Here is a 144,179-nt window from a genome sequence, read left to right on the forward strand (position 1 = left end):
CATGGTTATACTTGTACTCTTGTTTCTATTGATAGGTGAAATTTTTCATGGTTATGTTATTACTTTGTTTTGATAAGGGATATATGTTACATTCTATTTTATTATATGTATTTACCTTGTGTTAATCATACATACACTGTGCATCTTTTTTGTGGGATTCTACATTCCACTTAGATCGTTTCAATCTGCATTCCACCTGTTGCCTTCAGTTGCTACTGAAGATTAACCTGTACAGATGTGAAGCCGTACTGTCAATAAACTAACTTTTAATGTTATTGATTTACTTTGGAATTCTTACATTGCTCAACCCCAAGGAGGTGGGAGATGTGGACCAGAGGAGCGGTAAAGAAGAGCACAAGCGTGGCCGCCATTAGTGGGTGGCTCCTAAGAGTGGGACCCGGCGGCCTCTGGAGGCGACCCAGCAAGGCTTGGGGGCAGCCTGCGGGTGAGCTGTGAATTCTCCCGCTTGTCTCCTTGACCCTGCTCAACACTCGGGCAGGAATGCTGCTGAGATCACCACGTCAACCTCTCTATCGGCCCGTTCATCCATGATACTCAAGGCCGGACCCCTGACGTTAACCACGAAGACACGCAAGCATGTAGGGCACAGGCTCACCTGAGATGGCAGTGAGGTATGGAAGAGCCAGTGGGCACCCAGACGAGGTGAGTGTGGGTGCAGGCCTAGGAGATCTGAACTCGGCGGCCTGTGATGACGACAGTAAATTAGAGCCCAACCTAGTGGCCTCTTCTGGCCAGGTCCCACTAAGAAGGAAGTGGGGGGTCCAATTGGAGGCTGGACGTGGCATTACTCAGGCAGCGAGGCTTTGGGGAAGCGACTCATACCACACTGCTAGAGAGCAGAGGCTTTGAGCACACACTGGAGCCATATAGCAAAGAGAGGGGTCCCCAGCCCGGAGAGCAAGTCGGACTACACAAGGACGAGCCCGGCCCAGCTGGACATAACTTGGCGGGGGCCTAAAGGTGCACGAAGCATGGGTCTATAATAAAGGGAGCCTCTGCAGAGGAGGAGTAATTCATGGCTTTCACCTCAGCAGGCTCAGAGAGAGGACCAACCCGGTAAACACACCAGGGTCTTCATGAGACAGCTCGCACCCAGGCACTGCTTCACACTTGCTATGACTGACACAAAGTGCACGGGAAATATAAGTTCCCTCTGGAAGTGGGGCCCCAGAGAATCCCAGCCCCCAGAAGAGTGAGAGATGACAGCCGCCCACCGGATCCACCTGGGAGACACCCATCGAGACTCCCTATGCCCATGGCCCAGCTGGGACACTCAGCTCCTGGGGACTGCACCGAACCTGCCTGTGTAGGGGACACAACTGCCCGATGGGGAACGGGACTATGACATCCACCCGAGGGAAGAAAGATAAAGCATTAAAAGACCGCTTTGCATGCACCCAGGGAGGAAACGCGATGGAGCACCTAAACACGGGAGACCCAACCCAAGCACAGGTGGAAAACACCAAAGAGGAACCAGTGACACGACCCTTCACGAAGATTTGCAAACAGTCAAGCGTGACCTAACATTGGAAATCAAAGATGTCAGAAGGGATGTGGAAGAAATTGGGGAGCGCATGGCCGCATTGGAAGATAAAGGCGACAGCAGAGAAACTGAAATGGCAGCCTTGCAACAGGAGGTAATCTGCCTCCATGATCCACATATAGATCTCCAGGCACACCTCGAGAATGTCGGAAATCGCTCCCGCAGACATAACATTAGGATCAGAGGGGTGAAAACCAACGAGGAAGCAGGTGACATCTTCGCCTACACAAGAGACCTGTTCAACCACATTCTTGGCAACCCGCCTAACACGAATCTTAAGCTAGAGCACACAGGGTGGGTCCACCCCGTTCAGATAAAACCCCGCCAGCGAACAAAAGAAGGAATCCTCCGCAAGGCCAGATCTATGCACTGGGTCACCTTCAAAGATCAGATCCCAACGCTATACCAGGACCTCGCCATGCTCACTCTCCAGAAACGTAAAGGCTTTCGGCCGATCACTACACACCTACGCCAGCCCGATATCTCATACTCCTGGGGTCACCCGTTCCTGCTCATCTTCCATCTGGATGGCAAACTTCACCAGTTGAGATCCCTATCGGAAGCAAGTCGTCTGTTGGGTGTTGCACTCCCTGAAGAGGACGAAGGGAGGGGAAGCCCTACCCCCGGCAATTCATCCCCGCAATGGCAGCACCAAGGCCGCAGAAGTCGCCTGAAAAGACCTGACCCGGCAGAGATCACAAAGGGACAACAAGCTGTGCTGGAGTCCGTACCAGGGGCCCTGGCGAAGACACAAACTTAGTGAGCACGATATGGGATGTCTCTTCCCTTTTCTCTTATTGCAGCGGGACAGGCAACGGGCGGGGAGGAAGGGCAGTAATTGGCCACACTATGGATCCCACAAAGACTTCTCACCAGTCGTCCTTGACGGACTGTTTCTTGACTGTCACCGCTTGCCCATATGCATGTAATGTTAGTTTACAAGGGTTTTTTGTTTTTTGGGGTCCCTCCTTCACCGCTTCTCGACAGAAAAGGGCCTTGTAATATGGTGCAGTTGTTCCCCGGACACTACGACCTTGACGACATACACTGGCTTAGCATTGGGTCCCTAGCTACACTCCCTGTCTTCAGACCTTTAGATGCCCGTCACTAAACTCAAGATTCTCAAGTTAAACTTGAGAGGTGTCAGCAACTCGATCAAGCGCAGAGCGATTCTATCATACCTGGAAAGCAGCAGGGCTGACATATGCCTCTTACAGGAGACGCACCTGCTTTCGCTCGAATGACAACCGACTCACGCACCGTATGTTCCCAACGCAATGTTTTTCGGCCAGCCCTTCCAAAACGTCTGGGGTGGCAATATTGGTTTCCTGGGCCTTTCAGGAAAGGGTGGTTCAGAAAGTGGCAGAAATCAGAGGGAGACTGCTTACTTACCAGTTTGTGACTGGGGGGTCACATGTTAGTCATAGGGTCCCTATACACACCAAATGAGGGCCAAGAGACGCTCACAGAGGCCACTGCAGCGGTCGAGCGTAAGATACTCCTGGGGGGGTGACCTCAACCTAGTGCTCAATAACTCCCTCGACAGGTCAGCACGGCGCTTCGGTCAGACAGGCGCGCTCTCAACAGAGGGACTAGACAGACTGAGGGGACTGGGCTTGGTGGATCTGTGGAGATGTCTCCATCCCCACCTCAGAGAATATTCCTTCTTCTCAAACTCTCACAAAACCTATGGCAGACTCGATTATCTGATAGGTTCGGAGGCGCTCTTCGACTTAACTTCAGATGTCGAAATCTCAGTGGCATCACTGTCGGACCATGCTCAGGTAGTGGCCACCCTAGTTCTTCGCCCTACTCAACGGCCCACACGGCAGTGGCGTCTCCGAGACGCCCTCCTACAGCGCCCGGATGTACTTGCACAAATACAGCGCTCTATTGAAGACTATCTACTGCACAATGATAACCCCGACACACCCATGTCGATGCGATGGGAGGCCATTAAAGCGGTGATTAGAGGTGAGTTAATTACAATTTAGACGGCAGATGAAGCTGAGCATAGGAAGAAAAGGGAAGACCTTACACAGAGAATAAGGGAACTAAGCAAATGCACCAGACTTTTTTACCCAGCTATACTCGGGACAGCAGTTGGAGGGCACAGATAAGGACGCCTATGTAGCGGAGACACATCTCTCCGCGTTAACCCCAGAACAGGCAGATAACCTAGAGAGAGACATACATGTGGCAGAAGTCACCTAGAGAGAGACATACGAGTGGAAGAAGTCATAGCAGCGATATCACAACTGTTGTGAATCTATCTAGGACCCTAATTAGATATCCCCAATTCATGCCCTTATGTGGTTATAACAAAACATACCCTTATAAAGGCATAAGAATCATGTCCATATTTAGCCATAGCCAATGCAGTCCAAATAAGGCAAGGCTACTCCCATAGACTCCTAGAAAGTACAACGCGTTCTTTAAACAAAGCAAGCCTCCAGCAGCTCGGGAATTCCCCCTGCTTTTGTTTTGATTTGCACAAGAACTCCTGGAGTCCAGAAAGAACTGTTAGTTCTTAGTGACGTCTTATGTCCAACCTTACGTCAAACTCGGCACCTTTCAGGTATAAATATACCAACGCTTGCCTTAAGCAAACACACGGTGGTTTGAAGCAGAGCGGCTATCTACTTGCCCGACGCCCAGCTGATGCGAGTGCTGAAGGAAGCCGACCCTCCCATTTGACGCACTGAGAGAGACGCTGTCTTTTCTCCTGCCGAGAAATCCAGCTCCGGTGTTTCCAGTCACCCTTGCGGGTTGCTGGGAGGTCGAGTCCTGAGAGAGAGATACAAGACCTCCTTCATTCTATAACCAAGGTACGGGGCTGATTAAATCCTTAAGAGAATTTTTGATTCAGATTCTTGGCAAAAAACCAACTTAACTTAAACTGCAACTTACTTACTCCTTCCCACGTATTAGGCTTAGGTCAAGTACACCGGGGTAGGCGTATATTAGAAGCACCAGTTGAGTACGTTAGTCAATGTTTTTATGTATGTATATATTTTATCCGTTTTAAAGTATCATATGTCTAAGAAACCATATCAATGCTTTTACAGTATTATTTCATAATACTACTTTTACTGTACGCACTTTACTTCATGATAAGTATTGCAATTGTGGCAATTCATTTCTCTTGCATGAGAAAGAAGACTGCTCAATAAATAACAACTTTTATTGAAAACGCCCGTCTCTCTATTTCTCTGCACTCCTTGTGAAATTAAGCATGCACGATTGACTGAGTGAAATAGCTGTCTATTGTTTTCACACAACTCTGGATATATACTCTTTATTCTGAGGGAGCAAAGTTGTCATGTATATGTGGTTGTCAGAAGCTAATCCCTTCTTGTCTATTCAGGGAAGTTAACACCTCCTTGTTTACTCGAGAAAGTTTCTAGTGACCTCTGAGCTAGCTGACAAACCTAATTAAGTCTAACATATTTAGTAGAGACCTAGATGACCTCAGTCCTACGTCTAAACTGCAGTTTATGTTATTCCAATGCGCAGAGCCTATTGGGAATATAGGAACTACACTACACAACTTCAATTAGCCAAATCTCCTGGGCCCGATGGCTACACACCGGCCTTTCATAAACAGTTCTGTCTCGTATTAGCTCCACTATTAACTAGGCTCTTCAACACTTTTGCGACCCCAGGGGCGATCCCAAGGTCCATGTTGGTGTCTGCTATAGTGATTATCCCTAAACCAGGGAAAGATAAAGCCAGTTGCGGTGCATACCACCCTATATCTCTCTTGAACATCGATTTTAAACTATATACAGGGATTCTAGCAGAAAGGATGGCTATATACATGCCAGGCTTAATCGATCCTGATCAGGCGGGATTTATCCCCCAATGACAGACCAGTGACAACACCCAGGGGTATTACACATTCTTGAGAAGGCCCCAAGGATCCAGGGAGATTATATGCTCCTCACCACCGATGCAGAAAAGACCTTTGATAGGGTCCACTGGCCTTACCTGGAGCAGGTGCTATTGTGCACCAGACAGGGTGAGAAAATGAGGGTGCAAATTTTAAACTGCTATCGTTTCTCCACAGCGCCAGTCAGGGTTGACGAATACACGTCGACCCCCTTCCCCATAGGCAGAGGAACAAGACAGAGGTGCCCTCTATCACCTCTGCTCTTTGCACTGATTATGGAGCCCATGGCCCAAAGACTCAGAGTGCACCCACACATCATCGGGATCCGGTTTGGGGGAGATGACTTACGATAAGCTTGTACGTGGATAATGTACTGGGGACATTATCAGACCCAGCTGTGACCTTGAGAGCCTTCCTGTTGGAGCTAGACTCCTTTGTGAAGGCCCTGTTCAAGGTTAACATCGAGAAATCAGTTGCACTTAATCTCTCATTGTCACCACAAGCAAAGGCAAGCCTTCAGGATCAGCATCCCATAAAGTGGACAGGTGACACAGTGCCATTCCTGGGAATTCAACCAACGCCCACTCTGCAAACAACAGCGTCAGTCAATTATCCATCATCACCTTTGGATTTTCTTTGTTTGCCCTAAGTTGGCAGGGTATGCTCAGACGTGAGTCCCTTGCTCACTTTGCCACTGGAGTCAAACAAGCCCGGCTGAAGACGGCTGTAATGCCAGAAACCGGTCCTGGGAAGCTTGATTACGGTCCAGGGAAGACATGGCTTGGCAGTTCGGGCTGGACTGTTCCCATGAGGCACAGGGTCAGACTGATTTGCATATGGCCATGTCTGAACTGGGGTGGCGGAGTGAGCTAAAGAACGGTGATGGATTAAACCCAGATCAGTTGACTGGGGGTGAATGTTTGTATTGTCAACGCTCCGTCCATCATCACCTTTGGTTTTTCTTTGTTCGCCCTAAGTTGGCAGGGTATGCTCAGACGTGAGTCCCTTCCTCACTTTGCCACTGGAGTCAAGCAAGCCCGGCTGAAGACGGCTGTAATGCCAGAAACCGGTCCTGGGAAGCTTGATTCCGGTCCAGGGAAGACATGACTTGGCAGTTCGGGCTGGACTGTTCCCATGAGGCACAGGGTCAGACTGATTTGCATATGGCCATGTCTGAACTGGGGTGGCCGAGTGAGCTAAAGAACGGTGATGGATTAAACCCAGATCAGTTGACTGGGGGTGAATGTTTGTATTGTCAACGCTCCGTCCATCATCACCTTTGGTTTTTCTTTGTCGCCCTAAGTTGGCAGGGTATGCTCAGACGTGAGTCCCTTGCTCACTTTGCCACTGGAGTCAAGCAAGCCTGGCTGAAGACGGCTGTAATGTCAGAAACCGGTCCTGGGAAGCTTGATTCCGGTCCAGGGAAGACATGGCTTGGCAGTTCGGGCTGGACTGTTCCCATGAGGCACAGGGTCAGACTGATTTGCATATGGCCATGTCTGAACTGGGGTGGCGGAGTGAGCTAAAGAACGGTGATGGATTAAACCCAGATCAGTTGACTGGAGGTGAATGTTTGTATTGCCAATGCTCCGTCCATCATCACCTTTGGTTTTTCTTTGTTCGCCCTAAGTTGGCAGGGTATGCTCAGACGTGAGCCCCTTGCTCACTTTGCCACTGCAGTCAAGCAAGCCCGGCTGAAGACGGCTGTAATGCCAGAAACCGGTCCTGGGAAGCTTGATTCTGGTCCAGGGAAGACATGGCTTGGAAGTTCGGGCTGGACTGTTCCCATGAAGCACAGGGTCAGACTCATTTGCATATGGCCATGTCTGAACTGGGGTGGCGGAGTGAGCTAAAGAACGGTGATGGATTAAACCCAGATCAGTTGACTGGGGGTGAGTGTTTGTATTGTCAACGCTCCATCCATCATCACCTTTGGATTTTCTTTGTTCGCCCTAAGTTGGCAGGGTATGCTCAGACGTGAGTCCCTTGCTCACTTTGCCACTGGAGTCAAGCAAGCCCGGCTGAAGACGGCTGTAATGCCAGAAACCGGTCCTGGGAAGCTTGATTCCGGTCCAGGGAAGACATGGCTTGGCAGTTCCGGCTGGACTGTTCCCATGAGGCACAGGGTCAGACTGATTTGCATATGGCCATGTCTGAACTGGGGTGGCGGAGTGAGCTAAAGAACGGTGATGGATTAAACCCAGATCAGTTGACTGGGGGTGAGTGTTTGTATTGTCAACGCTCCGTCCATCATCACCTTTGGTTTTTCTTTGCTCGCCCTAAGTTGGCAGGGTATGCTCAGACGTGAGTCCCTTGCTCACTTTGCCACTGGAGTCAAGCAAGCCCGGCTGAAGACGGCTGTAATGTCAGAAACCGGTCCTGGGAAGCTTGATTCCGGTCCAGGGAAGACATGGCTTGGCAGTTCGGGCTGGACTGTTCCCATGAGGCACAGGGTCAGACTGATTTGCATATGGCCATGTCTGAACAGGGGTGGCGGAGTGCGCTAAAGAACGGTGATGGATTAAACCCAGATCAGTTGACTGGGGGTGAATGTTTGTATTGTCAACGCTCCGTCCATCATCACCTTTGGTTTTTCTTTGTTCGCCCTAAGTTGGCAGGGTATGCTCAGACGTGAGCCCCTTGCTCACTTTGCCACTTCAGTCAAGCAAGCCCGGCTGAAGACGGCTGTAATGCCAGAAACCGGTCCTGGGAAGCTTGATTCTGGTCCAGGGAAGACATGGCTTGGCAGTTCGGGCTGGACTGTTCCCATGAAGCACAGGGTCAGACTGATTTGCATATGGCGATGTCTGAACTGGGGTGGCGGAGTGAGCTAAAGAACGGTGATGGATTAAACCCAGATCAGTTGACTGGGGGTGAATGTTTGTATTGTCAACGCTCCGTCCATCATCACCTTTGGTTTTTCTTTGTTCGCCCTAAGTTGGCAGGGTATGCTCAGACGTGAGTCCCTTGCTCACTTTGCCACTGGAGTCAAGCAAGCCTGGCTGAAGACGGCTGTAATGTCAGAAACCGGTCCTGGGAAGCTTGATTCCGGTCCAGGGAAGACATGGCTTGGCAGTTCGGGCTGGACTGTTCCCATGAGGCACAGGGTCAGACTGATTTGCATATGGCCATGTCTGAACTGGGGTGGCGGAGTGAGCTAAAGAACGGTGATGGATTAAACCCAGATCAGTTGACTGGAGGTGAATGTTTGTATTGCCAATGCTCCGTCCATCATCACCTTTGGTTTTTCTTTGTTCGCCCTAAGTTGGCAGGGTATGCTCAGACGTGAGCCCCTTGCTCACTTTGCCACTGCAGTCAAGCAAGCCCGGCTGAAGACGGCTGTAATGCCAGAAACCGGTCCTGGGAAGCTTGATTCTGGTCCAGGGAAGACATGGCTTGGCAGTTCGGGCTGGACTGTTCCCATGAAGCACAGGGTCAGACTCATTTGCATATGGCCATGTCTGAACTGGGGTGGCGGAGTGAGCTAAAGAACGGTGATGGATTAAACCCAGATCAGTTGACTGGGGGTGAGTGTTTGTATTGTCAACGCTCCATCCATCATCACCTTTGGATTTTCTTTGTTCGCCCTAAGTTGGCAGGGTATGCTCAGACGTGAGTCCCTTGCTCACTTTGCCACTGGAGTCAAGCAAGCCCGGCTGAAGACGGCTGTAATGCCAGAAACCGGTCCTGGGAAGCTTAATTCCGGTCCAGGGAAGACATGGCTTGGCAGTTCGGGCTGGACTGTTCCCATGAGGCACAGGGTCAGACTGATTTGCATATGGCCATGTCTGAACTGGGGTGGCGGAGTGAGCTAAAGAACGGTGATGGATTAAACCCAGATCAGTTGACTGGGGGTGAGTGTTTGTATTGTCAACGCTCCGTCCATCATCACCTTTGGTTTTTCTTTGTTCGCCCTAAGTTGGCATGGTATGCTCAGACGTGAGTCCCTTGCTCACTTTGCCACTGGAGTCAAGCAAGCCCGGCTGAAGACGGCTGTAATGTCAGAAACCGGTCCTGGGAAGCTTGATTCCGGTCCAGGGAAGATATGGCTTGGCAGTTCGGGCTGGACTGTTCCCATGAGGCACAGGGTCAGACTGATTTGCATATGGCCATGTCTGAACAGGGGTGGCGGAGTGCGCTAAAGAACGGTGATGGATTAAACCCAGATCAGTTGACTGGGGGTGAATGTTTGTATTGTCAACGCTCCGTCCATCATCACCTTTGGTTTTTCTTTGTTCGCCCTAAGTTGGCAGGGTATGTTCAGACATGAGCCCCTTGCTCACTTTGCCACTTCAGTCAAGCAAGCCCGGCTGAAGACGGCTGTAATGCCAGAAACCGGTCCTGGGAAGCTTGATTCTGGTCCAGGGAAGACATGGCTTGGCAGTTCGGGCTGGACTGTTCCCATGAAGCACAGGGTCAGACTGATTTGCATATGGCGATGTCTGAACTGGGGTGGCGGAGTGAGCTAAAGAACGGTGATGGATTAAACCCAGATCAGTTGACTGGGGGTGAGTGTTTGTATTGTCAACGCTCCATCCATCATCACCTTTGGATTTTCTTTGTTCCCCCTAAGTTGGCAGGGTATGCTCAGACGTGAGTCCCTTGCTCACTTTGCCACTGGAGTCAAGCAAGCCCGGCTGAAGATAGCTGTAATGCCAGAAATTGGTCCTGGGAAGCTTGATTCTGGTCCATGGAAGACATGGCTTGGCAGTTCGGGCTGGACTGTTCCCATGAGGCACAGGGTCAGACTGATTTGCATATGGCCATGTCTGAACTGGGGTGGCGGAGTGAGCTAAAGAACGGTGATGGATTAAACCCAGATCAGTTGACTGGGGGTGAATGTTTGTATTGTCAACGCACCGTCCATCATCACCTTTGGTTTTTCTTTGTTCGCCCTAAGTTGGCAGGGTATGCTCAGACGTGAGCCCCTTGCTCACTTTGCCACTGGAGTCAAGCAAGCCCGGCTGAAGACGGCTGTAATGCCAGAAACCGGTCCTGGGAAGCTTGATTCCAGTCCAGGGAAGACATGGCTTAGCAGTTTGGGCTGGACTGTTCCCATGAAGCACAGGGTCAGACTGATTTGCATATGGCGATGTCTGAACTGGGGTGGCAGAGTGAGCTAAAGAATGGTGATGGATTAAACCCAGATCAGTTCACTGGGGGTGAGTGTTTGTATTGTCAACGCTCCATCCATCATCACCTTTGGATTTTCTTTGTTCGCCCTAAGTTGGCAGGGTATGCTCAGACGTGAGTCCCTTGCTCACTTTGCCACTGGAGTCAAGCAAGCCCGGCTGAAGACAGCTGTAATGCCAGAAACTGGTCCTGGGAAGCTTGATTCCGGTCCAGGGAAGACATGGCTTGGCAGTTCGGGCTGGACTGTTCCCATGAGGCACAGGGTCAGACTGATTTGCATATGGCCATGTCTGAACTGGGGTGGCGGAGTGAGCTAAAGAACGGTCATGGATTAAACCCAGATCAGTTGACTGGGGGTGAGTGTTTGTATTGTCAACGCTCCATCCATCATCACCTTTGGATTTTCTTTGTTCGCCCTAAGTTGGCAGGGTATGCTCAGACGTGAGTCCCTTGCTCACTTTGCCACTGGAGTCAAGCAAGCCCGGCTGAAGACGGCTGTAATGCCAGAAACCGGTCCTGGGAAGCTTGATTCCGGTCCAGGGAAGACATGGATTGGCAGTTCGGGCTGGACTGTTCCCATGAGGCACAGGGTCAGACTGATTTGCATATGGCCATGTCTGAACTGGGGTGGCGGAGTGAGCTAAAGAACGGTGATGGATTAAACCCAGATCAGTTGACTGGGGGTTGAGTGTTTGTATTGTCAACGCTCCGTCCATCATCACCTTTGGTTTTTCTTTGTTTGCCCTAAGTTGGCTGGGTATGCTCAGACGTGAGTCCCTTGCTCACTTTGCCACTGGAGTCAAGCAAGCCCAGCTGAAGACGGCTGTAATGTCAGAAACCGGTCCTGGGAAGCTTGATTCCGGTCCAGGGAAGACATGGCTTGGCAGTTCGGGCTGGACTGTTCCCATGAGGCACAGGGTCAGACTGATTTGCATATGGCCATGTCTGAACAGGGGTGGCGGAGTGAGCTAAAGAACGGTGATGGATTAAACCCAGATCAGTTGACTGGGGGTGAATGTTTGTATTGTCAACGCTCCGTCCATCATCACCTTTAGTTTTTCTTTGTTCGCCCTAAGTTGGCAGGGTATGCTCAGACGTGAGCCCCTTGCTCACTTTGCCACTTCAGTCAAGCAAGCCCGGCTGAAGACGGCTGTAATGTCAGAAACCGGTCCTGGGAAGCTTGATTCTGGTCCAGGGAAGACATGGCTTGGCAGTTCGGGCTGGACTGTTCCCATGAAGCACAGGGTCAGACTGATTTGCATATGGCGATGTCTGAACTGGGGGGCGGAGTGAGCTAAAGAACGGTGATGGATTAAACCCAGATCAGTTGACTGGGGGTGAGTGTTTGTATTGTCAACGCTCCATCCATCATCACCTTTGGATTTTCTTTGTTCGCCCTAAGTTGGCAGGGTATGCTCAGACGTGAGTCCCTTGCTCACTTTGCCACTGGAGTCAAGCAAGCCCGGCTGAAGACCGCTCTAATGCCAGAAACCGGTCCTGGGAAGCTTCCGGTCCAGGGAAGACATGGCTTGGCAGTTCGGGCTGGACTGTTCCCATGAGGCACAGGGTCACACTGATTTGCATATGGCCATGTTTGAACTGGGGTGGCGGAGTGAGCTAAAGAACGGTGATGGATTAAACCCAGATCAGTTGACTGGGGGTGAGTGTTTGTATTGTCAAAGCTCCGTCCATCATCACCTTTGGTTTTTCTTTGTTCGCCCTAAGTTGGCAGGGTATGCTCAGACGTGAGTCCCTTGCTCACTTTGCCACTGGAGTCAAGCAAGCCCGGCTGAAGATGGCTGTAATGCCAGAAACCAGTCCTGGGAAGCTTGATTCTGGTCCAGGGAAGACATGGCTTGGCAGTTCGGGCTGGACTGTTCCCATGAGGCACAGGGTCAGACTGATTTGCATATGGCCATGTCTGAACTGGGGTGGCGGAGTGAGCTAAAGAACGGTGATGGATTAAACCCAGATCAGTTGACTGGGGGTGAATGTTTGTATTGTCAACGCTCCGTCCATCATCACCTTTGGTTTTTCTTTGTTCGCCCTAAATTGGCAGGGTATGCTCAGACGTGAGCCCCTTGCTCACTTTGCCACTGGAGTCAAGCAAGCCCGGCTGAAGACGGCTGTAATGCCAGAAACCGGTCCTGGAAAGCTTGATTCCAGTCCAGGGAAGACATGGCTTGGCAGTTCGGGCTGGACTGTTCCCATGAGGCACAGGGTCAGACTGATTTGCATATGGCCGTGTCTGAACTGGGGTGGCGGAGTGAGCTAAAGAACGGTGATGGATTAAACCCAGATCAGTTGACTGGGGGTGAGTGTTTGTATTGTCAACGCTCCGTCCATCATCACCTTTGGTTTTTCTTTGTTCGCCCTAAGTTGGCAGGGTATGCTCAGACGTGAGTCCCTTGCTCACTTTGCCACTGGAGTCAAGCAAGCCCGGCTGAAGACGGCTGTAATGCCAGAAACCGGTCCTGGGAAGCTTGATTCCGGTCCAGGGAAGACATGGCTTTGCAGTTCGGGCTGGACTGTTCCCATGAGGCACAGGGTCAGACTGATTTGCATATGGCCGTGTCTGAACTGGGGTGGCGGAGTGAGCTAAAGAACGGTGATGGATTAAACCCAGATCAGTTGACTGGGGGTGAGTGTTTGTATTGTCAACGCTCCATCCATCATCACCTTTGGATTTTCTTTGTTCGCCCTAAGTTGGCAGGGTATGCTCAGACGTGATTTCCTTGCTTACTTTGCCACTTGAGTCAAGCAAGCCCGGCTGAAGACGGCTGTAATGCCAGAAACCGGTCCTGGGAAGCTTGATTCCCGTCCAGGGAAGACATGGCTTTGCAGTTAGGGGTGGACTGTTCCCATGAGGCACAGGGTCAGACTGATTTGCATATGGCCATGTCTGAACTGGGGTGGCGGAGTGAGCTTAAGAACGGTGATGGATTAAACCCAGATCAGTTGACTGGGGGTGAGTGTTTGTATTGTCAAAGCTCCGTCCATCATCACCTTTGATTTTTCTTTGTTCGCCCTAAGTTGGCAGGGTATGCTCAGACGTGAGTCTCTTGCTCACTTTGCCACTGGAGTCAAGCAAGCCGGGCTGAAGACGGCTGTAATGGCAGAAACCGGTCCTGGGAAGCTTGATTCCGGTCCAGGGAAGACATGGCTTGGCAGTTGGGGCTGGACTGTTCCCATGAGGCACAGGGTCAGACTGATTTGCATATGGCCATGTCTGAACTGGGGTGGCGGAGTGAGCTAAAGAACGGTGATGGATTAAACCCAGATCAGTTGACCGGGGGTGAGTGTTTGTATTGTCAACGCTCCGTCCATCATCACCTTTGGTTTTAGTTGCTACAATTGTAGCATGGTAGTAAACCTACATATTGAGTGGTAGATTGATTTGCCGTGGGTTTGGTTAGTAACTCTTTCAGGTTGCTGCCTCGGGTGTATGCAAAAATGGATTTGTCAACAAATAGTCCCATGAAGTCTGGTTCGCTGCTTAACAATGACGAATGTTTAAGGATCATGTTACGAAATCTGTGACTCATGTTGGAGAATTTGGATACTACGACCATCCTTTTGTTTGGGTTCCCTGGGTTTCTTAATTAGGAGGTCTTGTCTGTTGAGCGACTCACTACTTGATTTAGCTAAACTTAAAATCTCATCTGCTGGGTATCCACAATCTCTAAATCTGTTCAGCATTTGGTCAATTTGTTGATTACATTTGTCTCTGTCTGGCGAAGATACTATCCCTTTAACCCTTAATAGTTGAGAAAATGGAAGGTTGTTTTTGAGAGCAGGTTTATGGAAACTGTGGTAATGTAAAATGCTGTTCCTGTCAGTAGGTTTACGGAAAAGGTTGGTGTCAAGTTTACCGGCAATGAGTTGAACTTCAACATCCAAAAAGTGTATAGTTTGTTGGTCGTATTCCCACCTGAACTGGATACGTTCGTTGATGGTGTTTTAATGTTGTAAAAAGTCTTCCAATGTGTTGGACCTCCCTGCCACACACTTCTTGCGACGCGTCTTTAATCACGTGCATTACTTTCAATCAGATTTATAAATATATCCTCTGACGAAGGGCAACACTGATGCCCGAAATGCATTGGGATCACTACATATCATGTGATGGCTACAATTAATGGAAATGAAAACCTTGGGATTATTTGAAAAGATTGTTCTATACCTTTAACAATAAAGTTCAGGTCATCGAACTGAAATGACCATTAAATGATTTATATTATAAACTTCAATGAACATTTTGTGATTAATTGAGAACACTGACTCAGTGCTCCTACGCTGTGCAACGGGGGACAACCCCCACACAGGGGTTGCTTGCTAATTGTTCTTCATGTAACTCAGTTTGGTCCAGACAGAGAAGCCCGAGTTGCACCCGACAACAAAACCAACAGTAGCGACACCCAGCGAACATAGGCTGTGCGTGTCCCATTACTGATCGATTTTACTCTTCTGACCCTCGACGCGGCACGCCTCCATCAAAATCATGAACTACGAAACTATCACCAATCTTACCGATTCAAAGGCCGACACATTTGCATTCACAGATGATGATGCTGCCAAGATATGTGGCCTTATACAGGAAGAAATCTCGCCTTCTGCTAACACCAGAAGCAAAGAAAGCAACATCAAACAATTATTATACCTTTTAAAGAAGGAATCGAATCAAAGACTGCATGCCAGCACGCTCTTGAGATACCATCGCACACAGAGGATCCCTAGGGGTCTGAGGGTCCCTCTTAAACCACTACTATGCAAGAATAACTCTCGCTTTGTTGAGAAATGGTACGCCATTCTCAACAAATGCTTATTAGATTTGATACTTCTCATAATTGAAGAACTATCGAAAGCCTTAGAAGAACTAGCCACGGAAATAACTAACATCAAGACAGAGCTAACCAATTCCATGGAAGCAACCGACTACACTAAGAAACTTGAAGACATCAACATACAACTGAACAAATACACATAAGAAATTCAAGAGCGAAAAATACGCAAATTCAAACGTGATACGATCGATTATAAGCTTGGCGAGGTGTACACTTGGGCAGAAGTGTATGCCCGCCGACGCCAAAATCGTCCCTACAATCCTTATTCAGAAACTGACACCTCTTCCTCTGAAGGTGATGCCAGATCACAAACTGCACAAGCAGCAGAACGGAGCAGCAGAGCATCAACAGCACCAATCACAACTCCTGCGGTGCATTTTTTAGAAGAAGGCCAAAGCGAGTAGGCAGACCCAGGCGGGGCAAAAACTCCAGACATTCAAAAAGCTCCTGTAGAAGCCAAGAACAAAAGGGCAGCAGGAAGAAATTAGTGATTTTGATAATCTTGTTATCAACATTTCGTCATATGACCTGTCTCAACATGAAATTCGCACCTTACAAAAAGGACAAACATTTGTACCCACGACCATCACCAATACTCTTGAATTGGAAATAAGCTTTTTCAAACTTATGAGAAACATACAACTGAGGCACTACTTTGAGAACGTCGTACAGACCACTACATCATATTCTGTTAGGACTGCGTCCACGTAGTACCTTTCTCGCCCCAGTGAGTCACAAAGTGATAGATACTTTTGAGAATCAAGTCAAACATGAAATTTCCATCTTACCATTTCAACAGAATATCAAACACTCGAACTTGACGATGAAAGATCGTAGCATCTTGAGAAAGTTGGCTAACAATCCTTCCATCACTTGTCAAAATGCGGATAAGGCGGCGCACTTGTGATTATGGACACCACTTATTACGATGAACAGGTTACACTACATGTGTCGGATTCCAACATCTATGTTCAACTTGAGGAAGATCCTACCCGAGAATTTGCATCCATACTCATGAAGATAATCCAGAGAGCAACTGACAACGGTACCATAACTGAGAGAGCTAAGAAGTTCCTCATCCAAGAAAATCCGAAGGCACCATCCCTATATATGCTGCCGAAAATACATAAACATCCCAAAAAAAAACTTTCAGACCGATAGTGTCGACCAGAGGGAGTATCCATGAACCTATTGGCAAGTTCTTGGACAAATATTTACAAACATCCGTAATTACCACCCAGTCTTATATCCGAGACACTTCGGATTTCCTGAACAAACTGAATACCATCACCTTACCAACCAACGATGTACTATGGCTATGCACAGTGGACGTCAAGTCCCTATATACATCCATTCTCCATGACTTGGGATTAGAGGCAATTGAACACACCCTACTCAACACCACTCTTGATGCAGATTTACAGACTTTTCTCATGGAACTACTAATGTTCACCCTATATCACAGTTACTTTAAATGGAACGAGAAGTGGTTTTTACAACTATGCAGGACTTCCATGGGAAACTGCGCAGCTCCTGGGTATGCCAATCTTTTCATGCGACATTATGAGGAACAACACATACTCAACCAACCACGATGGCAAGACCATGGTAAAGTTTTTTGGAGATTCATAGACGATATTTTCTTACTGTGGGCAGGGAACTCCAACACATTGGAAGACTTTTTACAACATTTAAACACCATCAACGAACGTATCCAGTTCACGTGGGAATACGACCAACAAACTATACACTTTTTGGATGTTGAAATTCAACTCATTGCCGGTAACTTGACACCAACCTTTTCCGTGAACCTACTGACAGGAACAGCATTTTACATTACCACAGTTTCCATAAACCTGCTCTCAAAAACAACCTTCCATTTTCTCAACTATTAAGGGTTAAACGGATAGTATCTTCTCCAAACAAATGTAATCAACAAATTGACCAAATGCTGAACAGATTTAGAGATCGTGGATACCCAGATGAGATTTTAAGTCTGGCTAAATCAAGAAGTGAGTCGCTCAACAGACAAGACCTCCTAATTAAGAAACCCAGTGAACCCAACAAAAGGATGGTCGTATTATCCAAATTCTCCAACATGAGTCACAGATTTCGTAACATGATCCTTAAACATTGGTCATTGTTAAGCCGCGAACCAGACTTCATGGGACTATTTGTTGACAAACCCATTTTTGCATACACCTGAGGCAGCAACCTGAAAGAGTTACTAACCAAACCCACGGCAAATCAATCTACCACTCAATATGTAGGTTTACTACCATGCTACAATTGTAGCAACTGTCATAATATCATCAAAGGCAACCATTTCAATCACCCGATGAAAGGCACCAGAATTAAACTTAAGGTCAACGCCACGTGTAACACCACCAATGTTATCTATTTGTTGAAGTGCCCGTGTGCATCCTGCTACGTGGGACACACAGAAAGGAAAATTCGTACCAAAATTCTGGAACATAAGTCAAATATTCGCACCAAAAACTTGAGATCTACTGTGGCCGCGCATTTTTGTGAAAAGAGACACAATGTGGCCCAATTGAAGTTCTTGATTCTAGAGACTGTCATACCTAACGAAGGCATATCCATCAAAAATTGTTAGAAAGAGAAAATTTTTGGATCTGCTTTCTGTGCACGATGCAGCCACATGAGCTGAATGACAGGATGGAATATCTGTGTTACCTATGACAGTGTTAAGCTCTTTATTATGCTGGACAGTCTACGTTTGCAGACACACTGTGTATAACCTTCTGTTTCTTTTTCAGTTGTTGTATTTATGCTTCCGCATTTTTTCTTCCACCTATGGGTAATTGTATTTTTCATTTAGTATGTTTTGCACTGTCATTCCCTTAGAATCACCCTCCTATGCACTTTTCCGTTGTTAACACACTTCAATACTCGTTGGAACGCATCAGTCCGTTTTTTATATCCATTACGCCTCTGCGTCCACTAAAACTAACATCATCAGCCCGCTTCGACACTACGCGATCCACACACCGTCACTGATACATCGTAGAAGCTTACCAACCAGCCCTGAACTGTAAGTACCACTTCGGGGACTTTTTGAACCAGTAGATTTTCAGACTTCGTTCGAGGTTCTGACGCCACATTTAATTTATTTACAGCATTACCGGCGGAAAGCCTAACACGTGAGAACTATTTTTTATGCATTTGGATTCATCCACATTTTTGTAACTCTGCACGATTGACTTTCATACACGAGCCCTGGTACCATAATCCGCACTTCTTGCGCCGCGTCTTTAATCATGTGCATTACTTTCAATCACCTCGACTCTTCACTTACCCGGGGACAGCCTTTTGCCTTTACACAGTTCTTTACCGCACTGGCATTATTTATGCGTTACCGTTATACTCAGTGAGTTATGTTCATGTTATCACCATCTAGTTATGCATGATTTCACTTATCCATGATGCATGGTTCAGCCTTAGTACACGGATACATCATGTCTACCTGATGTACTCACAACACCTTGAAAGCACTTTACTTGCTTTTCAACATCGGATAAGTCCTCATCACCACGACCTTACTACACCTGCATGTGCATGATCACAGAGAGCATCAATGACTGATGCTTTATGAAGCAGATATTGAGATGTTCACCAGCTAAAGACCCTAATGTAAGATTTTAGTTTCTAGATATATCCCCTGACGAAGGGCAACACTGATGCCCGAAATACATTGGGATCACTACATATCATGTGATGGCTACAATTAATGGAAATGAAAACGTTGGGATTATTTGAAAAGATTGTTCTATACCTTTAACAATAAAGTTCAGGTCATCGAACTGAAATGACCATTAAAGGATGTATGTTATAAACTTCAATGAGCATTTTGTGATTAATTGAGAACACTTACTCAGTGCTCCTACGCTGTTCAACGGGGGACAACCCCCACACAGGGGTTGCTTGCTAATTGCCCCAGAGAAATTGCCAGGAGACCCCATCGAATGCTTTTTCAGCATCAAGTATACTGACCTGCCTGCAATTTTGGGGAAACCATATTGTCTAAACTGGCACAAAGCGGGCATACTAAAACTAGGATACTTGATATCTACCGAGGGAATCCGGCCTTCAACGATCTCCATACTCAATTCAATCTGAGCCATAGTGAGGCCTTCATATATAATGCCATTAGGGATTTCTCGGCACGTATTGCTGGTGGGCCTGTAGGTTTTTCTCCAATCACCCTCATTAATAGGTTAAATGATCCTATTTTGCCCTGTATTGGGTTTTTATATTCTGCACTGAATAGTCAAATGCCTGACGACATGGTCAAGATTGCAAGTAAATGGCAACAAAAATTGAATACTTCCAACAATACTTTCTATCTTGCCATGCGAGGGGCCAAGAGCGACCTGCTATCCGCTATACTACAGACACAGTTTTACAAAACTGGCTTTTTTTATACATCTCACCTAGCAGGATCGCAAAATGGGGGACAGGCAAAGGAACTTTCTGCCCCAGATGTGCGTAATTTAGTGCTGACTCTGTCCATATGTTCTCCACCTGTATAAAACTGGAGCCATTACTTAACAAAATACAGAACTTCCTGAGGGTAGTCTTATAACGTGATATCCTTTTAACCTCCACTATTATTTTACTGGGTATACAGGATAGGATTGACAGAAAGAGCGGTGGGGCATTAGTCTTTGTGGCTACGACCATTCTTAGGATTTGTATAACTTCTGTGTGGATAGACCCAAATTCTCCTTTAGTCTCCCAATGGCTGGCCCGATTGGTAGCTACATACAATCTAGAGAAGGCTATTTATGCTAAAAAGGCACCCGGGTGAAAAAGAAGGGATTAGACAATGGGAACCTCTATCCAGGTGGCTCAATCAGATGAACTCCTAGGGCTTCCTCTCAGTCTCAATTTTTTTCATGGTACACCTTACTTTGTTCAAATGTATTTTTTTTTCTATGCCACGCTATGGCTGCGATGTTTGCACAAGAGGCAATGGTATCATCATGCTCATAGTTTTAAAAAGTTATGCATTGGCACTTTATGCTGTTAGCACTTTCTGTGTTTACAGTAGGTTTGATGTTTGCACAACAATTCGCTCTTCTATTGTGATTTTTTATGAGGATGACAGACTGCGATCATTGTTTTAAGATAATTCTATTCTCCCTGCTGCTGTAAAAACTTGCTGTTCTAGATTAGCGGGTGAGGGTGGGGGGTAACACTGTTTCGAATTATTCTATGTTTTGTTTATGTATTGCATATCTATATAATAAAAAATATATTTAAAAAAAAGTAAAGAATGGAAGGTTGTGTACTACAGGGCATGGCACATGGCAAGCAATATGGGACTGACTGAAACGCTAACAAAAATAGTCACCTATAGGAACTACACTCCAGAACGTCTTCACAGGGCAGACCCCAAACAAAGAGCAGATTGCTGGCGAAGGTGCAGGAAAACAGGAACGCTGGTCCACCTCTTGTGGGAATGTGAACACTTACAACAATACTAGTCTCAGATACTAGATGAGGTTGTCAAATACCTAGATAACCAACTACAGAGATTCCCAGCCTATGTTCTTCAAGGAGTACCTAATCCTTTAACATACCCCCTCAAGTCCAGAAGAGGTCGCCAGATAGCGATAGCCTTGGGAACAGCTACTCAAAACATCTTAATCTACTGGAAAACCTCCCAATTTCCCACCCACACAGGCTGGCTTTAACGCTTATGGCATGTACTGAGGATGGAGAAGATAACCCTTACACTGCCAGGAAAGGGCTCGACTTTTGGGGATCTCTGGCAACCATTTCTCACCCTACTCACATCAGAGTTCCGAGAACTTACATGCCCTAGGGACTTGCGCCTCCTGCACCTTCCTGAATCTAACACCATTGCTAACCAAAATACGAATCAGCAGTGAAGCACCATGGGCCTAAAATAAGACTATAGAATCGCAGTGAACGCGGGCGGGGGTGGGTGTGGAGGGACGGGAGTTGACGGTTTATTTTCCTGTTCTTTCCCATTTATTGTTTGACTCACCAGTAAGTCAATTGCAAGGGCTCTGCATAGTCCATGATCTGGCATATACTTCAAGGCCAGATGATTTGTTTGTTGATAAATATCAATAAAAAGGTTTTAAGCTAAAGCAGAGCTTCCCAAACCTTTTAGAACCACAACTCAATTTTTAGAACAATAAATGTTCGCGACCCACTTATCTTTCATGGGCATGAGCTGGGCGATTTTTTAGGGTAACTTAAGTATTGTGTGGTAGCATTCTGTCATCTACAGACAGCTCATGTTTCATTCAAATGGCCATTAAATGTGCATAGACATACAGTTTTATTGATAAAACCATATAGCACACAAATGGTAAAGTGTGGAAATCAGGTTTATGTGAGCATTTATCATTTGTGCATCACCAAACAAAGTGCCTTGATTCGTTTTGATCCTTTTAACATCCCTGTGTCCAGCATTCTTCGGAATTACAAAAAGGTGATGCATTTTTGCTTTCCTAACTGCTGAACGAGTACAGCTCATTCACAGATATTTATATGTTGCAAAAAGCACATCCCACAGCTTTTCCTTTCACACTCACTGTACTCCAGCAAGATTGTCACATAATTCACTTGAAAAACTCCTCACACTTTGCAGTCAGAGAAAGAAACATAAACACGAATCCTTATGTTAAAAGAGTAAGTGTAAACTAGTGAGAAAACATAGTCTGACATGGGACCTGTAGTGTTCTGAGCCACAAAGCACACAGACTCAGGGTCAGGATTTACCTAAATCCTTTTATTACGTCTTGCTCTATTCGATTCCTTCGTACAACTGCCCTTCCCCGGGTGTGGCTCCCCCCTTCCCTTATCCCGCCCTCGGCCCGCCTCCTCCACCGAGGAGGTCCTAGTGCCCAATGTTTTAATGCATCATTACAGGACCCCTGTCTTTAAAGCACCTGCAAACGTGACAAACAAACATAGAATTGAACCCCTTCGCTGCTGCCGTCGGCCGTCGCGCGAGCTACCTCCCTGGTGCTGCACACGTCCAACAGCCGACGCGGCCGCACCCATTTCTTCGAACGTTCAGCACTGGCACTGAACGTTCGAAGCAGCAAGCGGGTTAAAGGCATCTTTATTTTTGCCTTGGACTTTCCTGGCTCAATAAAAATCAGTTCAGAACGAAAAACTGCTCTGAAAGATTCCCTCACCATTGAATTAAAAGGAAGTGTCATTAAGGCGCAGAAGTAACTAGATGGTTACCTTCCCCCCTCTTATCCTGTTCTTCAGACTGTTATTAATCTGCCTTTATCAGCTCTATTCAGTCTCTGCTGTCTCCCATCCCTCTATCCTCCCTCTCATGCTCTCCGCTTTTCAATCTCTAATCTTCTCAGTTCTCACTGTCGCTGTTTGTTCCTTTGTGTCAGCCTCTCTGACTCCTGAAATATAAGGCCCCTTACGCTGTATCTTACCAGCTGAAGTATCCTTTTGTTCTCTTCTCGAGATTTAACCCTGCCCTCCAAATGCTCTCACTCTCCAAATCTTCCTCTCTGTATCGTCAGAAAGATAAAATATGATTTTTACTCTGAGTTTTATTCTTCATTTCCTTTGTCTTACCTATTAGAGTTGCCCCTGGTATCCCTTTGCAATTGAGTGTGTTTATTCTTCTTCAACGCGGTTCACTGTTGTTCATAAGGTTCAGTGGAGGAGACATATTTTGCTTCCCTCCGTTTGGTTCATTGTAAAGTCCATCGACACCATTGTGTTACGCCGCGCTCTATGGAAATGCAAATAAAAAATAATAACTTATAAATGACAAAATATTCATCATGGCTGACAGAGGTCAGGTGATGTCACATCCTGTGATGGTAATGGGGGTTACGGAGTGTGTGATGTCACTCTAACAGACACAACGGGGCAGATTTACAATAACTGGCGCATCCCTGCATATCAGCAGCAGGGATGCGCCAGTTATTGTGCGCTACGCCTCCGCCGCCATGAATGCGCCGCATTTACAATGCGGCACTCCATGGGGCAAAAACGGGTCGATGCGTGACGCATCTGTGCCGTAAAAGCGACGCATTGCTGAAGTTGCGTCGCAAGCGCGACACAGCTCCAGCAATGTTCTGGGGGGCCCTATTCTTACAATGCTGCGTCAATCCTTACACCTGCTTCAAGCAGGCGCAGGGTTTTGACGCAGCATGGGCCCAAAAGTGACTGAGTGAAATCTTGTAGATTTCACTCAGCCACTTTAAGGAGGTGTTCCAGCGCCGGAACGCCCCCTCTGTGCAGGAACGCCTCCTTCTGGCGCAGGGCTTTAGGTTTAAAGTATTTTATTAAGTACAGTACAGCAGTGAAGATATACATGAAAAGGCAGTAAAGGACAATCAATGACAAAAATAAATCAATGCTTCCTCCAGGGCTCGCCGCTACCTATAGAGTACAACAGTCCCGGTATTGCCAGGGCCGCCCTGGGTGGCCCGCTTGTGCATCGCACTCTCGCATAGGACTGTAAGCTTTTAATAACCCCGCTGTACCTCTCTTTCAACTGAACAAACCACCCCAACAACCCCCCTTACCCACCCCCCTCCCGTCCGGTGCCGCGCCAGGTAAAAAGCGGACATGCGCAGCTCCTGCTTGCATGAGCTCCCCTATCTCTTGTAAGGTTCACCCCTCCCCTCCCTGACCTCTCACGGTATTGGTGGTGTGAGTCTCAGCAGCCTCAGGTACCTCGGGCAAGTAATCTCCCTGAATTCAGCAGCTAGTAGTGTATGGAAGGGTAGCCACAGTTCCTGGAATTGATCTATTTCTCCAGCCAGTGTAAGTGATATCTTTTCCATTCCCAGAACATGCCACAGCCTATGTAGCCAACCCGTAATGGAGGGGATGGTGGGTGTGCGCCAGTGTATTAAAATGTTCTGTATCGCTGAGCCCAGCGCAATAGCAATGTGCCTCCCCCTCCGAGATTTCAATGGGTACATTAAGGCATTAGGGAGACCCAGCAGGGTATAGGCCGGGAAGCGGGGCAACTCGATACCAAAGCATGCATCTACCTCATTGATCACCTCTGTCCAGTAATCCCGTAGCAGTGGGCAATCCCATAAAATATGTGTCAGTGTGCCAACCTGCCCGCAATGACGCCAACATGCCGAGTCTAGGAGGCGGTTCATTTCATGTAGGCGCTCCGGAGTGTGGTACCAATATGTAGAAACCTTGGTGAAGGTTTCGGTGAGTCCTACATGATATGCAGAATGTCGTGCTCTATACGAGATTTGCTCCCATTCCTTGTGGCTAAGTGTTCTCCCCAGTTCTCTGTCCCACCTCTCCCTACCGGGGTTGTACAGATGAGAGGGCGGTGGTTGCAGCATTCTATACAGGTCAGATATCAGTTTAGCGTCCGAAGTACGCGTTGCAAGCCACCGTTCATAAGGCAACAGGTTCCTGTCTGCTGACTCCCGCACCTGTGGCTGCAGGGCCCAGTGTCGAACCTGCCAATACCTCATCCTATCCGCCTCGGTCAGTTGGTAAGTCACTTTGAGATCCTCAAAGGGGAGGACCCCGTCCTCACCATATACATGAAAGAGTGCTCTACACCCCCCCCCCGCCAGTGCGTGTAGGCTCCCGGTTCTGACCCCGGCGTGAAGTCCGGGTTGTCCACAATGGGCGTGAACGGAGAAGGGAATGTGGTGAGGCCAAAAGGTCTGTGAGTGGCGTCCCAAATCCTCAGCGGCACCCTCGTGATGAAGGACGCGTAAAGGTTCGGGGGGCGGTGTGATCTGCGCAGGAATGGTATTTCCTGCAGGGGCCGGCCCGCCACCGCTTGATCCTGGAAGAGCCAGTGCTTGTCCGACTCCCACCTGCTCCATTCCACCAGGTACCTGAGCTGTGATGCCTGGAAATACTTTTGAAGATCAGGGACCCCCAGTCCCCCCGCCTCCGGCGCCAACGTCGTCAATGCCCTTTTCATTCGAGGTTTGCGGCCCTGCCAAACAAATCGAGACAAATCCGTCTGCATCTGCCGTATCCAACACTGAGGAGGCTGCAGCGGAAGCGCACGGAATAAATACAGAATCTGGGGTAATACTGTCATCTTAAGTGCTGCTATCCTACCTAGCCAGGATATCGTCCCCTTGCACCATCTCCCCAACTCCTCTTTCACTTTCTTGCTCAGCACCTCATAGTTAGCTGCCACCATCGCCGGTAACGTGGGAGCCAAGAGGATACCCAGGTACTGCACATGGTGCCGCGACCATTGAAGCGGGAAACGCCTCTGCAGGTCCTGTCTCGTCGCAAGCGTCAGGGAGACATCCAATGCCGTAGATTTCCCCACATTCATCCGAAACCCAGCTGTTTCCGCGAAAGCCACGAGCTCCTCCATACATGCGGGTAAGGCCCGCCTCGGGTCCTCTAGTGTGAAAATTACATTGTCCGCGTATAGGCTAACCGTGTGGGTGTACCCTCCCATCCTCACCCCGATCGCGTCTGGGTTCTGCCGCACTCTCTGGGCAAAGGGCTCCATGTAGAGAGCAAAAAGAAGAGGGGACAACGGGCTCCCCTGTCTCGTGCCACGTTCAATATTAAAGCGCCTCGAGCCACAGCCATTGACACGTACCGTAGCCGAAGGGAACCTGTAGCAGTTAAAGACCATGCTCCTGAACCTCTCCCCCATACCCATCCGTGCCATCACCCGTTCCAAGTACGGCCAGTGCACAGGATCGAACGCCTTTTCGGCGTCGTCTGAAAGTAGCATCCTCTCTCCCGGGATCCGTGAGGCTTTCTCCAGTACATGCACTAACCTCTTAGTATTATCTACTGTTTGCCTGCCAGGTACAAAGCCGGATTGGTCCGGGTCAATCAGCCCAGGGAGATACTGCGCCAATCTCGCAGCCAAGATCCCCGTATAGATCTTGAGATCGACATTTAGAAGGGAGATTGGTCTATACGAGCTACACTGAGTCTTGTCCTTCCCCGGTTTAGGTATAACTGATATAGTCGCCTGCAGGAGATCTGGCGAGATTGCCCCGGGGGAGGCAAAGGAATTGAACAGCTTGGTCAGTATGGGCGCTAAGATCGTGCAGAACGTTCTATAGAAAAGGGAGGTGTAGCCGTCCGGGCCCGGTGCCTTCCCGTGTTTCAGCCTGGAAATCGCCGCAACAACCTCCTCAATCCGGATCTCACGTTCTAGGTGATCGGCCTGCGCCGGAGCCAGGGACTGGAGAGCCACCGAGTCCAGATACTCATCGGGCTCGCCTACCATCGAGGCATCTGCTGTGTAAAGCTCAGAATAGAATTGGCGAAAACTCTCAGCTATCTCGGCGTCTTCGGTGACTGACTGCCCCCCTGTCCTCGCAAGTTCCTTTACTCGACGGCACTGGTGCGCAACTCTGAGCTTAGCTGCCAGTAATCGGCCACAGCGATCTCCTCCTGTGTAATAAGCGTGTTTGAGACGCAGTGCCGCATACTCAGCCCTGTCTAAATCTAAAGCCGCAAGGAGTTTCCTAGCCGCTTTCAGCTGCCTCCAAATCCTGGGGGCCCCAGTGCGACGATGTACCAGCTCCAGTTCCCTGACCTTCTGCGTGAGCTCCTCCCGCTTAGCCTTTCTCTCTCTGTTTTCAGCTGAGGAAATTGCTATGAAATTTCCCCTCAAAACCGCCTTGAGTGCTCCCCATTGAGTCGCCAAGGTGGTATCGGGGTTGGAGTTATGCAGTTGAAATTCCTGCACTGATTCCGTGATGCGCTGCACCACAGTCTTCCTGTGTAGGAGAGTGTCTCGAAGTCGCCAGACCCCACGTTGTACCGGGGTCGACGGGGGGAGGAAGGTCCCCGAGACCGGCGCGTGATCCGAAAGAGAGATGACCCCTATCTCGGAAGCAGTGGCCATGTCTCGAACCGGGCCTGAGACCAGCAGATAGTCCAACCGAGCGTACGTCTTGTGTGCGTGTGAATAATATGAGTAGTCCCTGTCGGGCTGTACACTGACCCTATTGTAAACTGAAGGGGGCCCAATTTAAACCTATAGACCAGCAATCTCCCTTTCTGCTCCACCAGTTTGTGTATGACTTCCCCTCTAAAGGATTTAGACACTAAGATAGCAACTCCAGCCGTTTTTGTGGTGTTAGAGGAAAAGAACTGTGTGGGGAAGGAGCGGGACCGTAACCTATGGCAGTCCCCGGCCAGCAGGTGCGTTTCCTGAAGCAGGCAAATGTCTGCCTGAGAACCCTCCAATAAGGAGAGAATTGCTCTACGTTTCGTGGGATTGTTCAATCCTTTTACATTCAGGGTCACCACTTTCATCCCCGCCATACCAAATCAGAGGCACCTCGTTTCAGCGGCCAGCCTGTAGCAAAGAACACCAAACCACTGATCAAATAGGCCAGCGAGCTTCGGCCATGCAGAGTGAACAAAACAACAGCACCGGACAGATCTGTCCCCCACTCCCCCCACCCGGTTCCCTCGACCTCCAACCCCCAACTCCCCAACACACCCCCCTCCCGTGCCCCAACTCGAACCCCGAACTCCCCCCACCCACCCATCCCTCCCAGCCCTCCCTTGATCCTCAGTCCTGAGTGTCCCAGTCCTGCCCTTACCGGACAAGTCTGTGGTAAATTACCTTCGTGGGCGATCTGCCACCAGCATCCCTCCTCCGCCCCCGCACCCCCGCCTACCCCCGAGCCTGCTCCAACAGTAATGCGTAGTCATTCTCCCCCCGGAGCCATGTTATGCGGTCAGTGCCACGTCCGACCCGACCACTGAAGACCTGGAAACAGTTCGAATAGCGTCCTCCATCTCTGCCCTAATGGTGGGCGAGCCCGGCCTCCGTGGAGCGGTGGATGACCTGCGTCTCGAAACCCTCCGCCAGCCACCGTTAGTAGGATCACCTCTCCTTGGCGTGGAGGATTCCTCCTCCTCCGCAGTGATCCCCAGCACTTCGCATACATCCAGGAGAGACCGTAGCTGATGTGATACCCCATTCCATCGGAAGATGAGGCGAAAAGGGTGCCCCCATGAGTAGGGCGTGTCGTGCTGCCTCAGGAAGTCCGTTGCAATCTTAAACGCTCTCCGCTTCTGGAGAGTGGTCGCGGACAGGTCCTGATACAGCGCCACTGGATGACCCCTGAAGGTGATCGTCTGCTTCCTCCTCGCCTCGGTCATGATCCGCTCCTTCAGCGGAAAATCCGGAAGGAAAGCCAGAATGTCCGGGGGAGGCCCTGTCGCTCTTCGTTGCGGACCAACTCTATGGGCTCTATCTATCCTAATGGGGAAGTCAGCTGACTCGCCCAAGATGTCACGGAACAGCCCCTGCAGGTAGTCCATTATGCCTGAATTCTCTTCCGAAGACGGCACTCCCCGAACCCTTACGTTGTTCCGCCGAGATCGGTTCTCCAAGTCCTCATTATACTGTTGTAGATCTATGTGCTGGTCTCTGAGGCGGAGCACCTCCTGCTGCAGGTGCGTGATTTCCTCGTCCTGCCTCTGCGTAGAGCTTTCGACCGTGGCCACTCTCTCCCCAAGTCCGTCCACCTCTCTACGTATTTCACGCACTTCGCCGGCCACGTCTTGCTTTAGCGCTTGAAAGTCTTCCCTCAGTGTCCCAAAAAGTGCTTCCAAGAAGGATCTGGTAACCGGGGGCTCTCCACTGTCCACCACGTGGGAGCTGCTTGCACCTCCCGGCGGCGGTGAATTCTTGTCCCCTTTTCCTTGGGGTTTATTAAGCATCTCCGGGAGTGTGCGATTACTCCCCTTGCCACCCCTCTGACCGGCCATCTGTCCCGTGCCCCGACAGCGAGTGCGCTATGCACCTCAGCAATGGCCGATCCGATTCTCAGTTCCAAGCCCCAAACGCCTGTATCCGACCCCGGGAGCTTCCCCGTCTGCTGATAGCCCCAGGCGCTCGCAGCAACACAGATCCGGGCCGTCAAGCCGTCCGGCCAGACAGCTAGTCGGGTGCCCCTCCACACCAGCAGCAGCCGCCGCCTCTTCGCGCTCCGCGAGCGCCTCTCCGCCACTGGTCAAGCAGCTCCCCACCACAGCCGGTGCGGGGACACCACTGCGGCCCAGGACCAGCTCGCCGCTTCCCCAAAGTCTACTGCGCCATCCAGAGAGTCCAGCTGAGCCTCCGATGTCCACACACTCATGGGGCGCCTTCCCTTGCACATTCACTGCCCCCAGGGCCCACTTCCCCTTCCCGGTCAAGCGCCACAGGCCAGGCGCCGCCGCGGCCTCAAAATGTCCTCGGTGCGGAGCGCTCCAGGCACTGGCTCCGTGCTGGGCCGATCCGCAACACCCCTTGGAGCTCCGTGTCGCCCCACACCCCTCCAGCTCTCCCCTCACCTCCTCTGCTGAAACCGGGGGGGGGCCCGCGTCCAGGGCCCAGCTCCGTCTCTGCCCGGCCCCGATTTTCCGGGCCTGCACCGGTCTAGCCCCTGAATGTTCTTCACAGGGCGCCTGGGATCACCCCCGCCGAGGCTCGCCACTCCGCCAGCGCCGCCTCGTCAGCTGTCTGGGCCTCCGCTCTCCTCCGGTCAGGCCGCAGCCGCGGCCTCGATTAGTTTTCCGGTGCGGGTCCGGGGCTCACCTTGCCTCCGAAGCTCCGGCCCGCGCTCTCCGGTCCCAGGCGATCAGCTCCGCTGGGCCGCTGACGTACCTCTGCGTACCCCGGGACCTCCCTCTGGGATCCCCCGGACCTGCACCACCTCCGGCTGGGCCTCGGGTCCGGCCCGCCTCTCCACCGCTGCTCGGGGCTGCAGGGGCCGGGCTTACCGCCTTGATACTGCGGCCGGCGGGAGAACCGGGGCTCAACTCAGCCGAGTGTAGAAGCTCTCCCAGCCGCGCCCGGTCTTCCAGGCTAGCAAGGGGGGAGAAAAGCGATGTATCAGGGCTCAGGGCCTAGCTGGGCGCGGGAGCTTGGGAAGAACACGTCCGTTCACTCCGCCATCTTGGCCACGCCCCTGGCGCTGGGCTTTACAACATGACGCATCTCCCAGATGCGTCAAGCTGTAAGTACCCTGCACCATGGCGCATCTTTTGCGTCGCCGATGTATCACAAAAGTGACGCAACTGCGGTGTAAAAGGGGTGCAAGGGGCTTGTAAATCTGCCCCAACGCCTGCAAGCTCAAGGGCCATTTTTGTCAAAGCCAAATGTACTAGACTGTTTTGTGTTTAAAAAGAATATGATTGGCAAAGCCACAGGCTGTGGTGCCACAAAACACAAAGTCACCGTATACAAAGGATACGAGTCAGCAATGTCCTTCCTGCTCGTACAGTGCTCTTTGCAACAGTTGGGACTGGAAAGATGTGTCCCTTCTCACACCTCATAGGGATCTTAAACAACTGTGGTTTATTATGCAAATAAGTGTAGAAAGTGCCAAACCCTTTCCAGATGAGAGTGGCATTCCTTTGTCATCTCCTCCCTGCCATTGTTGCAAACAATGGGCCCTATTTATGAGCCGGTTTGCATCACTCATGCACCACGCAACGCGGTGCGAGACCGACGCAAACCGTACATGTGATGTATGAAGCCACCCAAGGCCACTTTGCGTGACTCTGAGGTGCTCCATAAGTCTGGAGTAAGGTACTATGCCCTGGAAGGCGTTCCATGGGCGTTGTGTGGGTGTTCCCCCCCAAAACTCCCATGGTTTTTGACCCGTTCCCAGATTTACCAGGATGGTAGACCTGGGAATGAGGCCAAAAAAATACACTTTCCCAGGAGAGGCGTAACGAGGAGAAATATCTTTATTTCTCCCCATTCTTCCTCTTTCTATGTGTGATGCATTTTGCAGCACTCATAGAAAGAAGAATTTGCCTCTCAGGATTGTTTTTGTGCAGGAAGGTGACCCTTCCTGGAAAAAAAACAATCCTGTTGCAAGGGTTCCTGCATTGGCGCTAGGCTGCCCAAAAGGCTGCCACCGCAGGGGAAATGGCAGCTATGTGGTGTGCAAAGGGGGCTTTTAAAGCACGTTTCCCAAACCATTAATTCAACTTGGTACGGTATACACTTTTATAGAAAGCATATTCTCTCTCTAACTGACTGTTGATGCAGCAAAATCAGCACAAAAAATCTGTAGAGATCCAACACAAAGGGCCCGATTCACAGAACTAACTTAAGACAAAATCCTAAACTTACTACTTTTGGTATTCACAGAAGTTAGGATTTTGTCTTAAGTTTGTCTTAAGACAGACTTAAGACAGACTTAAGTTAGGATTTTGTCTTACGTCTGTCTTAAGTCTGTCTTAAGACAAACTTAAGACAAAATCCTAACTTCTGTGAATGCCAAAAGTAGTAAGTTTAGGATTTTCTCTTAAGTTAGTTCTGTGAATCCGGCACAAAGTGTACTGGGCTGAGGAATTGCGTTCCCAATAGAAACCCTATGTGCACAAAATAGGCTCACTCAGACACTTGTTCCTGCTAGCCAAACTTATTTTTCTGAATCCCAGGGCCTGCATTGATATACAAAGTGATTTTACGGTTGTAAAGTTCAAATTTGAGCCTTTGTGACCAAAAAATTGAGTTTTTAAATGTACAAAATCCAAAATTGTGATTCGTAAGATGTCACTGAATAGCAGTATGTGTGTCAGACTAAATACAGAATTGGTATTTCAAAGAGGAGTGTTAAGGCATCCCTTGCAAATATCGATTCCTTAACCCATGTATTCATGTTTTGCTACTGAAATCCGGTAATAAAACATCAATATTTTACCACCAAATCCAGATTGCTCCTAAAACATTTTTGAAAATGATTCATTTTCTTTTCTAAACACATCCCATTTTCCTTTATGAAAACATACTGCATTTAAAATAAATATTGCTTCATTGATTAGCAGTCAAAGACTCAGTGGTCTGCTTACACCAGCAGACTTCCATGACTGTGACTTTAACCAATCCTCGTGGGTATCAATTTGCAACCTACCTCATGCATATTAATGAGGTAGGTTAAATTGTGACCCATTACAAATCCTTATTTTCTGAATCAACCTATTAATACATAGGTTATTTCACAAAATACTTATGCATTTGGTAGAAGACGGTGTGCATATGGCACCTCCATCTACCAAATCCATTTTCGTATATTCTTAATAAGAAATTGCAAATTGTTATATGATGCAATTTACCATTTCTCATTGGGAATCGTTATTCATCAGGCCCTTAGAGTGGCCTAGTAATCCTTCAGGTAACAATGCCCTTCACAGTTACCAATACTGGAGGTAGCGGTAACACTGGCGGCATTTATAAGGGACCCTTATGTTCCCCTTAGAAGTGAGAATTTACTGGGAGAATTGGTAACTCCGTGTTCAGTTCCTCTGATCATTCCACTTTCTCCCTAGAGATTCACTCAGAGATTTCATCTGTTTTCAGCTGCCGATATCTTTGGATCAGCCTAAACGGATCCACAGTGTTTCCACAAATCTCATATTTCCCGTGCAGCCGCTAACCACTGTAAAAAAATCCAGTACTTGTATAGCGCACGAATCACCCCCCCAAAGGGGTATCTCGGTGCTGAGGGCCGTTGGGAAGATTAAGCGAGTTATTGCCCAGATTCGCATGGTGCTGGGCAGACCCCTACCACAGGAGCCGGGGATCGAACCGTGTTCCCCAGCGTCCAGCGTCAGTCACCCTGGCCGCGGCGCCACACCCCCCCCCCCAACCCCATCAGAATTAAGAGGCCACTCACAATGAGGGCCCAAGAGTCACTCAGAACCGAGCTACCCAAAGTACCTAGCATGGCTAAGTACTGTGTTTCGGATAATAACCAGACCGCTTCAATGTTAAAAAACTTGATAAGTGACACCCTCACCCAATATTCTCTTCCGAGAAAACACAGAACTCGAAATTCACCAGTGCATCAGTTCTTGATAATACGCGCTGTCATTTTGAACGCGACTCTTGATGGTGTCCAATTCTGACCTCCTGGTAAATGAATCCAATACTACCCTATCCTGCAATGGCAGCAGATGCCTCTCCAAAGACTTTAACATGTCCATTCAAAAAACTGTGTATGTGACCCGTTGGAAACTTGAATAACCATTCAATCAATCAATCATTTGTAAAGCGCACTACATACCCGCGAGGGTCTCAATAACCCACATGTTAACATATGATGCATAGAGTATAATGTACAGTGCTTTTTTTGTTAAATGAATGTGCAAATATACCATTTTATGTTTTCATTTATTCTCAAAACATCAAAAAGATAGCCCAAAAATAAATATGGATAAATATATTTTTTTTTCTGCACTTTCTTTGGCCACTGTATTGTCGACCCGGGAAGTGTATTGCACGATACAGGTTATTCACTACATTGTGACAATGTTGTTGGGTTGTGTGTGACGCATCCAATTGTACTGCCAAAATAATATGTGTAATTGTCGTATAAAAATGACAGATTTGTATATGTGATTTCCTTCCTGATAATTGCTAAATAAAGTTAAAAAAATAATAATAATAATAATGTATAGTGCTTAATTTGTGAAAGAAAGAGTGGTAGTGGCCAAAGGCCTGCTCAGAAGCCGGCAGCCAGTGCAATTAAACATCAGCGTGCCGCATCCCAAACACTCTCTGCCCCTTTTTCTCCCACTTTTCGTTATCTTTCTCTTCCTCCTTCTTTCTCGTTTGAGGGTTTTTCCCTCTCTTGCTCTCGGAAAATAAGTGCCGGTGGCTCCCACTGGCAACCACTGGCTCAAATTAGGCACTGAACAATTAATCCACTGGACCGGCTTTGGTATCACTAAAAATGGTCTAATTATATATGGTCTGGGATGCCCGCCACCCCCTCCACCATGAATCCCAATGGTAGGAGACAAACACAGTTTGAGCTTTTGGAAGGCAGGGGAGCCTCACGACTCCCCCGGCCGTATTTATTAAAATATGAAACAAAAGTTAAAACTTAAAATAAAACGTTTCATTTTTATGTACAAAATTCAACTTCCATTACACTTGATCAAGACAGGTATTGAGGCTAACCTTAACAAATCTCTAATACAAAGATGTCCTAGCCGAGTCTAACATCATGGCATCGTGCATTGTATACGAATTTTGTACATCCTATCGTTAAGGGCCAACGGCAAGGTCTTAACCGGTGTCAGATCCCTATCACCAAATCCGCCCTCTCGTAGTGGCGCCTGCACAGAGGGCTGTACCCTCGTAGCCAACCGTAATTTCCCTTGCCTGGGGGCCCCTTTTCCACTCTGCACCCTCTTTAGGTCGTCCGAGATCCCGTGCGGGGTAACCGTAAGAAGGACAGCGTAGACTCCCCTCCTTTCCCTGCACTCTCTTCCGCCGCAGCGGCTATCCGGCCCCCGGGAAATTCCTGTGAGGGGCATATAGCCGTCTCCCCCTGGGAGGGGCCAATGGCCGTCTCCCCCTGGGCGATCCCATACGTATTGGGCGTCGCCCCCACATGGGAGGGGCCAATGGTCGCCTCCCCCCGCTCGCTCCCATCTGTACTGGGTGGCGCCCCCACTAGGGACCTTGAAAATTGCTCACCGATCATGACCTTACCGCCCGACCAAAAAAGAATCCAATAAATACGACAGTTTTTAAGAACATACTAACTGAGAAAAATTCATTCATCAAATCGTCACAGAATTAGGTGCATTTCCTCCCTTTTCCCCATCCCGCGGAGCAGGAGACCCCCTATAAACATTCTTCGAACAGGAGAAAACACAACGGGGCACATGATACTGTTTATTATCAATCTACAAAGGAGAAAAAGGCCTATCAACATGTCGTCCCTTGCGTACATAAGTTCGGACTCCATCTGGACACGACGTTACGTGCCCTACTTCCACGTGATCGCTACTTATTCTTCCTCCCGAACTTCTGCCTCAGGGGCTGGTGGGTGGGTCAAAAAATTGCTGCTTGTTCCCTTGAGGGCTCACGAGCGACGAGTGGTGCAACCTTCAGAGCGCGGGAACAAGAGGACGACTTCTTCGATCCCGAGCCTTTTATCCTCTGTCCGGTAGGCTGGACGTATTCCTTCCCGCCCTCAGTGCACGGACTTCCGGGTGGGAAACTCTAGGACAACCCCTCATGCGGCGGGGGCGTGTTCCGGCTACATCACTATGGATATACCAGCCGGGGCACGCCCCACGCCTGCATGGGTTCCCGGGCGGGCGGGGCGCCCAGCCATAAGTGCGGAGTGACCGAGTGGTCCCCCCTTTCCATATGGTCTGGGATGCCCACCACCCCCTCCACCATGAATCCCAATGGTAGGAGACAAACACTGTTTGAGCTTTTGGAAGGCAGGGGAGCCTCACGACTCCCCCGGCCGTATTTATTAAAATATGAAACAAAAGTTAAAACTTAAAATAAAACGTTTAATTTTTATGTACAAAATTCAACTTCCATTACACTTGATGAAGACAGGTATTGAGGCTAACCTTAACAAATCTCTAATACAAAGATTTCCTAGCCGAGTCTAACATCATGGCATCGTGCATTGTATACAAATTTTGTACATCCTATCGTTAAGGGCCAACGGCAAGGTCTTAACCGGTGTCAGATCCCTATCACCAAATCCGCCCTCTCGTAGTGGCGCCTGCGCAGAGGGCTGTACCCTCGTAGCCAACCGTAATTTCCCTTGCCTGGGGGCCCCTTTTCCACTCGGCGCCATCTTAAGGTCGTCCGAGATCCCGTGCGGGGTAACCGTAAGAAGGACAGTGTAGACTCCCCCCCTTTCCCCGCACTCTCTTCCGCCGCAGCGGCTATCCGGCCCCCAGGAAATTCCTGGGAGGGGCATATAGCCGTCTCCCCCTGGGAGGGGCCAATGGCCGTCTCCCCCTGGGCGATCCCATATGTATTGGGCGTCGCCCCCACATGGGAGGGGCCAATGGCCGCCTCCCCCCGGGCGCTCCCATCTGTACTGGGTGTCGCCCCCACTAGGGACCTTGAAAATTGCTCACCGATCATGAACTTACCGCCACAGGCCAGATAGTTGACCGACAATCTGGCCCCCCCACAAAAGTCCTATAGGTCATGTCTCCTTAATCCCACTAGCCATGCTAGGAGATCCCCAATCCATATGTCGTTCCCTGCCTTGGACAGGTGTACGCCATCACGAGAGTAGCAGTGATCCCCCCAGATGCACCCGTGAGGTATACTGTGAAGGTGGGCGGACCGAAACAACCTCTCAATCTTATTGTTGACCCTCTTTACCGAGTGGTTCAACACTGTTGTGGACCGCCCCCCCCTCCATACCTTCCTTGGCACCATGTGCGACCAGGCTAATGTGCATTCCGGGAGGGTCCTTGCCAACCAACTAACTGTTGTCAATATCTGCTCGATTAAGGCCCTTCTGCCCAATCTTGCCAAGTCATTGCCCCCAATGTGCACTATGACTACTGATGGCGGTGACCTGTGCCGCCCTAACAGTTCCTTAACAAAACCTTGCAGTTGGTCAATGCCCAAACCGCCCCGTCCATAAAAGGACACCCGAAAACCGTATTACTCAGATGTGTGGATCGCATAACCTGCTCTGAATACGTCCGCGGCCCGTCTCACATATGAGTGGCCCACGACCCAGACCACACGTAGTCCCTTCCTCTCTCCGGACGTGGTGGACAGCTGACACTGGGCCGATCCCAGTTCCCGCCCTGCGTCACAGGCTCGTGAAACTGTAATCCAAACAGAAGAGAAACAACGTGAGTGCACATCCTTAATAAATCACAACATATGCAACCGCACGTACCGTTTAAAGCAGTCCGAAGACCATCTCCCCAACTGTTTGACCTTGTCTTCCTGCAGACCCCTGGCCGTTGCTTCAGTAGCGGCCCCAATTCTGAAAGAATGAGTCCCAAAATCCCTCGGGTTCAAGCCCGCTTCTGCAATCGTCATTGCTAGTACTTTTTGGAACTGAAATTTTGTTAACGGGGTGCCATCCATATGCCGCAGCAAGGCCCCCCCATGTCGCCACCCTTTGCTGTAAGTACGCCTCTACATGCGCTACCGGACAGCAAGGACTACCAGGAGCGCGCTGCAACACAATGCTACTCCCTTTGGCCTCTTGGTCGGTTTTAGACCTGGCTATCGTGATGAGCAGGGCATCCCCCCTCATTTGGACATGCTCCCTCAGCAAGCCCCCCTCGGTATCTTTCTTGTTGGCCGCCACCAGTTCACCTATTCTCATGGCACCATAGAAAGCCAGCGCAAATGCTGCTCGGAACAAGCCAACTTCACTAGGTGAGGAGCATGTCGCCTCCAGGGCAGCCAGCAAAATGGTTAACCTGTCAAAACCTATAGGATGCCTAGTGTCTTTCTTGTGTCCCTCTATGCGCCGCCACCCGCGCAGCGCCTTCCTAACCATGAAGGAGTCTGTGGGATCCCCCATCCCTCGGAGCTGTGCCATAAATGATACGGCGGCCTTATACCGACTGGCAGTTGCCGCTGACCGGCCTTCCTTATGAAGAGCCACCAAGAAATGGGAGAAGGCATCCTCCTGACCCCATTCCCGCTCCCATGTGGGGCCCAAAAAGGTGCAGTACGCACTGAACGCCCCTTCATAAGCTTTCTTTGTCTTGAGCCCTAGACTGGCTGCCACGAGGTCTTGTAATCCGGCGCGCTGATTCGCCACAATGCCTCGGGAAATGGCGCTGCCGCTAGCTCCGCTGCTGGTAGACACTCCCTGAATGCCTGCATTTTGAAACGAGAGAGTGCATCCGCCGCATTATTCAGTACCCCCGGGACATGTTTTGCCCTGAACTGAACATTCAATTTCAAGCACTGTAACACAATTTCTTTTAGCAATCGTAGTATCCATTTGCAGCGTGCTGCCTGTTGATTAATGCATTCCACCACTGTCATGTTATCAGACCAGAATACCACCGAGCTATTCCTGAGTTCTTCTGGCCATGCCAGTAATGCCACCCAGATCGGGAACAACTCCAGGAACCCAATGTTGCTCGTCAGGCCGCTTGTCGCCCACCATGCCGGCCATCTCTGGGCCGACCAACGATTTCCGAGTATGGCGCCAAAGCCCACACTGCACGCCGAGTCTGTCCAAAGACCCAGCTCTGCTGATGAGGCCGGTGCTTTGCTCCAGACTACCCGGCCATTGAAATCCACCAGGAATGCCAGCCAAATGAGCATGTCCTGGCGAACCTCGGCCGACAGCCTTGTGCGATGATGGCCTTCCTTGAGGCCCACCATGGCCTGTGCAATGGACCGTGAGAAAGGGCGAGCCATTGGCATCACCCGCAGCGCAAAATTCAGCTGCCCGACTGTCTGTTGTAACTGATGCAGTGTCACCTTACTGCTCCCAAGACATTTTTGCAAAGAGGCCCTGAATTTGGCGACCTTGTCCAACGGCAACCGGAAACAGCCTTCCACAGAGTCTAGTTCAATACCCAGAAACTCCAGGGAGGTAGTCGGCCCCACTGTCTTGCCTGGCGCCAACGGCACTCCGAAACCCCGCATGAGCACGCAAAATTCCTGCAATGCCCCTGCACAGTCCCGAGAGCCAGCTAGGCCGAGAAACAGGAAATCATCTAGGTAATGCATTACATGTCGATGCCCTGAGGCCCTTGAAAATGCCCATTCCAAAAACGAGCTAAACTTTTCAAAATAAGCACAGGAAATTGAACAACCCATCGGCATGCAAATGTCCATGTAATATCTTCCCTGGAAGGCAAACCCCAACAAATGTTGATCTTCGGGATGAACCGGCAGTAGCCTAAATGCAGATTCTATGTCTGATTTTGCTAGCAGTGCCCCCGGACCCAAGTTATTCAACATGGCCACTGCGTCATCGAACGATGCATACCTCACACTGCATACACCCGGATCGATTGCCTCATTTAAAGAAGCCCCTCGTGGTGCAGACAGATTATGTATGAGTCTGAACTCACCCGGCTCCCTCTTGGGCACAACCCCTAATGGGGAACACCCAAATTGGCCGTCGGCACCTCTTCAAATGGTCCCACAACCCGCCCCAAGCGAACCTCCTTTGCTATCTTCGCAGCGACCACAGTCAGGTTGTGCGTAACAGATGCTTGGTTCCTACACAATGGGGAGCCCCAGAAGTCACCCGCCGGGATCCTGAAGCCCTTTGTGAAGCCCTCCCGCAGGATCCCGGCGGATGCACGATCAGGGTATATACTTAGCCAGGGGTCATTGCCAGAATTGCTATCGGTGACTGTGAAGTGCTTCGTGCCCCCATGTCACTCCTGTTGACTACCCCCCTTCCCTCCGGAAGCGTTGCCCTTGGATCGGCAGCTAATTTCGGGGTGGGAGGTGTTGCCACAAATTGCGCAGGCATGCCTGAACCTGCATGTTCCCTGCGGCCTACTACATGTCCCTTTGTTGAAACCCCAACATACCTTTCGCTTACCTCCGTTCCCACCCAGTCTCGACTGCGAGTCACCTCCCTGGGTTGGCCGAAAGGGCTGCGGCTGCCTCTGTGGAACAGCCTTGAAACCATTCATGCTCGACCCCGTGGCTATCGCCGGGCCTGGCGCGAACTGGCCATGCCAAGATACAGTGTCTAAACAATCCCAAGTCAAACATTCATTCAACTCTTTTGCTTTTCTAAAAGACACATCATACCCTTTCCATGCGTCCCCCCCGTACTTCTCGTGGTAGCCCACGATCCTGCTCTGGTAGCAGTTCAGGGCTCCCATCAGTTCCGGTGCACGCTCATGTATTATTACCCCGAACACATTAAAGGCCTTGATCCAATTCGTCATGGACTCCTCCACCCTGAATTCCGCCATTTTGGCCCTCCATTCGCTAGGGTGTAAGAAATCCTTCTGGGTTTTGGCATACTCAAATTCTCTATTGTCGGTCAACAATGAAAACATATTAATGTATTTGTCGGCCCACACCATCTCTTTCGCAGCCATCGGCACATGTTGTGCCAGGCTTTCCCGCCTTGACGGTATCACACCCTCCCCCATGATTGGGAGTGATCTCTTACCATCCTCCGCCGGTACTCCGGTCTTGTCCGTTGTCTTGTCCCGGCTTTCACCTGCAGCGGGGCTCGTCACCTGTAAGGGGGTAGAAGGCACTTTCCCGGGCACAGAGCATCTTGCCCGTTTGAGCTCCTCAATTATTAGCCTCGCCGCAGCCGGATCTCCCCCAGCCCCGGCCTCCCCCGCACCCTTCTTCAACCAAGGTAACATTGCTGCCAAGTGCACCGCTAGCTCAGGGGGTATCTGTTCCTCATTGATTGGTGTGACTATCACCGGGATTGGTAATCCCCCTACCGGGGTGGCCACTGGGTCGACCGCCGGGGACACCGGGACCGGGACGGGCGGGGCCTCCACCGGGACTGGGGCCTCGCTCGGGATCGCTTTCTTTTCCCTTAACTTACGCTTAGCCTCCCCCGGAGTGTCGCTCGGCGAATCAGACCCCTCAATCCTCTTATGTTTTCCGGCTGGCCCGCCCTGTGCTTCCACCTTTTTCTGAAGCGCCGTCCATTTTTCCGAATTTCCTGTCCATCGCCGACACGCGGGTCACCAGTGTACGAAGCATCCTTTCCATCTCGGAGCTCTTTCCAGTCTTCTATCCAGGCATAACCGCTGATCTGTTCTCACTACTTTCTCTTGAGCCCTTGAGCACGCCTGGACCACTGAAACAGAAAAAACAACAATTACCACGTTCAAAAAATTGCTGTTTGTTCCCTTGAGGGCTCACGAGCGACGAGTGGTGCAACCTTCAGAGCGCGGGAACAAGAGGATGACTTCTTCGATCCCGAGCCTTTTATCCTCTGTCCGGTAGGCGGGACGGTATTCCTTCCCGCCCTCAGTGCACGGACTTCCGGGCGGGAAACTCTAGTACAACCCCTCATGCGGCGGGGGCGTGTTCCGGCTACATCACTATGGATATACCAGCCGGGGCACGCCCCACGCCTGCATGGGTTCCCGGGTGGGCGGGGCACCCAGCCATAAGTGCGGAGTGACCGAGTGGTCCCCCCTTTCCATGTAATTGTGTCATCTTCCACTGAAAAAGGCAATGCCTAAGAAAAAACTATGTAAAACAATGTCTACAAATAGAATGGTTTTAACTAGTCGTGTGTGAAAGTGCATACATTTTTTGGTGAAATTTCATGAAAATGTCACAAAATTGCGCTTTCATGTTGAAATGTGGTAGCTTGAATGACTTTTTATGTGAATTTGCATCTTGCATAGACAATTTTTACAAGATATTGGCAGGCCACTGGTTCGAGCAGAAAAAGTCTCTCAGCAAGAGACTTTCTACGCAATATAGTTTCCCATGTTGCAAAAATCACATAAATTCATAAAATGTAAAATTTCAAGAGCATTCAACAGTTTTGAAAATTATGCCAGCATGATAAAATTAAAATGCCAGCTGTGACTCACACACAGTAGACATGGGTATAGTGGATTGCTTGACCCCTCTGAAAAACCTTGTTCCCATCACAATTCATTATTAAGAAGCTGCATGCTTTGCTTCCACTGCTTCAAGTAAGTGTGCACAATATAAAAGAAGAACCAGATGTTTTGTAGGTAGGGCTCCAATCTCTCCTGCTGCTGTATCCAGCCTTATTAGTTTCAAGTTGCTAAATGCTCACATTTTGCTCTTCGATACACATAAGAACTGAGCGGCATTATTTTTTAAGATATCTGTCTATATTTATCCATATTTATTTTTGGGCTATCTATTTGATGTTTTGAGAATAAATGAGTACATAAAATGGTATATTTGCACATTCATTTAACAAACGAACTTGCATTCATACTTTGATACCTGTCGCATTTTAGCAAATATAACAAAACACTACACACACAGGTAAATATTACCATTATACTTTATTTATATATATATATATATATACATATACGGCTCCAAATGCCGAGTCACCAACCACCGCAACACCTAATCGAAGAGTGCGTCGTCGGAAAAGGACTGACTCGACCTCGTCCTTAATGTATTCAACAATCCTCTACTTGAAAGCACAGGAAGACGACGCCATGTTCTGCTTATTCAAAGATTTATTGCACAAGTCGGCTGCTGGGACGCGTTTCGCCTGTTCACCAGGCATGTTCACCACAGTGGAAATAAAGTTTGCTGTATTTAAAGCCCATTACGTAAAATCACGTGAATGAAACTACAACAGTGTTGCTATGGAAAAAAGACTCGTAGTTTTCACTACTTAAATCACTAAACGGCTATACATTCATCTAAAAATGCATTTGTTCAACATTTGCAATATAATGCTGATTTACCGATCAATTTAATTATTAAAACATGTATTACTTGTTTTAAACATTTCAATTTGAGTGGCATTTAATAAAGTGACATAGTGCCGTGCAAAACAACCTCATGAGGCCTATTCAGAGCAAGTGCTCGCGCAATCTTTATATAGCATTTTTCTGATTTAGCCGCTGAATATTTGTAAATAAAGCCCAAGTGGGCAATTCCTATACTCAACACCCATTATCTGTCTATCATTATTTTCTGGACTTTAAACATATAAATTAATGTGACCCTTCCCTAGAAAAAATATCTAAAAACTGTTAAAAACAACTGCAAACATCGGAGAGTTATTCCGCTGCTAATTAATTACAAATGTCTATGGAGATCTTTTTCCATATTAAGACCTTCTGGGTACTTACTATTTAATTTTATTATGTACCTTGACTCCAGTTTAGGCAACATTTTTTCATAGTTACCACCTCTTGCATTTTGTTTGACAGCATCTACCACAAAGTAAGACAATCCTGTAATGTTTCTTTCATGTTTCTTGTCAAAATGTCTTGTGACAGGATATGTCTTATCTCCATTTTTTATGGCACGCAGATGCTGCAAGATTCTCATGTGTACAGGGAGAATGGTGCTGCCTACGTACTTCAAGCCACAAGGACATTGGAGCACGTAGACAGCATGGTCAGTTTTGCAGTGAAAGTGCCCTTTGATTTTGAATTTTCTGTCTGAGAGATTAGAACTGTACGTTGAGGTATTTTTGCCATGGATGCATGCCTTGCACTTATGGCACTTAACAAAACCCTCTTTTTTACTGAGCCACAGTTTAGCTGGTTTTTTAGGAAGTGGAGGTTTTAGTGTATTGCTGACCATCATCTGTTTAAAACACCTCGCTTTTCTAAATGTTAATTGGGGCCTTTTAGATACAATCTTCCCCAATATGGGATCACTTGGTATTAGGTGCCAATGTTTGTTTAGAATACCCCTAACTTGATTATGTTGGGTATTGTATGTGGTGATCATTCTGCAAATACTTTTATTCTCACTTTCCTTTCTTTTCATACTGTTACTTTTCCCAAAAAGAATTTCTTCTCTGGGTTTTTGCTTAGCTTTTGTGACTGCTGTGGTGACACACTCTGTGGTGTAACCTCTAGCTTTAAAACGTCTGCTCAGGTTATCAAGGGCATCATTGCATTTATTTCAGTTACTGCAATTCCGTATGGTTCGTAAACTCTCCCCATAGGGAATACTTCGAATCAGGTTCTGTGGATGAAAACTTTTCGCATGCAACAACGTTTTGCCCGCTGTCGGTTTTCAATAGAGTGATGTCTCTAGTTTACCATCTTGGATGTATATCGTAAGGTCCAAAAAATTGACCTCAGTTTTACTTATACTACTGGTAAACTTGAGATTTAACTCATTGTGCTGCAAATTCTTGATGAAGTTGACCAATTGTATTTCTGTGCCTTTCCATACAATGAAGAGGTCATCAATGAACCTGCTCCAATGCATTATGTTCGCCTGCCAAATATCTGGGTACTGTTTCCGGACCACCTGCTCCTCCCACCAGCCCATATGCAAATTAGCAAAGCTGGGGGCGAAGCAGGTGCCCATCGCAGTACCACAGACCTGATGGAATAATTCCCTGTTAAAGAGGAAATGATTATTTTGTAGGCATAAAGTAGTCATTTCCACAAGCATTTGCGTGTGTGCCCAATATTTTACCGATCTGCTACCTAAAAAGTAACTAACTGCATTGAGACCATCTTGGTGTCTAATGCTTGTGTATAGGCTAGTTACGTCGATAGCTGCCAATAGGTAGTCCTCTTCCCACGGTAAATCATATACTCTTTTAAGGAAGTCCCCCGTATCTTGAATATATGAGGGAAGTGATTTGGTAAGTGGGCATAGAAATGAATCAATGTATTTCGACGTGTTGGAAAAAGCACTTTGAATCGCAGAGATTATTGGGCGACCCGGTGGATTTTTTTGATCTTAATGTACTTTCGGTATTAGGTACATAACTGGTGTAACAGGCTTGTCTATCTTGAGAAATGACATTTCATCTTTTTTCAAAAGGCCCTGCATATACCAATCTGATAGTTTGCAATTGTATATCAGATGGCTGTTGGTCATCACCGACTCTTCTATTCTGACATAATTTTGCCGGTTATTCAATTGCTTATATGCTTCAGTGAGGTATTGCTGCATTCCCCACAGTACCACGTTTCCACCCTTATCAGCGTTACATACAATGCAATTAGAGTTATTCGCTAACTTATTAACCAATGCATGATAGTCTTTTTGCTGCTGTGAAAATTTATTATTTTTAGAGTGAATTTTCGTGCACAATTCTTTCAAATCATTTACTACCAAATCATTGTAAATATCAATCGAGTCTCTACTAGTAATTGGAGTAAATCTTGAAGTTGGTCTGAATGTTGTGGGGTCATTGCTCATGATATTCAAGTTTTCTTCTGCTGCTACATTAGCTGTCTGTTGAATGTTCTCTCTCTGTACACCAATCTCATTTTGCGTACCCTGTTGCATTTGGTAAACTTCCAGCATGAGATTCATGTCATCTACTCTCAGTTCATTGTCCTCCACAACTTCTGTGTGATTCCCAGTCAGGTTGGTTGAATTGGCGATATTTGCAAAATGTTTTTTTAATTTTAGATTTCTCACGAATTTAAATGTATCAATTCTTGTGGAGACGTAATCAAAGTTATCCTCAGGACAAAACGATAACCCAAGTTTAAGTATTTTTTCTTCATCTTTAGTTAATTCAATGTCAGTTAAATTAACAATGGAAGTTTTATCCTCCTCCATCAGTTCTTCTTCTTCGCGGGTTCTCCTTGCCCGGAGTAGTTTTGCACCTTTCCTCCTTTTGTTCCTTTGCCTTTTCCTCTTGGAGGTTTTGCATATTGGACGAATTGCCTTGGCCTCAGGTTGATCCTGCGTTCCTGCTCTAAAAAAGCAAATTCATCAATCACTGTTGGGGCCGGGCCAAAGTTACCATTTCTTCCACTCGTGCCTTCTTCTGCGTCAGTTTCCACTTCTGAACTGACTGCACTACTGAGGTCTGTTTGCCCTTGTATTGTATTTGCAGTGGCTTTGTTAATTCTTTGTCTTCTGATTGTTTCAAACTTTTTAGCGAATGTGTAAATTTGGCCTCTCTCATAGTCCAACTTATCCCGCAAGAATTTTTGTGTTTTACGCTCTTTGATAGATACTTCCAATTTTTTGAGTCTTATCTGTATTTCTCCTTTGTATTTCATAATAAATTCCTGGTCTGTCTCTGCTGCAAGAAATTCTTCAATTTGTCTGATTTCTTCCATGATTTTAACTCTATCGGATTCAGCATATTTAATGAGTATGCATAACATTTTAACTGAGGCTTCATGGTTGTTTTCTGCCCACTCTCTTAACATGTTATCATCTGGCTCTTCATATGTGGGGGCTACCAACATCCTCAAGCCTCGTGGAATCCGCTTTACTTCCAGGTATTTAGTTAATGATTTCGCCTCCCACCATTTTGAAAGTTCTGCGCGTTTTAATTTTTCCAACCTTTTTAAACGAGAAAGGGTGTCTGTTTTGGTGGTATTTGCCGCTTCTGTTCGTCTTAACGGATGCCCACTTGTGTCGAGATCAAACACCGCTACCGCAGCCTCCTCCCTCTCCTTAATTTCTTCAGCCGACATTATATGTGTGTGTTTATTGAATCGGGAACAAAGTAGTGACTTATATTATTCCCGCAGAAACCGCCAGGTTTTTGACCACGTAATGCAGCAAAAAAGTTTTACACGTCACTCCTGGCTTCCTCTTCTCCCCTTGAAACAGTAATAACCAATCTTCTGCGCTCACCTCGATTTTCCAGTGCTCATCCGCGAGTCCTCCGACTCGTGGAATCCTTCCGTAATCCTCGGGTTTGGGCAATGCGGTTATACTCGTTGAACACCTCTGCCTCCAGTGCTCGCTCAAACGGGGGGGGGGCGGCGGTTTGTAGAAATAAGGCTCCAAATGCCGAGTCACCAACCACCGCAACATCTAATCGAAGAGTGCGTAGTCGGAAAAGGACTGACTCGACCTCGTCCTTAATGTATTCAACAATCCTCTACTTGAAAGCACAGGAAGACGACGCCATGTTCTGCTTATTCAAAGATTTATTGCACAAGTCGGCTGCTGGGACGCGTTTCACCTGTTCACCAGGCTTGTTCACCACAGTGGAAATAAAGTTTGCTGTATTTAAAGCCCATTACGTAAAATCACGTGAATGAAACTACAACAGTGTTGCTATGGAAAAAAGACTCGTAGTTTTCACTACTTAAATCACTAAACGGCTATACATTCATCTAAAAATGCATTTGTTCAACATTTGCAATATAATGCTGATTTACCGATCAATTTAATTATTAACGGTACAAAAGGGGGTGGTGATGGACGTAGCATCTGAATCAATCAAACACTCACACCCAGTCAAAAGATCTGGGTTTAATCCATCACCGTTCTTTAGCCCACTCTGCCACCCCATTTCAGACATGGCTATATGCAAATCAGTCTGACCCTGTACCTCATGGGAACAGTCCAGCCCGAACTGCCAAGCCATGTCTTCCCTCGACCCGAAACAAGCTTCCGAGGACCGTTTCTGGCATTCCAGCCGTCTTCAGCCCGGCTTGCTTGAATCCAGTGGCAAAGTGAGCAAGGGACTCACGTCTGAGCATACCCTGCCACACTTATGGCGGCCAAAAGCGGTACAAAAGGGGGTGGTGATGGACGGAGCATCTGAATCAATATAACACTCACACCCAGTCAAAAGATCTGGGTTTAATCCATCACCGTTCTTTAGCCCACTCTGCCACCCCAGTTCAGACATGGCTATATGCAAATCAGTCTGACCCTGTGCCTCATGGGAACAGTCCAGCCCGAACTGCCAAGCCATGTCTTCCCTGGACCGGAAACAAGCTTCCGAGGACCGGTTTCAGGCATTCCAGCCGTCTTCAGCCCTGCTTGCTTGAATCCAGTGGCAAAGTGAGCAAGGGACTCACGTCTGAGTATACCCTGCCACACTTATGGCAGCCAAAAGCGGTACAAAAGGGGGTGGTGATGGACGGAGCATCTGAATCAATCAAACACTCACACCCAGTCAAAAGATCTGGGTTTAATCCATCACCGTTCTTTAGCCCACTCTGCCACCCCAGTTCAGACATGGATATATGCAAATCAGTCTGACCCTGTGCCTCATGGGAACAGTCCAGCCCGAACTGCCAAGCCATGTCTTACCTAGACCGGAAACAAGCTTCCGAGGACCGGTTTCTGGCATTCCAGCCGTCTTCAGCCCGGCTTGCTTGAATCCAGTGGCAAAGCGAGCTCGGGACTCACGTCTGAGCATACCCTGCCACACTTATGGCAGCCAAAAGCGGTACAAAAGGGGGTGGTGATGGACGGAGCATCTGAATCAATCAAACACTCACACCCAGTCAAAAGATCTGGGTTTAATCCATCACCGTTCTTTAGCCCACTCTGCCACCCCAGTTCAGACATGGCTATATGCAAATTAGTCTGACCCTGTGCCTCATGGGAACAGTCCAGCCCGAACTGCCAAGCCATGTCTTCCCTGGACCGGAAACAAGCTTCCGAGGACCGGTTTCTGGCATTCCAGCCATCTTCAGCCCGGCTTGCTTGAATCCAGTGGCAAAGTGAGCAGGGGACTCACGTCTGAGCATACCCTGCCACACTTATGGCGGCCAAAAGCGGTACAAAAGGGGGTGGTGATGGACGGAGCATCTGAATCAATCAAACACTCACACCCAGTCAAAAGATCTGGGTTTAATCCATCACCGTTCTTTAGCCCACTCTGCCACCCCAGTTCAGACATGGCTATATGCAAATCAGTCTGACCCTGTGCCTCATGGGAACAGTCCAGCCCAAACTGCCAAGCCATGTCTTCCCTGGACCGGAAACAAGCTTCCGAGGACCGGTTTCTGGCATTCCAGCCGTCTTCAGCCCGGCTTGCTTGAATCCAGTGGCAAAGTGGGCAAGGGACTCACGTCTGAGCATACCCTGCCACACTTATGGCGGCCAAAAGCGGTACAAAAGGGGGTGTTGATGGACGGAGCATCTGAATCAATCAAACACTCACACCCAGTCAAAAGATCTGGGTTTAATCCATCACCGTTCTTTAGCCCACTCTGCCACCCCAGTTCAGACATGGCTATATGCAAATCAGTCTGACCCTGTGCCTCATGGGAACAGTCCAGCCTGAACTGCCAAGCCATGTCTTCCCTGGACCGGAAACAAGCTTCCGAGGACCGGTTTCTGGCATTCCAGCCGTCTTCAGCCCGGCTTGCTTGAATCCAGTGGCAAAGCGAGCAAGGGACTCACGTCTGAGCATATCCTGCCACACAATTAATGGCTGCCAAAAGCGGTACAAAAGGGGGTGGTGATGGACGGAGCATCTGAATCAATCAAACACTCACACCTAGTCAAAAGATCTGGGTTTAATCCATCACCGTTTTTTAGCCCACTCTGCCACCCCAATTCAGACATGGCTATATGCAAATTAGTCTGACCCTGTGCCTCATGGGAACAGTCCAGCCCGAACTGCCAAGCCATGTCTTCCCTCGACCGGAAACAAGCTTCCGAGGACCGGTTTCTGGCATTCCTGCCGACTTCAGCCCGGCTTGCTTGAATCCAGTGGCAAAGTGAGCAAGGGACTCACGTCTGAGCATACCCTGCCACACTTATGGCGGCCAAAAGCGGTACAAAAGGGGGTGGTGATGGACGGAGCATCTGAATCAATATAACACTCACACCCAGTCAAAAGATCTGGGTTTAATCCACCCCAGTTCAGACATGGCTATATGCAAATCAGTCTGACCCTGTGCCTCATGGGAACAGTCCAGCCCGAACTGCCAAGCCATGTCTTCCCTGGACCGGAAACAAGCTTCCGAGGACCGGTTTCTGGCATTCCAGCCGTCTTCAGCCCGGCTTGCTTGAATCCAGTGGCCAAGTGAGCAAGGGACTCACGTCTGAGCATACCCTGCCACACTTATGGCGGCCATGTATTACTTGTTTTAAACATTTCAATTTGAGTGGCATTTAATAAAGTGACATAGTGCCGTGCAACCTTTATATAGCATTTTTCTGATTTAGCCGCTGAATATTTGTCAGCGGCTAAATCAGAAAAATGCTATATAAAGGTTGCGCGAGCACTTGCTCTGAATAGGCCTCATGAGGTTGTTTTGCACGGCACTATATCACTTTATTAAATGCCACTCAAATTGAAATGTTTAAAACAAGTAATACATGTTTTAATAATTAAATTGATCGGTAAATCAGCTTATATTGCAAATGTTGAACAAATGCATTTTTAGATGAATGAATAGCCGTTTAGTGATTTAAGTAGTGAAAACTACGAGTCTTTTTTCCATAGCAACACTGTTGTAGTTTCATTCACGTGATTTTACGTAATGGGCTTTAAATACAGCAAACTTTATTTCCACTATGGTGAAGCAGCCGACTTGTGCAATAAATCTTTGAATAAGCAGAACATGGCGTCGTCTTCCTGTGCTTTCAAGTAGAGGACTGTTGAATATATATATATATATATATATATATATATATATATATATATATATATATATATATATATACATACATATACATATTTATAAACAGATACCAGTATTCAAGGAAATATCATTCTGTTTCTTTAACTCCCCATGCTGTCTGTCTGCTCAGCTGTTGACCTGTAATTCACAAAAGACAGCACAGAGAGTCACTCACAAGAAGCACAATTTTCAAGATTTTTCCACTTTTAAAAATAAATACAGACAGGAAACACGTTGTTTTCTGCCTCTGTTCGTCTGTAAATTATAACAAAACCGCAGTAGTTCGTTACAGAAGGTTTTCCTCGTTTAACCCCTTGCGTGCTCGTGACGGAACCATTCCGTCACGAGCCATGGTGGGGCTGTGCTGGTGACGGAATGGTTCCGTCACGGCCCGGCCGCCGCACCTGCGCGGCGCTGATTCCGCGCCTGCGCTGAGAGTTCCATTGAGTGGACGGGGCTGTGACGGAACCATTCCGTTACAAGCACAGCGCCACCGCGTCTCGTGACGGAGTGGATCCGTCACGAGCATGGCAGTGTCGCGCAGCCCCCACTGCCCCCTAACGCTGCAGCGCCAAGGGGTTAAAGATTCATTGCGCCTGACAACTAATTTTCTAAAATATGTTATTGAGCAGAGAATTTTTAAATTACAAAATGTTGTCTCTTTTTTCTGAATCCTCTTCCATAATATGAGGGGGTGCTGCAGGTCCTCCCACACCCCTAGTTCCAGAGCCACTATAGCTGACGAATCTGGGGGAGCAGGTGGTGGTCAGCAGACCCCTACCAGACACTCCTGATACCATTCGCAGAATGCCTGTATTTTCTTTTTCATGTCAGGCCCTCTATCTTCAAGAAAACTCTGTAAACAGAGCTAGAGGTCTATTGTCTCTCACAGGCTTCCATACCTGCATTTGCAGCCAATCACAATAAGTCGCAAAGGGAATCCTGCCTCATGCATATTAATGAATAAAGACTTTTTGCTATTGCGTGTGAATGGTGTTTTGGCACAGCGACTGATTTGTACATCAGCTGCAATGCAGAAATGGGTTGTACGCCAGAAGATCGACAGCAATAAGATCGACAGAATATCGTGTCTAAAATAACTTCTAAAAAAATATTCTGTTCCTCAGTATTTTTGTACCAACGATATTTTTGACACAATATTTAAGTTACATGATAATTTTGATTCAATATTTGTGTACTTCACAGCAGACCTAAGGGTGGGTTGCAAATTCGGCGTTATGCAAAAAACAGGGAATACTTTACGACTCGACATTTGTACATCAGGCCCATGTTTCTGTTCTTCCTATTTCATTGTAAAGGAGTGGGGTACCAACACTGTCACACTGGGAATCACCGATCTAATCAATGGCATAAGACTGCTCCCTTAACAAGTGTGGAACGTGATATGTCTGGTCTGATTTGAAGAGACAGATTCATGACCCAACTAAGAAAATGTTTAAAACTGAGATCCATGATTGGGCCATTCACCTTCACATTAAATCTCAATTTATTCCAGCTGGCCTTGGGGTTAATTCATAATGTAAGTTTGGCACGGATAATGAAAGACTTAAGATACGGATGATCACCTCTAGGAACATATCTTCATTAGCTCTGTGCTTGGGAGATAGATGGCGGGGTTCCTACAATATAGGAGGAAAAGGATGAACTGAGCAAATGCTAAAATATTATGCTAGCAGAATCAGTCAATCAATCAGTGTCTTATAAAGCGCAACTACTCACCCGTGAGGGTCTCAAGGTGCTGCAGAAAAAGTTGATTGGCAGTTAGAGTTGCTGCAAAAGCATTGGTGCTTTTAACGATAATTGCAATTAGACAACTATGGCGCAGATTACCAGTGGGGCGACATCCAAGTGCGGTGTTTTTCGCACCCAACTATAATATTTCCAGATGCATGGACGAATGGTGGGACCCCGCGATTATTAGGTTTTTCCAGGTTCCATGGGATCTAATTGATTGTGTGTGATACCGAAACCAGTATTTCTGCATTTAAAATGCTGGATCATGAATCAGGATAAGAAAATACTGGTCTGTGCATTAAACTAGCACTGAAGTCAACTGCCTTATAGGTGGATGTGCAAATGTGCAAAAGCAATATGACATCTCTAACAGTGGAAACAGCAAATCTTTCTCTTCTTCTGGATTTTATATAGCCCAAACTTGACCCGAAGGCATCAGAAAGCTTTATATGAGCACCAGTTGCGTTACACTAGGACACATTCATTTTTTTGTTAGGCATGGGGAGATTAAGTGATTTGCTCAGAATCACAGGATGTTGAGCATCGTTGCTGAGACTCCAACTCGGTTGCCCAGATTTGAGGTCAACTACCCTAGTCGTTAAGCCACTTCCTCTCCCAAATGGCTGAAGTTGTGTCGTGTATTTCTATAGGTTCTGAATCAGTCCCCCTATTCCTGACCCTATTCTGGTTAAACTAACTATCAAGTTAACTAACAGTCAGCCCATGAGGCAAGAAATCCCCCATGATGCAGATACCGTTATCTGACGCAGTCACACTACGGCACAGGAACGTGTTATCTGATTAGGTCATAACGCTTGAGATCTAATTAGACAAGCGACATTCCTCCAGCCCCTGATAAGGCATACGACGTTCTCATAACAAATCAAACCTATGACAACCTGGATAATCCGTGCGGCCATTGTTTTGATTTCACAGAGAACTTTTGCAAAAGAATGTGCTAACGAGCAAGTCGTATGACATCTTTATTGACGTACCTATGTCCATCCTTACGTCAATCTCGGCACCTTTAAGGTATAAATATTGCCGACCTTGCCCTATGCAAACACACGCGTGGTGACAAGACGGAGCAGCCATACTTGCCGAAGCCGAGAGCAGAAGCAGACCCCGCTGGCAGCAGCCCCGCCTTCCTGACGCGCTGAGAGACGCGCTGCTATCTCAAGCCGAGAGACCCAGCACCGGCGCTTCTGGGCAGCCCTCGCAGGCAGCCTGGAATATCGAGAGCAGAGAAAGAGATACCATTCCTCATCCATCCTAAATTCCAGGTACAGAACTGAATAACCCCTCACAGAGAATTCTTTAGTTATTCACTTGGCAAAAACAAACTTAACTTAAACTGTAACTTTCTATTCCCGCCCACGCATTAGACTTAGGTCAGGTACACGGGGTAGGCGTATTTAGAAACACCAGTTGAGTACGTTTAGTCAAATGTATATGTGTATGTAAATATATTTTAATCATTTTAAACATCATATGGCTCAGAAACCATATCAATGTTTTTACAGTATTATTTTATACTATTGCTTCTAATGTATGCACTTTACTTAACTATAAGTATTGCAATAATATCGATCCATTTCTCTTGTACGAGAAAAGAGACTGATCAATAAATAACATCTTTTATTGAACACGCCCGTCTCTTCCTTTTCTCTACATTCTGATGAGACTAAGAATGCACGTACTGACTGAGTAAAATAATTGCCTTGTGCTCACACGACTCTTGAGATTGACTCTTGATTAGGGGAGAGCAAAGTTGTCATGTTCTATGGTTGTCAGAAACTAAATCCCTTCTTGTCTAATCAGGGAAGTTAATCCTTCCTTGAACATTCGAGAAAGTTTCTAGCGAACTCTGAGCTTAGCTGGCAAACCCAAAAATTAAGTCTAGCATCGACAGTAGTAGACCTAGTTAACGTCTGGCCTAGGCCTTTACTGCTGTAGGTACTATTCCAATGCGCAGAGCCTATTGGGAAGATAGGAGCTACACTACATGGCGCCCAACGTGTTTGGAAAGGGCGATAAAACTAACGTAAGACATTTAGAGTAACTCAGTCGTGCTCTCTCACTCAGACCCCTTTTCCCAAATACTCCAAAGACGTCTGGAGTGGGTGAAAGGTTATATCCTCCAAAACCTCGCAGGAGGGAACTCCTATGTATGGTTCTTGGTCAAGTCAACGTTGAAGGATAAAACAGTTCCGAAATATTGTGCATCTAATCTTTGTTCCATAAAGAAACCTGATCTGCAAATAGACATAATACCATCCTGTCTGTAAAATGGGAGACAGTGATGAAGAAAGAGAGGCAGTTAGATTAGCTACTGAACTCGCAGATGCTGATGCTACCATGCAAGCAGCAGACCCGAATATAACACTCATTCCGGTCATAAAGAGGAGATCTATAACCTTAAAACTTATAGAAAATGGACTGACACCTAGAGGTGGCACAGTCATATTCGTAATTGAGGCACACGAATATCGGCAGACAGAGGTATACTATTCATGGATACATTTTCCAGCAGCAAATGCTGTAACAAAGTACTTCCACTATTACAAAGTAGAGGAACCTCCTGAAACGTACACTCCTTTCGAGGAGGTGGAAGTACCACTCAAATTCCAAGAGCATTTGCTCTTATTTGATGGCGCCCTAAAACATAACAATCACATTACAAGGCTCGGTCCTTTAGGAAGACCAGGAGCAACGTGGCCGGTCTTAGCCGGATACACACCACATCCAGACATCGAAAGAATGCCTGCAGCAGAGCTATTAATACAGCTAAAACAACTACTAAAAATTCATAGACAATTAGTTCAGTATGTAATGCGGACTTCAACAATTCAGCCAGCGATTAAACTTCCACAGCTGACCCCTCACCAGGGGAACACAAACAAAATTACACCACAGAACATCCAATCCTGCCTAGGTAAAGTTCCAGCTAAACGGGAACAGATACCATTCTGGTTGGCACAGAAAATTACCCAAATAGAGGCGGTGTTTCCTGACACCACCCCATTAGAAAAACACAGGATTCTGACTATATGTCTCCCAATGGGAATCGCACCACACATTGAGGACTGTGACACTCGGGGTACAGTCTTTGCTTCCATCTACACAAAATCGCACGGTGTCCCATCCATTTCGGTGATACCAGATGTGCTAAAACAAATTCAAGATGAATACGGTCCAGAACCTGCTTTAACTCTTGGTATGAAATTACTAAAAGACTTCAAACAGGTTTCGGCTATATTACTAGCCAACATAAAAGGTGAAGCAGCAAACGTGGCGATCCGCCAGAGGTTAAAAGAGACAGATATAGCAGACCAACCAGCTGAAATAGCCAGAATCATAGAAAAATCCTATGAAGAACTAGGCAGAGATAGTCTAGGTGGAATACCAGTAAAACCGCAACTGACTACAAGTCCAGAAATTTTTTTTTTTAATAATAATAATTCACCAAAAAAGAACTGGGATGGAAACAAACAATCCAATCCTAAAGAAAAGAAATTCCAGTCCAGAGGAAGGTCTCCTAGGCGAAGAGAGAAATCTCCAAACCAAAGACAGAGGTCACCGCAGAGTGACCCCCCTGGGAATAGATATAACCTTAGAAATAGGGATAATATTAAAAAACCTGATAGATATCAAGACATTGATACACGTCCCTCTCAATCTTTTCAGACTTCCTCGCAGAAATCGGAAAGAAGAGGACGATCAGAAGAGCACGCCAAGTCCAAAGACAAGGAACCTGCTCAACTTAAAAAGAAATTACAATTTCCAAAAAAGAAGGTAGCCAGTATCAAGGTAGTTAAAAATGCCGAGAATACTGAGGACACAACTGAAAAACGGAGAATGGGCTCAGACAATGCTAGACAGCGCAGCAGAGGTGAGCATAGCTCGCAAAGTCCTTATGAATCATCTGGAGACAGTGGACACGAATGAATACCTTCAAGTGGAAACTGCAGACACCAGAGTTAGCAAGCCCCACAAGATATACGAGATAACATTACGTATAGAGGGAGATAAGACTAGGAAAATAAGGGGACTATTTTGGGATAACCTCTCCAAAGGCTATGACATCCTTCTAGCTGAAAAAGACTGGCCACCAGAGTTTGTCAGGGAGTGCCCTCATGGCGAAGAAGTAATTATGCCTGCCTTCTCGAATCAAATACCGATTCATAAAAAATACACACTTGCTAGAAAGTGGGCAGTGGCCTTAGCACCTGCTTTATATAAAAATCATGTAGGATGGGATGAGGATTCTCCTCCTCACAAAATCCAGTTAAAATCACAACCAACTGCACAAAGGCAGTACCCAATTAAGCAAGAAGCTAAAAAACAAGTAAATGAAATACTAGATCAGCTAGAATACCAGGGGGTGATTGAAACTTGCACCTCACAAATGAACAACCCTTTGTTTCCGGTCTCCAAACCAGACAATTCATATCGTCTAGTTTTGGATTACCGACACCTTAACACATGTTGCAAAACCTTTGCAGTGCAAAACTCACACAGTGCTGCACTAATGAATAACATAGTGCGCAAAAAATACAAAACAACCTTGGACATCTCCAATGGATTCTTTTGTCAAAACATAGCACCAGAGAGCAGATCTTTAACTGCATTCTCAGTAAATGACACTCAAAAACAATTCTGTCGGTTAGCCCAGGGGTACAAGAACAGCCCAGGGGTATTCTCAGCGAGAGTAACAGAATTACTACAACTATATGATGATGAAGCATTATCTTATGTCAATGACATTTACTTAACAGATGATGACTTGGAGACTCACTTGAAAAGGGTGAACACCATAATACTTGGGTTCGCTGCAGAGGGTTACAAATTCAACTTCAAAAAGTCCAGAATTGCCCATCTGACGGTCCTATTCTTAGGATATGAGTTATCAAGTGAAGGTAAAAGCCTGGCAGACAATTTCCTAGAGAAATGTGCCGTAATCCAAGCTCCTAAAACACTAAAAAACCTACAGTCAATTCTAGGCTTCCTAAATTTCGGAAGAACATACATTGCAAATTACGCAGAAAGGGTCAAACCCCTTTACGATCTAATTAAACCAGACTTTAAAAGATCCAGTTGGACTCAAAAACACACAGAAATTTTGAGATCCTTACAAACAGACATGCTAATTAAAACAAAATTAGAAACCCGTGATAACACACGCAATCTTGTGATCCGAGTCATCCCAGGGAGATGCGGATTCACATACCTAACCTCTAATGAGGGAGAAAAGGTACCAATTGCATTCAAATCACACTTGTACACAAAAGCTGAACAGAGATTCAGCAACAAAGGAACAATTGTTCAAGCAGTTCAAACCGCAATAGCTAGAGAAAAAGACATAGCTGACGGTAGACATATCACAGTCAGAACAGCTGAATCAGCCTTTGAGGCATTAACAACACCGTGTAATTTACCATCAACAACATTGGATCCAGAATGGATACAATGGGTGAATTCAATCACAACGGACAAAGTATACTACTACTTTGATCCAGAACTAGAAGAATTAAAAAATCTAAAATATGAAAAGACGTATCCTCTGCCAATCGACATTTTGCCTCTACGACATTACGCCTGTGTAATCTATACAGACGGACATGCTCAACCCTCCGTTTGGGGAGAACATGCATACAACCCCACATGTGAGATTACAAAAGAAGTGTGGCGCGGAGGTAAACTAAAACCTCTATTAACAAAATCACACTCAGTAGAAACTAATTCAGAACTACAAACTGAAATAATAGCTTTGAAAATGGCGCTAGATAATGCGGATCGCGAATTCCCGACACTTATAGTGTCAGATTCATATTACTGCGTCAAAGCATATAACAAGGATTTGCAGACATGGATTCAGAACGGTTACAAAGATGACACAGATGCACCAATAAAGCAGAGACTGCTCTGGGAACAAATAGCTCTTTTACAAAAAGAACTACCAAAGACTCACGTGACACACTCACTGAGTCATCAACGTGATGGCGTTCACGTTGTGGGGAATTCATTGGCTGAAACAGCCGCAGCGGCAGCCACTAAATCGGCTCCCATAGATCGAAAAAAGCGTACATTAAAATACATTGACGGTGAAACATTGCTGGAAGTGAAAACGTCATCAAACGGCGACTGCTCAGCACTACCGATCAACTATCCACTCAATTATACATACATAATCGATGCAAACTCCGTCCCTTTTGCTCGAATCCCTGGAGTGGGGGATAGAGTGATTCCAAACATGGACAGGAGAAGCTTGTTAATCGCAGACGCACACATGGGCGAGGGTCTCAGACACCTCAAACTGAAAAATTCTCTGGAAGAATTACAATCACGGTACTGGTGGCCAGGCATGAGCCTGCACTACACCATGTTTGTAAAAAACTGCCCAAACTGCAACAGAGATCGCAGTGGGGAGAGAAACAGTTTAATACCTCGTCGTATCAAGGCAGATAATATTACCAGTAAAAAGAATGGCTTGCGATTAACATATACAGGCTAGTTTCCACTTATAATGTAGATCCACAGCACTCGGCTGACGTCCGGACTATTATACAAGATTTGCGAGTCTAAATGGCATATACGCTAAGAGCATGCTACGTTCGACCATTTCTTTCACTCAGGCAAACCAGCCTGGGGGGGAAACATGGCCAAATGAGCACAGCCCAGCGGGAATCTTCTCACTTCCTTCCTGAGGGTATGGGATGGTGTAAAGAAAAAACCAAGGCAGAAAGCAATCTATAATAGAAAGGAGATTAGGTTCGGGAGCTGGGTGGGTCAAACATCTAATAAGTGTCCAACGTAGTCTAAATAACTTGCCAAGAAATTCTCTGAAGGGATTCAGTCCGTACGAATTATTATTCGGAACTAGGATGTTGATCTCTGACCTTGATAGTCAGACTTCAGTGGTAATAGAAAAAACCTTTGATGTCAAAGACCGTTTGGCTATTTTGCAGGACTTAAACAAAACAAGAAAAGACCTGAGCAACATACAGTTGAAACAACAGCCAACAACCACTGAAGAATCACCACCTGTCCCAGAAAGACCTGTCTGGATTCCAAAAGTCGGGGATCTAGTCAGGGAGAAGATCGCGGTAAAGAAGGAATTTGGGCCTTCTTACAGAAAAGCAGTTCCTGTCTTGTCTGTCAACGGGACAAGATCAGTTGTACTACCGCCACTTGCTGGAAAAAAGGAGAACCGAGTTGTATCCATCGACCTGGTAAAACCACAACATGTGGCCGATAACAAACAGTAGGCCAAGTGGACTCCCAATAAGTAGCAGAACACCAAGGTTTGCTACCAGTACAGAGGTCCTATCAAAGAGGCTCATCACATTCGAAACGCCTACAGAAGAACAACAAGGACTATGCAACAATGCAATAGAACTAAGACCTCTGAAAACCCAAATAAAAACATTTAGCAGAGACACACCTATCTATACTGAAGTACCAAGTGACAATGCAAAAAACAAAAATCCTGAACCAATTGGAACAATTGACAGAACTGCATCTGGTTACTTCATCAACTTCGATGATTCCTCTGAAGGCTTCAGTGAACCAAAGACACAGCCATCATCAAAATCCTTTAAAGACAAAGCTAAGGAACTTTTGAAACAACTGAAAGAAACATATCTGGTTTCTCCATGGATTGAATTTTGGGTGGGTTTTGGTGCATTTATCCTCATACTTTGGCTCATCATGGTATTTACTTTGGGACGCTTCATTGAGGGAAAATATGCTAAAATGGACACAGCAAGTCAGAACATCAACTTGGTCCTCAAACCACACACATCTTCACACGTCGAGAAAAGAGAACTTTCTCCAGAACTTTCTTCAGCCAACTTCACAGCCAATCCGATACCTGGTGGGGTAGCCTGGGACAACACTGACTATGAAATTTATGGTCCGGTCGAGATCCTGAAATATCCACACCAAATCAAGATCTCTTTGAGTGACTTTGCAAAACCAAACTCATTTGCTGATGATTGGGACTTTGAAAGTATTAACAATATGATGTCTGACTTAGTAATGTCTGCTAAATTTACAAAACATGATTATTTGCAAGGTTCTACAAATTATGATAGTATGTATTGCTATAACCATTATGGTAACCATTTCTTGCATAAATCTGCACAACCTAGAAATGTTTTAAATTATAATCAATGGGAACATTGTGCTACACCTCCAAAAGGGAGCTCTAGAACCGTTTATGACAAATATTCATATTTTTCAGGTTTTAACATAACTAATGCTGAAACATTTTATTACAAATTGTCAAACAAGACAGGGATGAAAACCATGATAACCAACACAAAATTGATATATTCAGATTCATTCTTTGAAAAAATGAATACTTTTGGATTTGATTATTGGGACAAAAATGTTGATTTGAAAAGTGTTTGGGGTACAAAAGAATGGCAAGTACAGGGTTTAGAAGCTTTGTTTAGAGCCTGCATGATCCCAGAACAAATGATATTTTTAAATGACACTGTTCAACAAACCACCTGTCTTGGCTTAGCCAAAATCAAAGATTTAAATAACCCGTCTATTCCAAAGCCAACAATGTTTAGCAATAACTCTGATACAGATGAAGGAATAGACATAAACCATATACTTAACCAAAACAGAACACATCCTGATTGGAAACAATGGTTGATCTGGCCCACAGATACAAATAACTGTCAAGATAGATTCCTGAATAAAACACAGGGTTTCAAAATGACCAGGCCAGACCCTAGATATCCCCAAAGACATCACCCAGGGATAGTAACAACCTACAGTGTGGGCAAATTATGCCTTCAATGGCTACAAACTTCCCCACTGCCTGAAATTAAGCAACACCTAACTTTACTTACTGATGGTGCTGACTTGCGTGATTTCATAATGGGACCACGCAAACAGCGTCAAAAGCGTTTCATAGCAGCCTCTGTATATGCAGCATACAATGAGGCCTGGAAGGTTACTCAAATTGAAACAGCAGAAAGAATACGGGAAATTGACCGTATCAATTTGGAAAAATCACTTTCTGTAGTGGACAATGGGTTAATGACTCTGTCCTCCAGAATTTTTTCATTGGACAGCATTGTGTCTTCAGCAATCGATATACTATCGCAAGACTTACTGTTATTACAACATGGTCAGTCACAATTGCGTTCCATTGTACAGCTTGGCTGGACGTTACAAAATCTGCGTTCAGGCTATGTGCCTTGGCGTTTAATCAACACAACGTCACTATTCCAAATCTTTAACCTTACTGATAGACAAATCGGTATGGCGCAAAAGGGTGCTGATTATACAATCTTGAGCATTGAAAAACTAGAAAGATTACCAATGACAATGTCAGAACGACCTGTCAGTGAATGGATAATCCACGGAATAATAAATATTCCAATCTCGACCTTCAGGTTTCAATACTGCCAAAAATATATACAGGCTGGCATGTACGAGAAATTGGGAAAGGGGTACCTTAAAACAACTTGGAACCTGCCCTATTCACATGCATGTGTCAGTAATAAAGGACAGAAAGTGTTTCTTAGTGGCAACAATTGTGCTATGTCACTAAGCGGCACGCTTCTGTGTAACGGAATTAGTTTGCATGGAGCCTGTGAAGGGAATTCTTACAACCTTTCATGTCACCAGCAAGGCGCACCTGCAACTGAAATAGAACCATTCTTTCAAAGACTCTATAATGGGAGTTACATTCTTATTGTAGACCGCAGATGTTGCAGTCTTATGCCCGGGACTCCTTATCTAGTAACAACAACGGCGAAGGTCAAGTGCTGTGGACGTTCTTTATTCCCCAGCTCCTTTCCAGACAGGGAGGCAAGGGCATGGCCCAGTTTGAAAAATTACTTCTATTCGAATAGACACTTTAAGCAGAATGAAAACAGTGCTTCTTCAGACGCCTACAAGGCTCACGTCATCAAAAGAAACGTATGATCTACAAGTCGCAAGGACGACTGCAGAGATACATACATTATTATCAACTAATTCCCCCGTACATTTCGCGGAAATCCTGAGCGAAATCTTAAATATTTCTGATACCACTGGGGTCTCAAAGGTATTTAAGACAGTATTTTCGATGGCATTAACACCATTCAAAGCCATACTGGGTATTTTTCCAGATTTCGTCCATTCGATTTTTGGCGGACTTCCCCTGATCCTGGGACTAATTGCAGGAATCCTATTCCTAGTCCTTATTTTTCGTTATGGCAACCCATGTCACAGATCAAACTCTCGCGACAATGGAAGAAACGATCCTAGCCATTGGATACCGGGACCGGATATCAAAAATCCTGGGACTTTCCCGGCTTAGAGATCTAAACATGACTTGGTTTCTATCATTTCGACCAATGTGGCAAAGGTGTGTTTTACCTGTACTAAGGTGTCTGCTATGCGGAGAAGAATGCGTGTTAGACACCTGTCTGACGCTACAATCGGATGCGCCAGTGGATGCAGATACACTGTTGGTTCCTACCAAGGTTCACGCTTTGTGCTGCCCTCAAAGGCTGCCAATCCTGATGACGGCATTCCTGGAATCTTCACCACTACGATTGAAGAGTAGTGAAGTTCAAGATGAAAGCAACATCGAACAGGTACGACCTTCTGTCAGCAATGCAAATCAGAATGTCAATGGAGACAATCATGCGCATGAATGCATGGTTACCCCTATTTCCGACTTAGTGGAACTTTCCCATGAAGCTGTTGACAGTTTTTTCGAAAGCCTGAATGATATGATGTTCTCTCCGGAACAGAAATAGAGACTTTTGAGTAAACTCGCACACGGCGTTCCCTGAATTCGGCCTTCAACTTTAAAAATAAAGTCACATGAACAATTACCATCCAGTTCACGGACAGCAATTTTTTCAGCATGCCCCTTAAAATATTTTTCTACATATTTTTTCCCGGGACACTGATCTTCTGCTTAAAGTAAGAAACTATTCCTAGAGAAATAAGATTTCTATTTTTAGATACTTTATATAGACTTTAGCTGCCCGCTGGTAGGTTCACAAATATTTTATTATGTGATGAAATGGTCTCGGACTTCCTTTCTGTATAGCCATATTAAGAGCCATTTCATGTGTATTTCTCATATACCAAAAAGCAATAATGCATAACAATGCGTGTTTACTTTTGCATTTAATTCATAGCTTAAGTGCATACAATATATATGACTGCAATTTTTCAGTATATTTGAAAATTTCGAAATTCATTTATGTATTTTGGGGTGGTAAGGTATACACTATACTCTATAGTATGTTGTACTATGTTATACTATGCATAGATTAGTAGATATGACCATAGTTAGCGTGGAGTGGGTGTCGTGTATTTCTATAGGTTCTGAATCAGTCCCCCTATTCCTGACCCTATTCTGGTTAAACTAACTATCAAGTTAACTAACAGTCAGCCCATGAGGCAAGAAATCCCCCATGATGCAGATACCGTTATCTGACGCAGTCACACTACGGCACAGGAACGTGTTATCTGATTAGGTCATAACGCTTGAGATCTAATTAGACAAGCGACATTCCTCCAGCCCCTGATAAGGCATACGACGTTCTCATAACAAATCAAACCTATGACAACCTGGATAATCCGTGCGGCCATTGTTTTGATTTCACAGAGAACTTTTGCAAAAGAATGTGCTAACGAGCAAGTCGTATGACATCTTTATTGACGTACCTATGTCCATCCTTACGTCAATCTCGGCACCTTTAAGGTATAAATATTGCCGACCTTGCCCTATGCAAACACACGCGTGGTGACAAGACGGAGCAGCCATACTTGCCGAAGCCGAGAGCAGAAGCAGACCCCGCTGGCAGCAGCCCCGCCTTCCTGACGCGCTGAGAGACGCGCTGCTATCTCAAGCCGAGAGACCCAGCACCGGCGCTTCTGGGCAGCCCTCGCAGGCAGCCTGGAATATCGAGAGCAGAGAAAGAGATACCATTCCTCATCCATCCTAAATTCCAGGTACAGAACTGAATAACCCCTCACAGAGAATTCTTTAGTTATTCACTTGGCAAAAACAAACTTAACTTAAACTGTAACTTTCTATTCCCGCCCACGCATTAGACTTAGGTCAGGTACACGGGGTAGGCGTATTTAGAAACACCAGTTGAGTACGTTTAGTCAAATGTATATGTGTATGTAAATATATTTTAATCATTTTAAACATCATATGGCTCAGAAACCATATCAATGTTTTTACAGTATTATTTTATACTATTGCTTCTAATGTATGCACTTTACTTAACTATAAGTATTGCAATAATATCGATCCATTTCTCTTGTACGAGAAAAGAGACTGATCAATAAATAACATCTTTTATTGAACACGCCCGTCTCTTCCTTTTCTCTACATTCTGATGAGACTAAGAATGCACGTACTGACTGAGTAAAATAATTGCCTTGTGCTCACACGACTCTTGAGATTGACTCTTGATTAGGGGAGAGCAAAGTTGTCATGTTCTATGGTTGTCAGAAACTAAATCCCTTCTTGTCTAATCAGGGAAGTTAATCCTTCCTTGAACATTCGAGAAAGTTTCTAGCGAACTCTGAGCTTAGCTGGCAAACCCAAAAATTAAGTCTAGCATCGACAGTAGTAGACCTAGTTAACGTCTGGCCTAGGCCTTTACTGCTGTAGGTACTATTCCAATGCGCAGAGCCTATTGGGAAGATAGGAGCTACACTACAGTTGGCTGGCCCATTGCCCAAGGCTTAAACTAGTGGAAGCAAGCAAATGTGAATGAAATTTGACTCTTAAATATGCAAATGGATAAAGTGGATTTACGCAACACCCCTCTAAGTACATAGTTATTTATATATTTGTGTTATGTTGTTTCAAACATTAGGTTGGTGAGCCACTAATATTTACTCTAAGCCAGGCCTGACACAAAGCCAGACCTAAAAACAACCTCAAACATACGAGTAAACAAAAACTGGAAACAGATGGTAGATAGAGCATTGTAATTGAGCTAGGAAATGTCAGAAGGCCACTAACAGGTTAAGCAACTCAGGCAATGTTTGATGCAGGAGTTAGTTAAGGACCACCATAAAGCTGCCACAATTTAAGGGAGAGTTGAAGATAAATTTTGCATTATGTCAATGGGGCAGTATCAGTGCTTAATATGAGCCAGTGGTTTCTGGTGCTCGGCAAACACAAAGCAAACACAAGGAGATGATGGACGAACGCTAAAACTTTTCAGACACTCACCCCCGATAACAGATCTGAGTTGAATCCATCATTGTAGTTTAGCTCACTTCGTCACCTCAGTTCAGACCCAGCTATATGCAAATCAGCCTTGACCCTGTGCCTCATGGGAACAGTCAAGCCCGAACTGCAAAGCCATGTCTTCCCTGAACCGGAAACAAGCATCCTGGGACCGGTTTCTGGGTAACACCCTTCATCAGTGCTAGTTTCTAAGCTTGATACTATAGCTACAATCGGGTGAAACATTAAATCAGGGGGTGATGGAAACAGATGACTTTATATATAAAATCCCTGTAATACAATAAAAGGGATGTGATCAACCGACCACAGGGAGGTGGTAACATTATACACCGTATGCAGCATTGACGTTTTCATATACTGGACTCTGCGACATAAGAAATTCGACAATACATTCTGTAAACTGGTGATATTTTTTTCCCCAGCGCTGTCCGTCAGAGTTCCCACAATAGGGAATCTCCTTCTTTATCTTGAATTCTTTTAAAAGAAACGTGTCCACAAAAGACTAGAGAAGCCATTTTTAATTTAAAAAAGGTACGATTTTCAATATTACACAGAAGAAATGATGAGAGAAAAACAAAGTCTGATAAACAAAATAACATACCAAGAGGTCTTTTATAATCTTGTTTGTTATAGATTTGGATACACTCCCCTAGGAAACCCTACGCTCATCATTGCTGGGGACCTGCTAAACAATATTAATTTGCATTTGATCGGAAGTATACTGTAAGATAAGCAGTGAGCAAAATGTCTTTGTGAAAACTGACTCATAGTAAGACTTTGAGTTTAATATCATTGTATTGATTTCTTTTTAATTCTTCAGTATTGGACTTCCATCCATAAGAAAATCAGTTATCCTTATAAAAGAAAAGTGTAAACAGCAAGTAAGAAACATTTTTCTTGATATTAAAAAGAATGGAATTCCAGGCCCCCCCTTTTTCAACCTGACATTTTTAAGAAAACCCTTTTAATATGTCAGATCCCCTGAACGCTATCTGGTTTAGGTTGCAAGTCTTTATCACTGTTACCCTGCCATTCTTTTTCATCTTTTTCACTGGGTGAAGGTGAAGGTCATTTTAGTCATTCACTATTAGAAACTGCAGTGTAACTGTCTAATTATAATCTAGGTTAACGTGTGGCCTTCCTGACGAAGACGCAGCTTGCGTCGAAACACGCGTCGAAGATTGCTATTTCCCTTGCCACAAGGAATATTGACATTAATTAGAATTGTTTTTAGAATTGTAATATGAAATGGGTATGTTTTTATAAATGTGTACATGAGACAAAAAACAATTGATGGTTATGTGCCAGGATTTTTTTTACTGTGTTTGTATTTGAATAAAATTATGTTCTTAAATTCATGTAATTAATTTAGTTTTGATTGTTACACTCCAGTTGTTTTTCATTATATTGCATTTTGACAAGCATTGAGACATAAGGATCTATGACGTATATGTATTAGGAAAATTGCCTAGGGATATACATTTGACTTGAATAGTCCCTGCACTAGGAATTGCCAAATCAATTCGACAGGGGGTCCTTGTTATTTTTCAATATTACACCCTTATTCAGCCAGGCTAGCTTGAATCCAGTGGCAAAGTGAGCAAGGGACCCACGTCTGGGCATACCCTGCCAACTTAGGGCGAACATAGCAAACACAAGGAGATGATGGATGGAGCGCTGAAACTTTTCAGACACTCACCCCAGTCACAGATCTGGGTTGAATCCATCATCCTTCTTTAGCTCACTTTGCCACCTCCGTTCAGACCCAGCTATATGCAAATCAGTCTTGACCCTGTGCCTCATGGGAACAGTCAAGCCCGAACTGCCAAGCCAGGTCTTCCCTGAACCGGAAACAAGCATCCTGGGACCAGTTTCTGGGTAACACCATTCTCTCTGCACTGGTATAAATGTATGACATTGTTCTGCCTTCTGTCCATCAATTGTTCTTTTTGCATTTGTCACCCCAAGTGGGTCGGGTATGCCCAGACGTGGGTCCCGTGCTCTCCCTACCACTGGAGTCAAGCTATCCTAGCTGATGAGGGCTGAAAGCCCGAAACCGGCCCTAGGATGTTTGTTTCCAGTCCAGGGAGGACCTGGCCTGGCAGTTCGGGCTGGACTGTTCCCATTTGGTGCAGGGTCAAGACTGATTTGCATATGCTTGGTCCAAACTGGAATGGCATGGTGGGCAAAACAACTATGGATTAAGGCCCAGATCTCTGTACTGGGGTGAATGTATGACATTGGTCTGCATTCTGTCCATCAATTGTTCTTTTTGCATTTCTGGTGCTCGGCACCGGCACTTAATGGTCAGCACCGGTGCTTGTGACAGCCTGCCACAAGGTGGCACTATCTGGCCAATTTAGAGATGACTACATCATCAGTAAATTATCTCAATGTACATTAAAAATGACTATTTCCTCCTGCTGCCCAAGCCATTCTTATAGCTTTGGAGTCCCTAAATAGTCAAAATTGTCACACTTGAAGCTCAGTAGTTGGATTGTTATCATTGGTAGTGCTAGCAGGGTCAATTTGTTGTGCAGACTGCAGTGGCCTCCTGACGACAGCACTGGCACTTATTTGTTTTACAAATTAAGCACTGGGCAGAATAGACATCCAACCGACGTGTGGGCCATAGCTAATACTGCCCAGACAAACTAAGCCAGGCTTTGGATAATAGAAAACATCTTTAGAGAATCTTTCCATACCATTGAGGAGGATCACAAGCAGTAAGGGCCTTATTACAAGTATCCTCTTAAATCTCCAGTTCACTGCACCCCGCGAAGTTAACAAGATTTCGGAAGGGACACTGGTTACTCTTGGCCAGAGGGAATGAGCGGTACGAATAGGGACATCTTAGGGATGGTGAGGGCCCTGTGCCAAAGGTATTTTGGGGGCCTCTGTTCAGACAAGCTTTGAATGTGTGATCCCATTTGAGCTCTTTATGCCCTCTTTGGCCAGGTCACTATCAGTGCCCAAGCACATTCGTCCAAATTCTAAGCGTGTTTACATCTAATATTCAGGGATAGTGACCTGAGTTTTCAATACAGCAGTTCACTAATATTACTGCAAATACTCTCTGTGAGACCCTCACATTTCTCATGTGTGAGGTCCTGTTTTATTGCAATAGAAACTTTTCTAAGGGATGTTGCATGAAACATATAAACACACTTACTCTGCATAGTGTCTGTAATAGACGCTCACACATCAAACAAATAAAACATATATTAAAAGAAAATGGTATTTAAAACTACCTATTTAAGAATAAATATAGGTCGGCAGGGCCAGAGTCTATGCAGAACAGAACTGGCTCTATCAGGGGGCCCCTAAAAGACTGGGGCCCTGGGCCAGAGCCCATTTTGCCCATGCCATAAAAAGTCTCTAGGTATGAATCGAGCATGTAGACTCTGTTGGAAATTGTTTTTTACCAGGGCAATCAGCAATTACGCACCCGAATGCCACAGCAGCTGCTCTTTTTAATCCAGTTTAACTTCCTGAGACTTTGCCTGCTTGTTGCAGGTGAACTCTCTGGAAGCAAAACACTGGGTGAATCAAAGGACCTTGTTACAGAAGTTATCAGTCCTGCCAGAATTAAAGGGAAACTCAGAATGAGGCCAGGAGTGGGAAGAAAGATCTCCAATATGATCATTCACAACCCCCTCTACAGTGTTAAAGCACTAAACTCCATCAACCCAGTACCACAACCCAAAGCAAATCCAGCCATCCTGCAGAAGCGTGTCGACATACAATGATGTTCTTGTCCAGCCTCTACACAAAAAGATTTACAACAAGGGGTGGTGAGGGACAGAGTCTCTGAATTAAGCAGAGTACTCTCACCCAGTCAAGAGATCAGGGCTAGTTCCAACACCGTTTTTTAGCTCATTGCACCATCCCAGTTTCAGAACCTGGCTGTATGCAAATTAGTCTGTTCCTGTCCCAGTGCATGATGGGAACAGGGCAAACCAAACTACAAAAGCCAATTCTTACACTGGGAAGGAAACAAGCTTCTACACAAAAAGGGCCTCATCTACAAGAAAATCATGCAGCGCGGCAACCAAGCTATTTAGCTACACCGTGCTGGCTACGACATTTTCAAAGCACAGGGCTGCGTCGTATTAACATCAATATGACGCATCCCTGTGCTCTCCCATGCGTAGGTGCACAATTGGCTGCCATGCGCCAGTGCAGGTAACCTTGCGTCATTTTGCATGAGTGCCTCCGCTGTGCGGTGGGCTGTTTTTGTGCGGGAATGCACACCTTCCTGCACAAAAACAATAATTAATGTAATTTTCTTCTTTCTTTGTGTGCTGCAGAATGCTGCACGCATAGCAGGAGGAAGTAACGAGGAGAAATAATGTTGCACCATTCCTACGCCTTCCCTGGTGAGGTGTAGGATTCTGGCGCATTCCCAGTTTTACAAAAAGTTGTCCTATCATGTCAACTACCATCACAGAAACTTTTTCATAGTGCAAGCACTGATGGGGGCAACAACCGCATTTGTTCCTTAGACCCGTCCCCATCTCAAACCTCTTCTTCATGCCTTCTAGCCCACGGACCACCAGAATCACAGATTTTTGAAACAATGATTCCGGTTTCACTCACACTAACACGGGATCTTGGGTGGTGTCTGGAAATGGAAAATTTGATCAAGGGTTCACAACTACATTTCCAACTTCAATTGTAGCTACTGCGGATGTGAGTCAGTGGGGGTGGGGTCGGGGAGCGACCATGGGGGAGATGGAGGTGAAGAGATGTTGGACCCTGGTAAAGTCCAAACACTCCTTGAATTTGGAGGGAACTGGCAGTGATAGAAAGAGCTTTTTATGCCTCAGCTCCTATTGAATCGGGGAAAGCAGCTCTGAGGACAACAGATAATCAGAGGGCCAAGTGTTACAAACATCACCAAGAGGGCACCAGGGGGAAGGCTCTTGCAGAAGTAGCCCAAAATGTATGCTTATGGGCGGAACCTCGTGTTATCTCCCTGTCCAAGACAACTATCACGATAAAAGACTCTGCAGAACCATTTTGTTAGCAGTAAACTTTCAGCTGGGAGAGGAGTTGTCAGATACAGTTCAGGAGTCTTCATGGTAGGCAGGGGCTGCTGAGCCATAACTGTGGGGGTTGAGGCCTTTTTGCACTGCTGACCTGGGGCGTTCATTACTTTGGCTGTGCAAACTGAGACAAGTATCACCTTTTCTGTGATTGACTCTTAGTGGTAGAGAGGCGAGCACTCACAGGCTCAGGGAGGTTAGTGTGGGAATTATTCAGGCTCAAGAGTCAATAGCCCCAAAGCCTCCTCAGTGCAGAGGACCCCCGGCCTCCAGGGAGCCCGTCCCAGCACTGTGCACGGACGGGCCTTAGACCTCCTGACTGGTCCCGGATCATGGGGGGCCTCACCATGTACTTTGCAGGGTTGGCCCTTCAAGTTTCGCTATGTCACTGGCCCCCACTTGTTTCTAGCGAGTCCCGCCTTTGCACTGTGTTCCCCCTTTCAAGTTCACAGTTTGAGATTGGTTTACGGGTGCAGTTCGCGCTCCCCTCAGGTTTGTATTAGCAGTCAGCATTGTCTCACCAAGTTTGTAGCTTGAACCCTGAGCTGCATTCGGTCCTCCTGTGACAGCTGGTTCTCTCTGGCAGAAGGAAGCCTCCAAGCGGTCTTCAGCAGTCTTCCCATGGGCTGGGCAACAGCCAGCCCTGCTGAGCATCGTTCCATGGCTCGCAGCAGACGCAGAGGCTTCTGTCTGGCCCTTTGCCAGTGATAGGCTGCAGATCACGGCTCACTCCTCTACTCTGGTAGGTACTTGACTCACAGCACAGCACACTCCGATACTCTGGGGCATACTTGGTGTTTGTGTTTTTAAAGTGCCGGCCCCAGGCCCGTCGCTTACGATTCTTTAGTGCAGTGGAAGCCAGGCACTCTCTTTGGCACATAGTGCCTCAAGGCGACAACTTGATTCTTCATTAAGGGCCTCCCCAGGGCACCACTTGGGTCACTTCGGGCTTGATTTTGATCCTGGTGGATGGGTTACTCCATCACAATGTTTTCGGATATGTCCTCAGCTGAAATATAAATCCCATGGGATATAATGGGGTTTATATTTCGGTAGACTGAATATCTCTCACCATTGTGACAGAATAACCCGTCCATCAAGATCTAAATCAGGCACTTAATCTTCAGGATTGGCTTTGACTAAACGACACACTTGGCAGTGTCGGAGTCATCCAGTACACTTGTTGGGTACACGGGCCACTACCTGGTGCGTATCTCAGCTTCAGGCCTGCATCATGGGCACCCCACTCCAGGAGCCTGGCAGCTACAACAGGAATAGATGATGAAGGATGCGCTACACAACCTGTCAGTACTGTAAATCCTTCGGTGCACTTACTTAACAGGTCTCTGTCAAACAGACCATATGTCAGGATCAGTTACAGCAGTTCCTTCCGGTAAACAACCTTTACAACGCAACATTTTCCACGCAGTGTCTTTACAACGCAACTTTTACAACGCAAACCATTACAACGCATTGCGCTGGGGGTCGCTCTAGGATAGGGAATGGGTTTAATGTACTATCCAACACCTTCCCTACTATCCACGGGGACTGGAGTTGGAATAGTAAATTAAACAATTCACTATCCAGCGCCTAAAAGCACTATGCGTTGTAATGGTATGCGTTGTAAAAACCGCGTTGTAAAAGCATGCGATGTAAAAGCATGCGTTGTAATGTCATACATCCGTTCCTTCCACAATCTGCTGCACCTGCAGGGTTGGCGTTTCTTCCCACTCTCACAGGCAGCATTTCTTGCACCAAGAACAGTCAAGTTATTCCTACTTCAGATCGAAGTCCAGGCGATGTTCTCTCGCCTCTGGGGAATTGGCTGTCAGTGCAATACAACACTTGGTTGCATAGCTGTCCCTGAGTACTCTGCAAATAACCCCTTCTCAGTAGAAAAAGTAGACCAATGGGTTTTGAGCTCCCATCTTTAACCCCTTCGGCGCTCGTGACAAGGTCAGCTCGTCATGGGCGTTACCTGCGCTACGCGGATGACGAGCTGACCTTGCCACGTAACCCGCGATTTTTAAAATCGCAGCACGCAGCGGGAAAACCCTAGCGCGCGTGCGGTGAAACAGGTTTCGCAGACAGAGGATGTATATTCTAGGTCTGCTTCCTTGGAACTGGTTTAGGTCAGTTGCCCTTTCATTTGTCCTGGCCAGGCCACTTTCCAGGGCTGGCCCCTGTATGCAAGGATGTTCTGCCCAGCAGGACAGTCTCCAGGTGGAGTGTCCACCATAGAAGTGCAAAGAAATGAAAGCAGGCTGCGCCAGGGTATTTATGAACCCTCCTCACAGAGATCAGGAAAAGAGACGATAATCTGTAGCCCTTTAGAGGCTTCCTTTCCATGTCAACAGATGCTGCAGCCCTCCAGATGCAGTCAGAGTTATTTTCAGTCCTCTGTATCAGAGGGGCCATTGGACTTTTAATGAGAGCCTGTCTCCTCTTTTCTTACCAATGCTTCTGGTGCTTTTTGCCCCATGTAAGAGCGGTCAGCAACTCACATGTGCTAACTTGAGAAAGAAACCTCTCCTCCATCTTGTACTCTGGTCGAGGCTATGGGCTTCCAAAATGGTCCCTGCAAGCCTGTATCACTCTTGCACTGCACACTTCCATGTCTAGCACACAGGTACAATGCACGGCATGTCGCTGTCAGATCTTCCAAGTTCATCATGAGCAGCAGAACTTTATATGAAAGGGCCTGTAAGTGCACATTCATGTCTCACAGAAACGAGCCTGTCCCTAGTGTGTTAATTGCAAACACAACAGTGATGGACAGAATGTGGATCAATGTCACACATTCACCCCAGTCCAAAGATCTGGGCCCAAATCCATCGTTTTTCCACTCCACACCACCCTGGGTTAGACAATGGCGATATGCAAATCAGCGCTGACCCTGTGCCCCATGGGAACAGTCCAGTCCGAACTACAAAAGCCATGTCCTTCCCAGAACGGAATCAAGCATCCGAGGACCGGCCCGGTTTCGAGGTAACACCTCTCATCAGCCCGGCTAGCTTGACTCCAGTGGTGTGGAGTGCCTGGGACTCACGTCTGAGCATCCCCAGTACACTTAGAGCGGTAATTGCAAACACAACAGTGATGGACAGAATGTGGATCAATGTCACACATTCACCCCAGTCCAAAGATCTGGGCCCAAATCCATCGTTTTTCCACTCCACACCACCCTGGCTTAGACAATGGCGATATGCAAATCAGCGCTGACCCTGTGCCCCATGGGAACAGTCCAGTCCGAACTACAAAAGCCATGTCCTTCCCAGAACGGAATCAAGCATCCGAGGACCGGCCCGGTTTCGAGGTAACACCTCTCATCAGCCCGGCTAGCTTGACTCCAGTGGTGTGGAGTGCCTGGGACTCACGTCTGAGCATCCCCAGTACACTTAGAGCGGTAATTGCAAACACAACAGTGATGGACAGAATGTGGATCAATGTCACACATTCACCCCAGTCCAAAGATCTGGGCCCAAATCCATCGTTTTTCCACTCCACACCACCCTGGGTTAGACAATGGCGATATGCAAATCAGCGCTGACCCTGTGCCCCATGGGAACAGTCCAGTCCGAACTACAAAAGCCATGTCCTTCCCAGAACGGAATCAAGCATCCGAGGACCGGCCCGGTTTCGAGGTAACACCTCTCATCAGCCCGGCTAGCTTGACTCCAGTGGTGTGGAGTGCATGTCCCTAGTGTGTGGCGTGGCAGAGGACACAACCGCACATCATGCAGGGAACATTCCTGCCCCAACAGGAGGCTTTTCAACGATTAAATATGACTTTTAGTCGCCCACAGCTACATATTTTTGCCTCCCCTTCCAATGCGGTGCTCCACCATAATTGCACGGAAATAATGGACAGTCGAGCATGGGCCGTGGCTGCCATGTCCATCAGTGGCCAATGGGGCAGCTGTATGCTTTTCTTCCAATTCTCCTTCTGTCCATGATGCTTTGGAAGATTCGAGAGAAGAGGACAATGGTGATCTTGGTGGCATCCTTTCAGGTCAAGGAGGGCATGGTTTCCTACACTAATGCAGCTAGCAGACCAGGGACATATTCGGTATCTACTTTTTATGCCTCTACTCCGTTATCTCTCAAGGAAGACCTTACATGAGTTGAACTTGTCGGCTTGGAAATTGAGAGGATGGAGTTACAGAGCTTAAGGTGTTCGGAAAATGCAGCCTTCTCTGTTCAAGAGTTCATGAAACATTCTGCCTTGATGTTTTACTTCAAACATTGGAGTAATTTTGAAAAATTGTATGTGGCGTATGGTTTGGAGGCCACTGAATGTGATCCCTTTAGGGCTTTAGCATTCTTTGAGGAAGATTTTCATAAAGGATAGTCTAACTCGACCCAATTATCACAATGGGTGGCTATTAGAAGCTTCTCTGAGTCGTTAACAGATTTTTCCAAAATGTCCCTATTGGTTAAAATGTCATTGAAGAGTTTGGGGGCCAAAAAAAGACCAATTCTACTGGGTTTTGTTCCCGCTCAGGATCTACCAAGAGATTTTGAAGATCTGGAAAGACGTTCTTTTGAATAATTGAATCAGCATCTTTGTAATGATCGTCAGCTAAAATAATTGTCCTAGTGGCGATCAATTCAGCTAGAAAATTGGGGAAATTGGGGCTGTGCTAGATTATTTCACTTACCATAATTTGTTTCCGTGTAAGGTGCGCCTAAAATTTGACCTGAAATTGAATGCTTAGGTATCTCAATTTCATAGAGATCAGGAATCGGAGGGCCAGTGTACCAAGACTCAGATCAGGATGATACTCTTTTATCGTACGATGCAAAAGGGCACTTCTGGTTTACCTAAACAGGACAAAAGAATTCAGGTAACAAATGCTTTGCTTCAATCTTGTGGTGCGGCAAATGAGTGGAAAAAGCCATTTACAGACACACTTCATAAGTGGATTCAATACGTAGTTTTGAAGGCCTAAGGAGTCCTTCTGGTGCAAGTTCCATATTGGCTTCAGTGAACATCAACAAGGAGTGTGGCAGCAAAGGCACGTGGGGGTCCCATGTTTGAGATATGCAGGGCAGCAACATGCTCTCCCACTGACACTTTTGTAAGACATCACTCAGAATTAGATAATTCTGTTAATGCATATGTTACTTATCAGTAATCTTCATTTACCAAAACCAAATTTCTCCCCATCACTGTTCTAGTTCCCTCCCTTCCTTCTCAAGTGTAATTTCTAAATGAAACTTTGAAGCGGGTGGGGGCCATTTGTAGGGCTTTGAGGTTGACTGGCATATTGTATTGTATTGTAATTGGATTATATTGCGCTTACTCCCCCTGACGAGGCGCCAAAGCGCTTTTTTGGCAAATAGCACCCTACTCCAGAACCCATAAAGGATTAGTGTTGAATTAGTTATAGTGAAATATATGTAGCCAGTTGAAAGATTTACATTGAGTAAAATGTCTGTCAGGTAAGTGGGCGTGTCACATAAGGTGGTGACGGTGATGGGGAGAACTACGCCTTCATGTAGAGACAGTAAAGTCATATATCCACTGATGCATGAGACTTAACTTGAGACAACAAATAGCGGCCTGAATAACAGTAAAAAGGGTGCAATACCGAAGTTTCCGAAACGGAAGAGTCAATGTATCCACTGACATTGGGGGAAACCCAGCATGAAGTACAAAATGGCGGCCAGAGGAGATGTTTGAGCAGGTTTGCACCCACTGGCATTGGGAACCCCTGAATGAAGTACAACATGGCGGCCAAAGGAGATGTTTGAAGCAGGTTTGCACCCACTGGCATTGGGAACCCCTGAATGAAGTACAAAATGGAGGTAAAAAAGATGTTTGAAGCAGGTTTGCACCCACTGGCATTGGGAAAACCCAGAATGAAGTACAAAGTGGAGGCCAAAGGAGATGTTTGAAGCAGGTTTGCACCGACTGGCATTTGGAAACCCAGAATGAAGTACAAAATGGCGGCCAAAGGAGATGTTTGAAGCAGGTTTGCACCGACTGGCATTTGGAAACCCAGAATGAAGTACAAAATGGCGGCCAAAGGAGATGTTTGAAGCAGGTTTGCACCGACTGGCATTGGGAAACCCAGAATGAAGTATACAATGGCGGCCAAAGGAGAGATTTGAAGCAGGTTTGCACCTATGGGCTTGATGATGCGAGCTGTGGGCTCCGTCTTCTCGAAATCTACCTTTCCCATTACTCCAGGCCCGTAGCTTTCAATCAGGCGCGGCACGTAGTCATCAGATATTGTATATTACAGACAGCAGATGCAGAAGGGTTGTCATGGAGATTCAATTAACAGAGATTAGAGCAGAGCAGATGTATGTTTTTTGCAAACCGAGCTCGGGGCACCTCGAGTCAGGAAACCACGTCGCCAACGTTAGTTCTCTGCCCCGCAAGCTGACATAAGGTCCCCAGGCCGCGCTGCCCCTCAAATGGACCGCGTGCCCCTTATGATGCGCATCCGGTGTACAGGGCGGGCAGAGTCTAAGACACGGCTAAGAAACGCCCGGCGCGAAATGAAACCGCCCATGCATGTAGTACGGAAAAAAGAGCATGAAAACAATCACTGGGAAAAGGAAGTAACCACGGTAACCGGACGGCCTCGGTGAAAATAGACATTCCACGGAAATTGGTGCGATTTATACCTGTGGAGAACGTGGAGGATACACAAACCCCGGCGCAGGCTTAGGATGACCAGGGCTCGAAGTCAGCGCCAGGGGGCGCCCTAGGTGGGCCTCATTATTGCAACTACAAGATAAACTGCTGCAAACGAGATTTACAGGAATAGTGGGGCAGATTTACAAGCCCCTTGCGCCTCTTTCACGCCGCCATTGCGTCACTTTTGTGACGCAGCGGCGGCGCAAAGCTAGCGCCAAGCTCTGTGCCACATGAAGGCGTTCCGGCGCAGGGGGGGGCGTTCCGGCGCAGGAACGCCTCCTACAAGTGGTTGAGTGAAATCTACAAGATTTCACTCAGTCACTTTTAAGGCCATGCTGCGTCAACACCCTGCACCTGCTTGAAGCAGGCGTAAGGATTGACGCAGCATGTTAGGGATAGGGCACCCCCGAGCCTTGCTGGGGCTGCGTCGCGCTTGTGACGCAACTCCAGCAATGCGCCGCCTTTCCGACGGGGGATGCGACACACATCTGCCGATCCGTGCGCCAAGGTGCGCCGCATCAGTGGTCGCGCAGGTGGACAGATGTTTTGCAACTCTTCAAGCGCATCCCTGCTGATTAGCAGAGATGCGCCAGAAGTAGTAAATCTGCCCCAATGTTTTCAGGGTGGAAACAGAGGCGTAACGCAAAATGACGGGGCCCCTGTTGAATGTGATGAGGGGCCCCTGAGTCGTTCAAATCTCACATATATTCATTGGCCTAGGGCTGGTTGGCCCCACCCGAAAGGTTGGGGCCCTCTGATGGGCTGGGGTCCCTCTGCACAGCAGGGGCCTGCGTTACGCCCCTTCCGAAGGCCACCTCTCATAACAAGGTATTGCTAGTCAGCCTTGTGCTTCTTGCTGCTTAAATACTCAAGGGTATTTCCTTTTATCGACTACAGAATGATGAATGGCTGAGCCCACTTCAAGCTAATGATCCGCAAGCCGCACCTGTGTATTTATACCCCTTGCGTTAACCCAATACACTACCTTAAAGGGTGAAAGTCATGAAGTTTGTCGGCATTAGATGAGTTCAACAGGTGAGCATTCTGAACTTCCACATGAAACACAAGGGGCGCACAATCATTTTTAAGGTGGACAGAGTGGAAAGTTGAAACATTTACCTTTTAGTTTATTCTGTTTGTCAGTGCCATAGAAAAACAAGCTGATGAGGGAATCCTCTAGGCCAAGCAGCCTCTGCAAAGCAGAGTCATTAAACTGTTGCATGTTAGTTTCACATACATCATCCCTCACTGCTCTGTGCTTTGCGAGACTTCATACAACAAAGTGAAAGCAAGCTATGATCACCAGAGATGAAAGAACTTGGAATGTGTCGTCAGCAACTCATATCTCGACAGGGCTGAATCAGTTGTTCATCATTTTTGGTCGGTAACATCAGCACCATTCATGCCTATTTTTTAAACGACTAGAGACAAATACATTTGTAGTGATTTTTTTCTTCAATCGGGTGTTTAGTGTATGTTATATTTAGAAAGCCCGGGCTGGTTCATGTAGCTGACTCACCTGATTTGAGGGCCCCAGGTGGTCATCCCGACAGGCCAGCAAACAAGTTAACGGTGCAGTAATTGACACCTCAAGGCCTAGATGCGGGAAGAAGTGTGTAACTCTTTCACAATGGAGTAGAGAGAGAATTAAAATACCCCCACTTTGAACCAAAGCTCTTATGGGACCACGCAATTTAAGCAAGACAGCACAACTCTCTACAGAAGAGCTCTCTTGTCTCTCCCATACAAGCATCTATCCATTCATCCTTCCATCCACCCGCTGATATCTACCTTTCATCTTTACATTCTGTCATTTATTAATTCTTTCATCCATCATCCAGTCTTTCACCATTCCATTGATCCAGCGGCCTATAGAAAATATATCATAAACAACGCTACCCAACTTCATAACCTATAAACAAAATTCTATACTAAATATGGACCCATTTATAAACCTGACATATTTTGGGCCTACTGAATCAGGTGGTCAGATTAAATCTATATACACATTATCTACAAACTATATACATATTTATACATCTGCAAAAAGAATATTGTCATTAGAATAAAACTTAACCATTTAAACGACCACCATTGGCGACGTGATCTAGCTAATAGTAACCTACACTTCTGAATAACCAAGACCAGCTTGTTTGTCAAAAGTAAGATTTTATTTACTAAATTATGGTATATAAGTTGATAGTTTTATAAATGAATTTTATTAGCAATATAGCAAGCATGATTGTAAAGAAATATGAGAAAATACAATTTAAGCAAATAAATCAAATTCAAAGTGAATATTTAAAGTTTAGCATTTCTAGAACCTAATTCCCTAACTGAGCTAAATAGATAGAAATTAAAGTAAAGTTCTTTGAGGATTCTTACGTGCTCCACGCAAAGTCCGACAGCACTTCACCCTCATCGGAAAGTCAGAAAGCAGCAGCCAGCCCATCCCTAGGGGCATGACTTTTTATACCTTTCTATGCTAACTAAACTACGCAAAGGAAAGTTTTCAGAAATCTTCGACGTCCCATTGGCTGAGAGTGACAAGTGACATGTCACCCACTTTTCAAAAGTTCTATTAAATCACTTTTCTTAAAGACCATTGTCTCTTCCGAATGCAACCAGGAGCTTCCTGGGTTTGCAACATTTGTATATAAATGTTCTCTCTCTGCGTCCATAGACTTCCGCGGATGCCAAGTTAAGACCGACAAAATGTTCACATTCGACCTTGGCCACGTCCGACAGAATGATGACAGCACATCAGTTTTTGCTTTGTGAATGCAGCTTTGATAATCGCTTTAATTCAGAATGGGCGTCTCGTGACTTTTGCAGAATTACAAGTCAGCTCTTTTCTGCGACTCAAGTGATTAGGCCCAAAAGCAGGCAACTTAAGCTTTCTAGTATAAAACAAACACAAGAAAAGTATTAATGTAAGAAATAATGTAGATTCTGTATCCACCCCAAGATTTACTAATTAATTAACCCACCCGATTAATCAAAATGTTACCTAGCTAATGCAAACAAATAAAGCAGCGTTTATATCTACCAGTCTCCGTTATTCCATGAGACTCATATGCACCTAGAATAGTAGAAATGACATCACACAGACAAGGAAAAGCAAAACAAGCACATGCTTCTTTTAAGTTTGCAGCAGTTAGTAATGACAAAAACGAAAACAATAAATTATTTTATTATTTTGCACGAACAAAAAGATGCAACAATTATGCACGTTTATGAGCACACATGTTATTCCCCCCATGTGTAAAGTTTAATCTAAGTTGTATTAGCACGACATATCACAAATCATTAATATTATTATTCATGTTATGGAAATGTGACTTCACGAGATTAAACAAAATTTTGTTTTCTATCTCGCTCCATCAACTCCCTCATCTGGTGATTAACAAATCACCACACCAGCACTCAAAATTTTGATAATTTAAATTTTTAAGAAATCGATTCAAATTCATTAGTATCAGTAAACCTAAAAGTCTGTTTCTGCATAATCTTTGGAATTAGCATAACGCTCTCTATGTAACTCCTGTAATTCGATCTCCCTTTCTTCTTCTTTTCTGAGTTTATAGATTCTTTTCTTTTCTTTCAACTGTTTCTTTCTTTTATGTAACAAACAACCTATTTTGGTCAAAATAAAAATAAATACTATTATAATCAAAGGTGCCAGAATCTTGCCAAGAATTGAACTTCCGATATTATGAAACCAGTTTTTAATTGCTTGAAACCTTTTTGAAAGTTTCCCTGTAAAATCATCTTCTTCTAAAGGAATTATCTCTGAATGCATTTGTGTAATATTCTTAATATACATTTCAATATTCTTACTTTCATCAGGTATATATGTACAACAATGTTGTACATGTAAAATGCCACAGACTCCTCCCTCCTTTGCTAGGAGTATGTCTAAAGCAAGGCGGTCTTGAATTACCATAGATCTAATTGCAATAACTTCAACATTCACTAATTGAAATCCATCAGCTGTGTCAGTTGATAATCTATCAACTATAGTGGACAATTTTCTGATTCTCCCTGCATTTAGGGTTATACCAACAAAAGGTATTACAGCTTGAAAAATATCTCCCAGAACTTCAGTAAAAGTTTCTCTTTTAACTCTATTTACATAATTATGAATTTTAAACAATCCTTCTGAATCTCTGTCAACATGAAACACTTTAGGAAAAACAATTCCCACATAACAAGTTCCATACCAGTGGTCTGGAAGGTTGTAGTAGGCTTTGTCACCACAAACAAAATAAATCCCAGGAAAGATAGGATCTTTTCCACCTTTAAATCCCCAACCTCCCAAAATCTGATAAGTATCTTCACAGTTACTTGCACCTACAAAGTAATTATCAAAAAGTGTATTATCTCTTCTAATGCAAAGTTTTCCACTAACTGGTTTGTCTATGTGAATTGCAATATTTTCAAGCATTTTGCCATTCAACTTCTCATCTTCTTTTTGCCAGAAGCCTGACTTAGTCTGCTTGACTAATTCATTCCTCTTATAAATTGCTCTTCTCTCCTCAACCATATTCAAACATTTTTTCCTTCAGCACTTAATTTACATGTTAGATTATTCTTGTAAGCATACTCGTAAGTGAGTTCATTAGTAACAAGGAAAAATTCTCTCATTTGTTTTGCTTTCTTATGCTTATTTAAAGCATTATCAATCTTAATATTTGCAAAAATTTCATCATAATTTGAATAGTAATATTCTAAACGTCCAGTTTGATAAAATAAACTAGTTAATACACTACATGTTACAGCATAAGTGAGAGGAAGCATATTATATGTTACTCCCTCAGAAACAGAAGCAGGTAACTTAACGCAGACGTAGCAGTCTTTTGCATCCATTACCTTAACATATTCACTCAATAGCTTTGTGAATGTATTACTTGAAAAATCACCAATTGATTTATCTTGATGAATGTTAGGCTGATGATCAATAACTTTTGCAGACGCACTATGTTTAGTTTGGCTAACCAGAGCTTTGCTTGTTATGTTAACTTTGTGTAATTCTCTATTCATCTCCAAAGGGATAATTACAGCTAGAACCAACCAGAGCAGAACTAAAATGAGCAGACACACCAGAGTCATCTTACAGCATCTTTTAAAAACAGAACACTTTGAAGTGCTCTCCTTAACATAAGGCATTCTTGGTTAATTTTAGCCTCAAAAAATAAAAATAAATTTTAAAATTTTAAATTTATATTTACACCCCCCTTTTAAAATATATATATTTTTTTTTTTAAAAAACCCTAAACAAGATTTCTTCAACCTTATGTCATACATAAGTTTTCTTCAACTAAACAGTTTTTCTTCGACCTTGTGTCAACTAACAAATTTTCTTCAGCCTTTTGCCAATTTAATATTTCTGTATCTCAATCATTGTCACTAATTTCTTGGATTTCGTTTTCTTCTTCACTACTATCATATATGTCAATAACAGGTGGAATTACTAAGTAAGTCCACTCAGGAGACTTGTATTTTTGGTTTGGTCTTATTATTCTCTTCCCTTTTCTCGATATCACTTCAATTTTCCTTCCAACTCCAACTTCTTTTCCAGGACTCTTTTGACTACTGATTTCTTCAACTTGTTCTTTTGGCTTTTTGATCAATCTGACTCTCAATCTTCCACCTGGCCAGTAGTCTGCTTTTCTCACGTACTTCTTCTTTGGTTCAGAATTATTTGATTCTGACTTCCAAGTCCTTTTCTTTCTGTTTTCACTTTCACCTTCCACGTCACTTTCTTCAGTTTCGTAGTCTGAAATTTCAATTGACTCAGGAACTTCTCTATTCGGCAATTTCACTCCTTCAGGAACTTCACTTTGTCTTCCATCACTGGTACTTGGTAATTCGTTCTCCTCCTCTTCCTCAATTACCCCCAACTTCCCAGATTTCGGATTTTTGTTCCTTACTTCAGAGTTTGTTCTCTGCCTTTCGATACTCTCCTGGTCTGAAACTTCTTTTTGTTCTGCTTCTTTGTCTTCAATGGAGACAACCGAATCTTCAGTTATCTTTCCTTTTAACAGATTCTCTTCACCTTCAGAATCTATTTCAATTATTTCCAAGTCTTTTCTTGTCAAATTTCCATTCACTGGCACAGTTTCCAGATGTCGACTTTCTTGTCGATCTTCAGAATCTGGAATTATTTCACCTTCTGTTTCGCCTTCTGCCTCAGAATCAGAATCATCTGTGGTATCACTTTCAACATCAGAACTCTCAGGAGTTGGTACTGGAATAGTATGACTAGGATGAATCCAACGTTTCAATCCTCTGCACTTTACAGCATTAGTAGTGATCAAAATTATCTGCCTAGGTTTCTGCCATCTAGGAGCTAGACAATTCCTTCTCCGATGTACTTTCGTTCTGACCCAATCGCCAGGTCTCAGATCATGTGTCAAAACCTTTTCATCTGATTGAGCTTCAGTTCCCACCTGATTAGACACAGAAGTTACCATATCAGATAACCTTTTACAGTAATCCAAAATAGCACTGTCATTTATGCTCAACAGTTTACCTACAGGTACAAAAGCTTGCCTCATAACTCTTCCCATTAAAATTTCATGAGGACTCAAACCTGTCTTTTTATCTGGTGTACTTCTTAATGACATTAAAACAAGTGGAAGAGCATCAGTCCATTTTATACCTGTTTCAAGACACATTTTTCCAATTCTGTTTTTAATTGTTCCATTTATTTGTTCAACTACTCCTGATGCCTCTGGTCTGTATGCACAGTGTATTTTCTGCTCAATGCTCAAAGCTTCGCAAATTAACTTCATCAGTTTGTTATCAAAATGGCTTCCTCCATCACTCTCAATAGTGACTGGAAAACCGTACCTTGGGATGATTTCTCTGAGCATTAGTTTTGCCACTGTAATTGAATCACAATGTCGTGTAGGGAAAGCCTCTACCCATCTTGAAAATAAGCATACAATTACAAGCACATATTTCAAACAATTGTGTAATGGCATTTCGATGAAATCCATTTGTAACCTGGTAAAGGGACCACCTTCTCGACCAATTATTCCTGTCCCCACCACTGATTTTCTGTTTGGATTCATTTGTTGGCATGACAAACACCTTTGACAAAAAGATTTAGCAATAGTTCTAAACTTGGTATTGAACCATGTTTCTCTGAAAAGTCTAACCATAGAATCTCTTCCTAGATGTGCTGGACCATGATATAATCTGGCCATATCAGCAATCAAACAATTTGGTAAGACTACTCTGCCATCTTTGTAAACCCACACTCCATCTTCTTCACGTGGTCTACAATCTGATCTTAACCACAAGTCTTTTTCTTCATCTTCTGCTTCATCTTGTAAATCTCTAATCTCATGCCATGTTTCTACAACAGTTGTTAGCATTAATGAATTTGAATCAGTTTCTTTACTCCTCTCCCGATTGTATGAATAATTTTTCCTTGCGCAGTATTTAGCTGTTTCATCTGCGAAGGCATTTCCCTTGGAAATATAATCAGTTCCTCTAGTGTGCGCTGCACATTTAACAATGGCGATTTCTTTTGGCAATTGTATTGCTTCGATTAATCTCCTAATGAAAACTGCATTTTTAATTGGTGATCCTGCTGATGTCATGTATCCTCTCTGTGACCAGAGTTGTCCATAATCATGCACAACTCCGTACCCATACTGACTATCAGTAATGATGGTAACTCTTATATCCTTTGATATTTCACATGCACGAATTAAAGCAATCAGCTCAGCCACTTGTGCTGAACGAACTCCTTCAAGACATGATGCTTCTTCAACATCTACGACTGTACAAACTGAATATGAAGCTTTTAAGACACCTCCTTCGGATCTTAAGCATGACCCATCTACAAAGTATACAAAATCCGATTCAGACAAAGGTCTGTCTTTGATGTCTTTTCTTGGTTTAGTGCAGAATTCCATGACATCTAAACATTCATGTTCTGTTTCAATGTCATCAACAATTTCAGAATCAGGCAGTAATGTAGAAGGATTCAGATTTAAACATCTTGAAATCGAAACATTATCTGCTCCCAGTATGATTTTCTCATACTTTGTCAATCTGCTACTTGTTAAATGTTGAGTCTTACCTCTTGTCAGTAATATTTCAACTGAATGAGGCACAAAAACTTTCACTGGAAATCCCATTATGATCCCCTCACTTTGTTCGAGGCTGATACTTGTAGCTGCAACTGCTTTCAAACAACCTGGTAATGCTTTTGCAATTGGATCAAGAACTGCAGAAAAGTATGCAATAGGTTTCTTTAAATTTCCATGTCTCTGAATTAACACAGATAATGCACATCCTTCTCTTTCACTGCAATACAGTTCAAAATCTTTCTCATAATTTGGCATACCTAAAGCAGGAGCTTGGCATAAGCTCTTTTTCAGGTTCTCAAAAGAATCCATCTCAGCATCATTGAGAATAATTGGATCTTTTACATCTGATTTTGTCAGTCTTTGTAGTGGTTTTGCAATTACTGAAAATCCACTTATCCATTGTCGACAGTAACCAACCATTCCCAAGAACATTCTTACCTGTCTTTGTGTTCTAGGTGGTAACATTGCTTGAATCATTTTTATTCTCTCTATTGTTACTTGTCTTTTTCCCTTTGCAATTCTGTGACCAAGATATTTTACTTCTTGTTTGCAAAACTGTAGTTTTGCTGGGGACACTTTATGTCCTTCTTCTGCAAGGCGATTTAACAGAATTATTGTGTCTGTTACACAATTTTCTCTTGTCTTTGCGGCTATTAACAAATCATCAATATACTGCACTAGTGTAGACCTACCAGGTAAGTCTAGGTCTTCTAATGATCTTTTTAACAGTTCATTAAAAATTGAAGGACTTTCTGTATAGCCCTGAGGGATTCTTGACCATCCGAGGGTCTTACCTTGGAATCTGAAAGCAAAGATTTCATAACTGTCTGGATGTAAGGGAACAGTAAAGAATGCATTGCAAAGGTCAATGACTGTATACCATTCGGCATCATGTGGAATCTGAAATAGAATTACTGCTGGATTTGGAACCACAGGACAACATGGAACGACAATTTGATTAACTTTTCTCAAATCTTGTACGATTCTAAATGTTCCGTTAGACTTCTTAACTCCCATAATTGGTGAATTACAAGAGGTACTCTCCATTTCCTTTAATACACCTTGCTTGATTAATTTTTCAATTATAGGTGTAATACCTTCAATTGTTTCTGTTTTCATTTTATATTGTGGAGTGTTTGGAAATTCTATTCCCTGTTTCAATGTAATTTTTACTGGATCTACGTTTTTCATTAGACCCATCTCATTTCCAGTAAAATCCCATATTTCAGATTTCACTGTTTCTTTGAGTTCTTCAGGTAAATCCTTTTCTTCAAATGCAGGAAACAATTTTGTTTCTTCTGCTTCCATCATCATCATTGTCATTCTGTATAAACCATCTTCCTCCATTGTTTGTAACTCAACTCCATCAGGAGAACAATATATTCTACAATTCATTTTACATAGGATGTCTCTGCCTAATAGATTTACTGGACTACTATTACAAACCACAAATCTGTGTTTGTCTCTGTAGTTTCCAATTTCAACTGGTACTGGATCAGTTAAGTCAGTTTTAATTTGCTGATTACTTACTCCGACAACTTGGATGGTATCCCCAGAGAGAGGTAGGTTTTCAATTTCCACTGATCTAACAGTAGAACGGGTAGCACCAGTGTCCACTAGAAAAGTGATGTCTACATCGTTAACTTTCCCGTTTACAAAAGGACCAGACTGGTCAACCTCAAGAGTGGCTCCAACAACACACTCTTCCTCCTCTCTCGGGCACCGTCAACAATAATCATCAGAATCGCTGTCTTGACTTTCTGCTAATAAAAATTGTTGTGAAGCATTTTGCATTTGAACCCTTTGCTGCTTTTGCTGTTTTTGTGGTTTTATTACCTGTTCACTTCCCTGAAATCCCACGTTTGGATTATATTTTTGAACTCCCCCACAATTCGGAAAAGGTGGTTGTGGCAATTGGTCTTGACGATTATTCACCTGTTGTTGTTGCTGTTGCTGTAACTGTCGCTGAATATTAAATTCGTTTAACCCCTGTTGCATCTGTAGCTGTCGCTGCAGGTCAACACCATTCTGCATCTGTGGATTCAATAAGGGATTCTTTAAGTTTTTAGGAGGATGAGGACACTCGTCTCTCCAATGTCCAATTTCGCCACAATTAAAACAAGGTAATCTTTGTTTCAACTCCTCAATCTTTGGGCTAAATTTCTTTGGGAAATTATTACTTTTAAACTTTCCTTGTATCTGGTTTGTATTTCCAGTTTGAACAAAATTAGTGTTCTTATTTCCCATGCTGGCAATCTGTTGCTCAGCCACCTTTACCTGTGCCCACATGGCTTTCTCCTTCAGCTTCTTCTGTTTTACTTCTATTTCATCGCTACAATACTTTGCTTTTCTTAGAATATCATCTACAGATAGTGATTGCCATCCGACAATACTATTTCTGATCATTTCTCCAATTTCAGGTTTTAGTCCATAAACAAATCTATAGACAAAATGGCTCATGTCTTTTTCATCTAATTTTTCATAACCACTGTATTGTTTAAAGATTAACAGTAATCTTTCATAAAAAGAATGAACTGATTCTTTTGTTTCTTGTTCTGTTCTTTCTATTTTAACCCAATCGACTTCTTTGGGTGGAATTTTGTTTTTCATCCAAACAATTACTTTCTCATAGAAATCCATTACAAGTGGATTTGGAGCACCTGTTTCTTTAATTCGCTCAGGTTCTGTTTTTGGCCAACTAATCGATATTTTGCATTCTGTCCAAAGATCAGATGGAACGACAATATCAAAAAATCCATCTAAATCAATCCACAGAACTTTTGACACTTTAATAAATCTATCGACTTGCCTGTACCACTCAACTGGTTTTTCCCTCAATTTTGGAAAGTCATTTGTAAATAACAGAATGTCCTGTCTCGACCAAGGGACATGAACATATCCTCCACCTGCAATTTCTCTCATTGGAAATTGTTTTGACAATTTTTCCAATCTTTCATCTTCCTTCTTTTTCGTCCATTTTACTCTCCATTTGTTCAGTTCTCCTAGCTTTTTGATATAGACAATCAAATCTTTAATATGAACTATTCTTCCCATTGAGTTTAAACTCTCAATGTCACTTTCTGAAAAGTCTAATCTGTAATGTTTCGCAAAATTCTTTTGTTTACTCACATCAATTTCAAGTTCTGCTGCTAGATCCTCTAGTTGATCATATTTGTTTTTCGTTTTCCACTGTATGCTTTTACAAATGAACAGTAGTTCATCATCTCGATAGTAATTTAAACTATCTGGACCAATTGTTCCAATTATTAATTCTTCGATATTCGCTTTTAATTTGGCCACATCTAGTTTTGGTGTAGTTACCCTGACTTCAGGACTCCCTATATCTGATATAGCACCCATTGGTGTTTTTGGAGATAAATCCTCATTAAAGGTTAAATCAGGCATTCTCGATTTAGAAGTGTTTATTTCAGATAAATCTGAATAAAATTTTTCAGCAGCCTTTTGAATTTCTGTATTTAAAGGAATAGTTAACCCAGTTTTGTTTGTTTCCTTTTGGTCAAATACGGGTTGAACAGGACCAATTGTTACTGGAACTGTCACAGCTTCCATGCCTTTTGTCATTCTTTTTATTAATTCTTCTTTTGATCTTAAATATTCATTATAATCAACATCTTCAACATTTCTTGCCTCTCTTGTATAATCTTTTGGAGGTTCTCTTGCTCTTGGAGCCATTGTAAAATGTCTACCTTCATTTCGAGCATTCTCGAATTCTGGTCTTCTAGGAGTTTCAATGATTTCACAATTATTTGGATAAAGTTTAGGAGCTTCATTAATTGGAGGTGCACTCGGTGAAGTTTCAGTAGAAACCACCGGAGTAGACCATGATCTAGGAGGTCTCAAAGGTTGATTCTTTCTAGCAGTTGTATATATTTCTTCCATAACTGCATCCTCAGATTCACTTTCCATTGATTTCCCTGTAGGAGTACCCATTACCATTTCATGAATTAAATACAATCCTTCACTCATGTTTCCCTGTCTCCACATTCGCAATCTATCTTCATGAGTTTCTCTTCTCCAAGGTGGATTTTTAGAAGGTCTTTTAATTCCACTAGCTTCTCTTTGTAATTGATACATCTCGTCTTCCCACTCAACTAAAGCTTCAAATTGAGTTGGTCTCGGTTTCGGAACAAGAGCATTCATTTTCTCTCGTAAATTTCTTAAAACTTTTACATTAAATGAACCATCATCAGGCCAAGTTAAAACACCGTCGTTTTTAGTATAGCGTTTCCAACTATCAAACCATAAGACAGTATGATATCCATATTCACCTTCCATGTACGCTGCAGGTGTTTTATACTTATGAAGTAGTTTACCACCTCGCGTTTCGATTTTCTTGTCAGGTGAAAATAAATTCTTAAACTTCTGAAGTAATGTTGGCTTTTTCTCAACATGTTTAAAATGATAACTCATTTTTAAGAGTTAAAACTAATTCACAAAATCGTTCGTAAATATTTCCGGGATGTTCCGAAAAACAACCAATCCGTGCGCGAAACACACCAACAAGCCAATGACAGTTGAGCTACGTCACTTTTCTGCTCAACCAATAAATTTGGAGTTTTTCCGAAAGACCAATCAGCTCACAGGTCGTCAGAGACTCAAGAGCCAATCAGAATATAGCTTGTGACGTAGGTCACCCAATCCCAGCGCGGCTCTGTGACGTACACAGCAGCTGCGGTTTCTCGTTTCTCACTCCTGGCGCTTACCCCTCCTTCACAAAATCTTTTCACAGCGCCATTTTAAGAACACTTTTCAGTGTAAATTAATTTTTAACGATGACTATAAAGACAACATCTGTTCGTTTCACTATTTAGGATAGTTTACATACATTCAAGTATCCACACTTCGGAATAGACGGCGCTATTCACACTAAGGATAATATCCAATTGCCAGTAGAGTAACCCTTACCCCACCCTTCTAACACGTATAATTATGAACTCGCTTTGTTCTGAACCCACCGCGAAGTGAAAGTTCTAAGAGTTCCACTTGAACATAAAATACAATTCAAACTCGCACTTTCACACTGAAATTTCCCTAATTTCAAACACACATGAAATCCGTACAGGACTCTCACCTGTTTATAGAGATCATGCACCGTTAGCAAAATAACGACGTTATCCGTACAGGGCTCTCACCTGTTTATAGATATGAAACATGTACCCGTACAGGACTCTAACCTGTTTATAGATAATCATGCACCGACGCTAATTTACCCTTCACTCAAGCTCGGATATAACTAATACTCTCATTACAGTGAGTTTTATGGAAGGCGCTTTGTCCCTATTCTCATGCTGCTCTAATTTCTTAGAAAACCCTCACTTTACAAGATTCAGACCTAGCCCTAAAACTGTGCTGCTCGGCGACAACACTATGGTACACGGCGATACCTCTTGTGATACTCGGCGATATCACTACAAACAGAACAGATGGCTTGCGTGACTAATTTCTCGCCACACAATCTATACCGGTATAGCTTACAGCTAGCACGAAAAACGAACTCAACATGTGTTAAAACATCGATCCTATTTCCATACCATAACGTTTTAGTAACCCTTAGCAACCACCATATTACCTTGGTTACTCTTAGCAACCATCAATTTCTGCTACCAGAGAATTGATCCAGCGGCCTATAGAAAATATATCATAAACAACGCTACCCAACTTCATAACCTATAAACAAAATTCTATACTAAATATGGACCCATTTATAAACCTGACATATTTTGGGCCTACTGAATCAGGTGGTCAGATTAAATCTATATACACATTATCTACAAACTATATACATATTTATACATCTGCAAAAAGAATATTGTCATTAGAATAAAACTTAACCATTTAAACGACCACCATTGGCGACGTGATCTAGCTAATAGTAACCTACACTTCTGAATAACCAAGACCAGCTTGTTTGTCAAAAGTAAGATTTTATTTACTAAATTATGGTATATAAGTTGATAGTTTTATAAATGAATTTTATTAGCAATATAGCAAGCATGATTGTAAAGAAATATGAGAAAATACAATTTAAGCAAATAAATCAAATTCAAAGTGAATATTTAAAGTTTAGCATTTCTAGAACCTAATTCCCTAACTGAGCTAAATAGATAGAAATTAAAGTAAAGTTCTTTGAGGATTCTTACGTGCTCCACGCAAAGTCCGACAGCACTTCACCCTCATCGGAAAGTCAGAAAGCAGCAGCCAGCCCATCCCTAGGGGCATGACTTTTTATACCTTTCTATGCTAACTAAACTACGCAAAGGAAAGTTTTCAGAAATCTTCGACGTCCCATTGGCTGAGAGTGACAAGTGACATGTCACCCACTTTTCAAAAGTTCTATTAAATCACTTTTCTTAAAGACCATTGTCTCTTCCGAATGCAACCAGGAGCTTCCTGGGTTTGCAACATTTGTATATAAATGTTCTCTCTCTGCGTCCATAGACTTCCGCGGATGCCAAGTTAAGACCGACAAAATGTTCACATTCGACCTTGGCCACGTCCGACAGAATGATGACAGCACATCAGTTTTTGCTTTGTGAATGCAGCTTTGATAATCGCTTTAATTCAGAATGGGCGTCTCGTGACTTTTGCAGAATTACAAGTCAGCTCTTTTCTGCGACTCAAGTGATTAGGCCCAAAAGCAGGCAACTTAAGCTTTCTAGTATAAAACAAACACAAGAAAAGTATTAATGTAAGAAATAATGTAGATTCTGTATCCACCCCAAGATTTACTAATTAATTAACCCACCCGATTAATCAAAATGTTACCTAGCTAATGCAAACAAATAAAGCAGCGTTTATATCTACCAGTCTCCGTTATTCCATGAGACTCATATGCACCTAGAATAGTAGAAATGACATCACACAGACAAGGAAAAGCAAAACAAGCACATGCTTCTTTTAAGTTTGCAGCAGTTAGTAATGACAAAAACGAAAACAATAAATTATTTTATTATTTTGCACGAACAAAAAGATGCAACAATTATGCACGTTTATGAGCACACATGTTATTCCCCCCATGTGTAAAGTTTAATCTAAGTTGTATTAGCACGACATATCACAAATCATTAATATTATTATTCATGTTATGGAAATGTGACTTCACGAGATTAAACAAAATTTTGTTTTCTATCTCGCTCCATCACCATCCGCCCGTATTCCCATCCTCATCCAAACCTATCCATTCATCTCCAAACCTACCCATCCATTCAACCATCCATTCATCTATTCATCCATCCTTTCACTCGTTAAAACATCCTTTGAGTCATTCATCCACCCTTTCGCTCAACCATCCAAACACCTTTTCACTTTATCCGTCCAGCCATCCACCCATCCACTTACCCTTTCACTCATCCATCCATCATTTTACTCCCTCACCCATCCTTTCACTCATCTGTCCATCCATTCAGTCTTAAACTCATCCATCCATCCTTTCATCCATCCAACCTTTCACCCACCCTTTACGTCATCCATCCATTCTTTCAGTCATCCACCCTTACATCCATTCTTTCACTCATTCATCCAATCATTTACTCATCCATCCATTTTCACTGATTCAACCTTGCATTAATTCTTTCAATAATCCATCCAACTATTTACTCGTTTATCTGAACTATGCAAACGGTCTTTACTTGGGACTGCCAGCATATCTAATTAAGAGACTGGAGATGGTGCAGAATGCGGCTGCGAGATTAATCAGAAGAGTGCCTTTCAGGCAACATATCTCTCCGCACATCAAACAGCTCCACAGGCTGCCGGTTGCCAAACGGATAGAATTCAAAAGCAAATAACGGTGCATAATGCAGCACATTTTTTTATACTATTACTTCATTTTTTTGTCTGGGCAAAGATTTCCCCTCATTAGTACCAGTTTAACAACGAATTAATACAAAAAGGAACAGAAAGATGACTGGTTAGCCTTGGGAAAGGGCATTTCGCTGCGCGCATACCCACATTGCTGCGTTTTCAGTAACTTTTGATGCATTTAACCTAGAGACAATTTTTTTTATGCAGCAGATTATGGTTTATGTGGAAAATTCGTCAAATCCATAATTATGCAATAAAAGCGCGGCTGTGGAATCTCACAATTTCTGTGGTCCTGGTTATTTTGTTTCTCTTCAGTCCTGGCGAGGGCACTGCCAGCTCAGAGCATGATGCACACTGCAGCTGCATTAGAAAGACGCATACTTTTATAGCCTAGACAAGCTAAGGGGGCCCCCTTTATGTATAGAAGACTGGGAGGTCTGCAGGGGTTTCTCTTATGCTCCTGGGTGGAAATCAAGGCCTACCAACTATTGAAACAATTCAAGACCAACCTATGATTCCAGAACAACTTGCGCATCCACAAGATGCATGTGTGCATCCTAAAAGGGTACAATTCACCAGTGCCTTGCCCCTTTGCGCAGCTCAGCAAATGCATGAACTGAGGCCCAGCCCCATATTTACAAACTAAAAGAAAAGGGCAGAGCCCTCTTCCCTATGCAGACCTCCATTTTGTCAGGTCTTCTAGAATGTTGTATGTCACAATGTTGTAGACGAATCTAGGACTCTAGTTAAATATTCCCGATTTATGCCCTATGTGGTTATATCAAATCATATCCTTATATAGGCATAAGAATCATACCCATATTAAGACATAGCCAATGCAGTCCAAATACGGCAAGGCTACTCCCATAGACTCCTAGAAAGCACAACGTGTTCTTAAACAAACCAAGCCTCCAGCAGCCCGGGAATTCCTCCTGCTTCTGTATTGATTTGTCCTAGAACTCCCGGAGTCCTGAAAGAACTGCGAGTTCTTAGTGACGTCTTATGTCCAACCTTACGTCAAACTCGGCACCTTCCAGGTATAAATATACCAGCATCTGCCCTAGCAAAACACACGGTGGTTTGGAGCAGATCGACTATCTACTTGCCCGACGCCCTGCTGTAGCAAGTGCCGAAGGAAGCCGACCCTCCCACTGACGCACTGAGAGAGACGCTGTCTTTTCTCCTGCCGAGAAATCCAGCTCCAGTGTTTCCCTGTCACCCTTGAGGGTTGCTGGGAGATCGAGCCCTGAGAGAGAGGTACAAGACCTCCTTCATTCTATAACCAAGGTACGGAGCTGATTAGACCCTTAGAGAATTCTTGATTTAGCTTCTTGGCAGAAACTATCTTAACTCAAACTACCTCTCACTTACTCCTTCCCATGTACTAGGCTTAGGTTAGGTACACCGGGGTAGGCGTATCTTAGAAGGACCAGTTGAGTACGTTTAGTCATTATTTATCATTGTATGTATTTTATCCATTTTAAACACCGTATGGCTTAGAAACCATACCATGCTTTTACAGTATTATTTTATAATACTCCTTTTACTGTACATACTTTACTTTATGACAAGTATTGCGATTGTAGCAATTCACTTCTCTTGCATGAGAAAGAAGACTGTTCAAGAAAGAACCTCTTTTATTGAAAACGCCCGTCTCTCTGTTTCTCTGCACTTCTGGTGAAACTAAGCATGCACGATTGACTGAGTAAAATAGCTATTTATTGTTTCTGCGACTCTGGAGATATACTCCTTATTCTTGAGGGAGCAGAGTTGTCATGTTTATGCGGTTGTCAGAAACTAATCCCTTCTTGTGAATTCGAGAATTCAATAGAGACCTAGTCGACCTAAGTCCTACGTCTAAACTATCGTTTATGTTATTCCAATGCGCAGAGCCTATTGGGAATATAGGAACTACACTACAACAAGTGTATGGGGTTCATATGCAAGCCCAATTCACCATCAGTGATCACTTTTTTTAGAATCACCGGCGGCGCAGTGTGCTGGCCAATATTTACAAGACCACCCTGCTTGGCTTTTCATGGCCTTGTAAATATGGCCCCGTATTTCCACTCCTGAATATCCAGTGTACCTATCATTACATTCTAAGGTGCTCATTTCGCACAGCGCGCAAATGGTAAAAATGTGCTCCCATATCTGCAGTTCAGCCATCAAAACCGCTTGGGTGATACAAATTTACACGGGTCACTGATGCATCAAAACTGCCTCACAGGACTACCATTGCCAGTGCCACCTGCAGGACAATGGTGTAACTGCGCTTGGGAAAATGTGGAGAACACTGTGGTACCTGTGCTTACTGCACGGTGCACCCAGTTTTGACCACAAAACGCAAAACTGGAGGAAAGGCCCAGCATAAACTTCAGCTGCTCTTTGGGGGTTTACCCACAATCCTGATCCAGTCTGGTGACATGAATTATTTCCACCCAGCAATCGAAGAGAAAGGCACGAAGATCAAGGGAGGGTTCTAGGATTTTTGGATACAAATTGAACCCATTCAGGGCTGTTTGCATCCGAATAGATGACCCTGCTCCTGAAGCTGCTGTGTAACCCCTCCTGGGTTGCAGCCCCTCTCTCTCAGACACCTACAAGCACCTCTTTTACAGCTCATAAAGGACTGAAGGGGTGAGAGTTGCTTATCATCTGGGAGGGTTAAAAGTGTGGGGCGGGGGGGCTAACGGTGGGACAGTAGGCATCAGTAGTGCCTCTGAAAGAGCAGAAGGACAGGAGGCCTGATTGCAGGGGGAACCTGGGGAATGTGTCTCCTAGCACCTGATACAATAGAAGGGGTTACCCTTCTCTAGGCCTTGCTGCATGGCATCATGGCAGATGCAAAACAATAGCCGCCACAGGCCCGACCCCCCTGGTGTGGGGGCCTGAGCTCCAGGGGGCCCTTCTCGCACTGTGCAGGGATGGCAGCTGGGAACTCCTGAATGGGTCAGTAGCATGGTGGGCCTTTAAGTACTTTGCAGAGGAGCCCCCTCAAATTCTGTTACGCCACTGCACATAATTCCTAGGCCCAGGGAAGGGGGCCCTACACCTGAGGGCCCAATTGCACAAGAGGACCGGTGTGCCACCGTGGCCTGCCTTGGAATGGGGCCCCATGTTGGTGGGCTGAGTTTGGGGCCCTGGACATTTGCCCACACTGCCCATGCCTAACACCAACCCTGCGAAGAGCATTAAAAAAAGTAGGGAACTGTGATCCAGAGTGCAATGGGGGCGGAGTCAATGAGTGTGGGTGCAGGGTCCGAGACATGGCTAAAGACAGCCAAATTTGCTGTAACTGTTTTGTTGGCCTTTCACTTACAGGTAACTTGCAAGTAAAACATAACACTCACACCTTAAATGAAAAGTAAATACAATGAAACGTATGTGGGAAATGCAGGGGCAGATTTACGAGCCGGTGCGCCACAATTGCGCCGCTGTTGCATCACATCTGTGACGCAGCGGTGGCGTAATCCATGCGCCACGTTGCACCCTATTTACAACGTGATGCATCTAGGGAGATGCATCACGTTGTAAAGCCCTGCGCCACATGAAACCTGCGTCAGGTTTCATGTGGGCGTTCCGGCGTGGGGGGGAGGGGCGTTCCATCGCAGTAACGCCTCGGAAAAGTGCCTGAGTGAAATCTACAATATTTCACTCAGTCACTTTTACGACCCCGCTGCGTCAAAACCTTGTGGCTGCTTGAGGCAGGCGTAAGGCGGGAAGCACCATGTTGAGGATAGGCCAGGTTGGAACAGTTGCGTTGCACCCGCGACACAACTCCAGCACTGCGCCAACCTTATGCTGGCAGATGCGACACACATCTGTTTATCCTTGCGCCATGATGCTCCGCATTGTAAATGCGGAGCATATGTCGTGGCCCAAGTGTAAACTTGCGTCACGCATCTTTCCTGGCGCATCCCTGCTGATTTGCTTAGGTAGGAAACCTCATTGGTTAATGAAGAACCCAATAGATCAGGTTGTGAAATTACATAAAATATGGAGACACAAAGGGCACATTCATCTTCACCACTACAAAGAAGTCGTCAAAAACTGCAGTTGTCAAAGATCGAAATGTCAAATATATGCAAAAAGCTGTCAAAGACGCCAATTGCAGAACTAGTGACTGCGCTTAGGAACGAAAGAAAGATCGACACATTCACCTACGAGTACATCACTGAACAGCAGAAATACTGTTCTCAGCGCACCGACATCGTGACCAAATCCAGGAACGAATCGAGTACAACTATCAACAAACTACAGTGGGCAAGACATAGTACCATGGTACACACTCCTAATCCTACCAAAGCAACCAACAGGGAAGCCAATAAAACAAGTGGCATATACAACCCTCGTGAGTGACACACCATGTCATGGTTAATGGACTTGAACCCTTGCCAACTGATGCAAACACATAGGATGGCAGCTGTGTGGCATGCAGGGCCAGACTGGCCATTCTACCAGACTGGCATTTCCCTGGTGGGTTACAAGCTAGGGGTCTGCTTTCAGAGCAGGATAGGCTGCCATGAAAGAGACACACCACCAAGGCGCAATTTTAGTCATAGCATCTGGAACTGCGGGGCTGATTTGAACATTTTCACTAGGGCTGATTTTGTTGACCAATCCTGCTCTGCTGGCATGACCAGTCGCGGATGTCAGTGAAGGATGAGATTAAATTCATGCACAACAAATATGTTATGTTATGTTAAATGAATTTATTGCGCGCTCAGCTACTCATGAGTGTCCCGGCGCGGAACCATGGGGGATGGCAGAGGGCTTCACATGAACAGATGCGTCTTCAATTTTTTCTTAAATAGACTTAGTTCAATGCACACACCTTGGGAGACTTGAAAAAAGTGATAGAAACACGTTTCCAAAGCACACCTTCTAATGCAAGTATAGACTCCAGGTACACAAAAACGGAGGCAACATTAACAGACAGGCTGAAATGGAAGAAAAAAACCAGGCAAGCAGGACAATGGATGGCACACTGGGCAATGAATGGAGTCACATGCCACATTTCAACAGAAAAGTTGCAGCAATATCTGCACAACCCACCTTTACTAACCACTGGCCTGCAGGAAGTGTCCTGACCACAAACACAACCACCCACTAGGTGACTGGATGACACGGTCACCATGGAAAGGAATAGCAGATATGCCAATGCAACTTGCAAACGTCCAGCACCACCGGTACACATATATCCAACCACACAATGTTCTAAGATGTAGTCAAGACTGGATCTCAGCAAGATGAAGCCACCTCAAGGCCACATGTGAGTGAGTGCAAGCTACCCATCGCTAGCAATTCAGCTCTATCCAAGCAACATTCAAGTATAATGGGCATGTAAACCACCCAGACAGGACCAGCAATGCGACACTGCCAGCAATGCTAAACCAGACACATTTTGGCAAAATATAGGATGTTACTCTCCACTGAGGCTCGACTTAAACATGTTATTCCTCGATTATTTCAGATACAATCTGATCATGGAACCAAATTAATCAGTCCATTACAACAGCACGGTAATCTTGAATGTGCGTCTGTCATCAACAGCTAAATGTAGCTGTCTTCCAGAACATGTCAGTGTCTTAAGAGGAATACAGATGCCGGAACCATTCAAGTTGGACATAAGACAATTTATACCCCAAAACGTCGAGCACTGGGTAACAGCTAAGCTTCTATTCACCCTAATTTCATGGTAGGAGCATTGAGAAGTACTCGGATGGCTACATAAAGAAAGCAGGCTTGAAACCAGTGAGGTTAGTGTACTGGATGATCGTATCATAAATAAAAATGAATGCCACAAAAAAGCGCGCTCCATCCATCATCTCCTTGTGTTTGTCTTGTTCGCCCTAAGTTGGCAGGGTATGCCCAGACATGGGTCCCTTGCTCACTTTGCCACTGGATTCAAGCTAGCCTGGCTGATGAAGGGCGCTCCGTCCATCATCTCCTTGTGTTTACAAAATGAAGTGGTAACACACTCGATCTCGCAAAATGTGTCTGTTTAGAAAGGCAGCCCTGAAAAGGATAGGAACTGGTGAGAAAGACTGGGGTCCAGTGACTGCGAGAGAAGAACACAAGGAGAATGGGAGCGCTTGTATAGAGCCTCGTACCTTTGAGGAGATGGAGCACTCCTAGTCCAGATGGAGGTGGGATCTTTAAATCAGGACTAGTCAGAATGTCCCAACCAGCCACTACAGTGCAATATCAGAGGGGAAACAGCATATACATGCTGCCATTACATTGCGTTCCTATTACAATGGGGTCGTTACAACATCCGTGTTGTTAGAACGCAATGCCTTTACAGCGCAAGTCATTAGATCGACTTGCTGTAGGGGGCGCTCTAACCTAAGGAATAGTATAATTTACTATTCTAACACCTTCCCCACTGTTGCGCAGGCTGGAGTTGGAATAGTAAATTATACTATTCCTAAGTCCAGAGCGCCCTCTACAGCAAGTCGATCTAATGACTTGCATTGTAAAGGTATTGCGTTCTAACAACGCAGTTGTTGTAACAACCGCGTTGTAATAGAACGCGTTGTAATAGCATGCAATGTAACATGCTATATACTATCAGAGCGCCCAACCAGCAGTGCACGGTGCAGCTGATCAAGGCCATATGGGATGGGATTCGCACCGTCATCAGATGCCCTAGCCAGGGGAACAGGGGTCGGTGAAAGCCGTCCTCAACAATGGATCAATTGAGCAGGCACGGTGCAGCATGGCAGCGTTGTACATTTCTTGTTGGTCTGTGCGGGTCACAGTGCTGGACTGCGGCGAGCAACGGAAGTTGGGCCGCAATAAGCAATGAGAGCTATAGAGCCCCTAGAGGTAATTACAGAGAAGTTACCTGCAAGCTGGCGATTTCTTCGCTGCGAGATCTGTTTGAGTGCACTCTTGAAGAACTAAAAAAGTAGTCCCGCTGCTACCCTACAAAGGCAGCTACAAATGGTTAAAACAAGCATTGGAAATGCAATCGGGCTCGGATTTATTTGAGTTTGAGCTAATGGCATTGTAAATGGCAATGTCTGTTCGCCATGTGTTATGGAGTGTGTGCATGTGGTGTGTAGTGGAATTATGTGGGTTAGATTTGAATTGTAGCAATGGTGGCATGCTGTGCTTTACATGAATATGTTTAAAAGTAAAGTGTACCATACTGATATTGCTACAATAGTTAATTGTGGATGCGTTATCAATTGATGCGTGCACTGATGGCTGGTGGTGTGTGTGACTATGCCACACTGGTGCCACTGCACCTGCTGCTGAATGGTAGCTACGCCACACTGGTGGTACTACACCTGCTGCGCAATCATAGCTAAGTAACACTGATAACACCTCACCTGTTCCACGAATGGTAACTACGCCACACCCTGGTGCCACTGCCCTGCTGCACAATCATAGCTAAGCAACACTACCACTGCACCAGCTCCACCAATGGTAGCTACCAATCACCGGTACCACTGCACATGCTGCACCAATGATAGCTACGCCACACTGGTGCCACTGCACCTGCTACACAATCATAGCTAAGCAACACTACCACTGCACCAGCTCCACCAATGGTAGCTACCACTCACCGGTACCACTGCACATGCTGCACCAATGATAGCTATGCCACACTGGTGCCACTGCACCTGCTGCGCATTCATAGCTAAGTAACACTGATAACACCTCACCTGCTTCACGAATGGTAACTACGCCACACACTGGTGCCACTGCACCTGCTGCACAATCATAGCTAAGCAACACTACCACTGCACCTGCTCCACCAATGGTAGCTACCACTCACCGGTACCACTGCACATGCTGCACCAATGATAGCTATGCCACACTGGTACCACTGCACCTGCTGCACAATCATAGCTAAGTAACACTGATAACACTACACCTGCTACACAACGCCATCTACCACACACTGGTGCCACTGCACCTGCTGCACAATCATAGCTAAGTAACACTGATAACACTACACCTGCTCCACGAATGGTAACTACGCCACACTGGTGCCACTGCACCTGCTGCACAATCATAGCTAAGCAACACTACCACTGCACCAGCTCCACCAATGGTAGCTACCACTCACCGGTACCACTGCACATGCTGCACCAATGATAGCTACGCCACACTGGTGCCACTGCACCTGCTGCGCATTCACAGCTAAGTAACACTGATAACACCTCACCTGCTCCACGAATGGTAACTACGCCACACACTGGTGCCACTGCACCTGCTGCACAATCATAGCTAAGCAACACTACCACTGCACCAGCTCCACCAATGGTAGCTACCACTCACCGGTACCACTGCACATGCTGCACCAATGATAGCTACGCCACACTGGTGCCACTGCACCTGCTGCACTAATGATAGCTATGGAGCTGCCTACTCACAAGTTCTAATTTGCTATCGTGTAAAGGAACTGCCACTGTAGATGAAAAGTCAAGTAACATTTATTTAATCTTTCCCCCGTACTGAAAGAGTGGCTTTCCTGCTGCATTTAAAAAAAAAAATTATGCACGACTGCTGATATGGCCGGATGCTGATTTGCCTCTTTGTAAAATCATATTTTGTAACAGCTTCCAGAGAGGACTGACAGTTTGCACGTTTTAGCCTTCTGCCAGAAATGTATACATAAACACGGTTACTTCTATACGAGTTGTCAAATCACTAGACCCTTCATTTATTTGCAAAAGGTGAAAATTGATAACAAATCAAATTGTGTTCTGCCATACCGTAGCCCATACCGTATACACTTACACATGAATCGATGCACACGAACGCGCGCCCTCCAAACGCACTGCAGAATGGTGAACGCGCCCAGAGCATCTGGATTCCATGGACGGCCCTGCGCATAACCGCATACTATATGCAGGAAGTGCCCCACGAGAAAAATGTATGGCCTATTGCGTTACGACTACTACTAACACGGCACAGCGCGGACCAATTACCATTCAGAATGGACCTAAACGTACTGAAAAATCTCGAGCACTAAGGAATTTTTCCTGCACGAGTCAGAAACCCCTTAACAATAGGAGCTCCGAGCTCCGCCTCCCCTGCTGACGCAGGGTTGACGTAGGCCGAGCCCTAACAACTTAGACGGTGCTCTCTGCAGGGCTAAACAACGGAAGAGGCATGAAGTATGCATGCCTTTAACACATGGGGAGAATGGCAAATGGAGTGACAATGGTGCCAGTCAATGGGAAGCCTATGGGTGGGCAGAAGCCCACAATAGTACATACAGCATGTCGCTCTCAAGACAGCGCATGTTTGCTGTTCTAGAGCCGAGACCTAAAAAAGGAGTACTTGAGCTCCATCACCAATGGGAAAGACAATGGGACAATGTTAACAACGGCTTGATGGATAGGCATTCCAACCAATGGCGAACCGTGAAAACCCATGAAATGCATGGATGAAAGAATTGGTAACATAGGGTATGCCAGGCAGCTAAAGATGTCTGGTGGGGCAAGTCCTAAAAATGTATTACTCACAGTATAAAGTAGTCCAGGCCCCAAAAGGTGCACAATAACTTTGTGTTTAAAATAAAACAAGTGCTTTCAAAATATAATTTTTTAGTAACACTGTAGCAGCCTGTAGCCAGTGCAGACCTTTCTTTATATAAGTACCATTAAAAGGTTGCAATCAGAACTCAGCTGGTAACATCCCCAAAGTAGTCTCAAAAGAATAGATCTTTGTCACCATGAAGCTGACTCTATTGATTAAAACCTTTTCTGGCGATTGAACCCATTTACATTGTTTTCAGGTTGAAGGTACCCTGTCTACCTCTCCTCTCGCTTCATAGTACAGTAGGCCCCTCCTCCCCTGTCTGTCTGGGGCATTTCGGGGTCGACACTGACCATCAGGAGTGGTTAAATTTTTTTTAATGGAAATTGTATTTGTAAAATGAAAGGAAACTAAAGATGGTCTCTTTGATAAACGGAGGGATCTGCAAGTTCCTCTCCTCTGCTCTGGGCCTGGAGCTGTGTGGAGTTTGTACATGCTGGCCCCTAAGTATGGGGCTTGAGCTCTCCTGAGCATTGCTCTGTTCACTGTACAACTGGGCCCAGGTCTTTGTTTAAAGTTAACCTCTGCAAAGACTTTGAACCGTACCCCTTCTAAAAAGAGTGAGTCAAATCAGCAGCGAAGAAAGACCCCAATGATGAGAGCCAGCATCATACCCAAACACCAAAGTGGCGATCATGACCCCAATGATGAGAGCCAGCATCATACCCAAACACCACAGTGACAATCATGTGCACATGAGTCCATGGATCTGGGATCCAGAGTGGGTCATGGGAGCTCATGAAGTCAAGTGGCAGGCCTGTGTATTCAATGACCATAGGCCCGAAGATTGTAGCCGCATCCACTGAGGTACACTTTGTATTTCAGGGAGTCTAGAGTGTGTTATTTACATATTTTCCTGCTAGCCCTGCTCTGTTATTTATTATACAGATTGCAGAAAAGCACCAGGGTCCTGGAGAACTAGTAGTGCCTGCTTCACAGCGGTGTCTCTGATGTCTTATTGCCTTCCCCCGTGCTTGTGCAATAGACCCTGTCTTTTCTGTGAATGCTGTAGGTCCAAGTGGATGAGTTGAGGGCAATTTCAGGTCCATGACACTCTCACAGTAGTGAAATACCCTGACACCAACCTAGTAAAGCTATAGGAAACAAAACCCTTGGCCACAGATCAACTCATCGTTTTCTCCAACAAAAACACAACATTTAATGGAAAAAAACTTGAAGGCCCAACTTGTCTACCCATTAAATTGTGGATAGAAATCACCATTCACAAAGCCTGCCAATCTATCTAGGCATTTAGGTTTGTGGTACAGAAAAAGCTTGACAATAGATTGATAAGATGAGCATATAACACAGAAACAATGTCACATGCAGATTAAAGGCTCCAGTCACACCAAGATTGTTCAGGAGGTTGAGGGGCTAATTACGAGTCTGGCGGTCAGAGGACCGCCAGACTCGTGGTGGCGCTGCGGTGGTGGTCCAGCCACCGACACACCTGCGCTCAGACCCCCCATTATGACTTGGGCAGTCAGACCGGCCTGTGATCGCCAATGCCGCCAGGGAACCGTCGTTCACTGGTGGTGGCACAGAGGTGACATTATAGGCTTGGCAGGACCACCGTGGTTCTGCCAAGCCTATTACGAGTTTCCTCTCTGCCAGGATTTTCATGGCGGTTCCACTGCCATGAAAACCCTGGAGGAGAGGAAACAAAGGGAGTCCTATAGGGCCTCCTTTTGCCTCTGTGCCCTGTGTTTGCACACAGGGGGACACAACATGTGCCCCCCCCTGCGTGCATGCACACCAGTTCCTGCACGGCATGGACGTTTCAGTCCACGCCATGCAGGAACCTTGTAAGGCATTTCCATTGCAGTGCCTTTTTCAAAGGCACCACTGCCTTTGAAAAAGGCACAGAGCGGGTACCGCCACGCCGCCCAACCTGTAATCTGGTGAGCGGGCGGCAGGGACTCTTGATGGTGCGGGGGCGTGGCGGTGGCAGGTTGCCCGCCCCCGCACTGCCAAAAGTCGTAATCGGACCCTCTGTGTCTACGGTGTCTGCAGCACTGATGTGGAGGTATTCTATAGGTCAGATGTTCAAATGTCATTAAGATAGCTTGGTGGGCTAATGCAGAACGTTGGTGTGTGTGTGTGCAAGGGCGCGCATCTGGATGTTTTAATGCAAGTAGTTGCACCTAAAACCTGTGTTTCTGTACATTCTGTGCAGCAAATGCGCTGTTGAGATCATGTCCTTCTGTAAACCTGTAAGAATTGAGGGGCATATTATCAAGGACGGCATTAAAATTATCGCCGGTTTAGCGGCAGAAAACTGCAGCTAAAGCGGCGATAATGGGCTTGATAATATGCCCGGGAGAATTCCAATTGAAGCCCATGTTCACACCAGAACATGGACTTCTATTGGAATTCTCCAGGGCATATTATCAAGCCCATTATCGCCGCTTTAACTGCAGTTTTCTGAGTGCGTTCTTCCCTCCAGTCCTTCCTCGTAATGTAGGGTGAGCTGCTGGTGCAATGGTTTCACCCTCTCCGCATAATGTGTGAGCCATGCATGCTCAAAATTCAGCAATCCCATTAATTCTTGTTCTTTTATGAAGTAATTCCAGGGTACCATATTTCTCCAAGAACTCTGGTGCAAGTTCTTTCCCTTCAGTGGATAATCCATATCCCAAACCATAGAATCCATGATTTCCACTCCTAAACACAATGTATCTACTAATTCTATCACGCATAATTCTGTGTTTTGTCACAGCGTGGACCCTTACGTGGTCTCTCGGAAGCTTCTATTATAGTTTGATTCCCGCTAAGGTCATGCTCGCGCTATATAAAACTTTATAAACAAATAAGAAAATTACAGCTAAAGAGCACATGGTGGATTTCTGAAATTCAGGTTATAACCCGATTCTGCAAGTATTCATTTTATTAGTTTGTTAATCACGGAATTATCAGAAGGTGTCCTAACATTAAGATAGATGCACCTAAATCAATTAAACAAAAATGCTTTTAAAGTCTTGTGAAATGTTAACAAATTCAACTCAAGGGGGAGTTGGTTGCACCCTTACGCTGTCATTGCAGAAAAAGCACACCCATCAAATCTTGCCTTGCAAAATTAGGCACGATCATGAGATTAAGTGAGGCTGAGCATAGCATCGTAGAAGGGATGTATTTTTGGAACCAGGTAGAAATATAATTCATACGCTGAGCCAGGAAGAAAGTATAATGGCAAATGCAGAGAGCCTTAAACCAGCATCTCTTCCACACATGGAGCGAATGGAGGTTTCTAAGGCGCATAGAAATATCCTCAGATTTACGAAGACCCAATATAAATCAGGCAGCAACATTCTGGATTAACTACAATCTGTGTATAAAATGACCTGGAAGATTAACATACAGTGTGTTACAGTAAACCAGCCTACTAATAATCAAGGCTTGATTCCCATCCGTCATGCGCCGTATGGGTATGCCGGAATGCTTTGTCTCCACGGTGGCTCTGTTATATACCAGTCCGACAGCCAGGATGCGCCTGAACGGCACTCTCTCTCCGACCCTTTCCCCTTGTCTCGCGAGACAAGGGTGCCCTTTATCCCCGCTCCTTTTTATTTTGGCCATGAACCCTTTGGTGTGCCAATTCCAGGAGAACCACTTACACCGTGGCCTTCAATTTCGAACTGGTCCCCTTTTAATTTCATTGTATGCGGATGACACTGTCCTCTATGTTAGGATGCCCCATATTAATTTAGAGCACTTGATTTTGGAAATCATTAGGTTCAGCAATTTTTCAGGGCTCAGTATTAACTGGCACAAGTCCGTTATTTTCCCTCTTACTGTTAGCACCACCGCCTGGCCTTGCGAATTCCCACTGGAATGGTGCAGCGACTCGGTTAAGTACCTTGGTGTTCATATTCATCTCAACACCGTTACAATTATTAGACTCAACTATGGTAGTGCGATTAGCTCGTTGGAGTCACAGATCGTGAAATGGCTACGTCTTCCGCTGTCTATGGCAGGTAGGATTGCTATAATCAAGATGGTTGTCCTGCCCCAGTTTCTCTATCTTTTTAACAACATCCCTATCCCTCTCACAAAGACTTTTTTCATGCAACTGCGTACGCTACTATTGCGATTAGTGTAGGGGGACAAGACGCCCCAGAGTCTGGTGGCAGACTCTTACTTTGCCATATGATAGAGGGGGTTTCGGGGTTCCAGATTTTTATTTATACTACCTGATTGCACAATGTTGCTACGCGTATGTTTGGTTTCACCCGGATGCACATGTCCCATATTTAAAGCCGGAGGCAGACTTGGTACTCCCGCGCCAGCTCGATGCTATCCTATTATGCGGTGCATAAAAAGGTTGGCGTAGCTGGGCGCTGCGCAATTGCACATAGATGTACCAACTAGCTGCAGGTAGTGATCATTGTTCCATGAAAAATAACTGTGGATCTTGCACAATAATTTTGTCTTTATTATTCGGATATAATCCACGTTTGTAGCGCCTCTTGACCTGCGTGCACTCTGTGTGTTCTTTTTGACTTCTCACCCCCCGGTACTGTGACTTTCCCATCTTCCGATAGACTTTCTTTTCATGTTTTCAAGATATCCTAGATACTACACGCGTTTCCTTTGCATGTTTATTTTCACTCTACCGATTAATGACAACCTTAACATATTCACGTTTGATTGCTATGTAGTTATTTCTATACGTTTTGGAGGCTGCTCCTCTTCCTGATACAGTGTAAACTTTCATTTATTTCTAGATTGCGACATGTCCCCTGACGAAGGGTTTTAGTCCCGAAATGCATAGGGACTCCAATTATGCAATCGGATTTCTTCACATTTGAATTATGTACTATGATGAAAAAATACTTCAACCCAGTCACTATGATGAAATATGTGACTTTCTGAATAAACCGCACCTATGAACATTGATGCCACAGCGTTATTCTATTTTTGACTCTGTTATTATCTATTGAACTTTGTTTGAAGAAGTTTTCTTCTCTCACTGGAGAGCCACAGGACACAGTGCAGAACGCTTTCTGCACTCCCCTATTTGCCCATACAGAGACTACATAATACGGCACAATGCCACACAGGGCGCACAGGCAGCCGCTGGCATATTCCCTGAGGGGGTGGGTTAGGTGTCCATTTTTAGGTACGAGTGGAGTGTATTCTTTGCCATTGCTTATGGACATTCTCGCTTCACTGCTGCTAGGTTTGTTTTTCATTGCTATGGACGATGAGATCTTCTTCTATTTTGAACTACTGTGTTGTTTGATCTCTTATGCTTTGTATGTGTTTAATATTTGACTGTACTTCACTTCTTGCTTCCATTGCCATATGTGACTGTGTTATGCTTGATCTGCTACATGTGAATTCTGACACCATTGTTGTTCTAATCTGCATTGTACCATCGTTGCAACGCTTCCGTGTAAAAACCAGAAAATAAAGTTTAAAAATAAATAAATAATCAAGGCTTGAATCAGTAGCTGCTGAGACAATTGTGGGATAAATGGAAGAAACTTTTATAGATCCTTCATGAACAGGAAACAGGTAGACTCGTTTTTTTTACCTGAGGCTCAAATAAAAGTTTAGAATCAAATATAACTCCTAGATTACGGGCAGTGGTAGTCGAATCGGGGCACGGTCCGAATAATTGGAGCCCCCAGGAGGAGAACCTGCAGGAAAGCTAAAAGTATGTTATTTTTATGTGTATCCCTAGTCTTAAATTTTAAAGAAGGAGTACACCACGATAAGGCTACAGCAGGGGTTACATGAGCATATTGGTGAGGGTACGACGGAAGTGTTTAAAAATGTAAGTGTGATTAGATCCAGATAATGAATTATATATGGACGAATCAAAATGGAAACCTTTGAAACAAACCAAAGAAGGTTGTGGGTAGGGGTTGATCCCATCCAGTTAAAATTCCAGGTTGAACGAACGAATAGAAAGAGGCGTGAATGAGCGGGCACAGAGAGAGAGTGTGGATTTAGCAAAGGGCATTTGTAACTAAAGCATTGGCACAGTGTGTTTTTCCATGTAATAAATTGTTGAATTTTTGTTTTTACAATGTTGGCAATTATGGTATCATGGTCAAATAGCATTATAGATGTTGTGAACAATAAAATGCATCTGAATTATATTTTAATTATACGCATTTGTATTTGAGTGTATATGACCGGGAGTAATCACTGCATTCTTGAAAAAGAAGGTGTTAAAAGACTGAACCTTCGAAACGCTTCGACGCATGTAGTACAGCCACAAATTATTGTTTATCCTTCACCTTAGAAGTACTAAATGTGACAGACATTAAGGTGGTCAGGTTAAGACATTTAGTTAACATTGAATTGTGGCAGTCAATGACAACATTTACTGTCTGTTTAAAACTCTTGTGGAAATAGGTTTTTACTTACATGTGATTTTAAATGTGATTTTGTGATGTTAGCATTGCTATGAAATGATAATGTTTTGATTTACAATGAAGATTTGTTACTGAATGTTTTTAAGAATTCTTTGTGATAATAAATTGTGCAACTATTTCTACATACAATTGGGGTTCTTGTGCCAATACTTGGGTCTCGGGGAGTTGGATTGAATTAAATGCCCAACTGTGTATGGTGAATGAAAGTGAATGAAGTGAATGATTTTCAATAATTTATGTCTCCCAGGAGGACAATAGTTGATAATAGTGCAATATAAAAAAACGGTATAGGTGAAAGGATAAGCACAGAGATATAAATGTATATATTAGTAATTGTCCACCGATTCACAAAGTCCTTACGCTCAACCACAAGGGATCTGCCGTTAGGACTCCAAACAATCCAGAAAGTCACTATTACAGCTGACGGAGCGTCGTGTTATTCAAAAGTTTTCGCAGGTTCAAAATTGTTGATTCCCAAAGTTCTTTATTAAAGTCAAGTTCATCAAATGATGCCGACAGCTTTTCATCAAAAACAAAGGTTCCAAATTAATCCAAAAGCATAAAGTATACAGATCACATTGATTCTACTCTTATACAGTTATTGTTCTTGGAGGTAGGCCACCGTGATTCTCGTTTTAGATATTTCTAGGAGAACATGAGCTCTGATATGAATACATTTATTATCAGAGGTAAAGATGTGTTTTCAAGTTAATGATTTTAGATTTGATGTCTGAATAGCATGTTAAATAGGCAGATATATATGGATGTGATATCATTAATTCTGGCTGAGCTAGCAATGATTATGTTCTGTTGAAATTACATGTTGTTATGTTCGACTGATTCTGTGTTTTTGAACTTTTGTTTCTGCAGCCCTGATGATGGCCGTTGCTGGACGAAACGCGTTGACTGTATTGTGATCTGTATACTTTATGCTCAGTGACCTAATGCATCCACTCCAGGGATCTGTGCTTGACGTCATGGTCACAGGTTCGAATTCTAACATGTCTGCTCAGGCTTTAATCCTTCTAAGGCCAATAAATGGAGCACTACTGAGTTGGGTAACAATAAACATCTCTCAGTTCACACCCAGATGTGAACATACATTTTACAAATGCTAGTGCTATGTTATGCTTAAGACATACCTTGATGGCTGTCATTGCTTCTTTTGCTGCATATTGAGGCAATCAGTGGCTTACCAACAGTATATTTAGTGGTCCTGTCATTTACAACTTGAGTATTAGGGCTTAATGTCCTATTCCAATCCTATTGGATAAACAAGTGTTCCAGCATTCTAGGTGGACCCAAATCATGTATTTCTTTTTAACACTGGATCCCAGAATCCACAGAGGCTTTGGTCCTCCAATGAACCTTGCTCACCAAATTGAGGGGTGAGGAATCAGGGTCCTGTAACTTACAAATTAAAAATTAGATTAAAATAAATCACCCTCAAAACCATGCTATAGATATATAGGATAACTACGGGAAATCCAAACCTCCTGAAGAAATTAAATCGGACCAATATCATACAGACCAATAGTTCCGCTGTTACTATGCAGAACAATAGTAGAAGAATCTGATGCTCTGAAGAGCAATCAATCAATCAAGAATTTGTAGAGCGCACTACTTACCCGTGAGGGTCTCAAGGCGCTGGGGGAAAAAGGGGGGGGGCGCTACTGGTCGAACAGCCAGGTCTTGAGTAGCCTCCTGAAGGTCAGCAGGTCTTGGGTCTGTTGTAGGCTCAGTGGGAGGGTGTTCCAGGTCTTGGCGGCGAGGTGGTAGAAGGATCTGCCGCAGGTGGTTGTTCTTCGGATGCGAGGGACGGTGGCGAGGATGAGGTCGCCAGAACGGAGCTGGCGGTTGGGGATGTAGAGGAAGAGTCGTCTGTTGAGGTAGGCTGGGCCGGTCTTGCGGAGTGCCTTATGTGCTTGGATGAGGAGCTTGAAGGAAATCCTCTTGTTGACTGGGAGCCAATGCAGGTTTCTCAGGTTGGGGTGATGTGGCTGTGGCATGGTACGTCGAGGATCAGGCGTGCAGAGGCGTTTTGAATGCAATGCAGTCGTTTGATGAGCTCGGCCGGGGCTCCCTCGTAGAGGGTGTTTCCATAGTCGAGTATGCTACTGACGAGGGCCTGGGTGACTGTTCTTCTTGTATCTGTCAGGATCCACCTGTAGATCTTGCGGAGCATGCGGAGGGTGTTGAAGCAGGAGGAGGAGACTGCGTTGACTAGCTTGGTCATGGAGAGTGTTGAGTCGAGGATGACTCCCAGGTTGCGTGCGTGGTCAGTTGGTGTCAGGGCTACTCCCAGTGCCGTAGGCCACCAGGAGTCATCCCAGGCTGAAGGGTTGGAGCAGAGGATGAGGACCTCCGTCTTGTCTGAGTTCAGCTTCAGTCGGCTGATCTTCATCCAGTCGGCGACGGCCTTCATTCCTTCATGGAGGTTGGATAATCTATGACTTTCTCTGTCATGCTTTAGAAATGAAATATCGTATGCACGGTCTCTGTGGAAAGAACTGCAGGAATAAAATTGAAGAAGACTCAGACAAATTTAGATTGAATTTATTATTGTATCAGACAAGTTTAGCATTTAAAACAATAATAAGCATTTTAGGAAATTCTGTCATGAGTCTCAATAAGCAATTACAGAATGTAGTATAAAACCACACATTTGGCAAAATACAAAAGAAATCACACAGAGGTTTTTGAAATCTATGGTTCAGCTAAGAAGTCCATGGAAAGTGTGCAAGGGCAGGAGGGACAGTTCAGGAATTCTTCAAGCGGAAGCTTAGGGTTTGGTCAAAGTCCGCCAGAAAGAAGTCCATGGGCAAAGGTATAGGGAAACAGCCACAAGAATGGGAAAAGAAATGGCTCAGATCAAGAGAGTTCTGGTCTGGACTACCCTCAGTTCTGGACCGCTCAAAGTTCTGGGCTGCTCTGTTTAAGGAAACAAGAGCATTCACATTTACAGGGGAAATCATTAACATAATACATCAAGTCCAGAGATGACATCAATTGTCGCACCATTGATCCATATACAATTGTTATCCGCTTGTATGGCACCAAAGTAGGTACTTTGGCATATTTTCTCAAGGCATGTCATGAAAATTGACCATCCATTCTGGGCACACAGGTTAATCCACAAAGAGCCATTCATTATTGGTAGCTTTCCACGTGTTGAGATTACTAGGTACATTTCTCATGGTAGTGTTTATATAGATGTATCAAAAGTATGATGTCCTTTCAGGAATGTCATGTGAAAGTACAAGAAAAGTTACATGAGTGAGAAGCTATCAAAATTCCTTCTCACCAGTCTGTGAGAAAGTGCACACCTAAGGAATAAACTAAAGTCAATGTGTTTGAAAGATAGTGCTTCTTATTTAATAAATAAATAAATAAGTAGACTCAAGCACAATGATATTCGATTAAGCATTCTTGACAAATCATCAAATGTCATAAATTGTCAAAGAATATTGGATAGAAATATCCAATATTAAGTATGGCCTACTGCCACAATTTTAGGGTACTTACGTACAATACATTCTTATAAAGCTATTACAATGTTTTGTTTTAGGAAATCTAAGACTCTATTTGTGTGAAGCAATAGCCCAGAAAGATTTTTTCATGGAGGTCAAAGCATATAAGAATTGCACCAATTTGTTGATATCTGTGGTGCATTACAATGGACGCAATATAAGATGGCTTATTTTAATAAAACATTTTATTGAGACTCTTTTTAAAAAAAATGTTTTTATTGAAGTCCTTTAGTGACACCATACATCATAACACAGAAACAGGATAAACATATCGTAAAGCATAATCAGGCCATAAATGCAAAAAATACATAGGCATTAATTTTTCTCTACCAAATCTTAAAAAACAAGTAATTAAAGTAAGATCCCCATATTTTTACAAATTTTCTCACCCCTCCAATTCTCTGAGCATAGATTTGTTCGCTTTTTCTCACTCTTTCCATTTTATGGAGCCATTCCTGTACCAAGGGGCAATGCTCTGAACGCTAATTCTGCAATAGCAGCGATCTAGCCACCGCCATTGCAATATAAACCAGTTTTGCCAACTGTTCAGAAAGCTTGAGGTCTGGATCAAAACCATACAACATTAATTTAACATTCAAAAGAATCAAAATATTATAATGATTTTGAACAAAAACAAAAATTCCATCCCAAAATGCCTTAATTTTTTAACAGAAAGCCATTATATGGGACCAATTGGCCGGAGCATAATGTAAACACCTAAAACAATTGGATGAATTATTAATATAAATTTTGGCTATAACCGCCGGTGTGCGATACAGAAGCCATTTGCTAAAAAATAGCATTCTGCGCCAATTAGCTCCCCTTAATACAGTAAAATTGAATTTATTAATTGTCTTCCAAATGGTCAGGGATAACGCATGATTTTCTTGTCTCTGCGATTTACTAATTGCTTTTAGGCTTAAATCCCCCTCCCTGCTCAAAATTAAGCAGCGTTTCCACTCCCCAGGTTTCCTCACCCGTGGATCCACAAAAAGGTCATTAGTCAATTGGGTAGGTGAACTAATCTGTGTAGGGTCCATTTGTCCCAGAATTCTATAAATCAAATTATACGAACCCATCAGTAAAAAATTCCCATGGATTAGGCATGCCATCTCTGTCAGGGTTATCCATGATTCATTCCTGACAAAATCCCTTAACATAGTAAACCCTGCCCGCCGCCAGTTTTCCAGTATCTCAGGGCGTATTTCAATCCCTATGAGTGAAAATACACTCTTCAGGGGGGTTGTTAAATTAAAAAAGGGAAGGGAGTATCTTTTAAGCATCGCAGAGTGTCTCTTAAAAAACCAATTCAATGTCTTATAACGAACAAATTTGGGTGATTTAAGTACCTGAAGCGGGGAGGGTATCTGAATCTCAAGACAAATTAAATCAAAGAAGAAATTTATAAATAACTTCTGACCATAAATTTGATTTTTAAATCTTGCCAAGTACTGGGCAAAGTATGCATTATAATAATCCTTAAGATTTGGTAGGGCAAGGCCACCTTGCTCCGTATCCTCATAAAGAGTTCCTATTGCGATTCGAGGTGTCTTTTTAGCCCAGACAAAGGCTGAAAACAAAGATTCGACTTTAGAAAAAATGACCCGGGCAAAAAACAGGAGATAGTAGAAAACAAAAAATTAAATAAGGGAAGAACAGACATTTTTATTAGCGCAACCCGGCCAAGAATAGATAATGGCAATGGATTCCATCATGTGAACATTGAACGAACCTTCTGAAGAAGAGGGTCAAAATTAAGTATATACAGATCTTTAACTGAGGGGGGAAAAAAAAAACCTAGATATCTTTTGGGTCTATTATTGATGCAGCTTCTTATATAAGAATGAAGTTCTGGGTCTATACCCCCACAAACCAGAATTTCCGTTTTCTTTTTATTAATCCGATTCCCCCCGAGAGCCTCAAATTCTTCAAAAATCTTCAAAGCATGTGTTTGAGATTGCATATCAGGTTTGAATAACAACATAATGTCGTCAGCATATAATTTAATCTTGGCCATGGAGGTGACGGGAGGAGAAATATTTACACAGTTCCGGTTGCTAAAGGTTCAATGAAAAATGCAAAAAGAACAGGTGACAATGGGCAACCCTGCCTGGTGCCCTGCTTAACTAACACTGATCCCACCGTAGCTGCATTAATAATATACTTGGCGGGGGCATGGCTAGCAGCCGAGAATGGCGGCTGTGTAAAGCGGGAGCTCCCTAAGGACACCCGGCCTTTGAGAAATCCGGCATATTAATCCGTCTAATTTTCCACCCGAAGGAGCGGAACCGGGATCTGGCGACAGAGCGGCATCGTCCGGTCCTGCCCCGGCGCTCATCCGAGGCCGAGAACGGAGTCATTCAGCCACGACATCACTGGGCCTACAACCGGAGGGCAACACCGGCCTCGGGTACTCCTCCGACCCCGGCGGAAGTGAGGGCTGACCGGGAGGCTCCGTGGACTTCCTCCGCTCCCGCCGAGTGCAGTGTCATCGGGGACGGCCCAGCATCGCCCGAGACTGGCGGGGGGTCCTGCGTTGCCTCCGATGCCCAGACCGGCGGAATAACCCACCAAAGCCTGCAGAAAAATCCGGAGCAGCGCGGAAGACGGGAAGCCGCGACCGCGACCGGGCGGAGAGTGACGCCCTACAGTACAGTGGGCCTTCATCAGGGAAGGTGAGATTACCTCGGGTCACTTCCAGAACACGGTGACACTGCGGGGCTGGATACAAGAAGGGCCCCCCTCACCCAGTCGGAGACATACACAACCATACCTGTGCAGCTGAACTCCGGGGCAGCCTGCGAGTCCCCCCGGGGCTCCATCAAAAGCAGAGGCGGCGGGGAGGATTCCTGCAAGCCAGCAGAGGCAGTATCGCTCGCGAGGGGAGTGCCGGTCCAGGTCGGACGGCGACATAGTAAGGAGCGCCCCGGACAATAAGTACCCCAAAGAGCCAGCGCTTACCACAGAGCCGCGAGGAACCGCTGGGCCTGGCGCCGCCGGCGGAAGAGGGATCGTGCCGACCCGGTGCGTGTGGAGCGCACTGGAATGAGGAGAGACAGACGGCGGTCACTGCCAAGGAACACTTGCAGCCCTGACGCAGTGCGACGACACAAACATATGCATACAGTGGCACTAGGAACGGCGCACACCCACGATAGCCATACAGGCTATTGACGGCCATAACTCAAGAGGCCACATACCATAGACATTCTGAACAACCGGGGGAGGGGCGGCGGAATACGGTGAGAGACGCCATAAGTCACTTTCCACGGTGACTACAGAACAAGGAGTAGTAAGAGCCCCCTGTGACCGGGACGCAGAGATATCCGAAACAGAGGCCCCTCTCGACAGCTGGGTGCGCGACGACCTACCCCCCCCCCCCCGCAACACAAAGAGCAGGAAGAGCCGCTAGTGGAAGGGTGAACAAGGCAGCTGCTGGCACTGGGATAGCTATCAGAAAACCGCGAATCATGGCGGGCAGGGGACCACGGACTGGAGCGACACAAGCCAAGTTAGAAAAATTTGCCTATGGTCAACAGGGGCAATCACAAACGAATGGCAGGAACTCCACGGGCGCAAATCAGGAAATGGAAGGTACCAAGAAAGTCACACTTGAAGACATCATGAAAACCCTCTCCGAAGTGCGAACGACTGTGGGCTCCATTTCCTCTGAAGTGACTCTGCTACGAGCCGATTTTCAAAAAATTACGGAAAGAGTGGCGCAGGTGGAGGTGGTTACGAAGTCTCTTGTTGAGGACACTTCGGACCTACAACTAGCTATGGAACAGATGGACAAGATCACTCGACAACTGCAAGACAAGCTGGACGACCAAGAAGGGCGGCGTTCCCGGAGAAATAATGTACGCATCCTTGGCCTTCCAGAGACTGAAGGGAAAAGAGCGATGGACCTATACGTAGAAGATCTCATCAAGAATAAACTACAGCCTAAAGGGCTGTCGCACTTCTTCTCGGTTGAAAGGGCACACAGGGTACCCGGAGGCGAGCCCAAACCGGGAGCGGCGCCACGGCCAGTGTTGGCTAGACTGTTTAATTTTAGAGACAGGGATGCGATTCTGCAGGCGGCAAGGGTCTCACAGCCCATTAAACTCCAGAACTCGACCTTGGCTTTCTTTCCAGATTACACGGCGGAAGTGGCCAGACGCAGGAAATCATTCACCGAGGTGAAGAAGGCGCTGCGGGACAGAGAACTGCCATATTCAATGTTATTCCCTGCCAAACTACGGGTTGTAGCTGATGGGAAGACATGGTTCTTCGACAAGCCGGAGGTGGCTCAGGACTGGATTGACGGCTGGAGACAGGTGGGCAGACCTCGCCGGCCGCACAGGGATCGGTTGAACCATCGTACCGGAGACCAAGCAGGAAAGCAGACCGAGCAGTCGGCGCAGAGTGAGAACTCAGTGGGAGCAGAATCCGACGTGGAACAAAATCTACTTGACTCAGGTCAACCGGGCCGTGGCTGAAATTGAATCATGGAAGGGAGGGGCCGGATGTGGGCAATGGACCTGGACCTGGTGAAGCGAAGTAAGGTGGGCAGAGCCGGTGCCTGCAGGGGACTCACCACCCCCACAAGCAAGTAAAATAGTTTGGGTTGGGTTAAAGCACTCTGCACAGTTGGGGAAGCGGGCGGGGGTATGTCCGGGGAGCAGGGAGGGGGATTGGACGGGAAGTTACACAGTTATGGTTATTGTTAGCAGTCATCACTCACACGACAGGATACACGAACATGCAGGGCGCTAAGCAGTTCCCTCACGCCATACCAAAACGCTGGAACCACAGTAAGTCCTCACTAGGACCGTCAGGAGTGAAAAACGCCCCCCACACCATGCGTTGCATGCGTGGACTGGGCAACATGCTTCTTCTACGCCCCCACATTACACACTCCAAATATTTTATGATCGTTGCTATGACACACGGAACACTACACAGGCGATCCAATGTCCCAACAACTGCACACTGAACCCACTGAGGGTGCCCGTGAGACACTTGCAGTGTCCCCCCTGCGACTACTTACTTGGAACGTCAGAGGGTTGGGAGATAAAATAAAACGAGGGTTAGTACTGCAGGCAATCAAGCGCCAGGGCCCTGACCTTATCCTACTTCAGGAGACGCACCTCACGGGACCAGCATGTAAGGCACTTGACAGGCGTGGTTATGTCATGGCGACGCATGCGGAATTCACGTCTGGCTCCAGAGGGGTAGGGATACTAATGAAAAAAACATCACCCTTTATGGTACTACACCACAAAACGGACGACCAGGGTCGTTTCGCGGCACTGCATGGACAATGGGAAGGGAAGCCCCTCAACATAGTGTAGTGTAGTTCCTATTATCCCAATAGGCTCTGCGCATTGGAATAATACCTTCAATAGTATAGACCTAGGACGGAGGTTAACTAGGTCTTCTACTGACGATATTAGACTTAAAGTTTTGGGTTTTGCCAGCTAGCTCAGAGTTCACTAGAAACTTTCTCGAATAGGCAAGGAGGAGTTTAACCTCCCTGGATAGACAAGAAGGGATTTAGTTTCTGACAACCATAGAACATGACAACTTTGCTCTCCCCTAATCAAGAGTGTATCTCAAGAGTCGTGTGAAAACAAAAGACAACTTATTTTACTCAGTCAGTACGTGCATTCTTAGTTTCACCAGATTGTAGAGAAAAGGAAGAGACGGGCGTGTTCAATAAAAGATGTTATTTATTGATCAGTCTCTTTTCTCGTACAAGAGAAATGAATCGATATTATCGCGATACGTATGGGTAAGTAAAGTGCATACAATAAAAGCAGGAGTATAAAATAATACTGCAGAAGCATTGATATGGTTTCTAAGCCATATGATATTTAAAATCGATAAAATAGATACATACATATATACATTTGACTAATTGTACTCAACTGGTGCTTCTAACCACGCCTACCCCAGTGTACCTGACCTAAGCCTAATACGTGGGCGGGAGTAGACAAGTAGCAGTTTAAGTTAAGTTTGTTTTGCCAAGTGACTGACTCAAGAATTCTCTGCAAGGGGTTGTTCTGTTCTGTACCTGAGATCTAGAATGGTTGAGGGCTGGTATCTCTCGTCTCTGGTCTTGATATTCCAGCTGCCTGCGAGGGCTGCTTGGAAGCGCCGGAGCTGGATTTCTCGGCAGGAGAAAAGCAGCGTCTCGTTCTCAGCGCGTCAGGAAGGCGGGGCAGCGCCAGCGGGGTCCGCTCTGTGCTGGCCTCTTCGGCAAGTCTCGCTGCTCCGATCTCGTCACCACCGCGTGTTTGCTTAAGGCAATGTCAGTAATATTTATACCTGTAAGGTGTCGAGATTGACGTAAGGATGGACATAGATACGTCAATAAGGATGTCATACGGACTGGTCGTTAGCACATTCTTTACTGAAGTTCTCGGTGAAATCAAAACAATGGCCGCAGGGATTTTCCCAGGTTGTCATAGGTTTGATTTGTTTTGAGAACTCCGTATGCCTTATCAGGGGCTGGAGGAATAGTGCTTGCCTAATTAGATGGCAAGCGTTATGACCTAATCAGATAACGCGTTCCTGTGCCGTGGTGTGGCTTAATCAGATAACGGTTTTTGCACCGTGGGATGGCTGCTAGTTAATTATTAACCAGAACAGGGTCAGGAATAGGGGGATCGATACAGAACCTATATGAATAAATCACACCCACTCCACGCTAACTATGTCCATATTTACAAATCTAGGCATAGTAAATATACAGTAGTGTATGTGTATACCGTACCACCCCAAAATACATCCATATGCATTTTGAAATTATGTAATATACGAGAAAAAAATAATCATAAGCATTATATGCACTCAAGCAGTAGAAAAATGCTAAATTAATCACGCATATTCATACATCATTATTAATAAATTATTGGAAATAACACATGAAATGGCTCTTAATACAGAAGAAAAAAGTGCGAGACCATTTCATCACAAAATAAAATATTTATGAACAGGCCAGAGGGCAGTTAATGTCTCTAAAGGTCCTAAAATAGAAATATAGTTCTCTAAGAATAGTTTCTACTTTAAGCAGAAGATAAGTGTCCCGAAAATTTGCAAAATATTTTGGGGTCGCTGAAAAATTATGCTTCGCTGTCCGTAAACTGAAAAAAATTTGTTCATTATACTTTATTAACAAAGTTGAAGGCCAAATTCAGGGTGTTGGGAACGCCTTGTGCTAGCTTGCTCAAAAGTCATTATTTCTGCTCTGGTGAGAACATCATATCATTTAGACTCTCGAAAAAGCTGTCAACAGCTTCCTGTGAAAGTTCCATTAACTCGGAAAAAGATGTTACCATGCATTCATGAGCATGATTGCCTTCATTGATGTTTTGATCAGCATAGCTGACAGAAGGTCGTACCTGATCGATGCTGCTTTCATCTTGAACCTCACTACCCCTCAATCGTAGTGGTGAAGTCTCCACGAATGCCGTCATCAGGATTGGTAGCCGCTGGGGACAGCACAATGCATGAGCCGTGACCGGACCCAACAAAGTTTCTGCATCCATTGGCGCATCCGATTGTAGCGTCAGACAGGTGTCTAACACGCATTCTTCTCCGCATAGCAAGCACCTTAATACAGGTAAAACACAGCTTTGCCACATAGGTCTAAATGAAAGAAACCAAGTCATGTTCAGGTCTCTAAGCCGGGACAGTCCAAGGATTTTAGATATCCGGTCCCGTTATCCAATGGCTAGGATTGTTTCTTCCCTTGTCGCAGGTGTTTTGTCTGTGACACGGTTTGCCATAGCGAAATAATAGAATCAAAAATAGGATTCCTGCCACTAGTCCCAAAAGGAGAGGAAGTCCACCAAAAATGGAATGGACAAAGTCTGGAAAAATACCCAGAATGGCTTTAAATGGTGTTAGAGCCCCTGAAAACACTATCTTAAATACATTTGAGACTCCACTGGTATCAGAAATATTTAAGATTTCGTTCAGGATTTCTGCGAAATGTATGGGGGAATTAGTTGATAACAATGAATGAATCTCTGCCGTTGTCCTTGCAACTTGGAGATCATACGTTTCTTTTGATGACGTGAGCCTGGTTGGCGTCTGAAGGAGCACAGTTTTCATTCTGCTTAAAGTATCAACTCTAATGGAAGAAATTTTCAAATTCGGCCATAACCTTGCCTCCCTGTCTGGCATTGCGCTGGGGAACAATACTCGTTCACAGCACATGACCTTTGCAGTCGTAGTTATGAGATAAGCTATTCCGGGCACCAAGCTACAACATCTGCGGTCTACAATTATAATGTAACTCCCGTTCGATAGTCTCCTAAAGAATGGTTCTATTTGTGTCGCAGGTGTGCCTAGCTGGTGACATGAAAGGTTATTTGAGGACCCTTCACAGGCTCCGTGTAAACTAATACCATTACACAGAAGTGTACCGCTTAGTGACATTGCACAATTATTGCCACTAAGAAACACTTTCCGGCCTTTATTACTGACACATGCATGTGAATAGGGCAAGTTCCATGTTGACTTAATGTACCCTTTACCCAATTTTTCGTACATGCCAGCCTGTATATATTTTTGGCAGTATTGAAACCTGAAAGTAGATATTGGAATACTAATTATTCCATGTATTATGCATTCACTGACAGGTCGTTCTGACATTGTCAATGGTAATCTCTCGAGTTTCTCAATGCTCAGGATTGTATAATCAGCACCCTTCTGTGCCATACTGATTTGTTTATCAGTGAGGTTATAGATATTGAATAGTGACATTGTGTTGATTAAACGCCAAGGCACATAGCCTGAACGCAGATTTTGTAACGTCCAGCCAAGTTGTACAATAGAACGCAATTGGGACTGACCGTGTTGTAATAACAGTAAGTCTTGCGATATTATGTCGATTGCTGAAGACACAATGCTGTCCAAAGAGTATATTCTGGAGGACAGAGTCATTAACCCATTGTCCACTACAGAAAGTGATTTTCCCAAATGAATACGGTCAATTTCCCGTATTCTCTCTGATGTTTCAATTTGAGTTATTTTCCAGGCTTCGTTATAAGCTGCATATACAGAGGCTGCTATGAAGCGTTTTTGACGCTGTTTGCGCGGTCCCATAATGAAATCACGCAAGTCAGCACCATCAGTAAGTAAAGTTCGGTGTTGCTTAATTTCTGCCAGTGTGGATGTTTGTAGCCATTGAAGGCAGAGCTTGCCCACACTGTACGTGGTAATTATCCCTGGGTGTTGTCTTTGGGAATATCTAGGGTCTGGCCTGGTCAATTTGAACCCTTGGATTTTGTTCAGGAATCTGTCTTGACAGTTATTAGTATCTGTGGGCCAGATCAACCACTTTTTCCAATCTGGATGTGTTCTGTTTTGGCTTAATATATGGTTTACGTCTATCTCCTCATCTATAGAGCTATTACTGTTCATTGTTGGCTTTGGAATAGACGGTTTGTTTAAGTCTTTGATTTTGGCTAGGCCAAGACAGGTAGTTTGTTGAACAGTGTCATTCAAAAATATAATTTGTTCTGGGATCATACAGGCTCTAAACAATGATTCTATACCTTGTACTTGCCATTCCTTTGTACCCCAAACACTTTTTACTTCAACATTTTTGTCCCAGTAATCAAACCCCAGTGTACTCATTTGTTCAAAAAACGAGTCTGAATATATCAATTTAGTGTTTGTAAGCATGGTCTTTGTACCGGTCTTATTTGATAATTTGAAATAAAATGTTTCTGCATTACTTGTGTTGAACCCTGAAAAATATGAATATTTCTCATAAAAAGTTCTTGAGCTACCTTTTGGAGGGGTTGCACAGTGTTCCCATTGATTAAAATTTAAAACATTTCTAGGTTGTGCAGATTTATGCAGATAATGATTACTATAGTTATTATAGCAGAACATTTTATCATAATTAGACGAACCCTGCAAATAATCATGTTTTGTAAATTTAGCAGACATCACTAGGTCAGACATCATATTATTAATGCTTTCAACGTCCCAATCATCAGCAACTGAGCTCGGTTTTACAAAGTCACTCAATGAGATCTTGATTTGATGTGGATACTTCAGGATTTCAACCGGACCATAGATTTCATAATCAGTATTGTCCCATGCTACCCCACCGGGTATAGGATTGGCTGTGAAGTTGACTGAAGAAAGTTCTCTTTTCTCGACGTGCGAGGACGTGTGTGGTTTGAGGATCAAGTTGATTTTCTGGCTTGCTGTGTCCATTTTAGCATATTTTCCCTCAATGAAGTGTCCCAAACATAGTACCATGATGAGCCAAAGTATGAGGATAAGTGCACCTAAGGCCACCCAGAATTCAATCCATGGAGAAATCAGATAGGTTTCTTTCAGATGTTGAAAAAGTTCCTTAGCTTTATCTTTAAAGGTTTTTGTTGATGTTTGTTCCTTTGATTCACTCAGGTTTTCAGATGAATCACTGAAGTTGATGAAGTAACCGGATGCCGTTCTGTCTATTGTTCCTATTGTTTCAGGATTGCTGTTTGCTTTATTAGTGTGTTTTGTTGCAGCAGCATAGTCATTTGTTACTTCATTGTAGATTGGTGTGTCTCTGCTAAATGTTTTTATTTGGGTTTTTAGAGGTTTAAGTTCCATAGAATTGTTGCATAGTCCTTGTTGTTGTTCTGTTGGCATTTCAAATGTGAGTAGCCTCTTAGATTGAACCTCTGTGTTTGTAGCAAACCTTGGTGTTCTACTACTTCTCGGGAGTCCACTTGGCCTACTGTTTGTTATCGGCCACATGATTGTGGTTTTATCAGGTCGATTGATACAACTCTGTTCTCCTTTTTACCAGCAAGGGGCGGTAGTACTACTGATCTTGTCCCGTTGATAGACAAGACAGGAACTGCTTTTCTGTAAGAAGGCCCAAATTCCTTCATTACCGCGATCTTTTCTCTGACTAGATCCCCGACTTTTGGAATCCAGACAGGTCTTGCTGGGACAGGTGGTTTTTCTTCAGTGGTTGTTGGCTGTTGTTTCAACTTTATGTTGCTCAGGTCTTTCCTTGTTTCGTTTAAGTCCTGTAAAATAGCCAAACGATCTTTGATATCAAAGCTTTTTTCTTTAACCACTGAACTCTGACTGTCAAGATCTAAGACCATCATTCTAGTTCCAAACAATAATTCGTACGGACTGAATCCCCTCAGAGAATTTCTTGGCAGGTTATTTAGACTACGTTGGACACTTATTAGATGTTTGACCCACCCAGCTCCCGAACCTAATACCTTCGCTGTTATAGATTGCTTTATGTCACGGTTTTTTCTTTCTACGATTCCGTTTCCCTCGGGATGAAATGGACAAGAATACCGCAATGCAATGCCCATGCTGGTCATGGCCTCCTTATAAGCTCGAGAGCTAAAAGCAGGACCCTGGTCAGAATGCAGCATGCCAATTGCGTATGTGCCGATAAAGACTCGCAAATCTTTTATAACAGTTCTGGCGTCAGCCGATCGCTGGGGCCACATCCATATGAATCTCGTGCATGAATCCACTGCAACCAAGATATATTTATAGTTACCATCCCTTTGTAAGGGACCGCAGTGGTCCAGGTAAACACAGGCTAATGGTTTATCCGAGATTAGAATGGGCGTCTGCGCTGGTCGTCTCACTGTTGATACTTTCATCTTTTGACATATTTCACATTCTAGAACATAGTTCCGTGTTTGTCTTCTCATTTGTGGCCACCAGTATCTCTGTTTTAATAACGATACTGTGGCTGAGACACCAGCATGTACAGAAGCAAGTCCTTCGTGTGCCGCTATGATTAGTCCTAACCTATGTTCCATGTTTGGAATTGCCCTATCCCCCACTCCAGGGATTCGAGCAAACGGAACATTGTTTGTATCAGTTATATATGAGTACTTCACTGGAAAGCCTTTCGGGAGTGTTTCTAACAAATCTTTTCCTGTAGCGCTGACAGCTTGCATTATATCGCTGTCTATTTTTGTTTTTGACCGTGTGATGGCGGCTACGGAAGCCGTTTGCACCGCTGCCTTCGCTGCCTCATCAGCCAATGAATTCCCTACAACGTGAACGCCATCACGTTGATGACTCAGTGTATGTATCACGTGAGTCTTTGGTAGTTCTTTTTGCAAATGAACTACTTGTTCCCAAAGCATTTTATGCTTGATTGTGCCTCCTTTTGCATCCTTAAAACCATTCTGAAGCCAGATCTGCAAGTATTCATTGTAAGACTGAACGCAGTAATACGAATCGCACACTATGAGTGTGGGGAATTCTCGATCGGTATTTTCAAGCGCCATCTTGAATGCTAGTAGTTCAGCTCGCTGAGCTGTACAATCTCCTAGAGATTGTGTTTTAGTGACCGCTGGTTTAAATTTCCCTTCGTGCCAGTGACCTTTAACAATCGCGCACGCAGCACTGTAAGCTTGTTTACCCCCTACGGCGGGTTGTGCTGACCCGTCTGTATATATTATACAGCCGTAGTGTTCTAGAGGCAGAATTTCGATTGGCGGAGGACATTCAAATTCGTATTGGAGAAATTCTTGTGTTTTTAGGTTGGGATCAAATTTGTATACCACGTCTGTTGCAGCAAGAGAATTAGCCCACTGTATCCACCTTGGATGGAGTGCTTTAGCATTCGGAATGCTTGCCTTTGTTACCGCCTCCAGGGCTGGTATTGGTGTCACGATGATTATTCGTTTACCTTGTGCTAGGGCCCTTTCCTTTGCTACAGCAGTCTGTACCGCGGTCAGAATTTTTTCCGTTGGACTAAATTTCATTTCAGCCTTTGTGTACAAGTGTGATTTGTATGCAATTGGTACCTTTTCTCCCTCATTAGAGGTCAGGTATGTGAATCCGCATCTTCCTGGGATAACCCGGATCACAAGATTACGTGTGTTATCACGTGTTTCTAATTTTGTTTTAATTAGCATGTCTGTTTGTAAAGATCTCAAAATTTCTGTGTGTTTTTGAGTCCAATTGATTCTTTTAAAATCTGGTTTTATTAGATCATAAAGGGGTTTGACCCTTTCTGCGTAATTTGTGCAATGTATGTTCTTCCGAAATTTAGGAAGCCTAGAATTGATTGTAAGTTTTTTAGTGTTCTAGGAGCTTGGAGTACAGCACATTTCTCTAGGAAATTGTCAGCCAGGCTTTTGCCTTCACTTGATAATTCATATCCTAAAAACAGGACTGTTAGATGGGCAATTCTTGATTTTTTAAAGTTGAATTTGTAACCCTCTCCTGCGAACCCAAGTATAATGGTGTTCACTCTCTTCAAGTGAGTATCCAAGTCATCATCTGTCAGGTAAATGTCGTCGACATATGATAATGCCTCGTCATCGTATGTTTATAGTAATTCTGTTACTCTCTTTGAGAATAATTCTGGGCTATTCTTGTGCCCCTGGGGTAAACGGCAGAAACTTTTTTGCGAGCCATTTACCGAGAATGCAGTCAAATATCTGCTCTCTGGTGCTATATTTTGACAAAAGAATCCATTAGAGATGTCTAATGTTGTTTTGTATTTTTTGCGCACTATGTTATTCATTAGTGCAGCACTATGTGAGTTTTGTACTGCAAAGGTTTTGCAACATGAGTTAAGGTGTCTGTAGTCCAAAACTAGACGATATGAGTTGTCTGGTTTGGAGACAGGAAACAAAGGATTGTTCATTTGTGAGGTGCAAGTTTCAATCACCCCCTGATATTCAAGTTGATCTAAGATCTCTTTTACCTGTTTTTTAGCTTCTTGCTTAATTGGGTACTGCCTCTGTGCAGTAGGTTGTGATTTTAACTGGATTTTATGAGGAGGAGAGTCCTCATCCCATCCTACATGATTTTTATATAATGCAGGAGCTTGAGCTACTGCCCACTTTCTAGCAAGTGTATATTTTTTATGAATTGGAATATGATTTGAGAAGGCAGGCATAATTATTTCTTCGCCATGAGGGCACTCCCTGACAAACTCGGGTGGCCAGTCTCGTTCAGCTAGAAGGATGTCATAGCCCTTGGACAGATTATCCCAAAATAGACCCCTTATTTTTCTAGTCTTATCCCCCTCTATACGTAATGTTATTTCATATATTTTATGAGGTTTGCTAACTCTGGTATCTGCAGTTTCCACCTGAATGTATTCATTAGTGTCCACTGTCTCCAGATGATTCATAAGGACTTTGCGAGCTATGCTCACTTCTGCTGCGCTGTCTAGCATTGTCTGAGCCCATTCTCCGTTTTTCAGCTGTGTCCTCAGTATTCTCGGCATCTTTAACTACCTTAATACTGGCTACCTTCTTTTTTGGTCAACAGGGGCAATCGCAAACGAATGGCAGGAACTCCACGGGCGCAAATCAGGAAATGGAAGGTACCAAGAAAGTCACACTTGAAGACATCATGAAAACCCTCTCCGAAGTGCGAACGACTGTGGGCTCCATTTCCTCTGAAGTGACTCTGCTACGAGCCGATTTTCAAAAAATTACAGAAAGAGTGGCGCAGGTGGAGGTGGTTACGAAGTCTCTTGTTGAGGACACTTCGGACCTACAACTAGCTATGGAACAGATGGACAAGATCACTCGACAACTGCAAGACAAGCTGGACGACCAAGAAGGGCGGCGTTCCCGGAGAAATAATGTACGCATCCTTGGCCTTCCAGAGACTGAAGGGAAAAGAGCGATGGACCTATACGTAGAAGATCTCATCAAGAATAAACTACAGCCTAAAGGGCTGTCGCACTTCTTCTCGGTTGAAAGGGCACACAGGGTACCCGGAGGCGAGCCCAAACCGGGAGCGGCGCCACGGCCAGTGTTGGCTAGACTGTTTAATTTTAGAGACAGGGATGCGATTCTGCAGGCGGCAAGGGTCTCACAGCCCATTAAACTCCAGAACTCGACCTTGGCTTTCTTTCCAGATTACACGGCGGAAGTGGCCAGACGCAGGAAATCATTCACCGAGGTGAAGAAGGCGCTGCGGGACAGAGAACTGCCATATTCAATGTTATTCCCTGCCAAACTACGGGTTGTAGCTGATGGGAAGACATGGTTCTTCGACAAGCCGGAGGTGGCTCAGGACTGGATTGACGGCTGGAGACAGGTGGGCAGACCTCGCCGGCCGCACAGGGATCGGTTGAACCATCGTACCGGAGACCAAGCAGGAAAGCAGACCGAGCAGTCGGCGCAGAGTGAGAACTCAGTGGGAGCAGAATCCGACGTGGAACAAAATCTACTTGACTCAGGTCAACCGGGCCGTGGCTGAAATTGAATCATGGAAGGGAGGGGCCGGATGTGGGCAATGGACCTGGACCTGGTGAAGCGAAGTAAGGTGGGCAGAGCCGGTGCCTGCAGGGGACTCACCACCCCCACAAGCAAGTAAAATAGTTTGGGTTGGGTTAAAGCACTCTGCACAGTTGGGGAAGCGGGCGGGGGTATGTCCGGGGAGCAGGGAGGGGGATTGGACGGGAAGTTACACAGTTATGGTTATTGTTAGCAGTCATCACTCACACGACAGGATACACGAACATGCAGGGCGCTAAGCAGTTCCCTCACGCCATACCAAAACGCTGGAACCACAGTAAGTCCTCACTAGGACCGTCAGGAGTGAAGAACGCCCCCCACACCATGCGTTGCATGCGTGGACTGGGCAACATGCTTCTTCTACGCCCCCACATTACACACTCCAAATATTTTATGATCGTTGCTATGACACACGGAACACTACACAGGCGATCCAATGTCCCAACAACTGCACACTGAACCCACTGAGGGTGCCCGTGAGACACTTGCAGTGTCCCCCCTGCGACTACTTACTTGGAACGTCAGAGGGTTGGGAGATAAAATAAAACGAGGGTTAGTACTGCAGGCAATCAAGCGCCAGGGCCCTGACCTTATCCTACTTCAGGAGACGCACCTCACGGGACCAGCATGTAAGGCACTTGACAGGCGTGGTTATGTCATGGCGACGCATGCGGAATTCACGTCTGGCTCCAGAGGGGTAGGGATACTAATGAAAAAAACATCACCCTTTATGGTACTACACCACAAAACGGACGACCAGGGTCGTTTCGCGGCACTGCATGGACAATGGGAAGGGAAGCCCCTCAACATAGTGTAGTGTAGTTCCTATTATCCCAATAGGCTCTGCGCATTGGAATAATACCTTCAATAGTATAGACCTAGGACGGAAGTTAACTAGGTCTTCTACTGACGATATTAGACTTAAAGTTTTGGGTTTTGCCAGCTAGCTCAGAGTTCACTAGAAACTTTCTCGAATAGGCAAGGAGGAGTTTAACCTCCCTGGATAGACAAGAAGGGATTTAGTTTCTGACAACCATAGAACATGACAACTTTGCTCTCCCCTAATCAAGAGTGTATCTCAAGAGTCGTGTGAAAACAAAAGACAACTTATTTTACTCAGTCAGTACGTGCATTCTTAGTTTCACCAGATTGTAGAGAAAAGGAAGAGACGGGCGTGTTCAATAAAAGATGTTATTTATTGATCAGTCTCTTTTCTCGTACAAGAGAAATGAATCGATATTATCGCGATACGTATGGGTAAGTAAAGTGCATACAATAAAAGCAGGAGTATAAAATAATACTGCAGAAGCATTGATATGGTTTCTAAGCCATATGATATTTAAAATCGATAAAATAGATACATACATATATACATTTGACTAATTGTACTCAACTGGTGCTTCTAACCACGCCTACCCCAGTGTACCTGACCTAAGCCTAATACGTGGGCGGGAGTAGACAAGTAGCAGTTTAAGTTAAGTTTGTTTTGCCAAGTGACTGACTCAAGAATTCTCTGCAAGGGGTTGTTCTGTTCTGTACCTGAGATCTAGAATGGTTGATGGCTGGTATCTCTCGTCTCTGGTCTTGATATTCCAGCTGCCTGCGAGGGCTGCTTGGAAGCGCCGGAGCTGGATTTCTCGGCAGGAGAAAAGCAGCGTCTCGTTCTCAGCGCGTCAGGAAGGCGGGGCAGCGCCAGCGGGGTCCGCTCTGTGCTGGCCTCTTCGGCAAGTCTCGCTGCTCCGATCTCGTCACCACCGCGTGTGTTTGCTTAAGGCAATGTCGGTAATATTTATACCTGTAAGGTGTCGAGATTGACGTAAGGATGGACATAGATACGTCAATAAGGATGTCATACGGACTGGTCGTTAGCACATTCTTTACTGAAGTTCTCGGTGAAATCAAAACAATGGCCGCAGGGATTTTCCCAGGTTGTCATAGGTTTGATTTGTTTTGAGAACTCCGTATGCCTTATCAGGGGCTGGAGGAATAGTGCTTGCCTAATTAGATGGCAAGCGTTATGACCTAATCAGATAACGCGTTCCTGTGCCGTGGTGTGGCTTAATCAGATAACGGTTTTTGCACCGTGGGATGGCTGCTAGTTAATTATTAACCAGAACAGGGTCAGGAATAGGGGGATCGATACAGAACCTATAGGAATAAATCACACCCACTCCACGCTAACTATGTCCATATTTACAAATCTAGGCATAGTAAATATACAGTAGTGTATGTGTATACCGTACCACCCCAAAATACATCCATATGCATTTTGAAATTATGTAATATACGAGAAAAAAATAATCATAAGCATTATATGCACTCAAGCAGTAGAAAAATGCTAAATTAATCACGCATATTCATACATCATTATTAATAAATTATTGGAAATAACACATGAAATGGCTCTTAATACAGAAGAAAAAAGTGCGAGACCATTTCATCACAAAATAAAATATTTATGAACAGGCCAGAGGGCAGTTAATGTCTCTAAAGGTCCTAAAATAGAAATATAGTTCTCTAAGAATAGTTTCTACTTTAAGCAGAAGATAAGTGTCCCGAAAATTTGCAAAATATTTTGGGGTCGCTGAAAAATTATGCTTCGCTGTCCGTAAACTGAAAAAAATGTGTTCATTATACTTTATTAACAAAGTTGAAGGCCAAATTCAGGGTGTTGGGAACGCCTTGTGCTAGCTTGCTCAAAAGTCATTATTTCTGCTCTGGTGAGAACATCATATCATTTAGACTCTCGAAAAAGCTGTCAACAGCTTCCTGTGAAAGTTCCATTAACTCGGAAAAAGATGTTACCATGCATTCATGAGCATGATTGCCTTCATTGATGTTTTGATCAGCATAGCTGACAGAAGGTCGTACCTGATCGATGCTGCTTTCATCTTGAACCTCACTACCCCTCAATCGTAGTGGTGAAGTCTCCACGAATGCCGTCATCAGGATTGGTAGCCGCTGGGGACAGCACAATGCATGAGCCGTGACCGGACCCAACAAAGTTTCTGCATCCATTGGCGCATCCGATTGTAGCGTCAGACAGGTGTCTAACACGCATTCTTCTCCGCATAGCAAGCACCTTAATACAGGTAAAACACAGCTTTGCCACATAGGTCTAAATGAAAGAAACCAAGTCATGTTCAGGTCTCTAAGCCGGGACAGTCCAAGGATTTTAGATATCCGGTCCCGGTATCCAATGGCTAGGATTGTTTCTTCCCTTGTCGCAGGTGTTTTGTCTGTGACACGGTTTGCCATAGCGAAATAATAGAATCAAAAATAGGATTCCTGCCACTAGTCCCAAAAGGAGAGGAAGTCCACCAAAAATGGAATGGACAAAGTCTGGAAAAATACCCAGAATGGCTTTAAATGGTGTTAGAGCCCCTGAAAACACTATCTTAAATACATTTGAGACTCCACTGGTATCGGAAATATTTAAGATTTCGTTCAGGATTTCTGCGAAATGTATGGGGGAATTAGTTGATAACAATGAGTGAATCTCTGCCGTTGTCCTTGCAACTTGGAGATCATACGTTTCTTTTGATGACGTGAGCCTGGTTGGCGTCTGAAGGAGCACAGTTTTCATTCTGCTTAAAGTATCAACTCTAATGGAAGAAATTTTCAAATTCGGCCATAACCTTGCCTCCCTGTCTGGCATTGCGCTGGGGAACAATACTCGTTCACAGCACATGACCTTTGCAGTCGTAGTTATGAGATAAGCTATTCCGGGCACCAAGCTACAACATCTGCGGTCTACAATTATAATGTAACTCCCGTTCGATAGTCTCCTAAAGAATGGTTCTATTTGTGTCGCAGGTGTGCCTAGCTGGTGACATGAAAGGTTATTTGAGGACCCTTCACAGGCTCCGTGTAAACTAATACCATTACACAGAAGTGTACCGCTTAGTGACATTGCACAATTATTGCCACTAAGAAACACTTTCCGGCCTTTATTACTGACACATGCATGTGAATAGGGCAAGTTCCATGTTGACTTAATGTACCCTTTACCCAATTTTTCGTACATGCCAGCCTGTATATATTTTTGGCAGTATTGAAACCTGAAAGTAGATATTGGAATACTAATTATTCCATGTATTATGCATTCACTGACAGGTCGTTCTGACATTGTCAATGGTAATCTCTCGAGTTTCTCAATGCTCAGGATTGTATAATCAGCACCCTTCTGTGCCATACTGATTTGTTTATCAGTGAGGTTATAGATATTGAATAGTGACATTGTGTTGATTAAACGCCAAGGCACATAGCCTGAACGCAGATTTTGTAACGTCCAGCCAAGTTGTACAATAGAACGCAATTGGGACTGACCGTGTTGTAATAACAGTAAGTCTTGCGATATTATGTCGATTGCTGAAGACACAATGCTGTCCAAAGAGTATATTCTGGAGGACAGAGTCATTAACCCATTGTCCACTACAGAAAGTGATTTTTCCAAATGAATACGGTCAATTTCCCGTATTCTCTCTGATGTTTCAATTTGAGTTATTTTCCAGGCTTCGTTATAAGCTGCATATACAGAGGCTGCTATGAAGCGTTTTTGACGCTGTTTGCGCGGTCCCATAATGAAATCACGCAAGTCAGCACCATCAGTAAGTAAAGTTCGGTGTTGCTTAATTTCTGCCAGTGTGGATGTTTGTAGCCATTGAAGGCAGAGCTTGCCCACACTGGACGTGGTAATTATCCCTGGGTGTTGTCTTTGGGAATATCTAGGGTCTGGCCTGGTCAATTTGAACCCTTGGATTTTGTTCAGGAATCTGTCTTGACAGTTATTAGTATCTGTGGGCCAGATCAACCACTTTTTCCAATCTGGATGTGTTCTGTTTTGGCTTAATATATGGTTTACGTCTATCTCCTCATCTATAGAGCTATTACTGTTCATTGTTGGCTTTGGAATAGACGGTTTGTTTAAGTCTTTGATTTTGGCTAGGCCAAGACAGGTAGTTTGTTGAACAGTGTCATTCAAAAATATAATTTGTTCTGGGATCATACAGGCTCTAAACAATGATTCTATACCTTGTACTTGCCATTCCTTTGTACCCCAAACACTTTTTACTTCAACATTTTTGTCCCAGTAATCAAACCCCAGTGTACTCATTTGTTCAAAAAACGAGTCTGAATATATCAATTTAGTGTTTGTAAGCATGGTCTTTGTACCTGTCTTATTTGATAATTTGAAATAAAATGTTTCTGCATTACTTGTGTTGAACCCTGAAAAATATGAATATTTCTCATAAAAAGTTCTTGAGCTACCTTTTGGAGGGGTTGCACAGTGTTCCCATTGATTAAAATTTAAAACATTTCTAGGTTGTGCAGATTTATGCAGATAATGATTACTATAGTTATTATAGCAGAACATTTTATCATAATTAGACGAACCCTGCAAATAATCATGTTTTGTAAATTTAGCAGACATCACTAGGTCAGACATCATATTATTAATGCTTTCAACGTCCCAATCATCAGCAACTGAGCTCGGTTTTACAAAGTCACTCAATGAGATCTTGATTTGATGTGGATACTTCAGGATTTCAACCGGACCATAGATTTCATAATCAGTATTGTCCCATGCTACCCCACCGGGTATAGGATTGGCTGTGAAGTTGACTGAAGAAAGTTCTCTTTTCTCGACGTGCGAGGACGTGTGTGGTTTGAGGATCAAGTTGATTTTCTGGCTTGCTGTGTCCATTTTAGCATATTTTCCCTCAATGAAGTGTCCCAAACATAGTACCATGATGAGCCAAAGTATGAGGATAAGTGCACCTAAGGCCACCCAGAATTCAATCCATGGAGAAATCAGATAGGTTTCTTTCAGATGTTGAAAAAGTTCCTTAGCTTTATCTTTAAAGGTTTTTGTTGATGTTTGTTCTTTTGATTCACTCAGGTTTTCAGATGAATCACTGAAGTTGATGAAGTAACCGGATGCCGTTCTGTCTATTGTTCCTATTGTTTCAGGATTGCTGTTTGCTTTATTAGTGTGTTTTGTTGCAGCAGCATAGTCATTTGTTACTTCATTGTAGATTGGTGTGTCTCTGCTAAATGTTTTTATTTGGGTTTTTAGAGGTTTAAGTTCCATAGAATTGTTGCATAGTCCTTGTTGTTGTTCTGTTGGCATTTCAAATGTGAGTAGCCTCTTAGATTGAACCTCTGTGTTTGTAGCAAACCTTGGTGTTCTACTACTTCTCGGGAGTCCACTTGGCCTACTGTTTGTTATCGGCCACATGATTGTGGTTTTATCAGGTCGATTGATACAACTCTGTTCTCCTTTTTACCAGCAAGGGGCGGTAGTACTACTGATCTTGTCCCGTTGATAGACAAGACAGGAACTGCTTTTCTGTAAGAAGGCCCAAATTCCTTCATTACCGCGATCTTTTCTCTGACTAGATCCCCGACTTTTGGAATCCAGACAGGTCTTGCTGGGACAGGTGGTTTTTCTTCAGTGGTTGTTGGCTGTTGTTTCAACTTTATGTTGCTCAGGTCTTTCCTTGTTTCGTTTAAGTCCTGTAAAATAGCCAAACGATCTTTGATATCAAAGCTTTTTTCTTTAACCACTGAAGTCTGACTGTCAAGATCTAAGACCATCATTCTAGTTCCAAACAATAATTCGTACGGACTGAATCCCCTCAGAGAATTTCTTGGCAGGTTATTTAGACTACGTTGGACATGTACTCTCTCTATTTTTCACAACTTTTCTGGTGGTGAATGATTTGGTCCTGTGTGATTTATTACTTTTAAGTGAAAAGAGTACATCCAGACCCTTTTGTTTATGTTATTGGACATATCAAAGGTAGGAGTGATAATTTATATCCCTACCCGGTCTACGCAGAATAAGGATGTCTACATGGGTGAGGCACTAATTGTTTGGGGTAATTTTTTATGTAACCTTGTGTGGAGTCCTTTTGTGGTGTGCCAGTAGGCTGTATAAATTCTGTCTGCCCTATTTTATTTCTGCTTTCTTTTAACTGTGTTGTGTTATTGTATGGTAGTCCTCTTTACTTAAAGCGCCGGGACACTCTTTTTGAGTAGCCGTGCGCTATACAAAAATAAATATAACATAACATAACATAACTTATTAGATGTTTGACCCACCCAGCTCCCGAACCTAATACCTTCGCTGTTATAGATTGCTTTATGTCACGGTTTTTTCTTTCTACGATTCCGTTTCCCTCGGGATGAAATGGACAAGAATACCGCAATGCAATGCCCATGCTGGTCATGGCCTCCTTATAAGCTCGAGAGCTAAAAGCAGGACCCTGGTCAGAATGCAGCATGCCAATTGCGTATGTGCCGATAAAGACTCGCAAATCTTTTATAACAGTTCTGGCGTCAGCCGATCGCTGGGGCCACATCCATATGAATCTCGTGCATGAATCCACTGCAACCAAGATATATTTATAGTTACCATCCCTTTGTAAGGGACCGCAGTGGTCCAGGTAAACACAGGCTAATGGTTTATCCGAGATTAGAATGGGCGTCTGCGCTGGTCGTCTCACTGTTGATACTTTCATCTTTTGACATATTTCACATTCTAGAACATAGTTCCGTGTTTGTCTTCTCATTTGTGGCCACCAGTATCTCTGTTTTAATAACGATACTGTGGCTGAGACACCAGCATGTACAGAAGCAAGTCCTTCGTGTGCCGCTATGATTAGTCCTAACCTATGTTCCATGTTTGGAATTGCCCTATCCCCCACTCCAGGGATTCGAGCAAACGGAACATTGTTTGTATCAGTTATATATGAGTACTTCACTGGAAAGCCTTTCGGGAGTGTTTCTAACAAATCTTTTCCTGTAGCGCTGACAGCTTGCATTATATCGCTGTCTATTTTTGTTTTTGACCGTGTGATGGCGGCTACGGAAGCCGTTTGCACCGCTGCCTTCGCTGCCTCATCAGCCAATGAATTCCCTACAACGTGAACGCCATCACGTTGATGACTCAGTGTATGTATCACGTGAGTCTTTGGTAGTTCTTTTTGCAAATGAACTACTTGTTCCCAAAGCATTTTATGCTTGATTGTGCCTCCTTTTGCATCCTTAAAACCATTCTGAAGCCAGATCTGCAAGTATTCATTGTAAGACTGAACGCAGTAATACGAATCGCACACTATGAGTGTGGGGAATTCTCGATCGGTATTTTCAAGCGCCATCTTGAATGCTAGTAGTTCAGCTCGCTGAGCTGTACAATCTCCTAGAGATTGTGTTTTAGTGACCGCTGGTTTAAATTTCCCTTCGTGCCAGTGACCTTTAACAATCGCGCACGCAGCACTGTAAGCTTGTTTACCCCCTACGGCGGGTTGTGCTGACCCGTCTGTATATATTATACAGCCGTAGTGTTCTAGAGGCAGAATTTCGATTGGCGGAGGACATTCAAATTCGTATTGGAGAAATTCTTGTGTTTTTAGGTTGGGATCAAATTTGTATACCACGTCTGTTGCAGCAAGAGAATTAGCCCACTGTATCCACCTTGGATGGAGTGCTTTAGCATTCGGAATGCTTGCCTTTGTTACCGCCTCCAGGGCTGGTATTGGTGTCACGATGATTATTCGTTTACCTTGTGCTAGGGCCCTTTCCTTTGCTACAGCAGTCTGTACCGCGGTCAGAATTTTTTCCGTTGGACTAAATTTCATTTCAGCCTTTGTGTACAAGTGTGATTTGTATGCAATTGGTACCTTTTCTCCCTCATTAGAGGTCAGGTATGTGAATCCGCATCTTCCTGGGATAACCCGGATCACAAGATTACGTGTGTTATCACGTGTTTCTAATTTTGTTTTAATTAGCATGTCTGTTTGTAAAGATCTCAAAATTTCTGTGTGTTTTTGAGTCCAATTGATTCTTTTAAAATCTGGTTTTATTAGATCATAAAGGGGTTTGACCCTTTCTGCGTAATTTGTGCAATGTATGTTCTTCCGAAATTTAGGAAGCCTAGAATTGATTGTAAGTTTTTTAGTGTTCTAGGAGCTTGGAGTACAGCACATTTCTCTAGGAAATTGTCAGCCAGGCTTTTGCCTTCACTTGATAATTCATATCCTAAAAACAGGACTGTTAGATGGGCAATTCTTGATTTTTTAAAGTTGAATTTGTAACCCTCTGCTGCGAACCCAAGTATAATGGTGTTCACTCTCTTCAAGTGAGTATCCAAGTCATCATCTGTCAGGTAAATGTCGTTGACATATGATAATGCCTCGTCATCGTATGTTTATAGTAATTCTGTTACTCTCTTTGAGAATAATCCTGGGCTATTCTTGTGCCCCTGGGGTAAACGGCAGAAACTTTTTTGCGAGCCATTTACCGAGAATGCAGTCAAATATCTGCTCTCTGGTGCTATATTTTGACAAAAGAATCCATTAGAGATGTCTAATGTTGTTTTGTATTTTTTGCGCACTATGTTATGCATTAGTGCAGCACTATGTGAGTTTTGTACTGCAAAGGTTTTGCAACATGAGTTAAGGTGTCTGTAGTCCAAAACTAGACGATATGAGTTGTCTGGTTTGGAGACAGGAAACAAAGGATTGTTCATTTGTGAGGTGCAAGTTTCAATCACCCCCTGATATTCAAGTTGATCTAAGATCTCTTTTACCTGTTTTTTAGCTTCTTGCTTAATTGGGTACTGCCTCTGTGCAGTAGGTTGTGATTTTAACTGGATTTTATGAGGAGGAGAGTCCTCATCCCATCCTACATGATTTTTATATAATGCAGGAGCTTGAGCTACTGCCCACTTTCTAGCAAGTGTATATTTTTTATGAATTGGAATATGATTTGAGAAGGCAGGCATAATTATTTCTTCGCCATGAGGGCACTCCCTGACAAACTCGGGTGGCCAGTCTCGTTCAGCTAGAAGGATGTCATAGCCCTTGGACAGATTATCCCAAAATAGACCCCTTATTTTTCTAGTCTTATCCCCCTCTATACGTAATGTTATTTCATATATTTTATGAGGTTTGCTAACTCTGGTATCTGCAGTTTCCACCTGAATGTATTCATTAGTGTCCACTGTCTCCAGATGATTCATAAGGACTTTGCGAGCTATGCTCACTTCTGCTGCGCTGTCTAGCATTGTCTGAGCCCATTCTCCGTTTTTCAGCTGTGTCCTCAGTATTCTCGGCATCTTTAACTACCTTAATACTGGCTACCTTCTTTTGTGGAAATTGTAACTTTTTATTTGGATGAGCAGGTTCCTTGTCTTTGGACTTGACGCGCTCTTCCCTGTGTTCTGATCGTCCTCTTCTTTCCGATTTCTGCGAGGAAGTCTGAAAAGATTGAGAGGGACGTGTATCATTATCTTGATATCTATCAGGTTTCTTTATATTATCCCTATTTCTAAGGTTGTATTTTTTCCCAGAGGGCTCACTTTGGGGAGACCTGCGTCCTTGGTTCGGAGATCTTTCTCTCCGCCGAGGAGACCTTCCTCTGGACTGGAATCTTTTTTCTTTAGGATTGGATTGTTTGTTTCCATCCCAGCTCTTTTTTTTGAGTGTTTAAATTATTTTTAATAAATATCTTTTCAGGACTTTCAATCAGTTGAGGTTTTACCGGTATTCCACCTAGACTATCTCTTCCTAGTTCTTCATAGGATTTCTCAATGATTCTGGCAATTTCAGTTGGTTGGTCTGCTATATCTGTCTCTTTTAACCTTTGGCGGATCGCCACGTTTGCTGCTTCTCCCTTTATGTTGGCTAATAATATAGCCGAGATCTGCTTGAAGTCTTTCAGTAATTTCATACCAAGAGTTAAAGCGGGTTCTGGACCATATTCATCTTGAATCTGTTTTAGCACATCTGGTATTACTGACATGGATGGTACACCATGTCTTTTTGTGTATATGGAAGCAAAGACTGTACCCCAAGTGTCACAGTCCTCCACGTGTGGTGCGATTCCCATTGGAAGACAGATAGTCAGAATCCTGTGTTTATCCACAGGGGTGGTGTCTGGAAACACCGCCTCTATTTGAGTGATTTTTTGTGCTAGCCAGAAAGGTATTTGTTCCCGTTTTGCGGGTACTTTACCTAGACAGGACTGTATGTTCTGTGGTGTAATTTAATTTGTGTTACCCTGATGAGGGTTCAGCTGTGGAATTTTACTTGCTGGTTGGACCGTTGAAGTCCGCATTACATATTGGACTAATTGTCTATGTATTTTGATTAGTTGTTTTAGCTGTATTAAAAGCTCTGCTGCAGGCATTTCTTCAATGTCTGGATGTGGTGTGTATCCGGCTAGGACCGGCCACGTTGCTCCTGGTCTACCTAGTGGACCGAGCCTGGTGATGTGATTATTATGTTTTAGGGCGCCATTAAACAAGAGCAGGTGCTCTTGGAATTTGAGTGGTACTTCCACCTCCTCGAAAGGAGTGTAGTATCCGGTGGTTCCTCTATTTTATAATAGTGGAACTCTTTTGTTACAGCGTTTGCTGCTGGAAAGTTCATCCATGAATAGAATACCTCTGTCTGCCGATATTCGTGTGCCTCAATTACGAATATGACTGTACCACCTCTCGATGTCAGTCCATTTTCTATAAGTTTTAACGTTATAGTTTTTCTTATGTTGACCGGGATGAGTTTTATATCCGGGTCATTTTGTAGCAGAGTATTATCAGCTACTAGGAGTTCAGCTGCTAGTCTAACTGTCTCCCTTTCTTCATCACTGTCTATCATTTTACCGACAGGAAGGTTATTTTGTTTGTTTGCAGATCAGGTTTCTATGGAAACAAAGATTAGATGCACAATATTTTGGAACAGTGTATCCTTCAACGTTGACTAAACCAAGAACCATACATAGGAGTCTCCTCCTGCGATGTTTGGCGGATATGACATTTCACCCACTCCAGACGTCTTTGGAGTATTATGGGAAAAAAAGGGTTCTGTGTGAAAAAGCACGACTGAGTTACTCTAATGTCTTGCGTTAGTTTTATCGCCTATCCAAACGTTTGGCGCCATGTAGTGTAGTTCCTATTATCCCAATAGGCTCTGCGCATTGGAATAATACCTTCAATAGTATAGACCTAGGACGGAGGTTAACTAGGTCTTCTACTGACGATATTAGACTTAAAGTTTGGGGTTTTGCCAGCTAGCTCAGAGTTCACTAGAAACTTTCTCGAATAGGCAAGGAGGAGTTTAACCTCCCTGGATAGACAAGAAGGGATTTAGTTTCTGACAACCATAGAACAGGACAACTTTGCTCTCCCCTAATCAAGAGTGTATCTCTAGAGTCGTGTGAAAACAAAAGACAACTTATTTTACTCAGTCAGTACGTGTATTCTTAGTTTCACCAGATTGTAGAGAAAAGGAAGAGACGGGCGTGTTCAATAAAAGATGTTATTTATTGATCAGTCTCTTTTCTCGTACAAGAGAAATGAAATCGATATTATCGCGATACTTATGGTTAAGTAAAGTGCATACAATAAAAGCAGGAGTATAAAATAATACTGCAGAAGCATTGATATGGTTTCTAAGCCATATGATATTTAAAATCGATAAAATAGATACATACATATATACATTTGACTAATCGTACTCAACTGGTGCTTCTAACCACGCCTACCCCAGTGTACCTGACCTAAGCCTAATACGTGGGCGGGAGTAGACAAGTAGCAGTTTAAGTTAAGTTTGTTTTGCCAAGTGACTGACTCAAGAATTCTCTGCAAGTGGTTGTTCAGTTCTGTACCTGAGATCTAGAATGTTTGAGGGCTGGTATCTCTCGTCTCTGGTCTTGATATTCCAGCTGCCTGCGAGGGCTGCTTGGAAGCGCCGGAGCTGGATTTCTCGGCAGGAGAAAAGCAGCGTCTCGTTCTCAGCGCGTCAGGAAGGCGGGGCAGCGCCAGCGGGGTCCGCTCTGTGCTGGCCTCTTCGGCAAGTCTCGCTGCTCCGATCTCGTCACCACCGCGTGTGTTTGCTTAAGGCAATGTCGGTAATATTTATACCTGTAAGGTGTCGAGATTGACGTAAGGATGGACATAGATACGTCAATAAGGATGTCATTCGGACTGGTCGTTAGCACATTCTTTACTGAAGTTCTCGGTGAAATCAAAACAATGGCCGCAGGGATTTTCCCAGGTTGTCATAGGTTTGATTTGTTTTGAGAACTCCGTATGCCTTATCAGGGGCTGGAGGAATAGTGCTTGCCTAATTAGATGGCAAGCGTTATGACCTAATCAGATAACGCGTTCCTGTGCCGTGGTGTGGCTTAATCAGATAACGGTTTTTGCACCGTGGGATGGCTGCTAGTTAATTATTAACCAGAACAGGGTCAGGAATAGGGGGATCGATACAGAACCTATAGGAATACATCACAATAGTGTTGGTTTACATCCCCCCGGCACTACACTCTGTGGCGTTACCTGCACTAGGCAGCTTCCTACTAGACCTCCCAGATGGGGACACGATCATAGGGGGTGACCTCAATGCTATAATGGATCCCACACTAGACACATTCCCCACTAGAGAACGCCATAGAGGGACTCCACCTCTCCCAGGATTCCTAGAGGCAATGGGTATTACAGACGTGTGGCGTCACCTGCACCCCACGGAAGCACAATACACATACTACTCCGCAGTACATAATAGCTTAACTCGCATTGATTATTTTCTGTTTTTGGGGACGGGAGTGGGTAAGTTAGGAAAAATTGACATCCTACCCAGAGGGATCTCGGATCACTCACCAGTGTCGTTGACACTCACTACAAATGAAAAAAGGCGTACGAGAATTTATCCCATCTACCCGAACTACCTCACCATCCCGAAAGTTAGGAAGGAACTTCAGTTAGTGACCACGCGATATTTTGAAGAAAACACGGGGTCGGTGTCCTCTCCCTCGGTGCTCTGGGAGGCGTACAAAACGGTCCTGAGGGGAGGGGCAGTGGCAGCAATAAAGGGACACAAAAGAGAATGCAGGAGGGACCTCACAGGGCTAGAACTGGCACTTCACGCCGCTAACGTCGCCCATATGGCAGACCCCTCACCGGATACGGCACACACACTTCAGTTAAGGCAGCAACAACATCGAGCCCATCTCACGGTGACAGTCCAGGGCCATATCACAAACACAGCTAACAGGGTTTACGATGTTGGAGACAAAGCTGGGAAAATGCTAGCTTGGCTAGATAAGAGGGGGGGAGGTCCTAAAGGTATACCACGACTATACTCACACGACGGTCAATTACACACGCACCCAGAAGACATCATCAATGCCTTGGCGTGCCACTTCCAAACCATATACACCCCTGAGCGAGAAGTTACTGCTCGAGAGGCGACACTCGCACTCGACGGCATTGACATCCCCACACTCACTCCAGAGGCAATACAAGACTTAGAACTAGACCCGACAGAAGACGAAATTCAACTTGCGATTCAGGCCCTGCACTCAGGTAAAGCACTAGGCCCTAATGGCATACCGTTAGAATGGTATAAATCACGGGCGGAAACACTGAGTAAACCGCTGCGGAAAATGTATATAGAATGCCGAGACAAGGCCAACTGCCTTTGGACCAACGCACGGCCACGATTTTAGGGAACAAATCAGATTTGCGGCAGCTTGTTCTCTAGCCTGCCAGGCCAAAAATTTCCCAGTAAAATTGCTTTCTTCATAAATTTTTTGCGATTGCCTCAGAAAAATCTCTTCGCTTTGAGTGAAATCTTTTTGGCTAAGTTCCCTCTTGGCTTCATTTAATTGATCCTGCTCACTTCTAGCGGGATTTTGCTGCCTTAGTTCAGTTAGAGCCTGTATCTTTTGTTGAAGCAAATTCTTTATATTCCTGGCAGCAGACAATTCTGCAGCATCTTTACCAATAATTATGCCCCGAATAAAAGCCTTCAAGGAATCCCAGACAAAATTAAGGGGAGCCTTTTCAATGTTGCGAGCAATAAAATCAGAAATTTCTAGTTTAAGTGATGCCACCCATGCTTCAATACTTTTTATTGAACACACATCGCTTGGGGGCTCTTGTATTATCCGCCAATGCTAATTCAATAACTAGCATTGCATGATCGGAGAACCCGTTATGCAAAATCTTCTGATAATAAAAATTAAGCTGTCGGGAGACAAGAAAAAAATCGATACGGGAGGAAGACCTGAATCTGCCGGACCAGCAAGTATATTCTTTTTTTAATGGATTTTTTGTGTACGCCAGGGGTCGCAAAGATCAAGTATTGCCATATTATTGAAAATGGATCTGAGTGATTTAGGTTTAAGCTGTTTTTTCATATGAGTAGTTGAATACAACTTTAAATTCATCGGAATATTAAAATCGCCTCCAATAACAATGTCCCCTCCCACCATCAATAAAGATTGAAATCCCCGAATTATCTTCAACTGGGGCATAAAAACTAACAAAAGTGATGGGTCTTTGTCTATTATTGATTTTACATGTGGCCCAGCACCAACGGCCTGAACCACCCTGTTCTGTCTGTATAATCTCAGCATATAAATTCTTATTTAGAAAGAGCGCAACCCCCCGCTGGGACTCAGAGAACGAGGAAAAGCCTCGATATGAAGACCATGATTTGAACATAGAAAACTCCTCAATTTTTATAACTGGAATATGAGTCTCTTGTAACAAGATTACAGCGGGATTTTCAGTCTTGACGCACATTTCTATGGCGCGCATTTTTTTCTTATTATTTAAACCATTAACATTAAAAGAAATAATTTTCAGACCCATTCTAATAAAGAATCAAAATCGAAAACCTGAAAGAAAAACATCTCAAAAACATTGCACAATCTCTGTCTGACTGCCCCTTTTTTACCTTTATTGATTACACTCATCTTGAAAAGCTCATAGCATAAAATTAGAAAGTTGATAAACAGTAGCACAAAGGAATTCATTTTTTTTCCCACCCCTCCCACCCGTGCTCCAAACCCCCAGCACCCCCCTTCCTGTGGCCCTCCTCCTACTCCTGATTCCTTACCCCACGCTGGCCACAGAGCCTTAACCCCTACCATGAGGTGTCGTGTTATTACACCCCTTAACCCCCTGGACCCCTCGCCCCTCACCCCTTCTACCCCCAAGCCTCTAAGAGCACATCTTAAGTAATTCTAGTAGTAAAGAAAAAATTTGAGATGACATAAGAATATCTAGCCCTTCTCGCCATGCGAAATTTCCCTAAGCAGCTCCTGCACTTCATCTACATCTGACAAAATATAGAACTTGCCCTTAACCAAAACTTTTAGTTTCGACTGCAGAGCGATAGTGGCTTGAGCCCCCTTGGCTTTGAACAGATGTAAAATTTTCACAAACTCTTTCCTTCTGCGGGCTGCGGCTGCAGACATGTCGGAAAAGATTCGACATTTAATAGTTTTGTTAAGTGCGAACTGTCTCTGTTGTATGGCCTTGGACAGAATTGTCTCTTTGATTCAGACATCAGAAAAGTTCCGAAGGATTGTGCGGGGGAGTGTGGAATCTAGAAACGGCTGAGCTGGGACCCTATGGGCACGAGTAATCATTAAGTCACCCTTAAACTCTGGGACCACTTTCTGCTGTAAAAAAGTGGTGACCCAATGGACCATATTGGATCCCTCCATTCCTTCTAGAACCCCCACTAATCTGAGATTAGATCTTCGATTGTAGTTTTGTAGATCATCCAGTTTCGTTTCCAGTGTCTTTGAGGTTTTAAAC

The sequence above is a fragment of the Lissotriton helveticus genome, chromosome 8, assembly GCF_964261635.1.
Source record: "Lissotriton helveticus chromosome 8, aLisHel1.1, whole genome shotgun sequence".
NCBI classification, from domain to species: domain Eukaryota; kingdom Metazoa; phylum Chordata; class Amphibia; order Caudata; family Salamandridae; genus Lissotriton; species Lissotriton helveticus.